Source organism: Notothenia rossii (assembly GCF_949606895.1).
Source record: "Notothenia rossii genome assembly, chromosome: 7".
Taxonomy (NCBI): Eukaryota; Metazoa; Chordata; class Actinopteri; order Perciformes; family Nototheniidae; genus Notothenia; species Notothenia rossii.
The window spans coordinates 60,863,060-61,006,117 of NC_136905.1; the positions used below are offsets into that span (position 1 = coordinate 60,863,060).

General features: G+C 40.4%; 9 protein-coding genes across 13 annotated transcripts in view; 4 read left to right on the top strand and 5 right to left on the bottom strand.

Annotated features, from left to right (window-relative positions):
- The window catches only part of LOC307046249 (uncharacterized protein), a 38,861-nt gene extending 14,040 nt beyond the window's left edge, over positions 1-24,821 (top strand). Inside the window, exons 45-72 of the mRNA XM_079692560.1 lie at positions 2,690-2,901; positions 2,985-3,070; positions 3,155-3,282; positions 3,443-3,568; positions 3,755-3,945; positions 4,024-4,115; positions 4,738-4,868; positions 5,049-5,173; positions 5,397-5,523; positions 7,393-7,605; positions 7,926-8,096; positions 8,728-8,871; positions 10,390-10,439; positions 10,541-10,673; positions 10,805-10,887; positions 10,982-11,108; positions 14,911-15,101; positions 17,698-17,788; positions 17,919-18,039; positions 18,170-18,351; positions 20,543-20,698; positions 20,817-20,950; positions 21,896-22,029; positions 22,119-22,213; positions 22,977-23,178; positions 23,339-23,377; positions 24,106-24,159; positions 24,326-24,821. Coding sequence (XP_079548686.1) covers positions 2,690-2,901; positions 2,985-3,070; positions 3,155-3,282; positions 3,443-3,568; positions 3,755-3,945; positions 4,024-4,115; positions 4,738-4,868; positions 5,049-5,173; positions 5,397-5,523; positions 7,393-7,605; positions 7,926-8,096; positions 8,728-8,871; positions 10,390-10,439; positions 10,541-10,673; positions 10,805-10,887; positions 10,982-11,108; positions 14,911-15,101; positions 17,698-17,788; positions 17,919-18,039; positions 18,170-18,351; positions 20,543-20,698; positions 20,817-20,950; positions 21,896-22,029; positions 22,119-22,213; positions 22,977-23,178; positions 23,339-23,377; positions 24,106-24,159; positions 24,326-24,423 — 3,636 coding nt within the window. The 3' untranslated portion in view covers positions 24,424-24,821. The remainder of the gene's footprint in view (positions 1-2,689; positions 2,902-2,984; positions 3,071-3,154; positions 3,283-3,442; positions 3,569-3,754; positions 3,946-4,023; positions 4,116-4,737; positions 4,869-5,048; positions 5,174-5,396; positions 5,524-7,392; positions 7,606-7,925; positions 8,097-8,727; positions 8,872-10,389; positions 10,440-10,540; positions 10,674-10,804; positions 10,888-10,981; positions 11,109-14,910; positions 15,102-17,697; positions 17,789-17,918; positions 18,040-18,169; positions 18,352-20,542; positions 20,699-20,816; positions 20,951-21,895; positions 22,030-22,118; positions 22,214-22,976; positions 23,179-23,338; positions 23,378-24,105; positions 24,160-24,325) is intronic.
- Positions 24,822-31,721: 6,900 nt separating this feature from the next.
- On the top strand, positions 31,722-35,691 carry nfkbiab (nuclear factor of kappa light polypeptide gene enhancer in B-cells inhibitor, alpha b). Its single transcript, XM_079694087.1, has 6 exons — positions 31,722-32,078; positions 33,458-33,563; positions 33,729-33,939; positions 34,562-34,650; positions 34,882-35,142; positions 35,225-35,691. Exons 1-6 carry the CDS (start codon positions 31,831-31,833, stop codon positions 35,258-35,260), a joined length of 951 nt encoding a protein of 316 aa, XP_079550213.1. The 5' UTR covers positions 31,722-31,830; the 3' UTR covers positions 35,261-35,691.
- Positions 35,692-37,654: 1,963 nt separating this feature from the next.
- LOC307047239 (proteasome subunit alpha type-6-like) lies at positions 37,655-47,242 on the bottom strand. Its single transcript, XM_079694088.1, has 7 exons — positions 47,055-47,242; positions 43,047-43,141; positions 42,814-42,895; positions 41,859-42,014; positions 41,231-41,409; positions 39,992-40,086; positions 37,655-39,247 (listed from the first exon to the last, which is right to left on the bottom strand). Exons 1-7 carry the CDS (start codon positions 47,128-47,130, stop codon positions 39,190-39,192), a joined length of 741 nt encoding a protein of 246 aa, XP_079550214.1. The 5' UTR covers positions 47,131-47,242; the 3' UTR covers positions 37,655-39,189.
- Positions 47,243-47,790: 548 nt separating this feature from the next.
- prorp (protein only RNase P catalytic subunit) lies at positions 47,791-61,682 on the bottom strand. The gene is made up of 10 exons (XM_079694404.1): positions 60,892-61,682; positions 59,826-59,964; positions 58,155-58,389; positions 57,236-57,552; positions 56,280-56,327; positions 56,021-56,153; positions 50,441-50,551; positions 49,254-49,402; positions 48,218-48,416; positions 47,791-48,123 (listed from the first exon to the last, which is right to left on the bottom strand). Exons 1-10 carry the CDS (start codon positions 61,307-61,309, stop codon positions 47,995-47,997), a joined length of 1,878 nt encoding a protein of 625 aa, XP_079550530.1. The 5' UTR covers positions 61,310-61,682; the 3' UTR covers positions 47,791-47,994.
- A 274-nt stretch (positions 61,683-61,956) lies between these two features.
- On the top strand, positions 61,957-69,891 carry ppp2r3c (protein phosphatase 2, regulatory subunit B'', gamma). Its single transcript, XM_079694405.1, has 13 exons — positions 61,957-62,163; positions 62,272-62,396; positions 63,185-63,289; positions 63,397-63,509; positions 64,247-64,344; positions 64,575-64,645; positions 64,733-64,865; positions 64,973-65,028; positions 67,132-67,207; positions 67,616-67,752; positions 69,048-69,185; positions 69,372-69,431; positions 69,508-69,891. Exons 1-13 carry the CDS (start codon positions 62,097-62,099, stop codon positions 69,703-69,705), a joined length of 1,377 nt encoding a protein of 458 aa, XP_079550531.1. The 5' UTR covers positions 61,957-62,096; the 3' UTR covers positions 69,706-69,891.
- Positions 69,892-71,487: 1,596 nt separating this feature from the next.
- Positions 71,488-75,902, bottom strand: fam177a1 (family with sequence similarity 177 member A1). The gene is made up of 5 exons (XM_079640310.1): positions 75,749-75,902; positions 75,106-75,288; positions 74,073-74,139; positions 73,717-73,814; positions 71,488-73,046 (listed from the first exon to the last, which is right to left on the bottom strand). The coding sequence occupies exons 1-5, from the start codon at positions 75,815-75,817 to the stop codon at positions 72,831-72,833; spliced, it is 633 nt and encodes a 210-aa protein (XP_079496436.1). The 5' UTR covers positions 75,818-75,902; the 3' UTR covers positions 71,488-72,830.
- A 370-nt stretch (positions 75,903-76,272) lies between these two features.
- On the top strand, positions 76,273-116,953 carry ttc7b (tetratricopeptide repeat domain 7B). Of its 4 annotated transcripts, XM_079693561.1 has the most exons (23): positions 76,273-76,457; positions 79,749-79,903; positions 80,155-80,230; positions 81,262-81,354; positions 85,778-85,941; positions 87,204-87,325; positions 89,800-89,878; positions 90,581-90,756; positions 90,859-90,922; positions 91,543-91,680; positions 91,834-92,022; positions 92,820-92,937; positions 93,394-93,451; positions 94,560-94,632; positions 94,772-94,932; positions 95,013-95,129; positions 96,133-96,230; positions 96,615-96,965; positions 99,035-99,085; positions 103,048-103,188; positions 105,292-105,494; positions 110,060-110,133; positions 114,621-116,953. In XM_079693561.1, exons 1-23 carry the CDS (start codon positions 76,337-76,339, stop codon positions 114,766-114,768), a joined length of 2,970 nt encoding a protein of 989 aa, XP_079549687.1. In that variant the 5' UTR covers positions 76,273-76,336; the 3' UTR covers positions 114,769-116,953. The 4 variants fall into 4 exon arrangements, with proteins under 4 accessions (XP_079549687.1, XP_079549688.1, XP_079549689.1 ...); XM_079693562.1 differs by lacking the exon at positions 99,035-99,085; XM_079693563.1 differs by lacking the exon at positions 96,615-96,965.
- Positions 116,954-127,264: 10,311 nt separating this feature from the next.
- On the bottom strand, positions 127,265-136,457 carry LOC307013674 (calmodulin-1). Its single transcript, XM_079641155.1, has 6 exons — positions 136,329-136,457; positions 129,641-129,671; positions 129,369-129,512; positions 129,098-129,204; positions 128,476-128,611; positions 127,265-128,362 (listed from the first exon to the last, which is right to left on the bottom strand). Exons 1-6 carry the CDS (start codon positions 136,329-136,331, stop codon positions 128,334-128,336), a joined length of 450 nt encoding a protein of 149 aa, XP_079497281.1. The 5' UTR covers positions 136,332-136,457; the 3' UTR covers positions 127,265-128,333.
- Positions 136,458-138,231: 1,774 nt separating this feature from the next.
- Positions 138,232-143,058, bottom strand: part of nrde2 (NRDE-2, necessary for RNA interference, domain containing) — a 14,137-nt gene continuing 9,310 nt past the window's right edge. The window contains exons 9-19 of one of the 2 annotated variants that reach the window (XM_079641154.1): positions 142,770-142,903; positions 142,368-142,488; positions 142,099-142,271; positions 141,817-141,988; positions 141,395-141,615; positions 140,815-141,286; positions 140,057-140,460; positions 139,835-139,974; positions 139,587-139,728; positions 139,119-139,190; positions 138,232-138,545 (exon numbers count right to left, since the gene is read on the bottom strand). In XM_079641154.1, coding sequence (XP_079497280.1) covers positions 138,420-138,545; positions 139,119-139,190; positions 139,587-139,728; positions 139,835-139,974; positions 140,057-140,460; positions 140,815-141,286; positions 141,395-141,615; positions 141,817-141,988; positions 142,099-142,271; positions 142,368-142,488; positions 142,770-142,903 — 2,177 coding nt within the window. In that variant the 3' untranslated portion in view covers positions 138,232-138,419. Of the gene's footprint in view, positions 138,546-139,118; positions 139,191-139,586; positions 139,729-139,834; positions 139,975-140,056; positions 140,464-140,814; positions 141,287-141,394; positions 141,616-141,816; positions 141,989-142,098; positions 142,272-142,367; positions 142,489-142,769; positions 142,904-143,058 lie in introns of both variants that reach the window. The other variant, XM_079641153.1, reaches the window with a different exon arrangement.

Genomic DNA, 143,058 nt, shown 5'->3' on the forward strand with positions numbered 1-143,058 from the left:
GCACTGCACGTGGAGATGTGGACGCGCAAGTCGCGCAGATTACGTACATATAAACCTGCGGCGGAAACCCCTCTTGTCTGTCAGTGTGATTATGACTGATTTTTAGTAAGTAACGAAGTAACGCGTGTTGGGGCAATGTTAGTAACTGTAGTGTGATTACTGAATTACAAAAGTAGCGCGTTACACTACTCCGCTACCGACAAAAGTAATATTATTACAGTAACACCAAACTCTGGTAACTATAACACGAAATGCCGTGAGACTGCGTTGTTAATTAAGAACATGTTTAAAATGACTCTTTCATATGGATGTAATGTATAAAGGTCCACAGGGATGAAATCTATAAAAACAAGTTAACTTAAAGACCAAATTCAATAAGCATTGTCTGTAAGTCTGTCAGTGTGCAATTTAGCTAGGGGGTTTTAGCCATATATCTATGGGATTAGTTTTGTGTCATAAAGATAAAGGGATTAGTTTTGTGTCGTAAAGATAAAGCAACACTAGAATCAAGCAAAACTAAGACTTTAAGAGAAAAAAAAACTGAATCAAGCAAAATACATTTTTAATTTCAAAAATAAAACTCTTAAGTTTCAAACAAATCATTTGTGTAATCATGTAAATTATAAGTATTTTTTCTTTGTTTTAACATATCTTTTTGTTTGCAGTTCTCTTTACTTCTTTCTGAATGATCAGACTTTTGCTTTCGCTGCAGCTATTCTCGTTTGCGCTCCTTCATTTTTTGTTTTTACAGCCCACTACACCACAGATCATACACTGCAATTCATGCAGTCCACTTGGCCATGTTTGTGTTGGTGCCTCCTGGGGAGTTTTCATGAAAATATCTGATTGCTGTGCATTATGCTTGTTTTGTAGTTTATACTTTATTCCAACTTTAAATATTTGAATACCTGAACACCTGAACACACTGCTGCTGTAAAATAATTTCCCAAATGTCTATCTATTTATTTTATAGATAAAAATAACACATCTATGTATTTTCAATCTAAAGGTGATACACAATATAAACTATACTGTTATTTTTTCAAAGACATGTTACATTTCAAACGCATATATTGCTATGTTTAGGACAAACAATTAAAGACTGCTTTAATTTAACAAATTCTGCAATATAAAAGTGGCAGATTTGCTTTATTAAACAGACCAGACCCAGGTTGCATACCACATCTTACTACTGTATGTTGGTCTGAAGAGTTGAAGCATTCATGCACAATGGATAACAACTGTGTTGTCTCATTCTATATCCTGTGAAAAAATGATATACATTTAGCATTACAAATTTGACATACTATTCCTAGCCTGAGGAATATATGAATAATCACATTTTCATGTAGAATAAAGACAAAAGAGTGATTATACAAATTACATTAATTCAAATTTGAACCAGAAGATGAAGTTTCAAATAATTTTTTTAATAAAAGGAAATAAAACAAAAAGGTGGATAATAATAAAATCTATTAAATGTATATGTAAAGACATTTGGTCAAATGAAATGACACTGAGCCAGTGATAACAGCAACGCCCAGTGTGGATGAAGATGGTGCAGGTCTTTCTTCTTTCTTCTTTTCTTTACTTCTCACTTAACACAAATAAAGAAACAGACCGTATAGTACAGCACAAACAACACAAATGAAAAATACTTTCATATATTTTCACTTGTAGTATTATAATAATTGAAATGCTGGTTCTTCAGGGGGTGTTCTATCCACGCTCAGCTACCGCACCGCAGCTGCCTGCACTGTACATACAATCGAGAAGAGCTGCAGCGAGAGCAAAAGTCTGATCATTGAGAAAGAAGCAGAGAACTGCAAACAAAAATATATGTTAATACAAAGAAAAAAGACTTATAGTTTACATGATTATACACATGATTTGTTTGCAACTTATAGTTTTATTTTTGAAATTAAATGTATTTAGCTTGACTCAGCTTTTTTTCTCTTAAACCTTTAGTGTTGCTTGATTCTGAGAAAGTGTTGCTTTATCTTTATGGTACAAAACTATAATCCCATAGGCCTATATACAGTATCTATCAAGCTAACTAATGAAAGTCAGCAACGTATCTTTTGAGCTGGATTGAGAACATTATCTATCTTTCTGTCTGTCTGTCTGTCTGTCTGTCTGTCTGTCTGTCTGTCAATCCAAAAGATGGCTAGCAAACATTGGCTATCTATCAAACTAACTAGCGAGCATTAGCTTTCTACTTCTACAAGCTAGGTATAAAAAGTGATATATCTACTTAACAAGCTAGCTAACTTTTCCTATGCATCAGTTAGGAAGCTTACATTTGCCACCTATCTAATAATCCAGCTAAAAAGTGTTAGCTATCACCAAATGTGTGGCTCTCAGAATTATTTGTATTTATTCTCCATAGTTTGATTTGCAGAACAGTACTGTGTTTACTTTTTGGCAGTGATAGTATTTATAAAAATATATTTCTTAGGCCGCTTTCCTACAGACAGTTGCACTCACAGCTCCAAAGACAACAAAGTGGTAGAACTTGCCTTCTAGCCGTAAATACCAACACAAAAAAAGGCAGTGTGGAAGCACCTTGCAAAGCACAAGGTGGAATCAATTAGATATTGACTCTTGAATGATCAGGTGAATATCATAAAATAACTCATGCCAACGTTTGTGTACAAACTTATATTAATACTAATTAATATTTCCGCAGACTCACCCAGCCAACTTCACGGTGGAGGTGAAATCTGCCTTCCTCCAGGAAATATATGACAGAGTGAATCTGTCTTCTCCAGCTATCAGTGACACAGAGTTCTTGCTGTGGCTCAGGCGACTGAGACCTCTTCTGGTTAACCTCTCTCCCAGCCTGGTGACTTCCTTATTTAACATCGGGAAGAAAAGGGGGTGTAACAGCAGCGAAAAGATGTAAGAATGTCTTTAGAGGGTCATGGTCAATGTGATGATATGTATTTTTAAATTGATTCAGACACATTTTTATCTGAATTTAGAATTACATTGCTGGACACACAACGCTTGACACTCAACAGCAACACCCAACGAGAGATCAATACAAATATTCTGCAATCCCTTCAAGGTTTGTAAAGTTTATATATTTCAGTCTTTTATTTCTCTGGCAATATGTCTCAGAAACTAATAAAGGTTATTTTGTTTAAAACAGGTCCAACGCCCCTCGAGTGTTACAGGGGTGGAAGCTTCTACATCTATCTGAGAAACACTTTCCAGAGATTTGATTTTCCAGATTTGTCCACGTTCACGTCTCTTCTGCCCCCAACACGAGAACCAGAGGTAATCAAAACATTACCTTTTTTGTATTCCCATACAGAGGATGAAATTAAGCTTGTGCTGGCTTTAATACAAATGCTCGTAGATGGGGCGCTGTTCTAGTAGTTATATTAAAATATGTACAAGTTTATACCAACTATAAATATTTTTTTCTTTCTTACAGCTCCTAAGTACCATCAGCACCTCAGAGCTGAATCATTTCCTCAGTCGACCCAATGTGATTGGCAACGAATCTGACATCTGTGTCATATTCAGAAACTACAACAACACTGCTGCCTTCCTAGAAACTGTATGTCACTCGACTGATTAGTGCCCCTTAACTTACATTATAACTGATAAGACATACAGTCTTTACATATTTGTATTTTTAACATCAGATTGGTGATAACATTTGCATAAAATACATAATAGTTTAAAATACCAAATGTTATACCAGCCTCTCGTTAAATGTGCAAATTCATGTGTATACAATTAGGAGGATGTTCCAGATGATGTGAAGATGATGACCCTCCCCTGTGTTTGGCCTTTGGCGCTGAGCAGCAACAACCGTGACGAGGTTGATTCCTGGTTTGATGTGCGGTTGACTAAATATTTTAGATTCCTCACCAAGACCCTCATCAGCTCCAACGAAGTGCAGCATGCTTCATGTCTTGCCTTCCAAAAACTGTAAGTCTCTTTTTTTCTCAGAGCGTTAAAAAACTCAGTGACAACAGGGCTGTCATTGTATTTTTTTGCTTTCAATAGGGTCTCTGTAATGGGAAATAACTTCACATACAACAACTCTGAGTTTGGACAGGCTGAGGTATACACCACAATCAGCACCTATCTGGGAAATGGTAAGATTCATTTTTGAGTTGTAGATCTATAGGATTTAATACTGACTTTCCAAGTCTAGTCTAACATTCTTAAGGTGGAGAGCACAACAGAAATGATATGTTTTTCTAGAACAAGCATTTTTGATTTAGTTCTAGATAATGTAGTTCTTCAGAATATACTTTAGTAAGGTTTGATACTTTTTACTTTAAACGATAAAATAAGACTACTAGCTTTTTTATAATAAACGACATCCCTGTGCCCCTTTACATCTATTTGAACTACATTTCCATCACAAGTAGCCATTATAGCCCTTAGGCTCTGGGGATGGCAATGATGGCTGTCGAAAATCAATTTTTTGTATAGAGAAAATGATTCCTAAAAAACGCCAAGACAATTAATCTTCCTGCAAAACGTATACAATTACTCCGATCAGCTTCAGCCAAAGCTGACTACTAGCCTACTTTGGGTTATGTGCCAGTTATGAAATGCATATTAACATGCTTACCAACAATGGTTAACATTATACTGTATCTGTCAAATGTAAGCATGTTAGTATTGTCATTGTGATGGCTCAAATATTTAAAAAGATAAAAATGTCTCTAACCCTAATCCTAAATGTTTTGTGTTTTCCCTGTTTCATAGGCTCTGAAGCCAGATGCTACAACGACAATGATGCAGAACTGAATTCTACCGCGTGGTTTGCCAATAACATTGGCAACTTTGTGACGTTTGCCACTGTTGATGATATCAGCAACTTCATCTCCCCCAGTCAAGTATGTCCTGATAATTGTTTTAGTACATTTACTAGTAATGCTTAAACTCAGATAAAGACATTGTTGATATAATTAAACTAGACAAAGCTTTCACTTTACTTTTAAATCTACTTTTGTTTCAAAAAGCAAATGCATTTTGAAGAATAATTTATTAATCTATGTTTTGATATATTTTTCAAGGCTAAAGTTTTCATGGTCGACCAAGCCAACCTGGAGCTCTTTAAAAACGCAGCAATTCCACAAACTGTGATCGACTACTACATCTTGACTCTTTTTGAATTCAACCCCACCTTCAACCCTCTCAAGTGAGTATCCACTTGTTTCCCAAGATATGTTTTTTGAATAGTCCATTATACAGCTAAAATGCATTGCATATAATGTGTGTACTGAAAAGACGTTGTGGTAAACATCTAAGCAGGCCCTAAGAATCAGCGTGTTATCTTCTGCCTAGTAACAAGTGGTTAATAACTTTAGAAAACCACCAGCTACTATGGCTTCTGTAAATATTCTTTTTTATTCTTCTTATAGTGTTCCAGGTTCTTTCCTGTGCTCTCCTGAGGTCCCAAGTTCCGCATATTCTTCTGCTAGTGAAGCTGACACCATCAAAATATTGAAGGAGCTCGAGAAATCCTGCAATGGAACAGAGGATTCTGAGGTACCAGCTCCAATGATTTCTACAAAAAAACAGAGATGGACTTATGCGTTAAACAAAAAAATCACTTATCACATTGATTGTCATTTCACAAACCTTTAAAATGCATGAATGGGGCTTTAGTAAAAACAAAACAGGAAAACAGCAAAAAAAAGCAAACAGTGACGCAACCTAGTAAGGCTAAACATAACATTGCAATTACCAGGATTGAAAATAAGTTTTAAATTGGGGATTTAGGAAAATGAACTTTACAGTTCCCAAAAAATGCTCCTACTGAGCCAGAAACCTGAATATAAACCACTGTGTTTCTCAGCAAGCACCTAAGAAGCCTGCTAGGAATTTGAGGAACAGTTGAACATTACAATATATACAAAAAAAAACAAAGATATTACATTTCTTAGCGACATGGCGGGGGTGGAACCTTATCAGCTTCCTTTCCAAAGTTTTAATTGCACAATTACAGTATAAAATATAAGTTCTTGATTGTTGTAGAATTTGCTTTTACCCTGAATTTACACCTCTTTATTTTTCTCACACTCCATGTGCTGCAGCACCTCTTTCCACCCTCTGTCTGAAACCAGAGCCCAGTCTGCTCTGATTGGTTAGCTGGCTGCCTCTGTTGTGATTGGTCAACCGCTTAGAGATGTCCCGCCCCTTAGCCTCTCACATACTATGTTATGGCGTATTTCCACTACAGCGTGGAGCACGGTTTAAGCGTGCCGTGCCCGGCCCGTTTTTTGTTGCGTCTCCACTAGGTGGAGTTCCGGCTAGCGGGTACTTTTTCACAGTTTTCCTGGATCTCCAAAATCGAGGTTCTTTGCGGGCCAACAACCGGGCTGAGTATGCTAAACTCGTGAGAGAATCGCTGGCAACTAGAATAAAATGAACATATCTTACCGTGATTTAATTGTAATACACATTTCAAAATGATGCCGAAGTAACAACATACTGATACCGGTTAGTAAAAAACATGAATTAATGCTTTGACAAGTCTGCAAACAGACGGCAGGCAAATAACCTTTTAAAATTCGTGTTTTTGTGAATGGAGATCGGCTAAGCTAGCGTTGTATACGCTCAGACCGGCCACACTCACAACAACGGCCTATTCAGACATAAATAAACCAGCGACTCTATTCACCATGACACAGACAGTCTGTGGTTTGTACTCGTTTAACTTTTGTCTAGTTTCTGAACAGATATGAGGAGCTGTGAGCTTGAGTGCTAACAGATAACAGCTGATGTTGGTTTTGTGTTTCGCATCGAAGATGACGTCACGGCTCCGCCTACACTGCGTTAATTTAGATACTACCCCAGTTCCTAAACTGTAATGGAAACGCAGCATAAAGTGAGCCTGGCCTAACGAGGCCTAGCCATACCGTACTAAGCCGAGCGAGGTCCTGCAGTGGAAAAGCGCCATTACAGCGCTAGTCAAAAGATGTGCGAGTGTTACATAGTGATGTCACTATTTTATGGAAGTAAACAAAGGACTATAATCGAGGCACTTCAGGCAGTGGGGGGAATCTGTGGGAGAGAAACTCCCTCTGGGGGGAACTTTGGGATTTTAGCCTTTGCAGACCATTCACTTAAACCTATATAACACACGAAAAGCATAATATTGCCCCTTTAATGCTTTTTATACTGTATATCATTTAGCTTTTTATATCTGTAATATTCATAGACTTATATGATACAGATACATTACACTTTACTGCTTCTTTGCACTTTTGGTTTGATGCTAACTGCATTACGTCATCCCATTACTTGTGCCCTTTGCAAAATTGGATCTAATATAGATGTATGTACAGTTAACTTACCTTTGCAAGCTTGCTCACATCTTTAACTCGTTCCCCATCCCACTCTGACATCAAACAGGTATCAGCTGTTCTGGCATCCAATATTGAGACCTTCACACCGGAGACGTTTTCGACCTTGGGCAGTGCAAGTTCGGGCCTGAGCAACACCAAGATCTCTTCACTTTCCCCCACAGTGATGGTTTCCTCTCTGTCCACCCTCGGCACAATCAGCACCTGGAACCAGGGGCAGGCCAACATATTTATCCAAAAAATTATTTCTTCAGGGTACTTGGTAAGGGCTTTACAATCCACGTCGTTGTAACTTCTCGCTGCATATTATCCCAATGATTACACAGTTACATACTACATAACTAATTTATGATGCTGATCGATATGACTGCACATATTCCCTTAATTCTCCTTAGCAACAATCTTTTCTCCACAAGCGGCTTGCTGGGGAAAATTAACAACCCTGGAATGTCAAAAATCAGAATCCAGTGTACAACTAAGCCACGTAATAAGAAAAAGTAGATGCTTCAAAACCCATCAGTGTTCTGATTTTCAATGTTGCTAATGAAATTTACTGACTCTGGCAATGATAAATGTATACAGATCAACGACGGATCGCGTCTGGAATCCCTCGGCACGCTCGTTGCTGGAGTTCCTTCAAAAACAATTGAGAATATCCCAGCCACTGAGCTATCCAGCATCTCTCAGAACACTGTCTTTGTTAACAACATGATTGCAGCCCCGACAGTCATCCAACAGATCTTCGTCCAAAAGGTACTTTTGATTCTCTCACAACATTGCTGACCAAAGATAAAAACATAATTGTCATTCCCTGGCTTATCTACTGTATATTAAAGAGTAGCCTACAAACTACAAAGTTTAGGGCAGTGTCCATTGGCTACTAGTGGTGTGAAGGAAACTAAATATATTTTGTCTTACAAACTGAAGGTTTTCTCTAAAAGTTTGGCGTAAGAAAACAGAAGATGAACAATACAGGTGCATGCTGTGCAGTAACATTGTATGCTATAACCATCCATTCTGCCAAACTCTCCCCAGTTCTGCTTTAACTCGGACTACAACACACACAGAGGGATAGTGACTTCATTGTATGATCAAGTAGACATAACTCCCCCAAATATTTACGTAGCAAATAGTTAGGTGTTGCTATATAAACCCATTGAATGCCATTTAGATTTCATTCCTTGTCGATTTGGAGACTACCTATTTACTGGAGGTAACAGGAAATACTGTTTGTAAGACATGTTCCAGAATACTGGGGGATATAAATGTGTTTATATGCAGAAAATAGCATTCAAGAACTTAAACTTGTTTTGTATGTACTCACTCACTTACAGGAGTATTGTGTGATGATTTCTGATTTTGACTCTTATCTGTGATCTGGTAGATCATCTCTCTTGACCAAAGTGCAGCTAGCGTAGTGCAGAATGTCCCCGATGCCATGGCAACTGAGATTCCATCTTCCTCGCTGGTATTCTCTGGGCCTGTGGACATCAGTAAGATCAACAAGAAGACATGGACAGGAGAGCAGGTCAGTACGTAGCTCTATAGACAACATATTTAAACTGAAGCTGCAGATATGCCATACTCTATAATGTCTAAATTAACCAATCAGAATTGAGGACTCAATTAAGCCATGTAATAACATCCGAAAAGCGGGGCGTGGGAAGTAGAGGTGCTGAGGGTGCTGCAGCACCCCCTGGTGGAGGACAGGGGATCTGCACTTCCACAAGATTAAATACAAATATAAATAATACACAAAAAACGAATTTTCGTTAACTTTAGTCTAAGTTATCTCAGTTGGTCTTAAACGGTTTGATCACAACTTATGTAAACAAATATTACCAAGGCACACCTTTATTATTATTAGGATGAATAAAAACAGGTTTGAAATCATTCCAATGTATAATATAGGACAGTAAACCACAACTATTGTTTAAAACTGAAGAGATTACAAAATATGCATACATAAATGTTAACTGGTGAAATAAGATATAAATTAACCACAAAAATAAAATAAGTTAGCCTACATTTATTTGTTATTGGCTATGGTAGGTTATTGGAAATGTTCACATACTTATTTGATTAATATAGATTGAAGCATTTTACTTTGAAATGTTAAAAAAAATCAAAACATGTTTGTTATTAAACATAAACATCAAAGTCTAATCCAGGGTTGGAGTGCCTTGGTAGCTGAAAGTTTAAAGTGTAGTTAAGATTCTGAACCCCACATTTCTGTGTGAATGTTAGTCTCTGAGCAGGTGGCACCTTGTATGGCAGCCTCTGCCTCTGGATGTATGTGAATAGGTGAATGTTGACTTATTATACTTAGTATATTTGAAAGCACTTTAGGTGGTCACAAAGACTGGAAATACATGCAGTAGATTATACACTAATGTCACATGAATACAATCTCCCAAGCTCGATTCCAACTGTGGGAACGTCATTATTATTAATTATTTCATACTCGTATTTAGCTTGTCGTTTTCATTCTGACACTACTCATTAATCACTCAACTAAAGTCGAAAAATGGCCATATAATACACAGTAACTCTCCTTAATGTTTTTACCCAAGGTTATAATATATAGGACTCAAAACACTTCAAGATTTTCTAACACAAAGGATATTTTTTATTTTTTATTTAACCTTTATTTAACCAGATAAAAAGCATTGAGATAAAATCTCATTTACAATGCTGACCTGGCCAAGAAGGCAGCAACGTTACACATAACACATAACACAAACATATAAAATACAGAGAACATAACTAAGAAAACAAAAGACGAAAAAAAGCAGTTACTACATTGTGCACATTAGGACAGTAAGAAAGGCACTACTTATTACTGCAAGAGCAGCTGGTGGTAAGGACTTCTGACAACTTCAATTTAAAACAGGCTATAGAAACAAGTGCCGTCAGTTTGAGGCGTGATTGAAGGTCATTCCAAGACCAAGGACCATAATAAAAGTCACGATATTGTAGCCTGTTGCTTTAAAGAGATAATTAATCAATTAAGTAATTTTTGACATTGTTCTGTCTGTTCTTCTAGGCGGCCATGTTTTTTGAGTCACTGGGCGAAACAGACTTTGACACCGAGAAGTAAGTGAACAATTTTCACAATAAAAAATGTTTCTCCCCGCAGAAGAATTTTCACGGTCTATTTACCTGTGTTATTGTGCTTTTTCAAATTCCCCCTGCAGGCTAAATCCAACTGTTCTGCAAGGCTTCACATGTAACACAGTGCGGAAAATGAAAAAGAAAAGGGTCCGAGGGCTGATCCGTTCCTGTAGGCCAAGGAAAGGCAGGGCAAAGGTGAAGCTGGAGGAAACACAGGTAAATTACTATATCCCTTTATCTGAGTTGATAACTGAAATAGATATGATGTATAACACCAGAGTCTTGCATTTAGGAAAACATTAGTTGTTTGATTGAGTAATAATAAATGTATGCATTATTTTCTACAGCTGACGTGCATGTACAACCAGCTCAAAGGAAACCTCTCTCAGGACTTTGTAGATTATCCATCAGACATGCTCATCTACCTAAAGTTAGTTTTCCTTGAAACATTTTATTTTAATGAACCCCTTATCGGCTTAATATAGAACACATTTTCTTATTTTTTACATATCTGTTTATTACAGCATCAAAGATGTCCAGGGTGCCAACTGCAGGTCATACTTTACCGCATTGGGTGCTGCAGACTTCACTGTGGCCTCCAGTGTTTTAAACAAAGACTCCGGGCTATTCAGCGAAGCCCAGAACTGCTTGGTGAGTGCCGTTAAAAGGAATGTTTGCTAAGGGTTATAAGGAAGGATGTAATGTGTTATAACGTGTTGTATTCATTGTAAAATATAACTTTTATTGCAAAAAAAACATCAAATTAAGCTTAAATAACCAAATGGAAACCGTAAGTTATAACTTGTAGTCCTACCTATGGCTATACAGAGTGGTGCGATGGTGATGTGTTTTTGTAGGCCGTCCCGGAAGTTAGCATTGCAAGGGCTTCCCCGACTAAAAGCAATGGGATTTGGTTGCACAATATTGCAGAAAATACACTTTTTTGGCCAACACACGTTAATCATACTTAACATGTTTTGTTTTTGAAGGGTAAATACAATCGACAGAAATAAAAAGCTAACGTTAGGCTAAAATCAAACTATACCACGGCCGCATGGCTATACCAATTCGGTTCAGAATTGATTTTAAACTCCTTTTATTTGTTTTCAAAGCCCTAAATGGGCTGGCTCCGGCCTATATATAGACCCTCCAGAAAAACGCGATTCTGCGATCGCAGAATTTACCGCATAATCAGCAAAATGGCGCAGATTTTTAAAAGGCCGCATATTTATCAAAAGGCCACATAATCCCCGCATTTTTCCACACAAAGTTGAGAAGAAAAAAAAGTTAACTCGTCTTGACGTTACGTCATCAGCTCGCGCATCACAGAATGTAAACAACACTGTATAGAGTGAACGTGGGGAGCTCACACGATAGAGAAAACTCCAAGATGAAAAAATCTAATCCATCTCATTTACCGACGAACATTTCTACTAAAGACCAGGCAAAAAGTGGGGGGAAACTATTCTGCACCCCGTGCAACTGTGTGTTGGAGCATAAGAGAAAATCGACGGTGACGACCCACTTTGATTAATTCAAACATTCGAAAATGCTTTCTGCTGCTGCGGACAAGAAAGCCATTCAACTCACGTTCACCGAGGCATCAACCTCCAAAACCCTTTCGAGGGCTACAAGAAACGAAGTGAGTAGCCTACAAGATTGAAGCTGGTCAGATAACGAACGAGTAAATGAAAACAGAATGAGGCGGAGAAGTGTGTGTGTGTGTGGGGGGGGGGGGGGTGAGATTAAAATAGCCCAATTGCTTTTACAATGAATAAACATTGAATGTGTTTAATTGAATAGTAAAGGGGTTTAACGTTAGTGGCAGGTTGTGTGTGAGAGAGAATAAATAAGACAGCCCAATATTTAAAAAAATTGTTATTCTTTTCCCCCGCATATTGAGCATATTTCGCAACTTTCCGCATATTTCGCAACTTCCCGTAATTTCACCGCATAAAATCACATAAAAAACCTGCATGTTTAATCGCATAATCAAGGATTTTAGCCCGCATAATCAAGGAATTTAGCCCGCATAATCAAGGATTTTTGCCCGCGTTTTTCTGGAGGGTCTATATATAGCCAAACTCCTCAATCGCTACACCCCAGCCAGAGCTTTAAGGTCGGCTGACCAGCTTTAAATCTACACTAAAGACTCACTTCTTCTCTCTGGCCTTCTAGTCTGAGCGGAGCACGACTCATTACATTTCCCTGTGTGTGATTTTTTATTTGTACTGTTGAATTTGTTGTAAAGTGTTTTTGTTGTAAAGTATTTTTATTTTATGTACAGCACTTTGGCTCGACCAAAACTCGTTTTAAAAATGTGCTATATAAATAAAACTTGATTTGATTTGATACGTCACTACCGTTAAGCGGTGGACTGGTATAGAGTGGCGAAGTCACGCCCATCTACTTCCGGTCCATGGGACCTTATTTCGGAAAAATTATGTATTGAAGTCAATGGAGAGAGAAAACGTATCTTTCGATCCCATTTGAATGGTGCCACAAATTACACATATGATGTTTGTCAATCTTAAAAAATAATTTCCATGTCAAAAAAGTCAGTTTTTCGTAAAACTGTTGAAATATAAAACTATGAAAAAAACGCAACTAGAAAGAATACAAGTCCCAGAGTCGCGTAACTGTTGTCATAACTGATGTCACAATTGTTTTCCTCCGCTAAATATAAGAGATATATAAGATAACTTTAACAAGATGCCTGTGTGCTTAGTACCAGGTTGTTATCATACCAGCAATGGGTCTTGCTTGTTATTTCGCTTCCCGTCTGATGAAAGGACCAGGAGTGGCTGGATCAAGTTAGCTACCTAGCTAGTAGCAAGCACGTTAGTTAGCATTACAGCCTTAGCCTTGTCATTTTTATTAGCCTTAACATGAAGTGACATTAAGTAACCCAAAATGTTTAACGGTAAGAGTAGTAGTCATATTTCGTGAACCCTTTGAAGAGTACTGTCACATCGGTGTGATCATTCTATAATACACGATTTAAGCCCGGGGGAGAAATGCTAACGCTACATTAGCATCGGCGATCTTTTGTACTTCAAGCTATCTGCAAAAATGGTGGACATTAAACATTAAAAAGATCAGGCAGTTCAGAGAGAATCAAAGGAAGGCAGGCAGGCAGGCGCTTTGCATGACATTCTTCTGGCCGTGTTTCATTGTGGTGATAGTGAGGGTAGTCAATCCCTTGTTTAGCAAGACAGTAGTGATGGCCATCTTGGTGACGTGTGTTGTTCTGCGAGACCAGAGATGAAGTTCATTGACCGTTTCACACAAAAAAATGTGTTACTTCACAGTTTTACGACACATTTTTTTTTTTTGACTGGCAAAATTATCTTTTAAATTGACAAACATCATATGTGTAATTCGTGGCACAATTCAAACGGGATGGAAAGATAATCTTTCTCTCTCCATTGACTTCAATACGGTCCCATGGAGGTCAACCGGAAGGGGAGGGACTTCGCCACTATATAACGCGTCGGCCTTTACACAACTCTGATGAGGGGGGGTAGAGCACGCTCTGTTACGGCCCCTACACACTGCGGGGTGCGTTGCCGCTTCAACGCTTCTGCCCATTCAGTAGAGCACTTTTCTACTTTTGACGTCTCGACGGAGGCGTCAGCCACTCGAATCCTATGCCAGTACAAGCTCGAGCCAATCAAACCTTGTGCTTGTGTGTCTGGGGCGGGAGATTCATGTGATTGGTTGTTGGTCGAGTTTCAGCCCCCCCCGCCGGCAAGCGACAACGCACGCCGCCGTGTGTAGGGGCCGTTAGCGCCATGTTATGCATTCCCACTGCACCTCGAGGGAACGCGCACAGCGTAAAGCAAAAACTCGCAGACATTTCAATGATTTGTACGGCAAAGTTTGGTTTGGAAACGATATCATTTCCTTTTTGGCGGGCATGCATAACACGGCATAACACCGGAGCCTCGCTGCGGGGAAACTTTGGCTCTGTTCCGAGTTTGTTCTAATCTGTCAAAATGACGGACTCCTTTCAGATTTTTCCGTCTTTGTTAAAAAAAATCCGTCATAAACAGAAAATATTCAGTTAACGCGCTCTGGTCCGCACGCAAAGTACTTCATGTATTCACTTTTTATGGCACATAGAAGCTTTGGACATTCACCGGTGGGGTATTAACTGACGCAGGACAAAATGGGAACAGGATTTTGTAAAAAGCTAACTCATATCGTTTTAAGACTCATTACTGAACCACTCTATAGATGTTTACACTGTCAATGAAAGCATACTTAAAGTAACATTACGATTAAATGTGTATTGTTATGTTGAAGACAAAGGCAGACAGTTTTAATGTATTGTTATTTGGTTTCTGTAAAGTAATCAATTTCCCATATTAGCGTATATGTTCAACACATGTTTGCCTGTCAATGCATTGTGGCACAATTTTAATTAAATGCTTTGTTTTTAACTGTCTAGGGTATAAGTGGTGTGAAACTAAACGGAGGCGACGTGGAGGTGCTAGGGAACATGGTGTGCACTCTGAACAGTTCTTACATCGAAAACAGTGATTCTCTCATTTTGGAAAAGCTCAAAGTCTGCAAGGACCTCTCTGCCAGCCAGGTGGCTGCCATGGAGAAACTGTTGCAGTCTGGGAAGACAAAATACGGGTACGATAATATTTTTGCAAACAAACACTTTTTATAACAAAACAATGTCCAGCCATTTTGATTGCAATTTAAATGATAAGGCTGTTAACAAATATGTATAGGCTACTTATCAATGTCAGCAAATCCCATGAAAAGCCCAAAACCAGAAATGAATCGATCCTACAACCAAAAATTGTCTGTGTTTCCAAAACCACCTATAAAATCATATTTTATTCCATCAAGCTCCTAAAACTAATAAAAGCACATGAGTGCCCCACACTATTCACTGGATGACATGATCCATCACTACCTTAAACACAGAGCATAGTGGTATACCAAATGCAGAAATGTGTTCATAAACAAAAATAAATCAAACATTTGAATAACTTTTTTGACAAACTATTGTTCCCAGGTGTTTTCAGTTATCACTGTGTTTTAGTTTTAAAACTGATACTATATATTTGTGATTCATTTCTTTAGGCAAAACTCCACATCTTTAATGTGCACGTCTTCTCAGTGTTGATCGTAAATGTAAATTGTTCATAGAATCATAGCATAGTGCAATGAAGCTATGAGTTCCTTAATGCCTGATATATGGACACAGGAAGCAGAGTTCGTTTAGGTCACGGAGCAGTGCTAGCTTTGCCTTCATGTACCAGGATGCATTGTGCACAAGCATAGGCGGCGCCAGGGTGGCGCTAGGGGGTGCTGCAGCTCCCCCTAGGATAGTCATATAGCACCCCCAAGAAATGTATGTATTTTTACATTTTTATGTGGGAAATTCATAATTAAAAAAACGATTGATTCTAAAATAATATGCTACAGTACACGTACTTCTGGGTCTCCGTGTTTCATTCAAGCTCGGCTCTGTGTGTGTGTGGCACGAGCCATTTTGTGTGCGTGCGCGAGAGAGAATCTGGTGCTAGCTAGCTACGCTAACGGATATAAGGAGCTTTTTCAACAACAAGGTGGAGGGAGAACTCTCCTGTCAGAGGTTGAGATAACGTCAGCTCAGGTGAAGTAAATAACTCTCTTAGTGTTTAGATAGTTAACTTAAGTTAAGTTATAGTGGGTCTCAAACGGTTTGAACACGATTAATGTAAACAATTATTTCCGAGGCACACGTTTATATGATCACTTGATCACTATAAAAAAATAAGAGAATAAACGAAAAACAGGTATGAAATACTATATGACACAGTAAAACAAGAATACAGTTTAAAAGGGGAGCGATTTGTAAAATATCCATAAAGAAATAGAAAATCGGTTTAGGTTTACTGTTCCGTTTCATATGGGTGTTCAGAGATGTATCCATAGATCTCTTCATTTTGCTCTCAAGGTGCACCAGATCAACACGTTCTCACTCCCAACCCGTCACATATTGACGGACGGACAGGCCCCCTCCCCGTCACTCTATTACGGACAGGGTACCCCTTGGAAGTCAGTTTTCAACGGGCAGGGCGTCCCATTGACTTGCACTCACCTCGCGGAGGGGGCCTCACCTCGCGGAAGGGGCCTCACCTCGCGGAAGGGGCCTCACCTCGCGGAGGGGGCCTCATCTTGCGGAGGGAGCCGCAAATGCGGCGCACCTATGCGCTTATGCGGCACAATTAGTGTGACGCGGCATGGTTTCGCCGCTGCGAGGCTCCACTCACCCCCTCCCTCCCCCCCCCCCCGGCGGAGGCGCTCGCGAAACAGAGGGCCTCATCATATAACTTTGCGTGGGGCGGCTGGGGCCTCAAGTTGGCCAGGGACGGCCCTGCCTATATGCCGTGAGCTGATTATCGAGCCTTCATTGTAACAGTCGCGGGTACACTGTGTATGTGCGTGTGGTGAGTGTTGCAGTAGAAAATTCAACTGTAGTGACCGGTACATTAATGGGAAGCCCTAAATGTTTGAGCACCCTCTATGAAACATCAAGCTACTCCACAGCACCCCCAAAAGGAAATCTCTGGCGCTGCCACTGTGCACAAGCTACGAACAAACACACATATTGTAGCCAAGTTTTGCCTATTCTTATGCAGGTTGTAAAATAAAACAAAGACACTTCGTAGCCCTTACCAGCATGAACCAAGACTACAAGAACTGTTTATTATTTCCCCCATTATCAACCGCAGTGCACATTAAAGCTTTACTTCTTCAATTTTTACCTTTCACAATAAAAGCCCAACTTAAATTAATTCAGTACTTCCTCTTTGCACCGCTGGCCCTGCTTTTCACTCCAGTAACCTGAAGATCTTCAGCCCACCTCTGTGCAGTTGCAATAATTGACTACACTTACTAACAAAGATTTGACGTCCTCATTACATTTCTTGTTATTTTAAAGATTGTTTTGTATTTCAGTGGGAACAAGTCGGGGTGAGTGCCACACAGGGTACTTGAATCAGACCATTTAGCGAGACGGACCAAAACTGTTTGTGTTTTGTTCCTTTTATCAAATTTGTTGGCTTATAACATGCGTAGTATAACATTGTTTTATCCACAACTCATAGCAACTTTTTTTTGGAGGCACTTTTATGTTTATAGATCTTTAATGCTAATTCAGCAAATCGACATCCTACACCACCAAGCAGGTATCAAGGCAGAAAGACAGAATTTAAAACATTTCTGTTTTCAGGGATGTCACCACCTGGAATGCAAAAACCCTGGTAGACCTCGGAGAGCTACCTCTTTATTTAACAGAAAACTTCTGGGGCAAATTCAAATCTGTAAGTGTTTCGCTTTTTCCTTTTTCTTGTTAAGTCCAATAATATTCATCTCATTTCATAATTTAAAGTACCTTGTCAGAGACACGTGATTAAATAGAACAATTCTTGATTTTTTATTTTTATTTTGAAGAAAACAAAGAAAAGGTTCCTTAAGACCTTTATGCCAAAACAGAGGAAGAAGAAAGTGAGGAAGAGTAAGCTCAAGAAGCTGTTCAAACACATCAGTGCCCGCAAGACAAAACGAGGAGCAGGTAAAGAAGGAGGAGGCTGATAGCCACAGTGTTAGCCTCAGTATTTGTTGTGTGTATTTATTACATAAAGAGACACTGGTGTATCTCACTGTACTATATTTTCCCCTCTCACTGGTCAATTATTTTCAAGGCTGCACTGTGGGCGACATCACCCAGATGACAGTCAGTGACAACGCCTTCCCATTTGGCTACGACCTGATGCAATTCGACCTCTGCCTGGACATCCCCGTTCTAAAGGACAGCCTGGACTCTTTCTGCCAGAAAGTGGACGACAATGACTTTCAGACAGTCATTCTGAGGAAGCTCAACGAGGTACATTTTGCAAATACAATGTGAAATTGTGAGATTACTTAATGTACACTATTTCTTGAGATATGCATATAGTATATGCCATTAAACACTAGTAATGGAGTTAAGAAATAAGAAATAATTGGACAAAAAAAGTGTTTTTCATGTCTTCGAAGGTATATTTGTAAAATCACATGGTTATTTTAAGTTTGTTAGAAAGAAAATAGATGGATGGACGGATGGATTGATTGATGGATTGATGGATGGATGGATTGATGGATTAATGGATGGATGGACAGACAGAAAGATAGATAACGTTCTCTATCCAACTCATAAGATACATTGCTGACTTTCACTAGTGAGCATGATAGATAGACAGCTAACATTCCCAAACTCAATTATACTATGATAGACTGACTGACAATGATTATTGAATTTGGTCTCTAATGGGGCTTTCACACCAATGCGGTTCCATGGCCGGTTCGGAGCTAGAGCCTGAAAAGCACAATTTTTTCCTGTTCGCACCGCAGCGGAGCCGCCTCTAAGCTCCGGAATCCGGTTAGTTTCAAGCACCAAAACATTGTCGGTCTAGAAGCAAGAACCGCATACGTCACGCTCACGTCGGAGGGGGGCGAGATTAACCTCAGCTAACAGTTAAAGGCGAGTACGACAAATAAAAGTGGTAACAAGCAGTAGCGCTGAGCAAAGTGACTAGAACGCAACCACACACTTGTAAAAAAAAACACACTTTATAAAGTCAAAAGCAACACTGCCTTACTTTGACCATGCGTTCGCTGTTATTGATCATTGTGGAGAGCATGCAGACTTTTTGTTTTGTTTTATAGCAGCTATCGGATGGAATCAATACATGGGCTGCAAAGGTTGTCATGTCCGACTATCACAAGTAGAATCATAATGAAAAATACGCCGGTAAAATGTGCCTGTAGAAAACGGCTTATGCCACAATAGGATAGCAACAACAAGTAGTCAAGATAGTCAGTAGCTTCTGTTGCTATGCTAACATCACCCATTTTATACCAGAGAACCTTTCATAACAGCGTTGTGATGCCAAACAGCGTCAATTCATACTGAAACACATTCACTTATGGGGAATTGGGGATATGTATCAGCTGCTTGTGTGACAGTCAGACAGTGAATATTTACAGAGGCCGCTGCAGTGTGAGCTAGCCCAGAGCTAACGGGAGAATAAACTCCGGTTAAAGAGCAGCATTGCACCGGTCGTTAAATGCCACTGAAACACATTAATAAACAATGCACCACGGCACTCTGGAGAAAAGTATACGGTTGGAGAAGTCATTATTTAATTTAATCTGGCTTTGTATATGATTAAAAACAACACGATCATCGACCCGACGCAGTCCCCCTTTGTTGTTGTAGCAAAATATGATGGATGTATAATAAGAACTGGATACAGCTTGGGAGGTGGGGTCTCGTTCTTTACTATGAGAGCTGCTCATTGGCGCATGAGGACAAAATGGCCCAACTTTTGAGAGAGTGAAACGTCACAGATTACCCGTCATGCCTGGCTGTCAGAGCAGAAATACCCGTATGTGCGCTCATAGAGCATGCGCAGTTGAGTTGCCCCTTAAGCCCCGCCCCCGAGCTCCCACTCTCAGATGCGCGTTCATAATGCAGAGGAAAACAACTCTCAGAATAACATTATTAGCACATTTTACAACTTAAGGACCGAATGTTTTTAATAAGGGCTATACAAATGTTCATACTGGGTAGTTTATTTAGTTTAAAAAAAATTATCCAACAATTTACAGACGTCTCTTTCCCAATGTAAGTCAATGGGAAAAAGTGTTTCCGGGCCCCACAATCCATACGGAAGTGTAGTACTGCCGTTTTGCCTCAACGAATATTTTCCTCAGAGTCCGGCGCACTTCCTGGGCTAGGCTTGGAGTAGCCGTTGGGGAGAAAATCAGCGACGTAAACGGTGACGTCATGACGCAGCAGCGTCAGCACCAGTCGGGCTCTGGGCGGTGTGAACAAAACAGGGCTGAAAAGAAAAACCGGTTGCGAATCAGAAAAGCTCTAGCACGGAACTAGAACGGGAACCGCGTTGGTGTGAAAGGGGCATAAGTTAACTTTTTTTTATACGAACAGCAGTCTCCATGTCAAGTGTAATAGGAAAATATCGTTTTTAACATAAATTCATTTATATAACATTTACCATATTCCACATTGTCAGGCTTACCCATTGGGTGTTCCTGAAGAGCAAGTTCAGGTGCTTGGTTCAGTGTCTCGTGTAGCAACACTGAATGACATCTCCAAGTGGACCATCACCAAAGTTGACACCCTGGCGGCACTCATGAAAACTGAAGATGGGTCCTGGGAGGCAGCAAAGGTAGAAAATAGAGGGATTATCAAATCCACACAATCAATAAAAAACATCATGAATCGTGAAATATACTCTTGCCTGTATCCTTTTTTTCATGTGTGGTGATTTCTTCAATGTTGTTTAGAGCAAAGCAATCATCACCAAGTATCTGGAAACTCCTGGAAACTCCCTTGGCGCCACTGAGCTGAACAGCATTGACTCCAACCTGTGCTCATTAGACATCAGCGCGCTGGAGAAAATCAAGCCAGACAGCATCAGGTGGGTTGTTGTATGTAGGGCAGGGGTCGGCAACCCCTGGCACGCGTGCCAGGATTGGCACGCGGCACCGTAACCAGTGGCACACTAGGAATAAGTGTAATAAGTGTGCAAAAATATTTAAATTGTATTTTCGGATCCTGAACGAGACCGCTTAAACCAATTGTTTAAATGTGTTTGTTAAATTCGGCATCATGTAAGTTGCGCTGACATGTCCAAACGCTGCTTCCCCGCAGCGAGGCTGATAGTTGACGAGCGTCAAGCTCCTCAACCCCCCCCCCCCTGTTGATAATTCTCGATCGTTGGCACGCTGATAAACATTTTTTTTTTGAAATGGCACTTCATATGAAAAAGGTTGCTGACCCCTGATGTAGGGTAAGGATACATAGACATTCCACCTTGAGTTTGGAATTTTGGGCGGAGCTTCTTTTTTTTGTTGCCAGAAATTGAAATATTTGGGCGAGAGGCTGGAGCTGAGGCAGAATAGGTTCCCTAAAGTTAACAGCTACATACTGTATAGCTAGTTAACTTCATTAGCAATGTACATCTTACATTATTAATACCTGTTGATTAAGATGCTTGCTTAAGCTTAGGGGGAGAACATTCTTAAAACCAAATGATTTTACCTGGGAAAATTAACAGCCATCTCCTTTGAGTTTCTTATAGTGAAGCCAAACAACATCTGTCTTTGCGAGATAGCATTGTACGCACTAAAGCTTATGCTGCTTTATTGTCCTATTAACTCTAAATCTGATAATTATTTGCAAAATTATCATGAAGCTATATAGTAGAAGGCTTGAAAGTATCAACAACTGAGACTATAAACTCATCAGGATAATGTTTACTAGGTCTTCTTCTTAGAGTACTTTGCATTGGCTTCACTTTTCAGACCCAGAGGTTGTCACTTGGTGATGATGCAGACTTAACATTTTGTTATTTTTTCCCCAGAAATGCCAAACCTTTGAATTTGGCGTCATGTTCAACGGAGCAAAAGAAAGTCCTGTATGAGATCAGTAAAATCTCCTTCGTCTCACAGAGTTCCAATCCCACTACTTACTACAACTTAATTAGGCCCTATCTAGGTAAGAGTACATGTTATATGTATTTCTGGCTGTTTCTTTGTCCAGTAAAACTCCTTCTAATTTCTTGTATTTCTTTTCTACCTTGATAGGCGGGGCACCTCTGACAGATGTAGTAGAATTGTCAAAACAGAACATCCACATGGACTTGAAAACTTTCCAGAGTCTGGACCCCAACGTGATCTCTGTAAGGGTATTAGAGTTGACAAGAGAGCGGGTTTAGGACATCAATTAAATATTAGGAAATATTGAATATAACACTACTTAATTGAAGCTAACAATGTAATACATTTAGGAGGGTTAATGTTTAGAATAACCCAAAATGATTCCAGCCCGCAGGGTTAGCTTAGCTTGAATATACAATCTTTAAGATATCTGTTTCGTTTTCTTTGCGGCAACAATGGGGATAAGCTTTAATTGGAGTTTTGTCAATCAAAACAGTGTGCGTACCATGGGCTTTGGGAACGTCGTGACAGACACCCAGTTCTTAGTTAAGAAGGATGGACCCAAATGCAGGACATACACGGTTTTACTGAGAAGTACCTTTAATGGGAGATAGAAAATGGTGCTTGTAATTTATAGCTTTATCAATTTTTTAGACTTTTTTGTAAAAATTATCTCAGGTAAGAGGTAACGTGCAATTTACAAATCTTTGGTTTGGTTTAAAGTCATTAAAATTAAACCAGGCTGCAAGGTGTGATCTGCAATCTCCCCTCCTTTCTGTTTTTAACAAGGCATACATACTGTATGTCCCCACAGAGCACAAAAAAGTTGTGAAATGTTCGATTTTTTGCAGCTGCAATTTAAAAAACTAAAATGTCCAAATCCATCATAGATTTAAAAAATGTAATTTACCAAAACTTTGTATTTAAGCAACTTATTTCTATGATATTTCAATCGTTGCCTATGTGTTAATACTTCTGTCCAATTTTTGTGTGTGAAATGAGCAGAAATTGACTGCGGCGGACGTGAAAGCCCTATTGGGAGCCAATCTACCAGATCTGAAGGTGTTTGAGAATGCTACCGCGGTTGAGACCTGGAGAAACTTGTTGACCCAGACAGAGCTGGACACCCTGGGTGTGGGCCTAACCACCAGCAGAGCCACCCCGACCACGGCACCACCAAACCCAGCTACCGTAAAAACAACAAAAGGTAAACACACTTTGTGTTTGTTATGACAACACTTAAACAAGTATTCCCAGTAATACTTGCATTATCATAAAATGGATTTATAGATGACAAAGTTATACCAGTGGGTGACTTTGAATGATTTTACAACGCACTGTCTAACTAGATCAAATCTCATCTATAGGAAAAGCAACAACGGCCAAGACGGTGAAAACCACACCAGGTGAGCATAGCTTCTGTGTGTTTTGAGCAGTGGTGAAAAGTAACTGAGTAGATTTACTCAAGAACTAAGCTTAGATATAATTATGGAGTACTGGTTGTTGAGTATTTCCATGTCTTGCTACTTTATACTTCTACTCACACAACATCTCAGAGGAAACATTGTTCTTTTTACTGCGCTACATTCATTTGAGCTTGCCATTGACAATCTTGAAGATTTAATATATCCTATGTATTTGTGAGTGATAAAAACGGGATAATATTCTAAAACACTTTTAAGAGAGCCATTGTGCATAATGAGTACTATTATTTGTGATGCTTTAATACATTTTTCAGATAATATTTACTACTTTAATGTTACTTAGGCAACAGTTTGAACTCACAATTTATACTTATTCTGGAGAAACTCACAAAACTGCTGGCCAGCTAACCAATCAGAGCAGACTGAGCTCTGGTTTCAGACAGAGGGTGAAAATAGGTGCTGCAGCACAGGCAGTATGAGAAAAAGAAAGAGCTTTTTGAACATTAAAGCATGGAGACACGTCACAGTAGAGACACAACATACTGATATGAACCTGAAAATGAGCATAATAAGTCCTCTTTAATGGCCCCATTTTTAATTCACATCTATTTCGTATTATGCAACTAAATGGATTTCTAGCAAAGGAAGTAACACCACTGGGTGACTGATTTGACAATGCATTGTCTAACTAGCTCAAATCTCCTCAACAGCTAAACCAATTACAACCACGGCCCCGAGAGTGACAACAACAACAACCGCACAAGGTTAGCATCTATGACTGGTTTCTTATTTACATCATGCCGTTTTTTAAGAGCTTAATCATTGCTTTTTAACAATCTGATCAATGACCAATAGTGTTGAGAATACAATTACGACTCTGTGATTTATGTCATTACTCCTATAATGTATGTTTGTGGCTTTGATTTCCAGTTAACGCCACAAGTGGGGGAGCACAGCTTGCAAAACACCCAACATCCATGTTCCTGGCTGCTCTGCTGACAGCTGTGCTGCTGCAACTACTACAATAACCATCATAAATAGATGTGAAACTTACTTATCATACTCTTCAATAATCAGTAACTATTTAATACATTTTTCAGTAATGCTCACTTCTTTAGAGTGAGATTTGTTATAATATGTTAGTTATTTATCACCCTGGGGAAAAAATTGGTAATTCTACTGCTCACTCTTAATGTTTAAAATTGCAGAAATATAACATTTATATAATGTGTTCTAAGGTGATGGGTCACTATATACTCAACTTACTGGAATTTGTAAAGGTTAGCACTGCTAATAATAGCCTTTATTTTGTATCATTATTAAAAGCTTAAGTGAATGAAAAATACATATCATAAAGTGCACTTTATTGTCTATTATTGTAACTGCAATGGTACTCCTCAAATTAATAAATGCTAACTAACAAATACCTGATGATTGTGTTTGTGTCTCTTGGATATTTATCAGTTTTACATAACACCATCACTATCCAAACGCATGGCCCTAGCCAGGCTTGGGGAGTAACGGATAACATGTAACCAGATAATGTAATCAGGATACAAAATAAAGTACATTTATTCTCTTACAGTTACATACATTGTTTTTTTGTATTAGTAATAAAATAGTAATGACAATAAACAGTGCATATTTCCTCTGAATTATGTTGGGTTGTAGTTCCCCACTGTCACCACTGAGGGGCAGTGACTCATTACAATCGTCTACAACTGGCTGCAACAACATATCATTCAACACTGTTGGTTATGAATTTTTGAAGTATATAAATGATTTTTTCTTGTATTCTGTCCTTCACCTGTGTAAATAGCATTACATGGTAGAGGGGCTCAGCAATCCTGAAATGCAAAGAGTGATAGTATAGTATTTGGAAAGTATAATGAATGAGTGCAAGATTTTATGATGTAATGGCCGTGGCATAAGTAAATGAGTTTTAATAGGTTTCCTTGCGTACTTCTAGTCCTCGGCCCGTCCACACGGCAATAATGATCTGTAAAAATACTCACTAATGAGTTACTTTCCTGTAATGTGTTATAAAGTTGTATGTGTATGTAAATGGTCTGCTAAGGCTAAAATCCCAAAGTTCCCTGCAGAGGGAGTTTCTCTCTCACACTTGAGAAGAGATTGTTTTGTATTTCTGAATAATCCAGGTTTAAATGTTTATGTATGACTGATATTGATTGATTGACAGCAGCGCTCTACCTCCCCCTGCTGCATATGGAACAAACTGCCTCCATTGCCTCATAGTTCCTGATGAATCCCCTCTGCGGCAATTCTCCTTGACAGTGTGACATGGAATCTGGGCAACAAGGTTTGGCGTCCCTTCCCCCAGTGACAAGCCCAAGTGTTCTCCAGTATATAAGCATCTGATTGTGGTTAGCTTTTGCAAGATCATCACAACATACAGACAACAAAGGGAATTGAAAGAATGAAAAACAGCATTAGCAAATGGGGAGTAAGTAATCAGAAGTAAGTAGGTCAACGTTACGAGGGCACTCTTCCCTGTTGGCCCCCCCTTAGAACCACCCCTGATATCTACATTCGTGTTTTGAAGAATATTTTAAACCTAACATCTGACTTAACCTTTATCCCAGTGTTTTCATCCTTTGTGACACGATAGAAAATCACATGTGTTTTCTGACTGTAACAATAGATTATAATATTCAGTTATTTTTCAGCAATACTACTTGATAGAAGTAATCTAGAAAAGGGTTCAAGTTCTTAATTCTTACTCAATTAAAAAACTTTAATGCACATGAGTATTTAAAAAAAGAAATAACTTCCTTTTTGTACTATTATACATTTTAGCATTGAGTCTTGTTATTATTAATTAGCTACAGTTGAAGTGGTATTATCACATTGACATTGTTGGACTTGGTTTAAACAGTATGTGTGTAATGGAGTTTAATTTATAGGTTGTAAATGAATGCGAACGTTAATGTTTTGTATGTAAAACCTGGATCACTGTCACTGAATATAGGGGAGGGAAAATGTAATATTCCTATCTGAAATGTAATATTATGTAATAGTTCCTTAATAGAGAAATAATTTCTTTAAAAATACTGTGGAGAAGTAAATCAACTTAGTTAAATTCAACCTCTTATTATAAAAACAAATCTAATTTTAAAAGATATTTAAATAGCAGAGGCATGTACATTCCTTTGACTAAAATGTATTTTAATTACACGTTATTATTTTTGGTTTTCAGCATCATTATAGAATGTTTGACTGTTTGAAATATAGATGAATATTGAGGGAGTGACTGGCTGCAGCAGCACCACATAACGTACAGCATGTGACAGTGTGAAGTCCTGCAGGAAATTCAGCATAAAGCTTCAGCTACAGGAAGCAGGAAGTGGGGAAATGGGGAAGCACGTAAAGAAACAGGTAAAACTGTAAAGCACGAAAGTGTTCCAAAGTGAACAGGGATTTTTTTTTTTTTTCACCGACATACTTTCAAACTCCACACAGTCATATGTTAGGAACGTGATTTGATGAGTCAGTGTTCACTTTGACTATCACCATAATGTATTTCACTATGTGTGGCTGATTAAGTGATTCATGATGAGTCATGCTGAGTTAAACATGCTACTCATGTCCAGTATTCCCAGGGATTCCCACGGCACAATCATACACACGTGCACAGATTCTGTACAAGCAGGTGTGCATACAGACACAAATTAGTGTATGGATATTCTCTTATGTCATATTTAAGAGGAATGCTGGAGCTCACAAAGGGAATCTATACATTTTTAGAGTAAGAAAACTTTTATTTTGAAAGGATAACAATAATTCTAATTATTATAATTTTTCTTTCTCTATTATAGTTTTATCAGATGTGAAACAGTAAGTGTACCCGTATACACCAACAATATTCCCCTTGTTGCTATCATCTTTAACATTCTTTCCAATTAATTGTCAATGGAGCGCAGTTCCATTCTTTATATTTTATCGCAAATTTGACTTTTAGGGCTCACGTTTTGGGATTTGGCAGGGAGTTGTTTATGCTTGATAATACTTTTGGACTTTTTTAGACCATAGGGATATCATGAATGGATGTTAATATATTCGTTTAAACTTTTAATGGTATAAAGGAGAGCTATGCCCTTTTTCCAAATTCATACACGATATATCTCTATGGTCTGAGAGTGAGACAGTCCGCACGTTTTAGCAAACATAATAAACTCTCTCCCAAATCTACAAGCTTGATTTTAAAAAGTACAATATTAAAAGCATTACACATGAGTTGGAAGATGCATTAATCCCTCTAAAGTTTAGAATAAGCAGATGGTCCTACAGGACGTATAATTACCTTCTTTAGAATCTTAAGGCATGATCCCAAAGCAAAATAAACGACTCATTTATTTAATACCCTATTTGATACATGGCTTAAACTTGGGTCCTCTTTTATAAGTAAACACATAGAAGAGTTCATGTAATGTAAGTCTATAACATCGGCAAAGTCCATTGTTAAATTAGGAAAGATACAGTAGTTTGTATACAATATTTTCTACACAGGCATGCTGGGAAATACTGTTAACAAGTTAAAAACAATCCTAACGAGGGAGCTTATCACAGACTGAATAACACTATCTCCTTTTCCTTGCCAATGGTTTTTCCAGTTAGAGCACACTCCAAGTCTCCAACCATAAATATGTAGTAAACAAAGTGTTCGTGACTCAGGTTACTTTCTGAAAATCCCAGAAAGAACAACTGGCAGCATCCCAGAAGAACTCTGATCACACACACACACACACACACACACACACACACACACACACACACACACACACACACACACACACACACACACACACACACACACACACACACACACACACACACACACACACACACACACACACACACACACACACACACACACACACACACAGCTGCAGTAAAATACTATTTAGGAAATTATTTCAGTTTCTATATGTTTCAAAGTGACATCACAATATATCACTCACACTTCTATTGGCTAGTGTTTCAACAGATTGTAGAAGAGATAGGCTAAGGGGCGGGACATGTGCAAGCATTTGACCAATCACAACAGAGCCAGTCAGCTAAACTAAACAATTAGAGCAGACTGGGCTCTGGTTTTAGACAGAGGGTGAAAAGAGGTGCTGCAGCACAGGCAGTATAGGAGAAGAATTAAGAGCTTTTTAAACATTAAAGCATGGACACTTGTCACAGTAGAGACACACAATAAAATATGAACCTGAAATGTAGCATAATAAGTCTTCTTTAAAATCGATTTGATAGAACTTAATCAAATTACTTTTGTCCGTTTTGTCCACTATTCAGAAAATAAACTCCAAAGCAACTACAATATACACTGATTCAATCAAGGTTGAATTATGTAAAAGGAGGTAAAGATTTTGCAAATATGTAGTATTATTCTTGAAATACTAAATGTCTAAAATGAATGCAGTTCTGTACACATGTGTGCCTTGTTTAGCATTTCTTCCTGCTAGCATTCCTTTCCTTCATTCATCTTCCTTATCATGGTTCAGACAGAGGTCCTGTTTTATAAGAGTTCTTTCACAGCTGACTGTGATAAGAAGGCTAGATACACAACATGAATTCAGAATGAAATGTGGGTGTACTGTGGCCTGGAAGGTTTGTTTTTGCACATTCCTGCTTCCGAAACTAATACATCTGGATGCAGAATGGTGAACTAAGATGTGCAATAATTGCAGAGTGAATTATTCAACATTATGCAACTTGGCAAATACCTAAATCTAGTTAACATTCTCTTTTTCTTGTGCATGAATCCTAATGTGTTGCTCCACAGTGGCTCACGTGACGGTGATAATGTGCTGAGAGCAGAGCCAGAGCTAACCGGTCACGGAGACAGAACAATGGGAGGCAAAACAAGCCCGGAGTTTCCCTCAGGCCTCTGGAACATCACGTTCAACTCCATGTTTGTTGTTAAAGGGAGAGGTCACAGGCTCGCAAAGTCTCGCGGCCTCATCCAGAACCTGGAATCTTTCCATTCTATCTGCAGAGGAACTGAGTGAGGGATTTGATACCGGGGTTATTAAAAGGCACTGCGACTTTAATCCTCTTCTCGGTATAAAACCAGCAGTGCTGTCATTCACTATGTGAGATATATGGCTGCACAGTTAGTGTACCACTGCAATAATATAAATCAAAACAGATACAAACATAATGCAAATATTATTTAGAACAGTTAGCCACAAAGAATAAAAGCTGTCAATGATCAATCAAAGGGAAATAAATCTTTAACAACAATCAAATGAACGTGACCATGTGGTCAACATCTGCGGGTGTTCGGGGGAAACTCCACTGCAGGCCTGCTCTTGTTCATCGTATTATTTTCATAAACAAACTGAAATCACATTATGCTAACATTTGAGGTTTGGAGAAACTCCTGTTCACCCCAAGCCCCCCTGCAGGTCAGCGGGATGCTGAGCAACATTTCCTTTTTGTTCAATGATTCAGCACAAATGTGCTGAATAAATGTGCAGTATTTATAGGACTTTCCATGCAAAAATTCCTCACTGACAGCAACTCTTTAATGTGACAACACTTGTGCAACCAAATAACACATAGAAGCCTGTGCTTGAAGTTATTATGATTTCCTCCTTGGCTTTCCCTTCTTGAAGAATTTGCATAAGATTAATTGAGGCGGGATGTGTGGTGTGATGTGGCTTAAATTGTCTGAGTTCCTCCTTATGCTTTTGGCCAGTGTTGGGGAGCTAATTGGAAAGCTTTGCAAGCTAATCACATTAGCCCTTAGGGGCCCTTATATGCTAATTTCCAGGTTCATATTTGTATTTTGTACTTCTAATTTGACATGTCTCCCTGCTGTAATGTTCAAACAGGTCTTTATTTCTCTCATACTGCCTGTGCTGCAGCACCTCTTTTCACCCTCTGTCTGAAACCAAATATTAAGAAGTTAAACTACGAGCAAAATACTGCAAAAATATAGTTCATCTTCTAGTTTATTACATGAAGAGGACTACTTTCCTGTCGGGAACTATCTACATCCAAGTGATCTTGGATACCAATTTGACTTTTGAAAGCCATATTAGAAAAGCATGACTAGAAAGCTGAAATATAACATTTTCAAATTTAAACATTTTAGGAACTCATTAACCATAGAAGCATCGAAAACATTTTTGCATGCCATGATACTATCACATCCCAAGCAACTAAGACTGCTATGAGACGACTTGAGGTTCTTTATAAACAAGCCTTAAAAGTTATGGATAGAAAGTCATTAAAACACCATCATTGCAATACTGTCCAAATACAAACTTTTCAGTTTTGATAGTCTTGTTCTACTTTACCGAGTTCGATTGGTATTCAGAATCATTCACAATTCTACAACACCACCCTTGAGGAGCTTTTTTCAGCTTCACCGTGAGCAGAGTTGCAGAAACTCCAGATCTGCATTAAATGCAGATCTAACCATCCCTCTGAGGCGCACTGCCTTTGGACAATCAGCATTTTCGTTTACGGCCATCAAGCACTGGAATACTCTTCCAGTTGAATTTAAAGCCTGTACTGATTTTAACTAGTTATCCTATGTTGAAAAAAATATGATATTAAGCGACCAGTCATGCCAACATTAATTACACTGTAATCTGAGTTTTTTTTTATTTGAACTGTGTTGTCATACTATATCTTAGATATTTTATTTAAGTGTATTTGAAGTGTACTAAGTATTATGTTCGTAGCCTGTATTTAAATCAGGCTTTATAATTATTTGAGTGACCGAGATCATGTAAGTGTATTTCAAGTGTACTATGTATTAATTTATTGAGCTGTACTTAAATCAGGTTTTAAAATTGTTTGACTGATAGAGATCATGCAATGTTATTATTTGTTTATTGATTGATATGAACCTGTCTGAGGACCACAGATGGAAATTAGCTATTAGCTATAATCTGGCATATTGCATCTCTTCTCTTTGCTGAGATTAATGTTTGTGTATGCATGGTCCTTCTATAAATAAAGACAAATACAAAATACATACTGCCCAACATGCTTTTGTGATTAAATACTATTTAGTTTGCATAATAAATGAGAATGTTTTCAAAGCAGCTACTGATTTCTAGTTTGAGCTGCAGATTACATGCCTATTTATTGAGAAAGTGTGCCATTAATAAATCTACTGCATAGATATTTTAACTGCAACAAATTAAGTCTGCAAAAAGACTTTGCTCGGTTGGTGACAAACTGAGGAGTGTATTTATATGTGTCTGAATAGAATTCCCCTCTTGGAGCCAGCAATCTGTGTGCTGTGTTATTCTGAGTGACAGTTTTCTGGAAATCCCCCACCTAGTTGTTAGCTCCGCCCGCTGCAGGCAGCCACACAGAGGGCATTACAGACTGCTGCACAACTCTCTGCTAGTACACAACCAAGCGCACCTCGGCCCGAGAAACAACCAACCATGGACCTCCACAGGACCAGTATATTAAACCAAATGGATTACAGTCGAGATTCTAAAGAAGGGAAGCCGCCTACGTCGACAGAAGAGCGGCTGGACAGCGGCCTGGACTCCCTGAAGGAGGAGGAGTACCAGGCGGTGGCGGCGGAGATCCGTCGGCTGCAGCTGGAGTGTGAGCCTCCACAGCACAAACAAGATGTAACCGGAGAGCTTCAGGAATGGAAAACACAACTCACAGAAGACGGAGACACGTAAGTCACTACAGGAATAACCCTACAGAGTTAAACAAGACGGTGTTTGTGAGTTTTCGGAAGTCTTGCAGTATCGCCTTGCTAGGCCCAGTTTGGGTCTTCGGAGGTAATTTGATCCCTTTCCTGTCGGGAACTATCTTCCTCCAGCTTGTCATTACAACACACGGGACTAACTTATTCAATGTTTTAGGCTTACTTAAGCATTATAGCTTATAAAAGTACACTGCTGCAGTTTTAAAAATACACACAAAGGGTGTCCGGTTTGATAATGGGGCTAGCTGCGGTCAGACACAGTGGAATCGGACGTAAACAAAAGGCTATTATCAGGAGGGATCCTACTTTGGCCGCGGGTTCAGACTGGGAAAGTCCCGGGCGCGCCGCCAAGGAATCCTACCGAAGCGCGCTCCCGTGAAGCAAGAATAAGGAAAACCTAGAAAAAGTAACGCAAATATGTGGAAGTTGGCGAGTAACTGTCTTTTGGAATACATGTTTGCAATTTGTTCCCATCGTAAATCCATGGGAAGTTTTCGTTAGAACACTTAATCCGCATGAAAATATAGTAAAACCTCAAGACTTACTGTTCCTGGGGCACATGCATACGTGCTATGGCGTCAAAGTTGTACACTGTGACTTAATTCACCAGAACTGAGGACAGGAACTGTGTCATGTTACAGAGATTCAACCTGGGGTCAGAGGATCAGCGGTTCTCAATTTGGGCCCTGGGGAACACCTCAAAAGGGGGACCATTTGTATTTATTTACACTCATTTACTGTAACGTCATTCTTAGGAAAGTATCCCATCAAAAAGTTACCCCCAACATGGAGTAATTACAGCATCCATGTTTACATTTTCTAGTGTAAAAAGGGTCGCCGTGTTGCACTTGCCACACTATCAAATTGCTCCGAGTGTTGATACAAAAGAAAACATTATTTTATGTGAATATTTTGGGACATGAGATGGGAAACTTGGCCATCTACTGTATTGAATATCCAGAGATATCTTTGAGGAATATACTTCCTGTCTAATCATTACGTTTTTTTGTTTTTTTTAACACATACAAGGTATCATAATTCTATTGTCTTCTCCAGAAGACATCAGCAGAAATAGGATGCAGAAGTATTACAACACTTTACCTGTAGGCCTACTTGATGTTGCACTGTACAATTGTCCGGTTTTATAATTTTAAGCAAATATTCTGCCTTTATAAACCGCTAAAAATGACATAAATAAGGACAGCTTCAAAAGTAACAGATATGGATGATGGAAAAAATCTAATGTTTGTGTATTTGCAGTTGGAAGAAAAACAATAATACAGATTAAGCTGTGAGGTGTGTATGTATTGTAACAGGTTTTCTACCTTCATTCTCTATCTTTATAGGCTGCTCCACCTGGCCATCATCCACGAGGCCAAGGACTACATCAAACAAATTATAGACCTTTCCAAGAGCACAGACTTCCTCAATACACAAAATGACCAGAGACAGGTACTGAAGAAGATTTAAAATATTGCTTCTTGTTTTAGTCTGTGAATGTGATAATTCTATAGGACCTATGGCTGTAGGGGCTGTAGTAGCCATAGTAAATATTGTCTTTTATCTCATAAAACAACGAAACCCCTTCTGACGCGCCTGAACTTCTTCCCCTCACAGACTCCTCTCCACTTAGCGGTAATAACAGGACAGGCAGAAGTGTGCCAGCAACTCCTGCTTTCCGGGTGCGACCCCACGCTGGTGGACGACAGCGGGGACACGCCTCTTCACATCGCCTGTCGCCATGGCAACCTGCTGTGCTTCAGCGTCCTCACAAATAACTGTCGGCCAGAGCATTTGCACACGGTGATGGCTGCCTGCAACTATCATGGTGAGACATAGAAAGCATTTGCTTTTCCAAACGATACGTGTTTACATGGTAGGAAACCAAAATGTCTGGATTTAGCTGCGGTTGGCTAAATTATTATGTTTCTAACATTATTAGAATATTATGTTCTGTGGCTGTGGTGGTCATTTCCATTCTGTGGTGGCCCACCCTCAGTGCATGGAAACAGGCGAGACACTGAACTGCTATTTAAATAGAGGAATGATGGGCAGGAAAAGAAAAATGTCTATGGTTAGGAGGAAGAAGACAATTAAGCAAGAAAGGGGAATGCCATAGTCATTCCTATCCAAGAACTATCTGTGACATGGAACATGATTGTTAGATGCTAAGGTTCCAAATATAGTTAGGCCTGTTGTGCCTTAAATATCGCATTGTTGGCACCTTTTTTTTATGGCAACCACATTCATATAAAAAAGTGGAAATAAAAAACATGAACATATTTTGCCACTATAGGACTATATAAACGTTTAATAGTCAGCATTAACATTGCAAAACAATGTAAATCCCAATTAAAGTTAATACTCTGTCCACAGTCAATCTTCAGAAATTAAATGGCTTGTACTGGTCTGGTTTCAGTTGTTAATTATTCTTTGATTTTGTCTTGCAGGTCAGAGCTGCCTCCACCTGGCCTCAGTTCAGGGTTTCCTGTTGCTGGTGGAGAACATGGTGGATCTCGGAGCTGACATTAATGCGAAGGTAAACAACACACACAATTATACAATCACATATGTTTCATAAAGGCCTATAAGGCCACAGCATAATGGAGTAGCTTCTTAAATGAGTTTCTCTATATACGAAACCAGAATTGTTTGGAATATAATCCAAATTAATCGAATTGTGAGAGAATGAAAGATTTCCACCCTTAGTATTTTTTGGAACAGCCCCCTCCTGTTGCTAATAAAGCCTCGTGTCCTCTGTGTGCTTCAGGAACAGCGGAACGGTCGCAGTGCACTGCACCTCGCCGTGGATCTGCAGAATCTCCCCCTGGTCCAACTGCTGCTGAAGAAAGGAGGGGACCCCAACCTCCTGACCTCTGGAGGCCACACCCCCTTCCACCTCACCTACGGCCGTCACAACGACGAAATCCGGAAAGAACTGTACTCTCTCACCAATCCTGAACTGAGGGAGCTGCCTGACAGCGAATCAGACGACAGCGAGGAAGAAGTGGACGAGGAGTCTGATGAGGAGGTGTGTGTCCAAACAGCAGAGATGTAGCATTAAAAGTAGCATTTTTCTAGCAAGTGTGTAACCACTTTCTTTGTGTTTGTAGGTGGGATATGACGACATCCAGTGGAACGGACATTAGCAGGAAGGGAGAGAGAGGAAGTTACAGAGGCAGGAGGCTGTGACACAAAGAAACGGCTCGGCACGTCGACTTCTTCCAGAAAGTGACGTCACATGAGCCCAGGAGTGCAGTGACACGGCGCGGGCGTGGACGCGTAAGATTGGACAGGCCGTTCCAGGCTGCGGGGGGAGAAAAGGCGCTGAGATGTGTGAATACATGATGTTGAGAGGGTTGCTTGTATTCTGTGAAAATCATTTGTCACAAAGAAACATCCTTCCACACAGCTGGACCTGCAGCAGCTCTGTTGTACGATATTGTAAATGCTGTGTATACAAAGATGTATTTTTTATGGAAGCTGTGAACGTGTACAGTTGAGCAGGTTGTATATGTGAGACAGCAAACAGTCCAGCACACTCCAGTTAAATTAAAAACACTCATATTTAACAGAATAACTTTGTGTTGGTATATTTGTGGGGACCGGGGTGGTTAAAATGGAGGCAATTCTCTGAATTGAAAGTTTTTTTAGATTCTCAGGAAGAAAAATACATCTGTTTTCGTTAGAAAATAGGCTTTTACATGCATAAAATGTTTTATGCTGCCAATATGAACACATGATCTATATAAATAAAGGATACCAGCACCTCCAAATGTAAAATAAATCCCATGAAGTTTAGAATTAGAGCTTCTAATTTCAGTAAAACAAGCACATTTCTCAGTACTTTGAGATAACATAGATACTCTTGTGTATTCAGGAAAATAGCTTCAATATTACAGTTTTCAGAGAGGTTTAATAATCTGGTTAATGAAATAGTTTTTTTTTACCTCTCAAAATTCAGATACAATAATGTAGTTAACTCAGAACAACACAGTTTTCTACGGAAGAAGAACAGGGCCACAGGTGAAAGATATTTGAGATCTGACGAAAAGTGAAATTTCCTTTTTGAGATTAAAATCCTGAGAAAAAATAAATAAATAATCAGAATTGGGACTTATTCCTCAGAACCCAAATCACTTTTGGTAGGATCTTAAAAGAAAGAAGTCAAAACCTTCTTCCTTAGATCTCTTTTTTCTTCATAAAAAGAAAAGTGCTCATTATCTGAAATTCTGAAAAACTGCATATGCATTTAGCTCCTTGGTCCTAGAAGGAGGCTCTCTCTTATTACATAAGAAAGATCATAGAAGATCCAGTAAGTAATAGTTGGCGCGTGACGATATTTTAAGGCTGCACTTATACGAGAAATGACCATGTGCCTTCCTTCTGCCGTCACTGTGTCTGCTGCTATAAATGCCTCCATTGCAGCATGACAGCTGACTTTCAGTCCTTTTATTTTCATATAATGCATTCCGGGCAGGAAGTGACTGATAACTCAACAACTCCTTTCCACTGAATGAGGAAGTAGCGGGCATAAGACCCTGCAGCAGTTCCTCCAGCTGTGTGTGTGTAAAGAGATAAGAGCATCGGGGAATTCTGAGTTTGATTTGCTCAGTCATCTACATCAGGACGTTTTTTTGGGAGGGTGGGGTTCAGAAAGAAGGGACAGGAAATTCCCAGGAACAGAACACTCAGCTGTTCACGACATTCCTGCTTCTCATTCCTCCAAAAGAAGGGAATCTCCACGGAACGACTATGCTTCAGTCAAGTTCGGGGCAGAGGGGAGGAAGGGGGTTTTACTCTAGTTCCTGTAACATACATATCAGAAGTTACTGTTAAATACACTTATGCAAATCTGTGATTGTTTCGCAGGTCATGCCAAGTATGTTGGCTTAACACACTGCAAGTCTTACCATGGAGACATCGCATGACTTTATAACAGCTGTAAATACATTAGACTGTACAGTTGAACTCATATCAAACAAGTGTAGGGCAGTGGGGGCTCAGTCTGTAGGTACTTGCAAACGAAAGGTTGATGGTTAAAGGGCTACTACAATGCTCCCTGGGCACTGTACATATTAGCTGCCCCTCCTTGGGCAGCTAATATGGTCGTTCTATTTGGATGGGTCAAATGCAGAATCTTGGCTTGGGAACCAAAGGGTGGCTGGTTCAAGTCCCAGAAGAGAAGGGAGTGTGGACTGCTACTTGGAAAGGTCCCATTTCACTGCCATGGTGTCCTTGAGCAAGCAACCGTGTGATAGAGGGCTTATTCAACTCCGTTGTTTCTGTAATTGTTTGAATTTGATCCTTTATTCTTACAACATGTGTTTTTTCTCAATCAAACAGGCATCTATGATTTTAGAAACCATTTTCATTTGAATCAACTTTTGTGATATTTATCCTCTCGATTCATACTCCAGTAAGTCATTGTTATAGCCCATTTCACAATGGTCTTTCACCAATGTGAATGTAATGTTAGCTGAGCTGGACGGTCTCTTCATAACCCAAATTCATATGAGGAGAAAAGAAAAACAGGGAAGATGTTCAATAAAAACATTGTGTTTATTAGAAGTGCAATTTACAACAATGGCAGCAGAGAGAAGGGGGGTTGAGACACAAGGGGAGAGAATGAAATAATCAGCGACTTCCTGTTGACCTGAGCAGACTTCTATGCTCTGATTTAGGGTGAGACAGGGGTGACCATCCTAAATCAGAGCATAGAAATCACCCTGGAACTACAAAACAGTGGAGAGGAGGGGGTGGCACTTTAATTTAGATCAAAATAATGTATGTGGCAGCCCTGAGTAAAGTTTGGAAGCACTGTTGAAATACAGTGACTCAAGAAGCTATGTAAAAAATGGTGCAGTGGTGACGTATTTTTGTAGGCTGACCCCGAAGTTAGCATCGCAACGGCTCCCTCGACAAAAGCCGATTTTTTCCATCGGCTTTTGGAACCTAAATAAAATAAGATCTGTGGCTAATGTGTTTATGATACTTGCTTTCTTCAGCAGGATAATCTCCAAATATCAACACAACTTTAATGATTTTTGAGTCATAAATGCAATCGCAATAAGTAAAAAAGCTAACGTTAGGCTTTAAACAAACTACATGACAGTTGGTTGAATACCGCTAAACTAAAGGCGGCTAATTTTCTGCTTGATGACGTTTAATAGCCTCGTTCAGCAACTTGTTAGCAAACACAGTTTTTTTACACGTAGAAGCTCCGGGCATTCACAAGTCGGGTATTTATTGACGTATTTTATGTCCTAGATCAAAACGTGAAAATCCTGAAAGATTGTATAGTATACCCATAGAATTTATTTCAGACAAACGTTTGATACTTACACGTTTTGTACAGCAGGATAATCTCCAAAGATTAACAACAACTTTATGATTTTCTAAACATTCAAGCAATCACTGCGCATCACTCACTCTAAACTTAAGGCGGTTAATGTTCAGCAAAATGACGTTTGGTAGTTTTAGCTGCTTTTAATCAACAGCCATTTTTAGGATTCATAAAAGTGAACTACTAACGTGAATATTCTGGAAACCTTCATTAACCACAGACCTTATTTCAGGCATCTAAATAGAAACACGTTTTGTTTTCCAAAAATGCTTGCTCGTTCTCGGGTTTTAGGACTCAATCCTTCACTGCTCTATACTAAGAGGTATTGAGAGGTTATTGTGCTGTTGTTGTTGTCGTGTTACTATCCCCCATCTTTTCAATCTGCTCATGTCGCACTCATCAACTAAAGTCGTTTGGGCTCCATCCAGACAGAGGAGGAGATATCAGACTGGTGTGGTGGTACTGATGTGAATGTTCCGCATCTTTCCAGAAAATACAGGAGGGGTGGATATGTGGAGAATATCGTGTCCAGTCAGAGACGATGCTAAAGGAGGTGTTGGTACAGATGGGTAACGTTTCCACCCACCTGCTAATAACTGTTTATCTTTGTATTTCAACCGCCACCTCTTTGGAACAAGATGATACCAACTCATTCCCTGTAGGCGAGACCTTTTTGCAGAGGAGGAGGTGGGGCTTTTTCTGATGTTGCCATTCATCCTTTTCAGAGTCTCATCATTCTCTCTCAGACAAAGCCACCAGGTGGACATCGATCTCATTCTCTGACAGAATCCTGGAGCACAAACACACAAAAGTTAACGGGCATCCTTTTTTGTTATGCCAGATGTTTTTAGGCCTTCAAACACGGACACGTTGAGAACACATTGAACCCTCTAAGCCCTTCCTTTGATCTTATCCCTGCTTTTGTTTTAAGGGGAATTTCCATTAATCTGTTCTTATCCATTTTTAGAAATAACCCTGAGGAGATATTGACAAAGCCAACACATGCTTAAGGGATTTCACTTTTGTCAGTGTCAGCACAAAGATGCAAGACTTCTGCAGGAGTAGAGGCGACTGTTTAAGGCTGCATGTTTAGATAAACAGCAAAGATTGGTTCTTAAAATGCATCCAGGAAGTTGAAATAAACTAGAAAGTGCAAAAAAGTAATTTAGTCATGGTCAGCATTATATTCCCTACACAGGTTTTTATATTTATTTGGTCATTTTTATTTATTTATTGACTTATTTACCAGATGCATTTTTCTGCAATGGAACAAAAAAAACTAAACAAAATAAACAAATGAAATAAATGATAGTAGTAAAAAAAAATGATGAGGAAAATGATATGAATTTAAGTCTACATTTAAACTGATTACAAGGTAGTATTATTTAGAGGAGACTGAGATACTGTATGTCTTAATTATGTCTCCCAGTTGCTAACCTTTGCTTCAATTCATATGATTCATAATTCATCAAGGGTTGAAATTAAAGAGGGATTTCTATTGATTTACTTTCTTTATAGGAGGGCAAATACTCACTTGAATCCAGATCCTTTTGTAGTGATAATTCCCACCTCTAGCTCAGAGGGCTTGAAGTCGATGGACAGAACGGTAGCCAGGCATGAGATAGCCGTCTGTATTGAGAAGAGAATTGTCACAATAAGCATTAGAGAAAAGAAGGGAGAGAGGGGGAACAAAATAAACATTGCGCCCGAGAATTAGATAATAGATGAATATATTTGAGTTCAGGCCAAAACAAGACATTTGATGACATTATCTTGGGCTTTGGGAAGCACTGATTGACATTGTATTTACCATTTAACCGACCAAACAACAAATAGAAGAATAATCAACAATGAGCTTGTTAGTTGCAGGCAGCCCTATTTTTTGAAATAAAATATCAGTTTTATCATATCAGTGCCTGATTTGTATCAATTATTTACATGTTGGTCCTTTTGATGGCTTCAACCGTTTGGTTTTTGACTTGCAAAGTAATGCATTAACATTCTAGTTTGGTTACACAATTGTAAAACTCCGTGCTGTTCTGACATCCAGAGAACTCCCTGAATTTCCCAACTGAAATTCCAAGACAAGATATTCAGCAGGTCTGTTTTATGACAGAAATCCAATGTTGCATTGCGTATCGGAATATTACGAAACGTAAAAATACAATTGTAAAATATGATTTTTGTTTAACATAGTTTAAGCTACTGTGACGCAAGAAACATATCGCAAGTATAGATTTTTTTTAATAATGTTTTATGTATAATTGTCTTATAACATATCTATATAATAATCTTTTTAACTATGTTTCATTTCCTTTTGAATTCTTTCTCACTTGATGAAAGTGCCGTTTCCTGAAGTTTGAAAAGTGAAAATCAGAAGAAGCAAGTCTCTTAAAAAGCACATGGGTTAAAATGTTTATTTGAAATAGCTTAAAATAAAACACACACTTATAACAACTAAATAACAACATCCTTACAGACAACAGTAACAACATATCTCTACACATTTGACCCCCTCACTCACTTAGGTCAATTCTGACTATTTAAAAAGACAGAATTTGTGCTTTGATGGGCGATAGAAAGCCAAGGATGTGCTTTTCACAGGATTCATACAAACTGCTTACATGCTGTTTGAAATAAAGGGCCTTATTCTCACGTCTCCCACATTGGACAAAAAGTAATTGCCAGTGTCCCAGGAGGATACACCAGGGGCATGTACACATCTTGAACCACTTTGTTAATTTTGTGTGTTTACACTATATGTGTGCAATACCTCTATGGTCTGCTCATAAGTCCAATCCAGTTTCTTCTTGACTTTCTTCTCCAGGTAGCTGGTGGCCTCAGTCTGCTTGACTCCGGCTGCGGTGGCCTTAAAGCCGCAGTAGTATCCGGCTGGATCACACTTATACAGCTGAGGACCCAACTCTTCATCCAGACCCACAAAGATCATACCTGGAAGGGGATGGAGAGAAGAAAGGGATATACATATTTACCAAAGGGATTCTGATAAATATTCTAAACAGCACTTTGAAAGAAACTCATAAACAGTGTAAGGGAAACTTCTGCAGCAATGGAGAGTCAGGACTCAGAGAGACACGAGGAGAGTTGGAGCTTTGATGTCAAACAGTATTAAACAGCCTTGTTCAATGTTTACACAAATATCTGTTTTTATAGATATAATATCTTGATTGTAGCTCTAGATATTTTGTGCTGAGTTTTAAAACCCTTTGACACTTTTTAAAACTTGACTTATTACACTCCTTACAAAACAGATTCAGATCACTAAGTAACGCTAAATATGAACCAGTACAGCTCTCCTCACAAAAGTAACACATTATTGAGAATAGGGATTTGGAAACTCATTAAAGTTATGTTTGTCAAACAATCCACACGAGACTCACAGCAGCCTAGGGGCCTCATCTCTGCGTTCTGTGTGTAGACTTGAGAGATGTCTGCCATGCGTTTGCACAACATGTCCACAGGGATCTCATAGCCGTACTTATACATCCAGTTAGCCGCTTCATACCGAGCCCTCTGAACCTGAGACCTGCTGTCAGCTGGAGGGAGGAAGAGGCAGAAAAAAGGCATTTTTTAATGAATAATGTATCGATTTAATTGGAGAAATACGTCACCAAGTTTCTTCCCCGGCACACCTATATGTATACATCATAGAGCCCTCAACTTTCTCCATTCAATTCATATCAATACGTTTTCTTTACATTACTATAACATTGTTTGTTATGCAAATGAAATGTAACTGGATGCACTTTACTACTGGTTGGATGCAAACTGCATTTCGTTGTACTCTGTGCAATGACAATAAAGTTTAAATCACTTTCAATTACTGTTCAAAAGAAAACAGTTAGAAGAAATCGCATTATCCCGTGCAGGAGAAGTTATTTTAGTCCATTTTATTTTTCTGTTGAGGCTGATGTCCAATGAATTTGAGCTACAGAAAGAGAACAATCCACATTTGTGTATCTTTTTGCCACGTATGTTTTTTTTTTTAATTGTGAGCCTCTATTTTTCATGTTTTTAATGATTTGTTATTTGGGATAACATCTGTCCAGGAATTACAGAGGAAAAAAAGCCTCTTAGCTAACTTAGCATTTACATAAATGTCTATTATTGTGCACTGTAAAATAAAATTAATAAAATAAACTAATAAATAAAAGCAAATCATGTGTTTCTCTGGTCAGCTTTGGAATACTTTAGTTTTTTATTTTGCTAGCTACGACACTTTTGCAACTTTTATGTTATGTTCTGCTGCAGCTAGAGTTGTCAAATGACTGAAATAGCACACTCTATTTTTACTTATTTTTTTGTTACGCATGCATTCAAGTGGACATTGCTTACCAGTCATGCCAGTCATAACACAGCCAATGTTCTCTGTAATTTTGTACAGATGTGTGACCGTCATCGCATCCAATAGCTTGTCCTGAGAAAAACAAGACAAAGACATTGTAAACACAGAAAGGTACACAACATAGTAATGCAATGACCATCATTATTACAGATGTGGAATCTGACCAGATGCTTTGTAAAAAACACAGAAAAATAAACTTATGTGTGTGTCTGTGTATACTGACTGGAACTTTCTTTTGTGTGACAGCCACAACACAGTCCTTTCCTCTGATCGCTACGGAGGTCAGTCCTCCCTGGTTGATGGCTTTGAAGGCATACTCTGAAGATAGATGGAAGGGGAAAAACAGATTTAGTTACAGTAGTGCCCTTTTCACGACCTTTCTTTATTTCAGGGTTCAACCCAGGCCCGGACTGGCCATCGGGAGGACCGGGAGGTTTCCCAATGGCCAGAGTTGGGTGTAACGCGTTACAAAGTAACACGTTACTGTAATAATATTACTTTCGTCGGTAACGGAGTTGTGTAACGCGTTACTTTTATAATTCAGTAATCACCCTACAGTTACTAACATAGCCCCGACACGCGTTACTTCGTTACTTTTATAAAATAATCACACTAACTGACAGGGGCATTTTTTTTAAATGTTGAAGTTAAAAGCATCAATCTGGTGCACTTTGAGAGCAACATGAAGAGATCTATGGATACATCTCTCAACACCCATATGAAACACAACTGTAAGCAGATTTTTTTCTTTATGGATATTTTAAAAATCACTCCCCTTTTAAACTGTATTCTTGTTTATTAATAACAACTTTTTTTTACTGTCATATTAGTGTTGTATACCTGTTTACTTTATTCTCTTGTTTTTCTATAACTATAATGATCATATAAAGATGTGCCTTTACCTCACTGGTTGGAGAAAAAGCTTCTTATTGTAGTGCCGGTAAGAAGGAGTCGGAGGCGGAGTATTTAAGATGGAATTCCACTCTTTATTTTCCATCAAGCCATAGAGATATCACACATGTGCTCAGTCATGAGAGTCAAGTTAGAGTGCCTTGCTAGCTCTAGCTTGGCAACCGAAATACTCGGTGTTACACTAAACAAGGTCCGTGTAGGAACTGTAACCCAAAAGTGAATTATGGTTAACTAGAGTCACCACATTATATTCGTTAGCATAGCTAGCTAACCCGATGCTAATAACAACAAAGTTATTGACTGTATGATCAGTATGACAGATGAACAGATCGCCACTGGGCTTACAACTAAAAACACAGCTACGCAAAAACTGCGGCATGTGTACGGCTCCTTATGGGTACTGCAATTTGTGAAGTCCCGGCCCGGAGCCGCGTTCTGGTGCTCTCCGTTAGAACTACACTCCTGTCAGACGAGACATATACCACGTGATGACACGTTAGGCTCGTGTTGTGTTCAAGGACCCTGAACTTGGCCAGGAAAAACAAGCTTCTTTAATTATTTTGCGGTCTAGATTTCTTGAATCTTTTTCTTTTTTGCGTGTGTTTATAAATTACCTCGAGGGCCGTACCAAATGGTCTTGCGGGCCGTATACGGCCCGGAGGCCGGAGGTTCCCCACCCCTGGTTTAGATAGTTAACTTAGTCTAAGTTATCTCAGTGGGTCTCAAACGGTTTGGTCACCATTTATTAAAAAAAATATTTCCATTTGAGGGGGGAGTGATCAGTAAAATATGCATGAATGAAAAGAAAAAAATGTTAAATAGGTGAAAAAAGGTAAGATAAACTTTTAAAAACTTGTTGAGAGCTAAAACTAGTCCTTGCTGCTGCCTCAAAGAGGAGGGAGACAGGAGAGGCTGGTTCAGGAGCCCAGACACACTCACAACTATAAATTAACCAAAAATAATTAAATAAACAAGTTTCAATGTTTTTTCATATTGGATATGGTATGTTTAAGCAATAGCTCACGACAGGCCGTGGTATATGCTCATTATATCACAGCTAAGGGGCGTGTAAAGTAACTTACAATTCTACCCGTGGTATACGCTCAGTATACCACGTCTAAGAACCAATCAGATTTCTTGATTTGACTTGTCCGTTTTATAATATTGGTTATGGCCATGTTCTTATGATTTTATGATTATTTAAAGCAGCTCACGACAGGCCGTGGTATATGCTCATTATATCACAGCTAAGGGGCGTGGTTCGGCCCGACGCGAAGCAAACTGCCTGCAGTTTGCTTTTCATACTGGAACAAGAAAGCAGCGGAGAAGTAACGGGGCAGAAGCCCTCCTTTTTTACGCAGCGGTCCAGACATAGACATCAAACGGCAAAACATATTCAGTGTGCAGTTCCTTTGGCATTAGGGCAGGGATATCTAGATACTTTTGAAGGTTTAACATAATGAATTGTGCTACTTTTAAAGCAAGCAACGATGTTTTCAAATCTGTAATCAAAGAGGGCGGCAAAAACCCTATCGACCAATCAGATTGCTTGATTTGACTTGTCAGTTTTATAAATGTATTTACATTTCTTCCGTTCTGAAACAAACTTACAAAGCATAAAATGGAAACATTTAAGATTAACTTCGACCTCCGGGGGGGTCTTACTATAGTATTGAGGAGTGGATTGAGCAGTGCCTATCTCCAGAAAAAAAAGCACCTAAACGATGACATGCAGAGCTACGTGAAGAGCAGGTAGACCAACTGGAAAAGTACCACCATTCAAAAGCTTTCTGATGCGGGTCTTGAAACAAAGCAGAGAAATGATGACCGTTAGTGGCCACAGGTGCGAAAGCTCTCTCCAGAGCTACTGGAAGCCCAATCTCGAGGACCGGAGAAAGTGGAGCAATATTCTCGCCACGCCAAGCAACAGCCTCAAACAACCTCAACCTGTACAAGTGACCACGTAAGCCATGCTACTGATGCTGGACAGTTTTTCAGTGGATGCACAATAAACAGCAACATACACATTAATGTAAATAAACAGCCAAATAATGGATCAACCCTCTCTGTCTAATATGTTCGCTTGCTGTTAGTGTTGTTGCATAGCAACCACCTTGCACTATGTTTTGTGCAGAAGGCAACGGAGGGACTATTTTATTTTGAACATCATTATTTACTAATAAAAATTATTTAAATTAGAGTGTGTATTTTTGTTTCATATTGCCACACTTGGTAACCGTTTTATAATTAAGCAATAGCTCACGACAGGCCGTGGTATATGCTCATTATATCACAGCTAAGGGGCGTGGTTCGCTTCGCGTCGGGCCGAACCACGCCTCTTAGCTGTGATATAATGACTGAGCATATACCACGGCCTGTCATGAGCTATTGCTTAAGTATACAGTTCCGTTTCATATAGGTGTTTACATAGATTTCGTCTCTTTATTTTCCCCTCAAAGTGCACCAGATTGATGCATTTAAAAAATCTTACCAGGGGAGCATGCCCCCAGATCCCCCTAGAAGATTTGAGGTCGACCCCCACTTAAAACATGTTCACATGGATACTAGGTTCCCAAATACATTTGCAAAAATGTTTTGAATAGTAACCCCTGTCCATATGTTTATTCTGGGGTAGTAGATTTAAAGTATAGGGCTATCACTATGGGCAACAACGCTGTAAATATTGACAAATAAATCCAGCAAAATGGCACAAACAAAACTGGTATTGGCCTGGCTGGGTGTATAATTCCCGGCCTGGCTTATTGTCCCAGTCCGGCCCTGGTTCAACCTAGTTAGTTGTTTAACATTTAATTATACATAAACATGACTCAGTATTACACAATACCTTTGTGACATATGGATAGGGGCATTTTAGTGAAAGAGGTTTAAAACTGTTACATTTAATACAGCAGTTAAAAAACGTATTGTAGGAAATTAACAATAAGGATTGTCCGAACACAAGTGAATATATTGCTAAAGTTAGTTGACTAGTAGGTAAATAATAATACAATTCCAATTGAATAACAAATAGTTATCAAAACATTAGCTTATGTTTAGCTAAATGTGTAAGCTAGCAAAGCTGCAACATAACGAAACATTCAGTTACTTAGTTACTACTCAATAACTATATTCCATTATAGTTGAATAAAGACATACATTAATAACAGTCATTATGACCTTTTAAAAATGTAGTGAATTTTTAAATGTTCTAAATAACAGTGAAGTACGAATGTGCAACATAGGAGTTGCTAACGTTAGCATGTTAGCCTGTAGTGATGACAGAGCAGGTTGAGTTTTGTTCATCATTCTCACTACTTACCGACTTGGTAGAGTCTTCCTTCCGGAGAGAAGATGGTGATATGGCGGTCAAAACCCGCACTGGACCCCCGGGACATGGCGGCTTGATTTATCTAATGTAAACCTGTATAGACTTACGTTGAAACTAAACTGAGAGGCAACAGAGTCAAAACATGGGAAACATCTACACCGGATGTGTTCTTTCAGAGTAAAACCTTATATTTCCGGGTCAACTTCTCAGTTTTGTATTTTACGGGCTTCATGGTTCTTATTATACATTTATGGCTTCACCATGGATATTTAAGAACGGCTTCACCACTTACAACTGCACCTACTTAATATGATTCACAAAAGTCTACGGTTAAAAAAAATATTTCGAAAAAATTGACATGGCTTGAGAATTGCTTAAAATGTGGAATATGTCAAGAACAGGTCGTTCATACTGTGCCAAAAAAGTGCATGGTAGATACATATTTTTGGTTAAAATGGCATTAAGACTATTGACATTTCATTCTTTCTTTTTTTTAATCATTAACTAATCTCCTGACATGATTAATATGATCAGTCCTATGTGTAAATATCATATTCATGTAGCTAGTCGATCGAGAAATAGACTTTAATTGTTTGGCTTATTAATAATTTCGAATGATTTTTCGCATCACTTAAGGAATACCCTTTAAAATAACTTTTTATAATAAATTAATACAAATATGTTTTAATCACATGCAACATTTTGTGGCTAAATGAAAGAATAATACTTCTTGTGTTAAATTCTTTATTTACAAGTCAACAGTTATAATCAAAGCAGAGTAGTATGTGTGTATATGTGTATGTGTATGTGTATGTGTATGTGTATGGGTGTGTGTGTGTGTGTGTGTGTGTGTGTGTGTGTGTGTGTGTGTGTGTGTGTGTGTGTGTGTGTGTGTGTGTGTGTGTGTGTGTGTGTGTTTGTGTGTGTTTGTTCAGTGCTTTGTGGTGAGGCAGAGCCATTTATGTGGCACCTCGTAGGTGCTCCTGTCCTCTGTGTCGTCGTAGGGAACGTGCCATGAGTCCGCTGAAGTCTGGACAATTGTGTCATAGGTGGGAATACTCTAAAACACACACACATATATATACACACAGTTAATGGGTATGCTTATTATTTTGGTGCCCAATCTCTCCAAAATACCCTTCTCTCTTTCTCACCTGGAATCGGACCCTCTTGCCTGCCGTGACAAACCCGTCCACCACCAGCTGGTGGCCTCGCTGCCATTTGAAGAAGAGACGCCGGGTGGCCCCGTCTGGCAGGCAGGCCTTGTGGTCCCTCATCATGTCCCTGCTCACAAACCGACAGTGGTTCCCAGAATGCAAAGTGGCATACAGCAGGAAGGGGTCATCCTCCGAACTGAGAGAGGCACATAGCAAAGGGTATGAGGTTAACTGTTTACACATTCATTCAAGGTTGTAAATACTGTTGGGGAAATATTTCCCAAGGCCCATAACTTTGACCCAGTGTATCAGTTCATACTGTCCTGACTGAGCACAGGCACCTGCAACCTTTGCTGCTGTGCTCTCAGTGTTTTGTCTCCCTGTTCCTGCCTGTTGGCGTCAGCTGATAGAGGTGTTATGATTCTATCTTGTTATGCACAATATTGATTATTCTCTCAGAACTAGCTAAATACATGGTTGTGGTATCTCAACCGTGTGGTCAAACCGTGGACCGTGACATGTCTTGTGAATTCTCCGGCCGAAGCTCCAAATAAACCGTCAGTGTTTGCAATCAAAGCTCCAGCTCTCCTTGTGTCTCTCTCTGAGTCCTGACTCGCTTCAGAAGTTTCCCCCACAAATACATTCATAAAACGTGGGATAACATTGGGCCTCATTCACCACCTGTTATTAATAGGAAATGTCTTTATAAAAAATGACATTCACAAGTGTTTTATAACATCAGTCAAGAGTTGACACGTATATGTGGGTGCTGAGAGTTTGTTAGAAACTATTAAAATAATACAATCATCATATAATATTAAAAATATTGTATTATTTATAATTATGTTATTATGATATATATTATATCGTTTTTAAATGAGGATGACTGTACTGAAGGTTTTCCCTGTTTTGGATAATTTAATAATCAGCCTTCCACATGTTCTCCTTAAAAATTCTCATTAGGTAATCTGAATTTTCTATGCATTCTATGAAGAATATTTGATGCTTTTCTTCTCTGTGAACAGGTGCTCACATGTTTTCAGTGAAGAAGCAGTGAGCTTTCTGCTGGATCAGCTTCATGTTGTTTCTGTCCCAGGATCTGGAGGGCCACAGCATGTGTTTCCTCCCAAGCACCAGCACCGTCAGGCCCTGACGCTCCAGCTCCGACACCACCGCCAACAACTGAAACACACATGTACACAGCTCATTACAGTTATTTATCTAAACATTGAAACTTATGCTCAAGGGAGAGGAAAAACAGTCAGTGTTTTATGAATCAACAGTCTCGATATGTATGTCCCATTCAGAGTTCAGAACACGTTAAAAGTTTTAAAGAGGTCCTTTTATGCTTTTGGGGTTTTCCCTTTCCTGTAGTGTGTTATATAGGTTTTTGTGCATGTAAAAGGTCTGTAAAGGCTCAAATCCCAAAGTTCACTCACATTCCCACCTCCAAAGTTTTTGAAATGTCCAATAAATAAAATTTAAAAATCATAAAAAACGTAACTAAAACAAGATACTAAAATATATAAAACAACATTAACTGAAAAATGCTAACATATAGAAAGTGAACTTGGTAAATCTTGGCAATTTTACTGTGTGCTGATAACTAGCGTCTAGTGTTTCCGTGATTTTAGTAATCTTAGCAGCTTTTTCATATTCTATTATGTAGCCATGTTGCTGACCTATTTCATTCAACGATTTCATTCATACAGGCATTTGACTATAGGTTTGTGTGGTTTTCCTGATCTGAATTTATATGACTTTTTGCATTATTTAAATAACTTACTTAGCTTTCCTAAGTAATAGATGACAATATAGGGAAGTAAGTTTCTGTCTGCACTTCTCTTTGTCTGACAGCATCACAAATGTTGAGACATATTTGAATGCAGACCCAGAAGTACTAGTTGACACATGCTGATCCAGACAGACACACGTGGGTAGACGAGTAGGCTAGGTGTTGTTAAAAAAAAAAGCAGGTACTGACCAGTTATGAAGACACCTCCTACACACGTGTACTCACACATACTGCAAGGTTAGTCATTGTGAAAGCAGAAAAAAAAGCCCCGGGGTTGGACAGACATGTGTAGGAAGAAACCAGTAAAATCCAGACTGTAAAACTGTGTGCGTGCAGAGGGGATTCTGAAAGAGCACCTGGTTGACCCTGTGAAATATTAAATCACACTAAGCATGCATGCATTTGCATCTATGCATTATTCTCACCGTCTCTGACAGCAGTTTTTTGTCGTTGTTGAGATTTGCAATGTTCAGTCCATCCACGACCACATCAAAAAATGGCTTTTTCTTCACGAACGCCTTGAAACTCTCTAACTCCTGAACACACACAAACAGACAAAAAGTGATACATAGAGAAAATAATGGTTAGTGGAAGCATAGAGAAGAAATTTATTTGAAAATATAGGAAAGTAATTACAGAATATTGTAATGATCATTTGCATGTTTTAAAAAACACATATGTACTTCTCTACATTACAGCGAGCTAGACAGCTTTTTTAAGTTGTAAGTGTTTTTTATGCTGAAGTAGTCATCCTCTCTGGACTGTGAATGTCTGTACAACATTTTCGGAAATCCGTCTATGTATTTCAGTCTGGACCAACATATTTGGGGTTAACTTTCAGAGAGTGAAGCTGCCTAAAAAGCTGACAATTTAACTTGCTAATGACCTGGATGTCTGACCAAATTGACACAGTCCTGAAAATGTACAGAAAAGGTCTGCAGAACTCTCCAAAAACAGCATCAGGATCTTGTTCCTTATTGTGGCCGAGGAGCGTAGCTGTGAGTTGAAAGGCCTGATGGTTGGCTGACTGATCCCAAGTCTGCCAGGAATGAATCTACCTGGCCTTTCCTTCTCTGCACTAACATGGCTGAGTGCCAGCTGGCTAATGACAATATGCTGTTTGATGTTGTATACAATAGGATTTGCGACTTTCTTTCTTATTGGACAAAACATATTTTAGATCTACTTTAAAGGGGCTAATCTACATTATTTAAGTAAAAAGTCTGATTTGGAAACACCTAATAGGTATTAAATCAAAATGTTAGTATACTTCAGCACCTGGAAATGCAGCTAATGGTAAATATGTTTAAATGTTTTGAGTCATCTGTCGAATTTAAATACCACAAATTCACTGTTAGGGTAAAATGAAGGCTCCATCTCTGTTAGAGCTTTGTACCATAGCAGGCAAGCAGTTCTGATGCTTAGAATAGGCCTGCAGCACAGGAACATGGTTGGTACTTTCACATTTAGATAGCAGCAGTACTGAAATAGGTTGCACTGAATTCCCCTGGACGTGAAACGTGTGCGTTCTCACAAACGCACAGCGGGAAATCTAAAATGTTAAAAAGGCTATAATATTCCTCCTCTGATAAAATAGTTGTATAAAACATGTCAATGCCTATTGCTCCATTGTCTATTGTTATTGTTTAACCAATAGAACGGGGAAGTAATTCATGTCTACAAGAATGACGTGTGTTTCAGATGAAAGGCAAAATAATAATACAAATAAATGTATTAAAAGACAAGATAATCCGTGGATGAAGAAGGTGATTGGGTTTGATGGAGAAAGGGTGCAGAAAACCTAAAAAGAAGGAAATGGATCAGTTTGTTAAAGAAAAGTATTAAAGAATAAGAGCAAGGAGAAGGAGGAAGAGAGAAAGTCCAGTATAATTATCAAGGGACTTTCCACAGCTGATATGTGAAACCAGCTCATTGTGCTGCTGTGGATGATATGACTGCTTAAAACACACACACACACACACACACACACACACACACACACACACACACACACACACACACACACACACACACACACACACACACACACACACACACACACACACACACACACACACACACACACACACACACACACACACACACACACACACACACACACACACACACACACACACACACACACACACACACACATTTGCACTTGTCTACAATACCTTACTTATGAAGCATTATTTATGACACAAAGCTCTTTGCTATTCTGTATATAAATCATTAAGCGTTACTAGAGGTGTACAAAATGCAAAGAAATATGAGAAATATCCTTTAATATATTGCAATGCTACAGTATAGATCACCACTAGAGACTACAGCGTCAGAATGCAATTTGTTAAAACTGCGTGTAAAGAAGAGTCAAACACTATAGTTTTCCCAACGGTGGTAATTAATGGCAGTTCAGTTAGTTTGCAATAAATTCAGGACCCGGATAAGGAGGTTTTTTTTGTTGTTGTCCTCGGGTACAACAAATCTTTGCACGCCCCTCTTTATGCATTTATAATTAGAAACAAATCAATAAAAGCAGTGATGAAAACATTAATACAAACAGTAATAGCAGCAAGGAGAATACAAAAACAAAATGCACTAGTTAAATGAAGTTTACATATTTACAAACTTACAAAACGTACAGGTTTTGTTTGGGTGTTAATAAATACATGTGGAAAAAAGCAAAAGTTAATTAATATTAATGTGTGTGGTTGTTTGTGTGTGTCACGGACAAGTTACACAGCGGTTTCTTTAGATCTGGGCATTCCTTTAGAAACAGTGGTTCGATCCCACCACCTGCAGTCAGCATGGTGAAGTGTTCTTGGGCAAGATAATTAATAACTCCCAACAAATTGTTCCGGTAGGCATGTCTTCAGTATTTAATTGCATATTAGCTAAATACCATGTAATGTAATGTTGTAGTATACTTGTCCTGCAAACCACCTGAATAGGGTGGGCTCCAGCGTACCTCCTCCAAAGTCAACCTCCTTATTATGGCCAAGATCTGCCTGGTCTTGGCATTCTAGCTCAACATGTTGCCAAGAATTTCAGAAAAATATGGCTAAAATTAGATTTGTATTAATGCTTTAATCACGTCTTGTCAGGATGTATTGAAATGCTGTGTTTGCGTGCCTTGGTCAACATCTTATAAACAGCTTCAGGGTGTCCAAAAAGCAGCCGTCAGATTTTCTCCTAAACCTCAAGAGCATGATCATATCTCCCGGCGTTGTTTTCTCTTTTTTGTGCCCATTTTCTTTTACGTCTGCTGGTTTAATTAGTTTTCTATGACTTTGTCTTTGATTGCCCTCCTGCTTTCTTCTATTTGTCTTTGTATGTGAAGGAAGGGACAATACAAGTCTTTATTATTATAGTGTCAAAATGCAACATCTATATGTCTAGCTGTGCTTTAAATTACATCATGCTTCCCTGCGGGCTGTAACCTTGTAACTAGCACATACATTCTAACACAGCCCCTCTTCCTCTTTGCACTGTTGCCCAACTGTAGTCTGAAGCACCCTGTTTGACCTTAAAATGAATTGCCGTAAATTGGGAATAATAAAGTCCTAATGAGCATATGTCTGTCTGCCTTTCTAGCTCTGTCTCATCGGCAGGAGGTAGTTGTGGTCCAGATTCACATGGTGCTCTACATGCTGGAAATCCCCGCAATTTAACTAACTGTTGCACCAACAAACTCCCCTTGACTACTGAAAAAAACACAAAGGAAACTATGCCAACTGTCTCCCTGTTCATAAATATATATGACATACTATTAACTACACATTTCTGATGTTACCACATTTATTTTTGGAACTATTTTGAGTGAATAACCTTGTTTTTAAGTTTATTATCATTGGCATCATAAAAGATACAGCCGGAACATTCCAATCCTATGAAAAGCTTGTGTCCTGGCTCTCTTTTAACACAGACAGTGCGCGTACATATGCATGCAACATGAAAAGGCTGCTCTCTTTTGTTATGAAAGTGCCATACAAAAAATATAGACCCGACTTTGTGTGTAACTGCGTGCATGTGTGTGGTGCTGCTATGTGGTGGGAGAATAACTTAAAACCATGAGGTAATCAACTGATACCCTGAAGCTTAACAACATGTTTGCCCAGGTGGAACAATGACTCCTCCTACTTCACAACATGCAAAATATGTCATTACAATTTCATATTTTATGTAAAAGATTACTAAACTATGCACAAAGTGGCAGAATAGTTTACATTTTTCCTTGGAAATATGCTTCGGAATTTTCTTAGTAGCCTTAATGATAGCCTACCCCTCAAATACTAGACAGGAAGAAACAGCTAGCTGCTAAAAGGTGCTAATTATCATGCTATATGTTATTTTTGAATCCATTAGTCCATTAAAAAAAAACGTTTAAAATGTGTTACATGCAAGACAGACTATAAGCATCTAATAGAGCAAGTTGTTTTTGCTTGGTTACATTATTAAGCTGTATTAATGCTAATACATATTGGTAATGTAGCTAAAGTACCTCATTAAGCTTTGTTAGAAGCTAATACAGCTTAATAATGTAATTCAAAATACAATATTAAACTCTATTAAAGACTAAGACATCGCTAGATAATGTAGCAAAGTTACACTTTTACACTTTTTTAGATGTTATTACATATTAATAATGTAGCTAAGTTATATATTTTATCTCTCTAAGATACTAAAACAGCTTACTAACATAGCTAAGGTCCATGGAACATTATTTAGATTAATTGAATGATATAACTAAGGTACATTATTTTGTTCTGTTGAATGCTAATTCATAATAATAGTGAAGCTAAAGCATATTGTTATGCTGAATTAGATGCTAATATCTTAATAATGTAGCTAAATTACAATACAATCTGTGAGATGCTAAGATAGACTATTAATGTAGCTAAGGTACATTACTTAGCACAATTAACTTTATGAATTCATATTAATAATGTGGCTTAAGTACTTTACTTAGCTCTATTATGTTAATACAGCTTAAAATGTACCAACGGTAAATTATTAAGCAGTATTGGACGCTAATACTGTAAAGTTGTCTATTTAAACAATTGAAAAAAAATGCTTATGCTACCAAACATGAAGATTGGAAACAAGTAGGCTTCATCTCTTCCAGATATTAGCTCAATCTCTATCAAAAAAGTGATTTTAAAGGCCAGTATACCTCAAAATTACATGGAATAACAGAAGACTTTCTGTGCATTTAACTTCCTAAAAAACCTGGAAAAAAACGACTTAAACACCAGCAAAAGGAGATCTAATCAGAATCTGTTTCCCTCCCTGGAAGCTATTTGTAACCTAGGCAGCGCTGCGCTGCGTGTGTACCGATGACGCCATCTAGCAGAAGTTAGGGAGAAGGAGATAGAAAGCTAATGTGCCATGCTATTCGTAGATGAGCCTCAAAATAGAGATTTGGAACATCATTGAGTTGTAATATAGGATGAGTTATTTCCGACTAGAAACTTACCATCTGAATATAGCTTAAAACTTCCCAAATGTTCATTGCCCACCACGATTAGAATGATTTATTATTAATCATGTCCTGTATTTAAATAAATGTAGAGCATATGTAATGGATAAACTGCGAGTACAAATGAATGAATACAACTCAATATCATGAAATATATAATAAGTATTCGGTTGGACCGTCTTTTAATTGTTTTTTTTGTTTAAATTATTTATTTGACTTTTTATTTATTTCTGTTGATTTATATAGTGCCATATGTTCTAATTCGGGAGAGTTCTTAAATGTTTGCATACAGTTGTAAAATAATTAAATAATAATAAAAAAGTTATTACCAATTTAGATTTTATTTATATCACTGAATACAAGGAAATATTAAAAACCTACTTGCATACTATATCTTAAAGGCAAAGTATAGGTGTATTTAAGCTATATAAATGCTCTTAATGGCCTTTTTTAAATTATAACACACTTATTCAGAGACCTTATGGACCAATGGAAACAATTCTTAGTATGTGTGTGTGTTTACCTCCGGTGTGGTCTTTTTAAAAACATCTCGTCCCTGAATGATGTCAGCCATCACTCTGTCTTTCAGCTGCTTGTACTCCTCATCAGTCAGCTTGATTGACTCCAACTGAGACCCACAACAGCTGCACACACCCCTAAAAACACACATAAATATTCATAAACAATACATGCAGAACACACTATTCAGGCCTTGCACTAATATCTATGAAAACAAATAATCTAGGAAGATTCATGTTGAGGTAGGAAGGTGGTATAATTACTTTGGGCTGGCGCTGGTCAAACTTCCTGTCCATTTCTGTCCTGAGAGTCTGGAGACAGGGAGGAAGAGACGAAAAGTGAATGGAGGAATGAGAGTGAGGAATTATTACTTGAGGTATGCATTTTTGTTTGCAGATGTATTTTGCTAATATAAAATTGAGGAAAGTAAGAGGACCAAAGTCCAGTGAAAATGTACAGTTATAGTCTACTGATCATGATGATGTTAAAACCAGCCTTTTTTTCCTCCATGTGAAAAAAACCTTTCTCAAATAACATAATTTCATCAGTCAACCTGTTGTGTTCTTATTTTTAATATAATTTACTCAAGTTTTTTAAATAAATGATGTCATAATGAAAGTATAGAGCAGCCAAGGACCCCTTGCAAGATCAAAATATATTGGGGACACACTCATGCCTTGGAATAATGTGACATGACCTATTTCAACACTTCACTGATCGTAATGTGAAAGAGCAACACAAGAAAAACATATTGGAAATAAGTTCATAATATTAAGATAATAACATAATCGCAGATTTAAACAAACATAGATTTGTTAATTTAATTTATGAACTGTTAAAGATTTATAGATTGCACTATAAAACCTTTTCTGTTTTTTAATGCCATTTAATTTAAATAAATACATACATCATTTTTGGTTAATTTAACTTTTTTTAGTTTAGCTTATTTGTTTAAAAAATGTAATAACTTAATAATAACTTGTGTTTGCCTTTTTATGTAAGCCTACTCAGTTTCCTTTCTTCTTTTATCTGCACTATACCTTTGCTGCAGTAGCGTCATACATTTCCCCACTTCGGGATGAATATAGGATTTCTGATCCTGCATTGAAATCTTTGCACACACACAAACCCCATTTTTAATATCAAAAGTCTAAAGAACAGAAGCTGATGAAATGAGGAATTAGAATAATGTATATCCATCCTTAGTTTCCCATCTAACCTTGAAAGTCTCCCCCCACTCTCCAATATTTCAAACCAGGCCTTGATGGTGCTGGTGAGGCTGTGCTGGGGGTAGATCTGGTTTTCCCTCATGTAGAGCAGAATTCCCAGCAGCCTCTCCTGGTGCTCAGAGGCAGACATGGCCTCCTCCTGCTTAGGGTTCCCCGCTGCCTTAAACAGAGCCTCCCAGGTTTCCTGGTGCGGGGTCAGCCCCTTTTCAATGATTTCATCATACAGGGCCCAGGCGGTGGTGGTGTCTCCATTCAACATCGCTGCGGTGATAATTTCCCCGTAGTTGCGTGGTGAAGGGGTAAACACCTGTTAGGATAACGGGAAAACTAGGTGATGATAAAGTAAGCATGCCATGTCCTCCAGCTCCAATATGGATTTAAAGGGATAGTTTGGACTGTTTGAAGTGGGGTTGTGTGAAGTACTTATCCATAGTCAGTGTATTACTTACAGTAGATGGCAGTCTACAAGCAGGAAGAAAAACAATGTACTGATGCGGATGGCAATAAAACTAATTTAAGCCACCGTAAAAAACCTAGTATCAGTTCAAGTTTAGGCAATATTTCGATAATTTTTCAACACTTTACCTTGTTCTGAGACAGATATACAGTCTATGTTTTTGATCTGTTATCTAGCTCTCTTTTAAGCCACCAGACTCCATAAAAAAAACCAGTACTTTTACCCTATTAAACAGAATCAGGTCATTTGCCCAGGTGTACTGTACACATTTAAAAAATACTTTGGAGTATAACAGTGCATACATAAACATATTTTATACACTATTTTAAATGACTAGAAAATGAAATATGTGCAGCATATCAGAATTTGGAAAAAAGTTGACCTTATATAACCGCACTGTATAAACTATCCCTTTTATGTGATTTTTAGGTAAAAATGGAAACGCTGTTCACCTTCTTAACCTCGTCGAGGATGCTGATGGCCTCCTTCCACCTCTCCGTGCGGCTGAAGGATTGGATAAAGAGGCTGGAGGCTCCTGTGTCCAGAGCAGGGAAATTTCCTCGCATTATTTCATAGATATCGAACACCTCGGCATCGTGTCCGCCGCGCACACACAACGTCAGGTACCGTAGTAACAGCTCATAGGAGAGCGTCCCTGTTTCCGTGGCTACAAAAGTCAGTAGTGACCTGTGGTAGAAAGGTACAGTTCAATTTAGTAACATACGAAAAGCTGTCATTGACATTTATTTTTATATTTGCGATGAATTCAAAGGGATAGTGCTTGAGATTTACATATGCTAACATATAGAGTAGGCTAGCACTGGCTTTCTTTTCAACTTTTTATTATTTGTTTTTGTGTTTCATCTGCAAAGGTCCTTTTCTACAGTGGCTGACAGGTGGACAATGGCCCAAGTTCAACATACATCAGATGCAAATATAAAAGCACAAAAGTGCCAAAACACATGCAAATGAAGAAACACCTTCATGAACTTGACGAAACGTGCTTACTTAAAAGGTCCCATGTCATGCTTTTCCGGTTATTACCCATCCCCTCGTGTGTTATGAAGGTTTTTATGCATGTAAACGGTCTGCAGAGTCACAAACCCTCAAAGTATACCCTGTAGCGAGTAAAAGTCTAACACAGAAAATACCTGTCTATGCTGCCCCAGAACGCCTCGTTGGAGATTTCTCTTTTTCCATTGTGTTCTTCCTGGGTACAGTGACGTGCTCATACCCAAATGGACCCATCGCAGCGGCAAAACTGTGGCACGCTTACACTGTAGGTGCGCCGCGTTTGTGGAGCCTCGCAGATGAGGGTGCTGCAGCCCCCTCAGCACCCCCCCCCTTCCCGCGTCCATTTGCGATGTCTCGCTGTCTCGCAGACCCCACGCAGCAAGCAGGAAATTAACCCAGCTCACACTGTCCACTCCTCGCAGCAGAGAGCCGCGCAACGTCCCGCCAACACGGCACCCAGAGCCCACGCAGCATTCTCATCTGTTTGTCTTTAGTGGTGTCATTTTCTGGTTGCTAACAAACGCCATTGTAACACATAATCACTGATGTTCCGCTGTAACTGTGGGGGACTCATCAGAACAGAGTGGGCGAGCTGACCAATCAGAGCACAGTGGGTTCACAGGGAGGAGGGGGGGCAGGAGCTCCAACAAGCCGTTTAGGACAGAGTGAATACACATAATATACAGAGGTGCTGTATGAGAAACCAATGTGAGTTTGGAACATTGAACAATGTAAATCTATTCTAGTAGACCTCAACAATGGAATTATGATCAGTAGAAATGGCCATGACATGGGACCCACTACGAATGTTGCTTCAAGTTGGTGAAATTGTTTCTTCTTTTGCATGTATTTTGGCACATTTGTGTTTTTAGATATGCATCGTTTCTGAAGCTGCAGCGTGTTGCTCCTCAGGGAAATGTTTTGGGCAGTTGTAGCACGTTTGCACCTGTCAGCCACTTGCTGCTAGAGGACAGTACATTTCCCTATCAGAAAAGAAAATGTTTCTGATTCAGCAAAAAAAAAGATATATAATTAAAGTGAGGACAATTGAGACCTAAATAAGAGTTGTCAAGATCACTGACACAAACACAAACTGGTCCTCCTCTTACTTAGCGATATTCAGCTCTGCCGCGGTTGTGAACAGTGTGCACATCATGCGGATGTCAAAGCGGGGTGCATTTCCCCGAGACTCCTTCAGATCCTTCCACTCAGCAGCAGAGAGCGGCCGATCGGGAGGTTGCAGGGACGCTGTAAAACATCAAGCTCAATTAGTTTTCCAAAACACTTTGGTAGACTTATTTAGGATTTAGCCACTGAAACAAAAAATAAAAAACACTGTTAAACATAACTTAGAGTTTAAAGGTGTTTTGCGATATAGAATAAATTGTCAAAAACAATGAATCAATTTTAATGAATAGTTAAATAATAAATAGTCTGTATGTCATTTTCACTGTTTGTTTACATTTTTAATGAACTTATTTTACTGCAAGATTATTTGTCCCTATCTTTGTCTTAACAGGAAAATGTTAAGGAGCCCTATTAGGCTTGTGGGGATTTCCCCTTTCCTGTAGTGTGTTGTATAGGCTTTTGTGCATGACATGGTCGGCAAAGGCTCAAACCTGAAGGTTCCCAGAAAAGTAAAGACATCTTTGAACCCCTAACCCTAACCCTAACCCTAACCCATGTAACTGTAGAGGCACAAATAAAGAACCTTGAACAAAACACAAATCTGAAATTTCCTTTTTTAATAGCTTTGCTCAGATTGCAAAAAAACATTGTGCAATGATTAAAAGTTACAGGGACTTTAACAAATGCACATTCAGCGCCCACTGTCCTGATTGGATAAAAAACGATTTAATGCATATATTGGTGATGAGTTCATTGTAATGACATTTTTCCTAAAATAAGATATCACATTTGAAATACATCACCTTGTTAATGATGAGTCGCAATATATTGAATCGTAACACCTTTTACAGGATATGAATCATATCATCAGATTATTTCCAATACACAGCCCTAGCAAAATGCCTATTAAGAAAGTATAACAACAATTATTTGTGCACAGATTAAAAGTGCTCTGTTCCTGCAAACAATTTGTATTCTAAAATGTTTTTTGCACCACAAACATCAGCTTTAGTGAGCAAATCAGAACTCCACGTCAGTGTGTCCTACCTGTTCCTCTACTCGTCCTCCGTTCAGGTTCCCCTCCATGCTGCTTCTCCTCCTGAAAGAACAACGCTGCTTTCCTCTTCTGGATCTCTGCTGTTCTCTTTGCAGTCCCGGCAGCAAACACAGATTTGGGGAAGGAAGGCTTCTGCCTAAGAGTGGAGCTCTTACCTCTTCTAGCACCATCCCAAAAATCCCCTTCCTTGTTTTGAAAGGTGCTCTTGTTTACTCCCCCTTGCGCATCAGACCTTCTTTCTGTGAGCCTGGCTTCAGGTTTGGGGTAAGGGTCTCTGGTGCACAGGGAGCGTGCTGAGAGAGGCAGGTGTGATGACTTGAAAATGGAAGAGTTTAATGTGAAGAAACTCCCCTGGTGATAGAAAGGCTTCAAGCATATTCTGCCTTTAAATATCAATGTGGAGCCCATGTTAGCCTCTGAATTTAACTTAGATTATCTATTACTACACTTTACATCCACTTCAGTTATAAATCAGCTATATTCCTTAACTGACATGACATAAACAGGTATTTCCCAGATAAACTGACTGTAAAACTACCACATGTTGTTAGCTACATGTATCAATAACCTTGCAGTTTCCAAATGCTACTTAATATCTGAAAATTACTATCGCTGTCTCGTTAGCTCGAAGCATACCTATATGTCTTTAAATGCGACTCACACGTTCCCTTGATATCAGAAGTTAACAGCATATATCTTTTTTAATTACTTCATGGACAAATGTAACTGTAAGCTGTAGGCATGGACTAATGTCGCACACATTGACGTCATCAACGCTTGACAGCTCCGTGTGTCAAGTTTGTGAAAAATAACCAGAGAAAGACCGGAATGCGCGATTTTGGCGGTAGAATAAAGGCGAACATGTTGTCAATTAAAACAGAAAGATAACAAATATAAATACACAATATTACAGCATTTTTTTTGAATAAATATCAATTCACATGTATACGTTGCGTTTTTGCTAATCCTCAAACATTAGACGATGAGATGTTCCAAATATTTACAAAAGTAGACTTTTATTTTGAAATATTAAACTCAAAACGGAAGTCTTACTCTTGTTCAGTCAGTAACTTGACGTTGTCTCACTTTTGGGTAGCTTGGCTACTTTAGTACACAAGTCTACTTTTGTCATATTTTTGTCTTTTGGAATGGCTAAAATATACTGACGAAATATTTAATTGGCTTCTTAGCAAGTATGGCTAAAGAAAAACAACCTCATTGGTCGGATATTTTGAAAAGAAGATTAGCAAACACCAAAAAAGGTGAGACAAAAATGTAAACTAATGTAACATACCGGCGGCTAAAGCTAGCTACTGTGGATTGATAGCCGGTTAGCTAAGTCAACATTAACTGTTGGTGTGACGTTACAGATGAGAGGAGCGAAGAGGAAAAGAAAGCAGAAGAAACAGAGCTGTTCACCAAATACTATACAGAGTGGAAGGAAGGAGGCGACAAAGACAAGTCCTACAAGACCATCCCACGATTTTACTACAGGGTATTATATTGATGCATAACATACAAACCCAATGAAAACTGTTTGCATTAATGTCGTTTTGATTGTGTTGTGGTACAAGACCAATGATTCAACCCTTGGCATCACTAAATCCCAAACAAAGAATCTGCCAAACAAGTGCACTTAAATATTACATTTCAAAGAGTAATATGTAAAAAGAACATCTGGATGTTCAAGAATGTAATCTACTTACTTGTTACTAGTACCGGCATAACAATACATTGATCTTGGTTGCTGTACGGATTAAATGATCAACGATACATGTCATCATCTTCAAGATACACTTTTATTTTAAAGTTTCCAATGGTATGTCTGAATCACCATTTCTGTCCAATCCCCTACTGGAGACTCCAGTGATGAAATTGTCTTATAATATTTTAGTTGCTTTTGTGAGTTGATACAAATGTAGCTGATTGTGTTAAATCGGCATGTGACTATGACGAGTATCCATCTCAGTCCCCAAAATTAAATCTAATCAAAATTGATTATGTATATATGGTGATGACACTTGATTTACTGGGATATTCAAAATGCAACATCGCATTCTTTCAAGACGTGTTTATTACGCAAGCTCACGTTGAGATGACGATACAAAAAAAGATATTACATCAGAAAGAAGAAAATTAGTGAATGCAGTTTTCCTTCAAGGTGTCTAATGACTGTAACTCAGATGTTTTGATAGTAACTGTGATGAAATGCTCATACAATACAATGCTGAAGGGTACAGTAGACATATTGAAAAACTTGTGATGGATTACATTGCTGTGCAGCTACCAGCAGAGGATGAAGTGTTACTTCAGAAACTGAGAGAGGAATCCAGAGCCGTGTTCCTGCAGAGGAAGAGCAGAGAGCTGCTGGATAATGAGGAACTGCAGGTAAACACTTCAGTCAGTCACAACATAATGACCTACTTCTACACAAGAAACAACATTGTAGGGTTTTATCTGATATCTGTATTCTCTTCCTCCTTGTGTTCCTGTAGAACCTGTGGTTCCTGCTCGATAAGCACCAGGTGGCTCCAGTGAGCGGGGAGGAGGCCATGATCAGCTATGAAGCCTACCTGCAAGTAGGGGAGCAGGCCGGGCCCAAGTGCAGGTGAGGAACAGGAAGTAGAGGTTTACTGGCACTGCACAGTTTGGGTAACACCCCTCCCTGTGCCAGTCTTTTGATGTGTTCCTGTTTGCACCAAGGATTCATGCTGGATCAAAGGCTCATTATGGGAAATCCCTCTGCTGTCACTTCTTAGATCCCTTAGGCGTCAGTGTGTCTTGCCTTTGGGTAAGACTGTATTCAGGCAAAACAAAACAATTGTGTCACTACTGGAAAGTTATTTTGTTGTGCTACTGAAGTACAGATTGAGGAGTTTGAGAAAAAACTCATTTTAAGAATAAACAACGTTTATAAAATGATCCATTGATGAATAATGTATGAGTTGTTTACATGTTGCAAGACACTGCAGGTGAATAGAGTAAACAAATAACTCATATATATCACCATAGATTTTCCCAGTTGAAATATTCCATGAAGACAAATATTTTTTTATTAGGAATTATGTAGTGTTTACAATTGCAAATTATGCATTAACTTAAACCAAAAATGTTGATTTGAAACATTTAAAAAAAATGTTTTTTAATGTTAATAGAAACTGGTCTTTGATGTGAATAGAGAAGACTGATTGAATCTCGAAAAGTCAAGAAAAAGGTCCCGTTAAAATAGTTCTGTATCCAGGGCAAAAAACCTAATATTGAAAATTCAAAGGGCTTTCAGATCAAATAGAGTAAGATCAAATCAAATAAAAGTTTCTCTCCCCTTCTCTCCTCTCTTTACTTCAGTAAATTCTTCACAGCCAGAGTGTACGCCAAGCTGCTCCACAGCGACCCCTACGGCAGGATCTCCATCATGCAGTTCTTCAACTACGTCATGAGGAAAGGTCCGGACCTTCATATGTTTCCTCTTTTTACATGTTTAATATATAAAATACCTTTTTAGAAGGTACAAAACAAATGTCAAAAAGCTCCTTTACCGTAACTCAAAATATTTTCTAAGCATATATTAGGATATTTCCCTTTTATATTAGTTTGTTTAAGTATCTCCCAGCCTAGTTTACTGACATGGATTCATCTGAACTGGTGACTATCTTGTACTCTCTTCTGTCTGTAGTGTGGCTGCATCAGACCCGTATCGGCCTGAGTCTGTATGATGTAGCAGGACAGGGCCACCTCAGAGAGTCGGTAGGCACTTCCATCACTTAAAGACACATTTAAACTGTTTCAATGCGCTGAAATGATTCTTAAAAAAACATAATTTTTGTGAAATAGGATCTGGAGAACTACATCCTGGAGCTGATCCCCACTCTGCCTCAGCTGGACGGACTGGAGAAGTCCTTCTACTCCTTCTACGTCTGCACCGCTGTCAGGAAGTTCTTTTTCTTCCTCGACCCCCTCCGAACAGGTGAGTCTGAATCACACACATTATACAAATGTATCATTTAAAGTAAAATATTAAATAATACATTACTTATTACCTTTACTGAGAGTGTGTCTGTTTTGTTTTTTCAGGAAAGATCAAAATCCAGGATATATTAGCCTGCAGTTTTCTGGACGATTTATTGGAGGTAGAACCTTTTTTATTACTCTAATTCTTTTTAAGAAGTCAACGTTTTTGTTGTTGTAGGTATATGTGATAAAACGTGACAAGTTGATTTGGTTTCTACACTACCAGCCGGCAGTAAAAGGACCAAACCTCATATTTTAAAGGTCCCATGTCATGCTTTTCTGGTTATTACCCGTCCCCTTGTGTTTTATGTAGCTTTTTATCAAATCAAATCAAGTGTAATTTTTATATAGCAAATTTTTTAAACGATTTTTGGTCGAGCCAAAGTGCAGTACATACAACAAAAATACTTTACACTAAAGACACTTTACAACAAATACAACAGCACAGTTTGTACAGAATATCAGTATGACAATACGACACCTTCTGTCCTTAGACCCTCACATCGTACAAGGAAAAACTTCCAGAGAAAACCCACAGTTTAAAGGGAAAAATGGGCGAAACCTCAGGGAGAGCAACAGAGGAGGGATCCCTCTCCCAGGACGGACAGACGTGCAATAGATGCCGTGTGTAAATCGAAGAGATAATACATTTTACAGCATAGGTAGACCGAATGTTTGGAAATGCATGTGTCTATAATAAGAAGATGAATCCGAGAGGATGTCAACAATCTTGTGGGAGCCATCAGGGAAGTAGTTTGGTGAGAGTCAGGCAGGACCACAGTGACAGGTTCAGCCGCGACTCGAAGTCCAGGACTCAGATCCAGAACTCAGGATGCAGGACACAGGACCACAACACAGGACCACAGCAACAGGATCAGCCTCAACTCAGGATCCCGGCGTAGATATAGACACTAAAAAGACAATTTGGGGGAAGCTGGGTTATTCGGATCATGAGAGTACACAGGTACAGACAGACAGAAGGAAGAAGTAAGGTTTCCCCCGACAGTCTAAGCCTATAGCAGCAAAACTAACGCGTCTACGTACATGCACTCCCTTAGGATAGGTTGAGGGAAAGGGGTAAGAAGTGAGGAACAGAGGTGGAGAGGCACACGCAGGGAGCAAGGTACTGGAACCTTGATTGGAATAGTTGAGGGGTAAGGAGGTACGCTGTGACTATGCATGTAAACGGTCACAAACCCTCAAAGTACACCCTGTAGCGAGTAAAACTCTAACACAGAAAAGACCTGTCTATGCTGCCCCAGAACGCCTCGTTGGAGATGCTGGGTACAGTGACGTGACCATACCCAAATGAAGAAGATTGAAGATTCAACTTATTGTCATTACGTAGTACAGGTACTATGTAACAAAACAGTTTCTCTGCATTTGACCCATCCTAGTGTGAGGAGCAGTGGGCTGCCATTATGTACGGCGCCCGGGGAGCCATTGGTCCAAAATGGACCAATCCGTGGAGCTCCTCACACACCAGGATCCCTTGGCGTCACTATCAAACGCAGTGAACGTTGGTAATGGACGAGTTGGGATCGCGGAGAAATGCTCTCCGCAGACCCATTCTCACAGCATTATAAACCTTTTTCTTACTCAATATCAAGCCACACTTATTGTTTTTACTTCGGCTGTAAGTGTTTGTGTGTGCTCAGGATGAGTTCAGGCTGAGTTTCGCGCTGTCTCGCTGACCCCAAGCAGCAACCAGGAAATGACACCAGTAAGCCAGCTCACACTGTCCGCTCCTCGCAGCAGCGAGCCGCGCAACGTCCCGCCAACATGGCACCCAGACCCCACACAGCATTATCATCTGTTTGTCCTTACTGGTGTCATTTTCTGGTTGCTAACGCCATTGTAACACATAATCACTGATGTTCCGCTGTAACGGTGATGGACTCATCAGAACAGCCGTTCTGATGAGTCCACCACCGTTTAGGACAGAGAGTGAATACACATAATATATAGAGAGGCTGTATGAGAAACCAATGTGAGTTTGGAACATTGAATAATGCAAATCTATTCTAGTAGACCTCAACAATGGAATTATGATCAGTAGAAATGACATGGGACCTTTAAAAGAGGATCGTAGCTCTTTATCTGGATTAATACTGTCTTATATCAAATTGTAAGGGCAATATTCCCACCAGTGTACAGACCAGCTGATGTCATGTTTTTCTTCTTCTCTCTTTCTCTGTTCTCCTCTTCCTCTCTGCTCCTAGTTGAGAGACGAGGAGCTGTCTAAAGAGAGTCAGGAGTCCAACTGGTTCTCTGCCCCCTCGGCTCTCAGAGTCTACGGTGAGAAAATGTCTAAGCGTGAATGTCAGGCTTCCAGTCTCTCATTAAGTCTTCACGATGATCCTAAGGAATGTTGTCGGCTTATCAATCAAATATTACATGAACTAACCAAACCAAAATACTTTTGTGGGTGCAGAAACTGGGATATTGAGTCATCAGAAATAGAGTAGCTTGGCTTTGTCAGTGTAGGGAATCCGGAAAAACGATAGACTAGAGCAAGTCACTGGTCATGATTTTGTTTCCATTACTTGTGGACTTGTATGCCTCACAGCCGGCTGTACTGAAATTGTGGTCAAAGGTGATGACATTTATTTGACATAAATAACAGTAAACTGCAAGTTGGCTGGTTTTGCAGAATCAAACATCCACCAAAGTTGATTCCAGTTATGATGTGTTGTATCATTACAGGCCAGTACCTGAACCTGGATAAAGACCACAACGGCATGCTGAGCAAAGAGGAGCTCTCACGCTACGGCACTGCCACGCTCACCTCCGTCTTCCTGGACAGAGTGTTCCAGGAGTGCCTCACCTACGACGGAGAAATGGTACGATCAGAAACAGAGTTATCATACAAAGGTCCTGGAACTCAATTGTTACTCTAGTGCAGGGGTCGGCAACCCCTGGCACGCGTGCCAGCATTGGCACGCGGCACCGTAACCAGTGGCACACTAGGAATAAGTGGAATAAGTGTGCAAAATATTTAAATTGTATTTTCGGATCCTTAACGAGACCGCCGCCAGAGCGCGTCTCCTCGTTACCTGCAGAAGGAAGCCATGCACGCAACGCAGCCCCGCTCTCTTTAACTCCATGTGACTTTCTGCCGCTTTCCTCCGTGGTGCAGTGCTGATCGTTTCACCACGGAGGAAAGCACTTCACTAATTGCAGTACCCATAAGGAGCTGTACAAATGCCACAGTTTTTGCGTGGCTGTGTATTTAGTTGAAAGCCCAGTGGGGATCTGCTCATCTCTCATCGAAATAATATGCTACAAAGGGGCGGACTGGCCATCTCTGTGTTGAACTTTCCTGTCGGCTCCCAGACCGTAGTCGAGGAGGGCAGAAGCAACACGCTTCAGGTTCAATAACCCACTTTAGCTTAAATGACTGGAGAGAGGCGAGCTCTTCTTGGGAGGCCGTTGCATTTATTTAGCTGTTCTTCTGTTTCACAAAATACATCAGACCTCTGTTTTTCTGCTTCCTCGTTTCACTTCCAGAAACACACACACGACACGTTCCCTCACTGTCGCTCTACCATCCACAAACACACATGCACAAGCCACACCCCTCTCTCTCTCTCTCTTAAAGGGACAGCGATCTCATCTCACTCTGCATTACCCTAATATCATAACATGTGTGCTCTGGAAAATCACAGAACGGACGATCGTCCTTATTATTATGCGGTTTAAACCAATTATTTAAATGTGTTAAATTCGGCATCATGTAAGTTGCGCTGACAGGTCCACACACTGCTTCCCCTCAGCGAGGCTCCCCCCCCCTTCTGCTGATAGAACACGAGCGTCAAGCTCCTCAACCGCCCCCCCCCCCCCCCCCCGTTGATAATTCTCGATCGTTGGCACGCTGATCAATTTTTTTTTTTTAAATGGCACTTCATATCAAAAAGGTTGCCGACCCCTGCTCTAGTGGTTTCTAATCAATAGTGTTGCAGAGCGATGTCTAACAAAAAGACAGAAATGGCATGGTGAACAGGGTTTAGACTTTTTATTCATTTGAGAATACCTCTCCTCTTATGCATCCTTTTATGTTACGGACTCTTGTGTCCTGGGTCTAAGTTGTACATGTAGATTAAGAATGAGTAATTGTGTGTCTCTTCCTTTACCTCAGGACTATAAGACCTATCTAGACTTTGTGTTGGCGTTGGAGAACAGGAAGGAGCCGGCAGCGTTGCAGTACATTTTCAAACTTTTGGACATGGAGAATCGAGGATACCTCAACGTGTTCTCCCTCAACTTTTTCTTCAGGGTAAATTCTCATCCTAGATCCTCTCATTCCTTTTAAAAAAAATTATTATTATTTATTTTATTTGTTTTCTTATTTATTTATTTATTTATTTTTTAAGGCTAGACTACATTCCTTGTATATTTGTATGCGCGTCAGAAATACAAGAATACACACATCTGTGATGCTGTTGCATGTTCTGTTCTCCAGGCCATTCAGGAGCAGATGAAACTCCACGGACAGGAGCAGGTCACGTTCCAGGATGTAAAGGTAAAGTTCACACAAATCCAGACTTTTTGGGGTTTTTGGGTGAAGAATTCCGTTTCTGATCGCTGCCTCTCCTCAGGATGAGATCTACGACATGGTGAAGCCTAAAGACCCCTACAAGATCACCCTCCAGGACTTGGTGAACAGTTGCCAGGGCGACACAGTCACCAGCATCCTGATCGACCTCAATGGCTTCTGGACCTACGAGAACAGAGAGGTGCTGGTTGCCAGCGACAACGACGGCAGCAGCAGCATGGCAGATCTGGACGACAACTGAAGATTATGTGGCAGAAGAGACGCTCCTGGTACCAACATTTCACTCCCAAGATGAAAGCACTGAACACTTCCTGTTTCCCAGAGCCTGGAGAAATGAATGGATTGATGGAAGGAGGAGACAGTGCTTTTTGTAATACATGTGTTTTTGTCTTTGACCTTTTTTTAAATAAATGTTTCCTTAAAATTCCTTTCCTCACAATGCCTACATGCTTCACTTTTCTTTGTATAATAGAAATGTCCTTTAAATGACTGTCAAATTCAATTGAAAGTGGCTATAATGGATGGCTCACTGTTTTGCTTAAGTTCATTTGAAAACACAGAAAAAAGATTAAAAAGGTAGACGAATATTGGACATACATACAGTTGCAAGAAAAAGTGTGTGAACCCTTTGGAACTCCCTGGATTTCTGCATAAATTGGTCATAAAATGTGTTCTGATCTTCATCTAAGTCACAACAATAGACAAACACAGTCTGCTTAAGCTAAAACCACACACATTCTTTTATTTTTTTATGTTTTTATTGAACACACTATGTAAACATTCACAGTGCAGGGTGGAAAAAGTATGTGAACCCTTGGATTTAATAACTGGTTGACCCTCCTTTGGCAGCAATAACCTCAACCAAATGTTTCCTATAGTTGCGTATCAGACCTGCACAACGGTCAGGAGGAATTTTGGACCATTCCTCTTTACAAAACTGTTTCAGTTCAGCAATATTCTTGGGATGTCTGGTGTGAATCGCTCTCTTGAGGTCATGCCACATCATCTCAATTGGGTTGAGGTCAGGACTCTGACTGGGCCACTCCAGAAGGCGTATTTTCTTCTGTTGAAGCCATTCTGTTGTTGATTTACTTCTGTGCTTTGGCTCGTTGTCCTGTTGCATCACCCATCTTCTGTTGAGCTTCAATTGGTGGACAGATGGCCTTAAGTTCTCCAGCAAAATGTCTTGATAAGCTTGAGAATTCATTTTTCCGTCGATGATGGCAATCTGTCCAGGCCCTGAGGCAGCAAAGCAGCCCCAAACCATGATGCTCCCTCCACCATACTTCACAGTTGGGATGAGGTTTTGATGTTGGTGTGATGTGCCTTTTTTTCTCCACACATAGCGTTGTGTGTTCCTTCCAAACAACTCAACTTTGGTTTCATCTGTCCACAGAATATTTTTGCGAACATCCAGGTGCTCTTTTGCAAACTTCAAACGTGCAGCAATGTTTTTTCTGGACAGCAGTGACTTCCTCCATTTTATGATCAACTTATGCAGAAATCCAGGTAATTCCAAAGGGTTCACATACTTTTTCTTGCAACTGTATGTAGGTTGCCATGTCAACCTAAAACAACCACTTAAAAATTACATATGTGTATATATATATATATATATATATATATATATATATATTTGTAACTCCTTGAGATTTTCCTTTTCTATATCAGTAATTGAAAACAGTAAATGATAAGGCTGCCGTTAACAAAACCTTCTGGAGTAGTACAAAGAGGGTTTTGATTCCTTTAGAATACAATGGGACAGCTATTTGTTTTTCACTTCTTCCTTATCCCACCATTTTAATTGTTTCTCTCTTTATAGTTTTCCCCAGTGTTACAGGGATTGTTTTGTTAGTGAAGAGGCGAGAAACATTAATATATATATATAAATCTAATGTTAAGTTCTGTTAGTCACCTTGTTTTCTCTGTGTATATATATATATATAGTTTTTGTCAATCAATGTTGTACCTGTAGTTGCTTTAAACCTTTAATAGTTTTTTTCAAATTAAAAACAGAAGAACCTTTTGAATGTTTAACGGTTTTATTAACACAGAAAATATAAATATGTATACACACATATTCAATAAAGGATTGTTAAAATAACTTTAGCACATTGGAACTTTTTATACATTTAAAAAGCACAACTAATATCCTTCATTGCCTACAGACAGACCTTCACCCAGTGTTATTAACATACTGATATGTTGCAATCTAGCTCTCACTACTTCTTTAAAGCCCATATATAAATCTCTTCTTGAACTAGATCATTGTCATTTCTGAGAATCTGAACCATTCCAGGCTGAGATGTGATGTCACTCAGCCATGTGGGAGGATACAAGTATCAATAAGCAGCTTACGATAGCTCAGTCTCAGCATTACGCTGCTACACTCAGACGCTACAACAAGGACACTTTGAGATGAACCCTCAACAACAACATGAAGGCAATAGTGTAGATCATTCGTCAACAATACATTTGAGTACCATCAGATTGTATAACTAAATCAATATCTGCCAATATTAGCCCTTTCTTGAAGAAAACAATTACCATAGGTTGTTTCTTTTGTCAATTGATACCATCACAGAATCACAATGTTTACATAGAAAGAAGTACAAATAAATTGTAATGTTTCTTTGAGTATTAAAGTACATTTGAACAAAAACTGCTACTTCTTACATGGCTCCAAATCTCAATGACATAGATCCATCTGCACAATAGTGGTGCAACACTCATCTTCATCTTAAAAGACACTATAGTGACCAGGAGGTTTTTTAAGCCTATCAATACACTAGGCACAGAGATGAATTGGATCTTAGTGATAATTCTTTGCAGGAGAGCCACGAAATCAGTTAGTATATGCTGCTAAGTACAGATATTATAGAACAACTGCAGGAAGATGCATATGCTAGATAGATATTATTAGCTAATATGTGAAAGCAAATCTTACTGCTGTGAATGTAGATGTTGGATTAACCCTACGCCATAACTTGGGTGGTGTCTCTACAAACGTGGCTAATGTTATGAAATGTCTGACTTTGCATATATCCAGTAGTAGAATCGTGTGTGTGTTCATGCTCAGGGAGGAATGATCTATTTCTCAAACAGTTTAACATCCAGCCTTTATTTCCCCTTTCTCAATTGAACCTTTTTCTGGTCCACAAAATAGTTCAAAGATACCTCTCGGTCTTGCATAGGATTGAAATGCCCTTTAAATTCACAGGTACAGCGAGTGCAGTCACTGCTACAGCCCTTTGTATTTTTCCCTGCACTGACTACTATCAAATGAAACAATAACAGTATTAATAATCTATAAAGCAAAGTAAATGTATGTTTTCAGACTTGTAACGGAGGGAAATGTGGGAGTTTTCATGAGGGCAGGGGGGAGGGGACTCTGTTGGTCTCTGCGGTGCTGAGAGGAGCTTCAGGTTCCAGCTCGAAACTAATGTTTACAAAGGAGGCTCTGGAAGCTTCCGGCTGCTCCACGGTGGCAGGGTGGGGGTCGTCCTGTTCGCCACTGCGCTGGTCCGCAAAGCGACGCTCCGCAGTGTCAGCCAGACGGTTCTCCTCCTCTTCCTCCTCCTCCTGCGGGACAGTGGAGTGTGTTGCTTTTAGTACTACTTATCTATTGTTTGACATTTGGTTTTTGTGTTCCCGCTCCAGCCATTGCGCAAACAGGTTTAAAAAGGTGTGACTTTATATATATTTACTTATTATACGGCTTAGTTGAACACTTGATTCTGATTTGTCAATTTGGACATTCAGCCATCTGCTCTTTTTCGATAGCAGACCGTTGCTAAGGATGCTCCGATCAAAAGACTATGTGTGGTCACATCAATCCGCAGAAAAAGAAGTCCGGTCAATTTTACATCAGTTATATCCCAAAACATAATTCGTTTTCCTCTACCAGAAAACACCATGAAATACTTTTTCAATATTCATTTTTATATTTGTGGACAGCATGAAACTTTGCATTATTGATGGCTAAACTGTCCCCAGTAAAGAAAAGAAAAAGTCATGCACAGTACAACAGACTATTTTGGTCAAAGGGAAAAAATACTATAATTTTAAAATCAATCAAATCTTTTTTAATTGACTATTGTGGAGTCAAATTATTATTTTATTAAGTACGAAGACGTGTAATAATTTTAGTAATTTGCAGCAAGCAGGTCATTATTGAGAAAATAATCATCCCTTATATAAATACATATACATTGCAATGAAACTCAAGGATGTGTGTGCACATGTGTCCTACCTCTTTCTTTATGCGGTAGTATTCATCTATAGCGTACTGGTATTTAGGAGAAGTGATGCCAAACAGTGAAGCCAGTCTCTCTCCCATGAAGTCACACACTACAGAACAGAAAAATACACTCATTATATATATATCTTCTTCAACCTTTTAATATGAAGGAATACAAATTCAAGCTATAAACGTTTGAATTTAAAGCATCTTATTTGTACGTTTGCTAATTTCCCAGTATTTCTGCAGAGTATTTATAACATTGTAATGATTGACTTGGTCTGGAACAACTCTAAAAATCTCTTGACATTTCCGAACCAGGTGTGATTGGTATTTGTCATGAGTGCCAACTGACAGATCTTCTTTACCTGAGATAGTAGAAGTGCCCATTCTCCACATGTGGAACCAGAAGTATGGACCCCAGGTCAGTTTGGACTAAAATTAGGAGAACATGAACATTTAAAACACAAACGAACACCATTGACCTAAGAACACATCATCACATTATTGAAGCAGAGGTTCTCAAATGTTGAGGGGGCCGGGACTCATGATTAGAAGAAAGGGACATTTTCCAAGGACCCCCTCATAATTGTAATAATAAGTATGCTTAGGCTTGAAACACTTTGGAACTATTGTAAATTAAAACTCTTCCACTTAAATACATTGCACTTTTTATGATACTGCACACTTTAACTAATTATTTTTCGGACCACCTGGCAGATTGCTGAGGATACCACTTTGAAAATGAATAATTGATTAGTTGTTTGGCAGGGAAAAACCACAACAATTATATTCACTTTTAATCATAAACATCATTTTTAATGCAAAAGGGCTTTTTTCAGCTTCTCATATGTGAAGATTGTCTGTTTCTCTCTGTTTGATATCATAATAAAGGACATGCCTTTTGTTTCCGACTGACATTTATCACTATTTTCTTAAATGTTATACCATTAATTAAGGAAATAATTGCCAGAAAAATCAATAATGCAACATATCTTTAGTTTCTGTTCTACACAGAGTCATGTTTTCTAAAGCTGCAGTGTAGTGATAAGGAACTGCACGATTCAACTTAACAGCCTTTTTATTTGACTGTTGTATTGCTGTAAAATGATTGCTGCCGGGTGAATAAAGGATTTATAATGCTGACTCCACCACTGTATTTCCAAATAACATCCCGAGCAGAAGCCAAAGTCAAATTGTTTTTAATATATCCAACACATTTGAGGCTATTTGCTGATGTTTTAGGCTTCTTATGTATTGAGGTTAATAGCCACATTGTAATGGATTGCATATGACAGGTCAGTAAGATTGCTCTAACACTTCACAAGGGATATGCCGTAGATCTGAGGCTTGTTTAGAGTCTTTGCAATCCTGTTGGTTTCAGTAAAGTGAGTTTCAAACCGTATCAGGTAAGACATCTCTCTTCACAGGCTCCTCCACTTCCTCCTCTTCATCGGTGCTGTACTCCTCCATGGTCTCTCCACTGGCAAAGAAGATGGTCCTGCGAGGAACCTTCACTTTGCCCTGCCTCCCCACAGAGTCTCCCATTTCCACCCTCTCAAGGTCTGTCTCTCCTTTTAGACCCTGTCAGGACAGACCATACGTGTATATAATTTCATCACCAGTGAAATTAGTCATATAGAATATTTTATGAATAGTTATTTGTTATTGCTTTTAGACAAGGCGCGAGCATGCTAACAGATATGTGCATGGTGTTTGATGTGCCCTCCCACACTAGCTGCATATTTGGCACAATGAACTCGTAAAAAGTAAAACATGACAAACTCAACTACATACAAAGTAGTTCACTAACTTGATAAGAAGTACATTTACTAATATGGTGCAACTAAAAAGTACGGTAAATCAAGTAAATAGTCTCAAATGTTTTAAAAAAAGTTTAAGTTAGCTTATTAGCTAGCTACTTTGTTTGTTTGTTGACGGTTAGCTTCGCGGCTAAGGAAGTAATCCACTGTTAATACAAAAAGTCAGTGTTTTATCATTCACAAACAAGAAACCTGAAAAAGGTAGTATAACACGGACTCACCTTATCAGTTTCCATAGTTTGCCCCAGTGAAACATTCACATTCGTTAAATACAACGACAAATCTGCCATCGCAGTCACTCCTTCCACCTCACAACGATGTGGTTGTCTGGGTACTGCGTACTCACTTCCTATCTGACTTTTTCAGAATAAAAGCCTTCCTTGCTAAAGAATAACTGTTGATAACTGTTTTGCTGCATATTTTGTATACAAGTAACAAGAAATAAAAATGTATTAGACTAACTGTTGATCAATATTTGGGGACATTTAGTGAGTGTGACTGTGTGCATCTAGACTCTAGAGAAAGAAAACAACGCATAAATAATGCAATTAGTTAGATATTAAGAGGAAGCATAAACAGTTATAGAAAAAATCTAAATAAATAATGTTTTTAAACTATAACCATACACAGTACGGGAAAGTAACTTGATTTTTTGTATTTTCATAAACTTGTAACCATTGGTTTTTGAAGCTTGATTTTGAAAGTATTGAGCGGAAGCTGTCTTTGTACTTCACGGTAGCTTGTCTCCTGTACAGCGAGAGGGATTCTCCTCCTGTGGTGTTTTGGTCCAGGCGAGCCCACTCTCAAAAATGACAGCAAGGAAGTCAGGCTCACGACTGGAGACCGAGATAGAGCGGTGCCGTTCAGAGAGTCAATGGGACAAGATACCGGAGCTAGTACGACAGCTCTCGGCCAAACTCATATCAAACGGTAAGCAGTGTGCGGGTGTTTGGTTCATTCAGTCTGTAAGGCCTGCTCCCTGCTCTCAGTCCTCGGCACTTCCTGACAGAAGAAGCCGAGCCTGGGAGTTTTACTGCACTGTGCTGTGGTGACAGCTAGTTAGCTAGCAAAGGTCAAGTACCAGAATTATTCCTTTTCACAGAGGATTTAACCACATTTGGGCAGTATGGTGTGTGTACACAATGAGATACTTTGATTTTTAGATAAGGAGAACTTAGCTTAGTTCCTGTTATAGTTCTGCCCTCTCCTGTCAAGCGGAACTACAAACACCTGTCATTAGGTGAATGTATTAAATTAACTTCAATGATAAACTATTCAGTCGCCTATTATCGACATACAAAAAACCTTCATATCAAGATCACAATAGTTTTACCTTTCTTAAAGTGGGTAATATGTCCTTCAGTTGAGAACTTCATCATGTCGAATTGACTGTATCTAGAATATTATATGTATTAGTGGTATGCTTTAACATTAGCCCTGCCCCTATGTATCGTACACACGTTTTAAATTGCGCTAATTTCAGTAATGGTTTCGCTTCGCAGAGTCTAGCTTCACTTAACTTCGCTGTGTGGCTAGCAGGCGTGATGCTACATGATAGCTGTCAAACTCCTCGATGATGCTGATGCTGAATTGTAAACGGCATTTTTTCATTCATTCAAACCTTTATTTGACCAGGTGGTCCCATTAAGATAATCGATCTCTTTTTCAAGGGAGACCTGTCAGCAAGTAGGTTACAACATGAACACAAAACAACAGATAACACCATAGCCGTGGGAACATGTTTCAAATGGGGGGTGCTGTGGGGATGACACCAGGGCTGGTTCTGACCAATGTGCTGCCATATAGGCAAGATTTTAGCTGGCAATGAAAAACCTCTACAAAAGACCAATACACTACAAACAGAGAAACATATTGACATGGTGGACAGCTTATATAACAAGATTTCAAATGTATTTAGTATTGTAACATGTTTTAATTGGAGGGGTGGACTTCACATCCTCTAGGGGGGTCCGGTGGTGCCCCCCTGGGAAGATTTTTTTAACATTTTAAAGTCAAATGCTTCAATCTGGTGCACTTTGAGCGCCCAATTACTAGAGACTGATCTAGGGGGTACAACAGATCGGTTTGCATTTTATTAATCCAATAAGTATGTGAACATTTCCAATAACCTACCATAGCCAATAACAAATAAATGTAACTTATTTTATTTGTATTGTTCATTCATATCTTATTTTACCAGTTAACATTTATTTATTTAGGCATATTTTAAATCTCTCCAGTTTTAAACGATATTTTTGGTTTACTGTCCTATAGTATACATTGGAATGATTTCAAACCTGTTTTGATTTATCCTAATAATTATAAAGGTGTACCTTGGAAATATTTGTTTACATAAATTGTGATCAAAACGTTTGAGACTCACTGAGATAGACTCACTGAGATAACGTATCCCCGCGGTATCCCCTCTCTCTTTCTCTCTCACTTTGGCTGTGAGCTGCGGGCACCTGATAAGCCAACATCCCTCACTTTCATCACTACAGCGCCCATCGTACAGGGCAAATGGAAAATGTAACCGGGTTGAAAAAAGGGTGTTATCTTTACTTTATTATGAATGTTGTTACATCAAGGTTGAAAATTCGTTTTTTTTGGTATTATATCTTGTGGAAGTGCAGATCCCCTGTCCTCCACCAGGGGGTGCTGCAGCACCCTCAGCACCCCTACTTCCCACGGCCCTGGATAACACTAAAGGACATCGTATTTACAGGGCTACATTTACATACCTAGAGACATTGACAAGTACCAACAGTTTCAAGTATCATTGCACCTATCCGAGCTTTAAAAACAGGCACTGGAGACAATTTGCTCAGTTTCAAATCTTTTTGAAGACTGTTCCAAGCAAGAGGAGCTGCACACATAAAAGCTTTCGTGCCTGAGTCAGTCCTTGCACTTGGCACATGTAACAAAGCCACATCATGTGATCTCAGGCAATAGCTACCTGCAACTCTCTGTTTGATCAGAGAGCAGATGTAAGATGGGAGTTTACCCAACATGGCTTTATATATGAACATGTACCAATGACTGAGTCTCCGAATAGTAAGTGAAGGCCAACCTGCCCTGGCATACAGGGTACAGTGATGAGTAAGTGCTTTACAATTAGTAACAAATCTCAGTGCACTGTGATAGGCGACATCTAACTTGATGGGCAGGTGCATTCATATATATCAGATCATGATATTCCAGCACAGGTAAAAAGGTCACAGAGACTAGCCTTTTCCTGGCCTCAAGTGAGAAACAGGGCTAATTGGAAAGAGTGCTAACAAATGCATTTAAAAAACATGTAAACAGTATGATATCCTACCCAACATGTGTCACCATTACAGAAATGTTGTTAGATCTTTAAACTGTAAGACAGAAAATCCCCTGATGACAAAAAGATTTCATTCAAATAATTGTATAAAGCTTTGCAACCTTGAAAAAACATATTTTCCTTTATATTTAAGAGAAAACGTTTCAAAATGTTACATATAGAATACATGTGATTATATTATAGACTACTCATTATTTGTTAGATATGTTACCAAAACCAACCTTACCGACACATTTACAACTGTGGACATGTGAATGTTGCAGAGTGTTTCTATGAACAAATGCTGCCATGGTGGAATGTAATGTGGCTCCTGAGAGGTATGAGCCCGGTCACTGGCTGGCATCAGCAACAGGATTACTGCTGGTTTCACACTCTGAACCTCTCAACACAGTCACAAGCTTCAGAAGCTTAGGCCGTACTTTAATCTGCCCGGTATGTGTGTAAGCACTGAATTGTTTCTCTATGTCAAATCGACATGTATTTACAATACCTACGTTGTAGATATACATGAATAAACTGAACCCTAAAGTGGTCACATTGTCATTAGAGAGCGATCTTATTTAGATTTCAAATGTTAAATTCATTGTTTTTTTATACCCTTAGATTGACCTTCGAACTTTGATACAGATACGACAGTTAGTCTTCTAAACAATAAGGTGATTGACAGAAGTATAATCACCAACTTTTTGGATAATCAAGTTGTGTGTGTGTGTGTGTGTGTGTGTGTGTGTGTGTGTGTGTGTGTGTGTGTGTGTGTGTGTGTGTGTGTGTGTGTGTGTGTGTGTGTGTGTGTGTGTGTGTGTGTGTGTGTGTGTGTGTGTGTGTGTGTGTGTGTGTGTGTGTGTGTGTGTGTGTGTGTGTGTGTGTGTGTGTGTGTGTGTGTGTGTGTGTAGATGACCTAGGGGAGTTGTTGCTGGGAGAATGCAAGCTTCAGACGTACCTGAAGGAGAACCCCATCAAACAGGGGGCCAGTCCCAGGGGCCCGCGACCTAAACTGGTGGAGGTCAGGAAACACCTGACTGCTGCTCTGGACAGAGGGAACCTCAAGGTAACTGTGGAGGAAGACATAGGCGACAATTGACTAACAACAGATTAATATAACTTGTTTATTTTCTTTCATATTGTTCCCTATTCATTTTACTTATGGAGTTTTGGTTTCTGTAACATATTTACGGCCACAGAAAAGGATTCGTTTAAGGTTTTAACATCAGTAGAAAAAACATCTGCAGACGGAAACCAAGCACAATGAAGTCAACGACATTAAAAAGAGATAAATAGTGTTATTTGTCTCTCTTTCAGGCCGATTACCTCCAGGAAGCCAGCCTGTTGATGGCCAAGCTGTGCTATGTGGAGGGAGAACACCGAGACGCTTTAGGTAACCTACATGCTCCTATGGTTCGCTTTATTTACATATATCCACAGTTTGCTCGCAGTGTAATGTCAGTAAAGGGACGGACCACATCAATAACTGAAATGTGTTTTACTTCCCTGTAGTTCTATGTATCATAATAGACTATTTTAGTGTGTGTCACTTGGTATCTGAATTGCATTATCTCCAATATAATAGAACTACTTGGCGCTCGGCTTGTGTTCAAAGCCAAGAATGAACATTTGACACAGTTCTGAGTAATGTCTCGTCCCACAAATCCACGCCCAGTTGCTCGTGATAATTCACAGACATTGTTGTGAGCTTTTTCATTTAGGAACCAACCGTATCACTGCTTAGAAGAAGCGTGCTCCTACTCATGGACAAGGGGCTCATGCTAAGTCATTGGTGGATGTAGTTTGGTATAAAGAAAATAGTTTCTAAATGAAACTGTCACAAAGTCTTTATATCTGAAAAGAGACATTGCTGTTTAGTTTTTCAAATGTATTTATTTGTTGGCGCTTTGAGCACCACTAGAGTGCCATTCAGTTCCATTACATTGGAGAAAAGGCATACTCCTCTATGGCCAATATCGCCAATACTGGGCAGCTCGCACCAAAACAATATACATTGATAAATAGCGCTAAAGGTAAGAGCAAAAATATGTGTTTATTCATTTGGGATTCATTTTCCCATCAAAAAAGATAGATCTTTGTAAGGTAGGGCTGCATAATTATATCATTTCTTCTTATCGCCTAAAGGGCTTGTAGAATTGTCACATCGCAAGAAGCATAATATTTGTAAAAGGCTGTATATAATTCTTTGATACCATTTGAAGGACACATTGTGGATCTGCAGAGATGTTTGTTTTAATATAAATGAGAATAATGAGGCAAAATGATTAATCTTTCAAATATCGTTAATCATATCGCGATTGCAAATCAGTCAAAATAATTGCGTTTCATAATTTTTTGCAGCCCTAGTTGTATGTGTATAATACTGGTGTATTTACATATTTCTCCATAATGATGTATTGACAGGTCACTACAGAAGGGTGATCCTGGAGGACATGCAGCTGGGGGGGGCTCCTGTGTACAGGCTGTCCATGATAGCAGAGGCGTACGCTACTAAAGGTCCACACACACACACACACACACACACACACACACACACACACACACACACACACACACACACACACACACACAATCTTTGTTGTCCTGTGCTTCCTAATCTTTCTAATAATTGATCTTTATTTCTGCACTATTGCTTTCCTCCACATGATGGCAGTAGAGTGTCATATGAAGAAATGCACGCAGCAGCATCTGTGGCTCCTCTTGAATCATTGTATTGGTTTCATTCATCCATGTGACTGGACACGAGATGCTCGGACAGTTGCTGCCTGTCATTTATGATTGATAAGATATTAACGTAACAACATAAATGATGTATTATATTTTGAGACAAAAACAGATAATCTATAAGAGAAGATGATCTTCCAAGTGCCAAAAATATATATATTCGAATAGATTAAGAGACTCAAATTGATTTGGGGCCTTCACACTATGACCCTAGTCAGTTTAAAAAGATTGGATTTTGATTCTTTACACATACCTTTCATAAGATGAAACTGAATTTGAATATTGACTAAATAAAATGTGTGATGTTTAGCAAGCCAAACTAGAACATTCCATTGATTATTATACTTAAGGACAATGTGATTAAGACTGAATCTTTATATACTTTTATAGAAAAAAGATACATCAAAAGATTGTTCTCTTTTTGAAGCCTGCATTTATCTGTAGTGGCGATTTGTCCTTGAACCAAAGAACAAACAAAACCAAATCAACCGGCCACAGAGGCACCAGCTAGCCAAGCGTATGCAGGATGAAGCCCATTGTCCAGGGCCATCCGGTTGGTTTCCCTTTGGTTTCAATATATTTTACATACAAATATCGAAGGCTTCACGTCATCTCTTTTCCTGATAACAAAACATACACTATTTCTCGGTGCCCAATCATTCATGACATTACATGTAATTTGTTAGACGCTTTTATCCAAAGCGACTTACAGGCGGGCAATACTATTTTTTTTTTTGTAAATCGATCGAGAGGGGTGTTCATATAACGTATTTTGGCGTGTAGAACATAAATCTGAAGATATTTTTCAATTCTGACAATCCTAACCTACATCAATTTGCAGTTGAATATGATCTATTTTTCGATTATTTGCTATTCTTCTGGAAAAAAGAGACTAAGTTGGGGGTCTTTTATTTTGAAGTCAGGGCTTTTATTTTGAAGTCAGGGCTTCCTGTCTGATGTGAAACTTACAGGAAATGAAACTTACTTCAGTATATCAGTGTTTTCAGTGTGAACTAGTTGAAATGGCTCAAGTCAAAACAAGGGCAAAATCGACTTCTCATTTGAGTAATCTTGTTGGCATTGAGCGAGAGCTGTTGGTGTCTGAACTGCCAACTGTGAGGGATATCCTGAGGTATGGCATCTACTTGAGGGATCAAAGTAAAAATGATAGGAGGAACTACCCAGTGGACCAGCTGGTGGGTGATATCTTCCCTGGTCTGATTGGTCAGTGGAGCAAAGCGAATGCTCTTTTCAAACCACCTGTTATAAATGAAAAGGTGACCATCATGTCCAAGCTCAAGGAGGTCTGGAATCAGGCAGTGAAGTGTTCCCTTGGGAAGGGCAAACTTGATGCCAAAGAGAGGTTCAGTGTCAAGTTAGACCAATTATTTGATATTTTGACTTGCAAGTGTCAGATTACCAGTTGTGAGGGGGGAGGCTGTGATGGCTGTGTGATCCAAGCCCACATTAACTGTTCCTGCAGCAGAGAGAAAATGATTCCTTTAAAAGATCTTGCATACATCAAGGGACAGAAAGAGAAGGTTGGAAGTAAAGGACCCCACCAAATGGGAGCCCCTGATCTGCAGGAGCACAAGAGACAGGTGAGGACATTGGAAAGGCAGGGGATGGAAAACATGGCTGAGGAAAGGAGAAGGAGCAAGGAGGGAAATGCTGCAGCAGCAGACAAGGCAGCCAGGAAGGATGTCAAGAGGTTTTTGGCAGATGGTGATGAGGATCTGGAATTGGAGAGTGGTGCTGAAGATAAGTTTGTCCCTGAAGTTGAGCTCTTCCCTGAAACTGAACCTGCAGCTTCAACAAAAGGACAGAAAAACTATAATGATATTCCAAATGTTGCGCTTGCCAGTGTAAGGTATGGCATAGGGCTGAGACCAACTGCAGCGATAGCAACTGCAGCTCTGATTGATGCAGGAATCATCACAGAAGACAACACAAGTAAAGTGATTGATAAGAACAAGGTCAAGAGAGCACAGGAAAAGTTGATGATAGAGCTGGGAGAAGAGTTTGAGGAGAAGTGCAGGGAGATGGGGGGGATCTCCTGCATCCTCTTTGATGGGCGGATTGACCTGACAAATGTGATAATGGAAGCTGAAGGCAGTGACCAATCTTTTCCCGCAAAGATCAAAGAAGAACACTATAGTGTTGCTGGTGAGCCTGGCAGCAACTATCTGTTCCACTTTACCCCAGAGAAAGCAACTAAAGAGGACTCACATGCTGAGCAGATTGCTAAGGTCCTGTTTGCCTGGCTGAAAGAAAGGGGTTTTGATAAGACCTTATCGGCCATTGGAGGAGACTCAACTAATGTCAACACTGGTTTGAAAGCTGGGGTAATGCGAAAGCTGGAGCTGCACCTGGGGAGAAAGCTGGTGTGGTTGGTGTGCAACCTGCACACTGGTGAACTTCCCCTGCGCCATCTCATTGTTGGCCTTGATAACAGACAACAAATTATCTGGGCCAATTGGAAAGCTCCTTGATTCCGTTACAGACTTGGATATCAATCCTAACTTCACCCGGATCTTTGTTGGCCCTCCACTGATCAAGCTGCCTGACAAGGTAATTCAAGATCTTTCAACTGATCAACACTATGGCTATAAAATTGTCTGTGCAGTCAGGGATGGAGTGCTTCCTACAAGGCTGGCTCTGTTGGAGATTGGACCAGTAAACCACAGCCGCTGGCTCACCACAGCAAACAGACTTCTCAGGCTCTGGGTGTCAAAGCACAGATTTAAAGGAAAGAAACTGAAGAATCTACAATTGATTGTGGAATTAATCATTCGAGTGTATTATCCATGTTGGTTTAACGTGAAGGTCAAGCACTCCTGGGTCGAAGGGCCTAGGCACATCCTGTTTCAGCTGGACTGCCTCAAGTCCCAGAGGAAGGAGGTGCTGGAACCTTGTGATGCCAACTGTGAGAAGATCTGCTTGGTATGCCCACAGCGAAGCCATCCTCCAAACACTGCTGTGCTCTGAGGATCAGAAGGAAATAATTGAGGGGGTGGAGAGAATCCTGGCCAGGGGAGAGGGGGACCCAGACACTCAGCTTGGGGACTCCTCTGTCAGGACCAGAAGGACACCTGACATCAATTGTGAGGCTTCCAGCATTGGGGACTTAATCAGCTGGTCAGAAGGTGTGTCAGAACCACCTCTCACCTGCTTGCTAAGCACCTCAGAGGTGAGAAACGCCATCAAAACCCCCATGGAGGTACTCAACTGGCCTTGCCATACTCAAAGCATTGAGAGGGTTGTTAAAATGGTGACCGAGGCTTCTGCTAAGTACTTCTCACAGGAAAAGAGGGATGGAGGGATCAGAGCTGAGGAGACCAGCAGGAGACTGATGTCCAAGAATGAGTCAAAGCAGGACTTGTGCAACCTGGCAAAGTTCAAGAAGTCAGAAGATTGATCTTTGTAATCTTATCCAGTTATATATATGCAGTTCACCTGTTATTAAATATGTAAAAATGATTTGGCTTTGTCAATATAAATGACTTCCCTTATATATTTTACTATCTTATATAGAGGTTCGAAAGGGTAAAATTGCCAATTTAGAAATACAAAACGATGTAGGTTAGAGTTATCTTATCCCAAAGATAAGCTCATATTTGAATTCCCCATAAAAAAACACATAATATAGACACCCCTCATGTTAGGATTTCCTTCAGATTCATGTTGGCACCTGAGTATGACCCCCCCCTCAATACTGTGGACAATCCCCACAGGAGCAATTTGGAGTGAAGTGTCCCAGGGACACAACAACATGCTGACTGCAGTGGGGTTTGAACCTGTGCTCCCCTGATCATAACACCAACGCTCAATGCACTGCACCACACGCCTCCCCTCATTCCTCCAGTTAAATATCCAAATCACCCGGTGCCTGAAGCTGCCTTCAAAAATACTTCTAAAATGAATTTGAATACTGATCAAATTACTTTAGCAATACAATAAGGATTTAACTATAACAAAATACAAATCAATAAACAGCCCGAACATGAGCAATTTCGGAAGACACTGAAGCTAAGGTGGGGTTTTCTTTCATTTCAAAGTCACACTTGTTGCGATACTGTCTTTTTGATCTTAATGAGGCTTTGTGCGGTTACATTTGAGATAAACATTAAAAGAAGAATTAACTCATAGCGTTTGTCACTCTTAAATCATTTTAATTTCCGTATGTCTCCTTTAGGACTGTGCCTGGAGAAGGTCCCGGCCGCCTCTCCAGCTCTGTCCAATCAGAACACTGGGTCTCCAGCGTCCAATAGGAGCGCAACAGACCGGGAGCAGGATATCATCACCTGCTATGAAAAGTCTGGAGACATCGCACTGCTTTACCTGCAGGAGGCTGAGAAGGTGTGTCATGTGATCTTATGTCTTAAATAAGGCCTCTTCTTTTAAGACTGTGGCGTACTTGTTTTCTATTGCAGTGTCGTTATACAAACACTCATAAGATATCCTGTCAGCACCTGGACCCTGCCGTCCCTGTGGGTGTGTGAAGCGGAATATTCTGCTGACAGCGTGCACGTTTGACAAATGCATCAGCCAACTGGCAAACTCACCCCTTCCTGTTGATTTTGGAGAAAGGCAAACAGTTCACTGCAATGAAGGGCAGGAGGCAGACATCAAACCGTCTCAACCTTTTAATGACACTTCATTTCCTGTGAGAAGAATGGTATAAACTCATGGCTTTATACAACGGAAGGTGTCATACTGTAGGTTTATTACATGGTATGATGATATTACCTCAATATACAGTGAATGTGGTTTGGAGGGACAGCATGATTTATAGAGATATTTTAAAGTATTTTAGTTATATTAAGTTAGGATAGTGTTATAACTAATCATTTTATTTATAATATACCAAATAATAGAAAATCACAAATTCTTACAAGTAAAAGTTCAAATGTCCAAAAACGCAAAAATACTCTGTTAATTATCATAAAGAAAGTCATAGACAATAATTTCAAAATGGCTTGGCCGATTTGGAGCATTTTGGGGTGGTTTTGGGGGAAGTTGAGGATGAGGAGTCCATTCCTGACATTATCAGGATCAAAAATGGCAGTTTTAACCAGAAAATGACAAATCTCTTTGCACTGATTTGATTAATTTAGGGTCTCTGGATCATTTGGATTGGACAGATTACACCATTTGCCATTGTTGATCCTGAAAATGTCAGAAATGGACTCAATAACCTCCAAAACCACTCTAAAATGTTCCAATTCCCCCAGGTCATTTTTTAAATATTTCTAACAAATGCTATAATGCCTTTGGTTTTAATGAACAAATTGTCCAACTTATGCAAGTTTGCATCCAGCAGTTTCTATGTGCTTGGGGCCCGTTACATACATGTTGGGTTCACTCTGCTGCAACTAGACTGTAGGGTTTTCCTCTGAGAATAAACTGTCCAAGATTAATATACAAAAAGACAATCTGTTATTTAAATAAACATATATCTGGTACACTGAAAAATATATTTTTTATGAAATTAGGTTTTCCTTATTGATATACAATGACATTTAGAAGCAGTATTTTACATATCATTAATATACTTTCAGCTGCCTTGCATTTTGTGTTAACTTCTTCTTTTTATTTTTCCCCCCTGTGTGTTTCTGCAGGCATTGTCAGCAGGAATTCAGAACCGCAGCCCGAAGCCCGGCCCGACCGCCCAGGACCTGGAACTGGGCTACTTCCTGGAGACGGGCCTGCAGAGGGCACACGTCATCCACTTCAAGAACGGGTAAGACAGGGAAACGGGTGGAGGACAAATCAATACAGGAGACATCTGAGAGAATCACTAAACAGTTTTGAAAAGGTATGAGTTGCCCAAAACAAATACCAACTCTCTGTGAACACATCCCACCCACTTTGTAGGTGTCGTGTTAAAAGCATTATCTGCATACAGGTTGATAATGGCAGAAAAGTCTGAACACGGTTAAATAACAAACGCAGTGCAGCAGAAAGTCGTCCCCACAGTGTTGTTGTTTACAGCACAGCAGCAGGTTGGAGGGAATCTGAAAAGTGTCTTCTCAGTGCTGGCTCATTGGCTTTGCTATTACTTCAGTATTAAGTGAAGGCACTTCAATTAAAGACAGTGGCTGCTTCTCAATGTCAAGGAAGGATCCTTCAGAGCCTCTATTTCAAGGATGCTACATCATCGAATCCCGCCGAAGGACTGTTCCAATGTACTGGATCCTTGGAATTCTACCGAGGACTTCGTTGCAGAACATTTCAAGGCTGCTCATGTGTATCCTCGGCGGTCTTAAATTACCCACAATTCTTTGCGCACGGACCAATTTCCACGTTGTGGCATTAATAATGCAGTAATTGGAATTCTACAGTAATGATGGCCCTGCACAACATCAAGAATAGAGGGCAGTTTCTGTTTACTTGACATTTGTTCATTGTTAATGGTTTTTTTTTTTTAAATCTGCAATTTGCTTGTGTGTGTGTTTACATTATTAAAAATACAATTTAAATGTGATTACACATTTTCTGTTCATCGATAAGTGTTAGAACTAGGGATGTCCCGATCACCTTTTTTTGCTCCCGATCCGATTCCGATCATTTGATTTTGACAATTTGCCGATACCGATTTTTCCCGATCCGATCTTTATGCAATGCATTAAGAGGAAAAAAAGCATTCAAGTTGTCCCTTAAGGTTATTTTTTTATTTAAATTGGATATTCTACCCAACATGGATATAGCTTCTTTTTTCACAGCAGTATTAGATCAGTTCAGTTGTGCAGCATTGGATCAAAACAAAATAAAGCTTATCAGTACTCGTTAGCTTACTGCTACAATTAGACACTGCGCCCTGCCCACTCTGTTGCCAGATTTGAGAGAAATAAGCAACCAGGTCTATGAAAACAAGCCCCAAAGAAGCAACACATACATGATGTTGTGTAATTCGAAACCAAAACTAAGGCCTCAGGATGACTTTAAGACTTGAACATGGTCATTTTTGTTTTGTAACATTGAATAAAAAAAATAAAAGAAAGTATTTATATAAAAAAAAATTAAAAAATCCCGATCCCCGATTTTTTTCTCCCGATTCCAATCTTTTGAAAATCACGTGATCGGCTCCGATCCCCGATCACATGATCGGATCGGGACATCTCTATTTAGAACGACTACAAACTATATATGCTAAATTGAAACAGAAGTAAAGTGTTGCTTGATTATTGTGCGGGAAGCAGGAAATAGAGGGAATAGAAAGGGGTGTCTACCAAGGGGGATTCAAACCACCAGGACAACTCGCAAACTAACTATGGAGTCATTATGGATGCTTCATTTACTTGATTTACATTAGAGAATAAAAGTCGTACGGAACGCAAGCGGGAAGACTTAATTAACTAGAACATCCTCCTCCTCCGAGCAGACAGACGCCGACGATACTCCCGCTCTATCTCTTCCTCCATCTCAACAAATTAATGGATAAAAGACAACGACAGGTCTCCCTTGTAAATGAGATCGATGATCTCAAGGGACCAATCTGTCTAAATAAAGGTTTGAAATGAAATGAAATGACAAAAACGTGTCCATTTTCAATCTTCGCAAATCAGTTATGAGTCTTCAAACAAATCACGCTCAATAAGGCGGGGCCTCACATATGACGCACACCTGCTAGCCTGTTCTTCGTTCTCCGAATGCTAGGAAGGATTCTTGCCTAGCCTCTGAAGGACCTGACTCAGAAGGACATGTCCTACCAAGGAAGTGTCCTCAACTTTGAGAAACGGCTAGTGAAGCTGTTTCTTATTCATTCACCTGAAATTAAATTTCAGTTAAAACAAACCCTAACCCTAACAAAGAAAACAAATCACATCATTTCTGACCATGACACATTAAAGATTTTGTTTTCATTGGAAGCTGCCGGCATGCAAAATGTGCACAGCATCAACATTTAAAAAATATAAACAATCTTAAATTTAAAAAAAGATATATACATCTGTATTTAGATCTCTTTGAATTGTTGGTGTGATAAACACTTTACTGTTTGTTGATTGTTATTTGTGTACCTGCCCAAGGACTGCAGATGGTATACAGCATCATTTCTGTCTTTGAGACTAATGTATCGTTATGCATAGTGCTTGTTCAGACAGATGGTACGTTATACCCTGATTCACACATTGATAGATGTACCTTCACACATACAAGCACGACAGACTCTAATAAGTGTCCTTCTTCCTGTTTCTCCTCACTATGTTGCCATAGCAACCTGACACGAGGCGTGGGCCGTTTTCGGGAGATTCTCCGAGCTGTGGAGAACAGAACCACCCAGAGCCTGCGCATGGTGAGGGGGGGCTTTTCATTTCGTTTTTATTCAAGGAGAATCTTCTTTGACAAGTCTGTTAGAAAGTAAACTGTGAGCATTTCAGCATTAAAATGTACAAAGACCTACGGTTGGCTCGCTTGGCTTTATATTTATATCCAAAAGTTCCTTACATATTTGAAACCTAGATCTAAGTCTTTCATTTCAATCAATTTATGTTGAGTTTTTTTCGGTTAATGTTTGTTGTTTATCATGTTTGAGCATACGTCAGCTTACAATTGGCTGACATAAATGTATTTTTTAAACAGATCAAGCCACAGATTTGCAATACGATATTTTGATCTTGATCGTTTTTAATTCCATATTTACACCATATCAAAGGTAATACTAATGGGACTTGATTTTAGGTCATTTGAGAAGCTAAGCTAACGTTAGCGGCATCCAAACAGTGTTGTCTTTGTCGGTCCATTTGTTTTGGAGAGGAGGAAACCTAACCAGGAGAAGCTGACTGCATGAGAAACTCCCGGGATCCATCGCTGCTTCACTTACAGGCCACCAGACCCCATCTTTTGTTCTTGTTTTTATTTAGAGATCCATAGTGGCAAAATAATGACCTCTTCTTCTGTCTTTGAAGTAGACAGTATACAGTGATCCCCGAGTAAACAGTCTGCTGCTGTGTTCCTACCAGAGTGCCTTTTCCTAATGTGCATGTATGTGTTTCAGACTATAGCCAGACAGCTAGCAGAGATCCTGCTCAGAGGGATGTGTGAACAGAGTTACTGGTCTCCTCTGGAAGACCCGCCCACCGTGTCGCCATTGGACGACCCCACACGGCAGGGACACACCATCAGCAAGAACTACAGTCTGAGCCGACGCGCCCGGGTCTACTCAGGAGAGAAGTAAGGGATAATGTGTGGAAAACTGTGGGAAACAACCCTAATGAATCCAAATGAGTTGTCCATCTTTTTCTTTCCTTAATTGTCTTTTGTCTTTCCTCTCAGTCTGTTCTGCCCTCAGGAGAACACAGAGGAGGCTCTGCTGCTGCTGCTGATCAGCGAGTCCATGGTAAGTCACACCAGAGTACATTTAATCAAGTATTGTACTTAAGTGCCAATTTGAGGTACTTCTACTTTGATGGGTAGTTTTCTTTAATGCCACTTTAGACTTCTACTCAACTACAATTCAAAGGGAAATACTTTACTCAACTAAATTTATCTTAAAGCCTCAGTTATTCGTTACTCTATGTATTCTGATTTCTTAAAATACAAATACGAAATGTATAAATAAATCAAATTAGCCAGCCCTATTCAAGAGCACCTGGACAAAAAGACGATTTAATAAATTAGCAGATTAAAACAATAATATTTTGCACCTGTACACATTTAAGTCTTTTTTTTTTTATTAGAATAATTTTGAGGTTTTTTTTGTCCTTTTTTCAATTTTATTTAAATGTTTTCTGCATTGGGTAATTTTAAATGAAATACTTAAAAAATACATATATTACTACTTTTTTATTTGTAATACAGTATTTTTACAGTTTGGTATCAGTACTTGTACTTAAGTTAAAGATCTTAATACTTTCTCCAACACTATTCAGACTGGAAATAGTTGGAAATAATATTCCTTTCACCTCGTTAAACCATGTTCCATTTCTAAATCTCTGTATTTGTGTGTGTGTGTTTCAGGCTAACCGGGACGCCGTCCTCAGCAGGATCCCTGAACACAACAATGATCGCATCATCAGCCTGCAGTCGGCCTCGGTGGTGTACGACCTGCTGACCATCGCTCTGGGCAGGAGGGGGCAGTACGAGATGCTGTCAGAGGTGAGCCGTCCCTCTGTGGTGATAGAGAACGTGTTAAAGCCCAATCCCATAATAATATACCCACATTAAAACACCCTAAATCTCCTTTTGGTCCATTCCTCAAACAAATAATGTTTTATTACAATCCAATTGAGAGGTGTCCTGTTTCTGCAGTGTCTGGAGAGAGCCATGAAGTTTGCCTTCGAGGAGTTCCACCTGTGGTACCAGCTCGCTCTGTCGCTAATGGCTGCTGGGAAATCAGCGCGGGCCGTTAAAGTCCTGAAGGAGTGCATCCGTCTGAAGCCCGACGACCCCACCATCCCACTGCTGGCTGTCAAGCTGTGTATCGGACCCCTACACTGGGTAAGGACCCTCCTGCACACTTGAATCCACATGTTCTACACATCTTTGGTGAAGTTTTCTCAAGCTACCATGCTGATATTATAGTTTTGAATATTTATTTTCAGCAGTTCTAATTTTTCTTACATTTTGAATTTTCTTTTACATTTTTAGATTAGTTTTTAGTTAGTTTACAGAGTGTTTCTGCTAGTCTTATTTTCTTCAGAAAGGTTTAGTATTAATAAATATTCAGTTTTCTTTGGGCCAGGTAGAATATCTCGATATCTATACATTCAAATGAAGGGTGTCAAAATGGCCATACATTTGATACTTTAATCAATTCTCTTTTATTACCAGCCACAACTGTTTATTTTATCAGATACATTTATCTTAAAGCTTGAGTTACTTGTTACTTTAATAATTCTGATTTAATCAGAAAAATCTCAAATAAGATTTTATTTTTTGTGAAGAAATGTGTCACCATGTTGAAAAATTGTGCCGCCTTAGTGTCCAATGTAAAGCAACTGCGGCATATTGAGCTCTCCTTCAATACAGAGCTCGATCTTCATCTTCACTTCACGCGCTTCGAGATTTGTCTTGGCAGATGAGAAGCGCTATATAAATTAAATTTATTATTAATTTATTATAAAATGTGTAGTCTTTCATTACAAGACAATATTGTTTATGTTTACTCACAATGTTTGTTGTCATTGTATAATATACCACGTTTAGTTAATAGGTTAGCTTACCCTAAACACCTTTATAATAATCAAATCTTTCTCCGTTCTCTCCTTATATATCTATCTTCTCCCATAATGCAGCTGGATGACGGGGAGTGCTTTGCCAACATTGTGATTGACATGGGGGAGAAAGCAGCAGAGTTCAGAGCCAAAGGCTACCTGGCCATCGGGCTGGTGTACAGCCTGAAAGCCACTGACGGTACGTCTCTGTGGGTTTATGACACCTTACTTAAAGATAGTGTCATTGTGAATGATAACAACAAGTAAAGCAAGCAAGGCTGTCTTGCATTGAAATCTTTTGTTGAGGTAAACCTAGCTAGGATTTTCTGTTGTCATATTTTATGATGTCCGCCCCCTAAAATAATCATTTTATTCAAAATAGGGATTATTAGATTAGGTGATTTAGTCTTTTTTTTGCTACAACCCTTGAGGAAGTCTCATATCTCATGTAAAAAAGAAAACACACGCGATAGAGCCTGCCTCCATTTTTGTTTCTTGTTCTCTATAAAATGCTTCCACATATACACATCAAGACATCCAATGCTACAATATAAATGGTCATAAGACTGTCGCACTTGTATTACTGGATACACCTTCCTGCCTGCATCCTGCCTCCTCTTCCTCTCCCTGACTCTGTGCCTCTGCCCCCCCTCAGCCTCGTTGCGGAGCACGCAGGAGGAGTACCAGAGGAAAGCTTTGGGAGCCTTCCAGAGGTTGGGCCTGAGCCACGCTGCGCTCTCTTTTCTCTTTCACTCCCACACCTCCCTCAGAAGGACGCTGTTGCAGCACTAACTGCTGCTCAGCCGAAAAGAACGCAACCTGTTATTTGTTATTTAAACCCTATGTCTGTCATCTGTGTACACACTATATATGTGTATACTGTCCTTCCATAAACATGTCCTCAAGTGGAAGGAAACACACCCATAGCTCAAACACAGAGGCTATTTTAACACATGTGACACATCCTACTGAAGAGTGATAATAATATCTAATAATAAGAAAAAAAATAATTAAATATATATACTCGAGTGGTGAAATGTATCAAAGTACATTTATGCAAGTTTTGCTCTGAAGTAGAATTTGATCCAGTTTTATGGTGGCCAACTGGTGAAAACGCTCTACAAAAACCCAAGACATCTCAGATAGGAGAAATGCTCTGCAGCTCAGAAGCGATGTAAATATAAAACCAAAAAGGTGCCGACACATCACCAGTTTGACAACACATGCACTGGCACATTTGCGTTTTTAAAATTGCAATTGGTTCAACACGACAAAGCACTATATCAAAATGACATGATATTATTATTATTATATGCATTTGTTGCTGATACAAAAACAAATATTAGTATTTTATAATATTGTGAAAAGAGCAATTCTTCTTACTGAGTACATTTACTTTTGATATTTGAAATACATTTTGCTGATAAAGCTTGTATTATTCTGCTCATTACTTTTACTTGTAATGTGGTATTTTAAGACCATATTGTTTCTACTTTTACTTAAGTATAGGATCTGAGTACTAAGCAGAATGTACTTTTTTTTATCACATTTGTATTATGCTGCAATACAACATCGATGGTTCTATAGTGGGTAATTCTGCTGATTTGATGGCGTGACAGTTTCTAACTGAGTCTTACATTTGAAGATATCCCTCGGTTTGGTTTTCTAAACCAATCTATTGTTATGCAATGTTTGCTACTTTTTATAATGTTCTGCTACTGCAGCAACCCAATTTCCCCCCTGCAGATATTTTTAACGTTTCATATCTTTAACTTATTAATTCAGCACGTATGAACACACAACACCTCTCTCTTTCTCTAGAGCTCAGAGTCTGTCTCCCACTGACCATCTCGCAGCCTTCTACCTGGCGCTGCAGCTCGCTGTCTCCAGACAGGTAACACCCTCTCATGTGGTGTCAACAGAAGTCAGAAAATGACATTCCTGTCAATTCACAAAGTGTTTTTCTACCCCAACTGTAGTTCCAACCTGTAGTCTGTATATATATGTGTGTGTGTGTGTGTGTGTGTGTGTAGATCCCAGAGGCTCTAGGCTACGTCCGACAGGCGCTGCAGCTCCAGGGCGATGACGTCCACTCCCTCCACCTGCTCGCCCTGCTGCTCTCCGCTCAGAAACACTACCACGACGCTCTCAATATCATAGAGATGGCTCTGTCCGAGTACCCCGAGAACTTCAAGTGAGACGCACACACTTACCGCAACACATTAAAGTGTCTTTTTTTTCTGTGGCTGCTCTCTGATTGTGTGTGTGTTGTAGTCTGCTGTACACCAAGGTGAAGCTGGAGTCCATGTGTAGAGGACCGGAGGAAGCTCTGCTCACCTGTAAACACATGCTGCAGATCTGGAAGAGCTTTTACAACCTCACTAACCCCAGGTAAACACACACACACACACACACACACACACACACACACCCTCAATGCAAATTCCAGTCCTGACATTTGTTTTGCTTTCATTCATCCAGTAGCTATTAACCATATTGGGTTTGCTCCAAAAAAATGTAAAGGATGTCTTTGAGGGTGAAGACTGAATTTGTAATTTATAAAGCTCTGCAGATTCTTTGTGAATGTAGACAAGGAGGCAAATGGTTGAAAAATGATATTTTCACAATGTTGTAAAAGATTATTTATTATTTCAAATATGTCGTTGAAATCACACAACAGCAGCATATTATTAGCAAACATAATTTGGCCTATGCTTAAAAAAAACATTTAATTTACCTTTAATTTCAGAATGTGTCTCTGTTCTGTATGCGGCACTTACATTGGTTTGGATTAAGGATAGCTAAATATTAATATAATAATAATAATAATAATAATAGCATCAGCTAAATCAAATGTAACGTAATATACCATAGCATTTATGATAGTATGACTGTTACCCTCAAATCCTTGTAAATAAATAAATATTGGTACTGCTTATTATTGTATGCACCGTTAAAAAATATTTATATTTCTAAGATGCCCTACCTACGGCTGGGGGATATCGAGGAAATCAAATATCCCAATATTTCTGATCTAATACCTCCTAAATCGATTTTACAATGATACTTTAGGGTTGACTATCTGTGATTTCACAAAATATTTAAACAAGGATTTTTGACAAAAAGATATTAGGTACAGTATGTGGGTAAGAGCAACTAATGGCAACAACCAGAACAGTAACGCGAGTTAAGAAACACAGCTCTGATGACATCACTTTATTGTAATGTAGATTTTACAAACAAGGAAAAGACACTTGAAGACACCATAATGTTGGACATTATCTAATCTATAGCCGAGCTATAGCCCTACCTATAGTTGAACTTGCAAAGAACTCAATTGCTTATCAACCCAGGTGTGTGTACAAGTGTGTGTAACCTCATGTTCCTGATGCAGTGATTCGGGCCGTGGCAGCAGTCTTCTGGACAGAGCCATAGCAGACAGACGGCAGCTCAACGCCATGACCCTGCCTGACTTCAGCGACCTAGACACAGGTAGACGCACACACATACACACACTTAATAAACACACACACATACACACACTCACAGGTGACCTCAAGACTTCCCCAATGAAAAAATTCCAGTTGTGAACAGTTCATTCATCTTTTTTGTAGTTTTATTTGATGATATAATCATAAAAATTGAATTAAAGAGGTCCTTCATGTTATTATATGTATCACCTTTTTCTCATGTTTACTTAGTATATCAAAGGAAAACATTTCCTGCTCTAGGTTTAACTGATTGCCTCTTCAGTAACGTTATTTTTATTCTTATTTTTTAGCTTATCTTTGATAATTCCTGCTTTATCTACGACACCAGTTTTCTCAATAATTATTATTAATTGAACTCTGTTTTTATTTCCTTTCTTTTTTGTAGTCTCAGGTTCTTCTTCTTCCCACTGTAGTTGTGAACCCGTCTCCCCCACTTCCCCTTCCACCATTTCCACACTCTCCTCCCCTCTGTCCTCCCCCACTTCCCCTTCCACCATTTCCACACTCTCCTCCCCTCTGTCCTCCCCCACTTCCCCTGTCTTCATCCTCCAGCCTCCTCCTTTCCCTCCACACAGAAACGTATCCTTCCTCCCTCCTGCTGGCCCTTTACCTCCTCATCCTCCTCCTCCTCATCTTCCTCCTCCCCATCTTCCTCCTCCTCCTCTTCCTCCTGCGCCCACCAAGGACAGGACTCACTCCTTTTGCAACCACATCAACCTCCGTCAGCTCTCCAATTGTAATCCCCCTCTGCGTCCACTCTGCCTGTAGCATGGTGTGGAGAGTGACCTAAAAGAAAACCTTTGGGGTGATCGGCTTTTTAATGAACTTGTGTGTTCCACGCTGGTTCTCCACAGTATGTTGATATAAGTAGAGGATCTGCGGCTCAGGACATTGTCAAAGTTGAGCAACTGTTGAATGATCTTACTGATGTTGCTGATTTATGGAAGCCCTGAGAGGCAAAACAAATATTATGATGATCATTTTCTGAATAATCTTAAATCAGTTAATTGTATCCCTAATTTTCTCGCTCAGTGCTCCTCCGTATTTATGATGTTTTTATTAAAAAATATATTATTTTACATTATTAAATTCCTCACTACACTGAAGAGGAAAGTACCATCTTTGTATAAGTGTATCTTATCATATAATAGCTTACATTCTTTGTTGCTATTCAACAGTGAGAATATATATATGTTTTTTCATATATAAGTTTATTATGAAATGATAGCTACCTCGCAGAGTATTTCCGGATATTAGAAAACAAATTGCAATAACCCACATCGTAATCTGCCCGACAGCCATGAGGACAAGTCTATAACTAAACCGACTAACCGTTAATACTGGATGTGCTTCAGCTTCACAGGTAGTTCTCAGTCGTGCTGTGAATCTCTGCATGTTAACATGGAAAACAAAAGCTTGAGCTTTGATGCTGCTGTAGTTTTGTGTTTTTTCGGCTTACTCTACTTACTGCTTAGGTCTCAGGTGAACTTACGCACTTTAGTTTATCGCCACACCATTATGTTCCACATAGGAAACAAAGATTGTCGCTTTAAATGAACACAAGGATACTGAAATCCGTTGAGTTCTCTTTTCATTGTGGATATACAAAATAGTTTTACATACCGCTTTACTGTCTCTTCACATCTATCTACTTCTCCCCTGGATATGTGTCTCTTGTTTGTGTTCATTTTCTGCATCCTCCTCCTTTCTCTTTCTATTTCTGTGAGGATATTACATTTGAGCCAACATCAATTTGTCTTGTTTCCAACCTTATGTTGTCTCTATCTCTTATACTGATGATGTTTGGACTGAAAATATTGGTTGTAATAAAATAGGGAGGTGCGTGGCGCAGTGGATTAGTGCGTTGGTGTTCGGATCAGGGGAGCACAGGTTCAAACCCCACTGCAGTCAGCATGTCGTTGTGTCCCTGAGACACTTCAACCCAAATTGCTCCTGTGGGGATTGTCCACAGTATTGAGTATGTTAGTCGCTTTGGATAAAAGCGTCTAACAAGTGACATGTAATTTAATTGGCTCCAGAGCTTGATTTTTTTTCAGTCAGCAAGACGATAATTACATTATTTAAAATCACAATAATTGAAATGACTGAAAATCGGACCAAATTATTTTGTTATTGTATTAGTATACTACTTTGAAAGTGCATTGTTAGTCATATAAAAAGTATAGTTACTCTGCACTACCTCATTTTGAGATATCATAAACCTAAGAAAATTTGAGCCAAAGAATCCTCTTTCGACACTACATCACTATGTAACACTCGCGCTTCTATTGGCTAGCGCTCCAACACATTGTACGTGATACAATGTCGTTGCGGGTGATCTCTAAGCGGTTGACCAATCACAACAGAGCCGACCAGCTAACAATCAGAGCAGACTGGACTTTGGTTTCAGACAGAGGGTGAAAAGAGGTGCTGCAGCACAGGCAGTATGAGAGAAGTAAAGAGCTTGTTGAACATTAAAGCATGGAGACACGTCAAAGCAGAGGTACTAAATACAAATATTAACCTGAAAATGAGCATAATATATCCTATTCAACATTTATGGGTGTATATTATGTGCTCATAATCAAGCAGTTATTTGAAAAGATTAAAGCATATTACAGATCAAGTGGAGGCAGCATTTGATCTAAAAGTAAAAATAAAAACCTCTTCGACCTGCGCTACTATCGTCTTTATGGCAATCTCTTGATATCGTAATTACTTGGATATTTCCTCTCTGTCTCTTCCTTTTTTTCAATCATTAACAATCGTATTTCTGTTCTTTTCCCATCCCTCCATTGTTTCAAGGCGGCTTTCAGGACGCTAAAACTCTTGGTTTTTCCTCCATGTTTTCTGTTTGTAAGTAGCCATGTAACCTCCATCTGACCTTCTTTTTTCCATCCATTGTTCCGTCCATCCTCCGGTCCCAGTTGACCTTCTCTTTCCCGACGAGGTTCCAATATATGTACATTATCTTTAGGAAGGAAAAATGTACATATATCCTCTGCTTTAACGTGATGTCCGCAGCCAGTTTTCAGGAGAATTGTACTGAATTGATATCAAGTTGATGGTATTTGATTTTAAAGGAATACAACGACTTAAAGGAATATAACGTGAAAAAAAACTTTAAATGTCAGCTAGCAGAAAAATAGCAAATGCCGACAGAGGCATAGGCAATATGAACATTTGATGTCACAACATCCTGGTCATAGTGGTAGACATACACGATCTTATCCTGACATTCATCAAATTGTGAAAACCACAATAAATTAGTATTCTATGACATGTTAACATTCTCAACAAAGGGTATTTTAACCCATTCTCACTACTCAAAATAAAATGGCGCTAAACATACTGGAAAAACTTTACCTTACTTTTTGATTAGAAACAAACATTTGTTGGACACATATGTGAAAACAAGTGAACAGTGATTATAGTGAAAAACTATGATCTGATATGAATGATCTGAATTCTGTCGTTTTAACAAAGTCATATAATTAGTGCATATCTTACAAACTCTAATGGAAAGGTTTTTAAATCAAACGATAGCCAATTGATCATCTTCTTAAAGAGACATTTTTATTTTTATTTTTACATCTGTACATTTGTTCCTGTCAGTCAGTGTATTCCTTTGATTCAGTGAGCAGCTTTTGTGCATGTGTTGCTGTGTGAAATGCCCACATGTTAGGCACAAGGCACGGCAGGAGGCTTCCTACGTAGTCTGCTAGCAGATCTCTAATGGCACCAAGTGAAAACTTCTATATATTCAAAAGAAAGTCTCATGGTTTTGTCAGTATTACATAACATCCAGTTCATAGATTGACTTAAATATAAGGGGCACAAAATGGTCAGAGTGAAAGCAATTCATAAGAAAATATACAGCATCACTACTTCTGTTCCTCTTTATACAACTCCAGCTAACCGCTGATGCTATAGCACTTTGTTCTTTCACTGTAAAGGCCATATGTCCTACCGTCTGTCTATAAGCGTATCACTAAAAGCCTTATGGTGCATAACAACAGTGTAGAAAAGTAAAAGGGGTGGATGTGAGGGAAACAACATGTTGGATATCGATAAATGGAGAGATTGATAAAACACTTACAATTGGGTTTCTTCTGTATTATTCAACCTACCTTCTATATACCCCCACCCCACCTGCCTGAAACGCCTCCATTGGACTCCTTTGTTTACTTCAGTAAGATACTGACATCACTACGCAACACTCGGGCTTCTTTTGGCTAGCGCTCCAACACATTGTACGTGATAGGCGGGACATTTCTAAGCAGTTGACCAATCACAACAGACCCAGCTAACAAATCAAGCCAATTAAAGGCTTGCCATGGGAAAAAAAGTATTTTATAGTCCCTTGCCTATAGAGGTCACAAACAAAACAAAAAAACTGTATCCAATAGGCAAGGCAGGGTCTTCTCATAATAATGTAGTAGATGCTCTCAATATCAATTCTGCCCAACTTTAAAGCTCAACTATTATGCTATATTTGATCAATATATTATAGGGCCATATCTTTAGAAAAATGTCTCTGAAGTGTTTGCTCATAGTACCAAACAGATCACCCATTGTGGCCATGCCTCATACCCCTCTATTTCAGCCTTGTTCCTAAAGTGCTGATTCTGGGTCTGGCCCTTTAAATGTAACCAAGCTGCTGCTGGCCACGCCCCTTTGGAGCTCCACATGCAAGCAGTGAGCTCTGTGAAGAAGAGTAGACTCTCTACCAGCAAAAACTCAGCTAAACGCTGCCGTTATTAAACGCCGTATTATGTTCCAAACCACATCAAGCATTATTTCTGAAACAGTATGGAGCTCAAACGTTTTCTCTCTCACCGGTTGACCATAACGACAGTACTTTTTATATCCGGCTTCTTTACGCATATTCTCTCCAGTACAGAGTTTGCTCTGAGTGTTAGCGATGTTTGCTAAACACAAACTATATTACTTCTAAAACACATTGTGCATATTTTCTGATACAGCACAAAGCTTGACATGTTTATCGCTAGAACAGTGACATTATATGTATTATATATATATATATATATATAACAACTTTACTCTAAGTGCCTCCTGCATACATCCTGCTTAATACACAGACACACAGCTGCAGGAGGGGATTCAGCTAGCCGACTGTATATGGGAACGATAGGTTGGGCCGTGGGCGGGACGTTGCCAGGAGTTCAATGTAAAGCCAGCCCACATTTCAGTAATGATGTCAAGTTCTCACCCACATATTTAAAGATGTGGGTAAGGAGGAAAAGAAAGAGGGTTGTATTTTCTGACACTTTGTGAGTCTCCTTACACGCCAGGGACACATATGTACGTATAAAAGATATCAAAACGTGCATTTTGCATAATAGATGACATTTAAATGCTGTTGTGTGTATGTTTGAGAGAGATGGACATCCATTTTTTAAAGACACTTTTAAAGCACAAAAATAACACACTTCCGTTCTTTGCTCTCTCTCTAACAAACAAACACACACACAGCTTTAATTTTCAAATCTTCACATTTTATCCTCGTCTCACTTGTCTTTTACACATGGTTACTTCCTGTCCCTTAGCACCCCAACACACAGCTCATGTCATTGTAGTTGAAAGAGTATTTTGGACCATAGAGAACAGAATAATAGGAAGGGAGATGTTTTATTAAAGTAAAGGTTTTATTTTGGCGAGCTTCGACCATTCGCCATTTTTATTTTAGTCCATGTTCAAGGTATAAAAGGTGCATATTTATATAGTTATATAATCACTGCAGGCTGCAAATGATGTGACTTAAAAACCAAAAAGGTCATCTACCAAATTAGACTAGCACTAGCATTATTACAAATGTAAAGCATAATCAGTGTCTGTATTTTACAGCATTTATTGAAAGGAACAAAACGATTTAAAATGTTCAAATTATAAAGGTTGTATAGTTCTCAAAATGTAACAAAATCTAATTTGCACACAGAGAACGGATCGTAGTGGATTTAGTCATCAATGTTCAGTCAATATTTATCAATGCAATGTATTAAAAAAAGACGTTTTTATCCTATTCTACGGTGGCCAACAAGTGCAAAAAAGCAACAACTGCCCAAAACATTTTCATTAGGAGAAATGCCCTGAAGTTTCAACAACTCTGCAAATAAAAAAGCACACAATAGTGCCAAAACACATGCAAATGAAGAAATGTTTCATAAAAGTTCAGATCAAAGTGGATTTATTCATACATTTTTAGTCAAATAGATCAAAGTCATGGATAAAAATATACCTTTTTAAGACATTTTGACATTATTTTGGTTAACGTACGAATTAGAAAACCCATAAATGGTCATTTTAACTACATTTGTTTTGTGTAAAAGCAGGATATGATCAAATATTACACCAGAAGACGTATTATGTTTTGCTTTCGCAGATCTGCAGTGTGCTCCTGCAGTCCCGTGTGGTGGCCATTTTGCCTCCCTGTTATAATGTAATCCAATTGCAGAGACAAAATGTGAGATGCACTTACTAATCAGCTGAGTGCAGGTTAATGCGGTGTTTATGCATGGCTGTACAGAAATTAATCCATTTAAACCTGGTTAATCCAGGGGCAATAACACTGTGTGTTGCAGCGTGTGGAATGGTGTGGACTGATTGAAGGCTTTAGAGCTCGAACAGGAAGCTGCAAGCCTAGAGTTGTGAGCTTTACCCAAACACTCCAGATTTCACTTCCTGTTTCTGGGAAATCTGATATTGCTTGTTAGAATTAAAAGCTGCTGTGTGCTGCAGTAGTTAGTCAGTACCTGCAGGAGATGATGGTGTATAATGTTTAGATTTCCTCCCTCCAGGCTCAGTTCATGCTACGTCTATAGCAGCCAGTCGCGTAGAGCAGGCTCTGTCCGAGGTGGCCTCCTCCATGCAGAGCAGTGCCCCCAAACACGGACCCATGCACCCCTGGATGACCCTGGCTCAGATCTGGCTGCACGCAGGTATGTAGGCAAACCAACAGGCCGCTACACGCATGGAAGTGCAACAGATGTTCAAGTGCTTGGCAAGTGTGTACATGTTTGTGTCGGTCCAAAACATTTCCATCAGGAGAAACGCAGCCCCAGCTTAAAAAACGATGCAAATATAAAAATACATCTTCCCCAACTTGACAACACGTGTTTAAGCTTCTTGTAGCGTTTTGTATTTGCAGTGTTTCGTTCATGCAGTGCATTTGGTTAGTGTTTCCTAAATGCTGCGCATGTGTTGTCAAGTAGGTGAAGATGTTTCTTCATTTGCATGTGTTTTGGCAAATGTTTTGTTTTTATATTTGCATAGTTTTTTAAGCTGTGCTGCGTTTCACCTAATGAAAGTGTATTGGGCTGTTGTAGCGCATAAGTTGGCCACCATAGTTTTGATGTTATCTGCGATAACAACATTTTGTCATTTAGGCAGTAATAAAGACGAAACCTCCGGAAGAGCACATGCGAATGATCTATTATGACTTAAGCACCAAAGATAATACAGAAATTATTTTGCTCCAATAATGGTAGGGACAATTCTGTCCTCTAAAATACTGAAAGGGACCGTCCAAATGCCAAACTACGCCCTTGGTTTTACACAACAACACAAACAGTCTGTCTGCTAGTTCTCCGTATGATTGTCTTTTAGTACTGAAATCAGCTCCTAGGGCGTAGGCAGATTAAATCACTTTTAGAGTAAACCCCATTCTCCTGTCTGCCTCCCCAGCAGACGCATACATAGGCAGTCTGAAGAGTATAATAAACAAACACACACACACACACACACTGTTTATCTCTCCAGCCGCTTCCTGTCAGAGGTGGTCATTTCCAGCCTGGCGACACCGCTAATACAATCATCCAATCACAGGCCAGACGAACAGACGGTTAGAAGTCATCTCCTCCCTCCGTCCCCTCCTCTGGTTGGTCTGTGGTTCTGCGCACGGTGCATTAGACCACCTTGATGCTGAAACATTATAAAAAATGTAGCTTCGTTCTTTTGCGAATGTGTCATCACGATTATTACACTAAGCTGTCTGTTTGTGGCTTTTATTTTTAAATGCATAATTTCAGTTTGAGAGGTTTCAAAATGTAACTTGAGATGGAGCACTTTCACGTTGTGCCACACAATATCAGCATTTATGGGAATTGCAGTCTTGCTTTGACGAGATGGTGATTATATCGACTGCTATCTATTTGTTCAGTAAGTATACAGCGCCCTTGCACTCATGTTTGAAATAGTTCCTCCTCCTCTCTTCTTCTCTTCTTTATTCCTCTCCTTCCTGCTGACTACCCACCCCCCGTTTTTCAATCCCTCTCCTTTTCTCCCCACTTCCTCCTCTCATCTCTTGATGTTTTCCTGCTTCCTATTTGCCTTTATCCTCCACCTGCTTTCTTTTGTGTTGCTTTCATCACCTCCCTTTTCCTCTTCTCCCATCTTTTTTACTATCCGTTTCTTCTTACCGGTATCTACTTTCCTTCCATCCTATTACTGTCCTGCCTACTCTTTACATTCGTCTCCCCTATCCTCCCCCTGGTTCCTTTTTTAGTTCTCATTACCCTTTCCTCTTCTTTTGATCCGCATCTCCTCCCGTCTCTCATACCTCATTTCCTCTTCTCTTATTTCCTTCCCTTTTCGTCTTTTTTTAAGCTCCTTCCTCTCCTAATCTCTCCTTCCCCCTCCGATTATCGACCTGTCCTCTCACCTCTCCTAATGGCTCATCTCCTCTTTCCTTCTCCCCTTACACCCCCTCTCCTCTTTCATTCTTTTGTTTTACTTTTCCTCTATCCTCCCCTGCTTCCTTTTCCAGCTCATCTCCTGTTTCCTCTTCTTTTATTCCCTCCCTTCTCCTCTTTCATTTTCTCTCCTTTCCTCTCTTGATCAATCCTCCAATAATACCCCTTTCCTTCTCTCCTCCTCCTGTCTCTCCTCCCCCTGTTTCTCCTCCTCATGATGTGTGGAACAGTATCGTGCTATTTGTGGATTTTACTCAAATACACTGATGTTAAGAAGGCTGCAAATCTCACACTTTAGAAACGGGAAATATTCTCTGATGTTTGGACCCCCCCCTCCCCCCTCTTTTACAGCGGAGGTGTACACCGGCATGTCGAAGCCGGCTGAAGCCTCGGCCTGCACACAGGAAGCCTCCAACCTCTTCCCCACGTCCCATAATGTACTGTACATGAGGGGGCAGATCGCAGAGCTCCGGGGGAACATCGAGGAGGCCAAGCGCTGGTACGAAGAGTCGCTGTCCATCAACCCAACACACGTCAAGACCATGCAGAGACTGGTAACTCACACACACACACACACACACACACACACACACACACACACACACACACACACACACACACACACACACACACACACACACACACACACACCAGTGTATCCCCTATATACAAATAGCGGCGGTGCAGCGCCGCTGCTGAAATATGCACGCCGCTGCTAAGGGGGCGCCAGCCAGGTACCCAAAAAAATAATAATAATTTGTTTGTTTTTTTCCTTTGTTTTTTTTTTATTAAAATAATAATAAGTGTCGACCCTTTTTCATTTTTGATTGTTTGTTATGTGGAGTTGTAGTATTTGTGTTACTGTATGTTCAATAAAGGTGTATTGTTGCTAAATCTTGAGACATTGCCACTGTATGTACTAGGCAGGGCCAATCTTTGGCATCGGGCGGTCGCCTAGTGCGCCAGATCTGGGGGGCGCTGCGCTGGTAGCTCTGGGAGGGGCAAAAACATTTTTGACCGGTGGCGCTCATCCTAATTTTTGGCCTTGATGTAACAAAATTCATAATTAAGTAAAGGTAACACCCTTTTCACCCCGGTTACACTTTTCATTTCCCCTGTACGATGGGCGCTGTAAGTGATGAAAGTGGGGGATGTTGGCTTATCAGGCGCTCACAGCGAAAGTGCGAGCGAGAGAGAGAGGGAGAGAGAGAGAGGGCGCACCGGTACCGGCGCTGTTGTTATTAGAATCTGGTGCTAGCAGCGCTAACGGATATAAGAAGTAGATGTTTCAACAACCAGGGTGGAGGATAGCTCTCCTGTCAGACTGAGAGGCTCAGTGAGTTATCTCAGTGGGTCTCAAACGTTTTGACCACAAGTTATGTAAACACATATTTCCAAGGCACTCCTTTATAATTATTAGGATAAATAAAAACAGGTTTGAAATCATTCCAATGTATATACTATAGGAGAGTAAACCAAAAATATCGTTTAAAGTTGGAGAGATAAAAAAATATGCATGAATAAATAAATGTTAACTAGGTAAAATAAGATATGAATGAACAACAAAAATAAAATAAGTTACATTTATTTGTTATTGGCTATGGTAGGTTATTGGTTATGTTCACATACTTATTTGATTATTAAAATGTAAACCAATCTTTTTCATATGGGTGTTTTAGAGTTGTACCCCCTAGATCAGGGGCCGTATTCACAAAGCATTTTATCTTACCGCTAGGAGTGCTCCTAACTCGCGCTAAAACATTTTACGTTGGAGTTTTTTCTTAAAAGTTATTCACAAAGCCGCTGAGACCTACTCATACTAAGGATACATCACTAAGAGTGAACTAAGAGTGACACGACGTTGCTATGGATTACGTCGATTCTCGTGCATGAGTTTAGAAGCGGTCAGTACGGTGATTGGTTGTTCAGAGCAGGCGGTCTCGGTGAAACTCATCCGCAACATCCCACAAACGAGCCCACTAAATCACAGAAAAACAAGGAAATAGCCTAGGCTAGAAATGTATTCCTATCAAATAGTTATGGACAGTGCAGTTAGCAGAATACACGCATGATGACAAGTTTGTGCAGACCACGATAATTACGTTTTATATGCACGTTAAAGAGAGAGAGCAAACAATAAAAATACGTAAATTGCATTAAATCAAGGAGGCAATTAAAAGCACCCTGCAAACTATTATCCAATGAGCATATTTCCAGCACTTAAACACTTTCAATAACAGCCCATACCGCCGTTCAAGTCCCCCTATCATGATGAATGAAAGGGAAGACAAAGTTAAACGCAAGTGACACCCAACTGGTACATGGTGCCTCTCAAAAAGCTGCCTCAGACCGCTCTCCATTAAAATACGCGAATCATGGGTAGATCCAGGCCACTTTGCAACAACATCAAGAATGTTAAAAGTTGCATCAAAAACAATCTGCGTGTTGATGGAATGTACTTTCTTTATATTGACGAACACGTCCTCATCTTTTGATGGCGCACCGGGCTTACCTGCAATTGCCATGAAGTTGGCTTTGATCCTGTGTAGTTGTTGATTGTCCAAAGGAAACCGGATAAACTGTTGGCTGATATGTGGTCTAGAGAGCGCGTTGATGGTTTGGTTTATGGCACGCCTGACTGATGGTTGCGATATTCCTAAATCGTCGGCATTGCAAAGTTGCATTTTCCCTGTTGCTAAATATCGTAGTGTTGCCAAACATTTTATTTCCGGACTAATCGGGTTATTCCTGTTAGTCGGGGATGTTATTGCATCCCGCACTAATTCCACAACAAGTTTGATACCCTCACAATTTAGCCTATATCTCTTGATCAATTCACAGTCTTCCATTGTCTCCAAAACATTTCGTCTCGCAGCCATTTTCAGATTCTTTGTGAATAGGTCTTACTGAGGTAGGAGTCCTCTCGAGGACTTTTAAGCTCTCCTAAACTTAGGTGCTACTTTTAGGCCTAAAATACTTTGTGAATTGCTCTTAGTGAATAAAATTAGGAGTCCTAAATTTAAGACTGACACGCCCATTATGTTTAGGAGTTTCTCCTAAATTCGCCAGTTAGGAGCTACTTTTAGACCTAAGATCCTTTGTGAATACGGCCCCTGGTCTCTAGTAATTGTGTGCTCAAAGTGCACCAGATTGAAGCATTTTACTTTAAAATGTTAAAAAAAATCTTCCCGGGGGGCCATACCCCCGGACCCCCCTAGAGCAGTGGTTCCTAACCTAGGGAGCGCGCCCCCCTTGGGGGGGCACCAAAGATCACAGGGAGGGGGCCAGGCCTCAGATGATTTGAGGCCAAATATCATATTTAGACTTTTTTTTTTTTTTACATATAATTGTAATGCAATACATGATTGTCACTAAAAGCCTTGTCTCTACATTACAATCAAATATAAAAAATAATTGATTAATTCATTTTAATAAAAATTCAACTTATTAAAGGCATAAAAAGACAGAAATGTATAATTCTTTCTTTAATAGAAATGTTTTCTTCTGCCCATAAAGTGTCCAAACCAGGCTTTTCTGGATAAGTGCATTTTTAAAACATAGTCATTGTCCATGCCGGTTTCAGTTGGATTATTTGTCAACAGTTTCTCCGATCAGATCGGTCTCCTCCATTTTGTAGATTATTTACGATTTTTGAATCCACATAAACACATCGGCAAAATCCGGTTTACTTTGAACATGTGTTTTAAACAGTATAACCCCTTTGTGAATTGGTTCCACTTGCGCCGTCGTTTAATTTCTTCATGCAGCGGGAACCCAAATGAATTAATCCTGACTCCAATAACCATCAAAGTCACTCCAATAGTGCTCCTTAATTACGCTTTCATCCTCGCAACTTCCAACCAGTGTTAATTTCGTCAACGAAAACTATGACGAAAAATGTTCGTCAACGACACTTTTTTACATGACTAAGACGAGACGATGAACAGCTAAAAATAGATTCTTGATAACGAAAACTTTGATGAAATTTATTTTTAGTTGACGAGACGAGACGGGACTAAGGTGTTAATGGTGGACTAACGGACATTCAAAATGCAGGGTATTTTCCCCCAATTGTCCGTCTTATCTGTCAAAATGCATCTTACGTTTCTAACTTGCAATATCATTATTTCCGCTCTCTTCACTCCAGAAGATACTTCAATACTGAATACATTTGAAGCCATTTTGACGTATATTAGCTATGTCAATAAGTTTCTGTTTTTGTAGTGTATTTGTCTTTTGTAGAGATTTTTCATTTATTCTTTATATATAAAATCTCGCTTTGAGCAACAAATTGTCTAGAACCGGCCCTGGTACTAGGCCTCAAGAGCCTGTGCTGGCAGACACATAGAAACAAATTGGCGGGGCGCACTTCCCACGTGCACACACTAAAAAATTCCACGCACTCCGCGCTCACATTATGCTGGGCCCGCGTGCCTTAGCACCGCTGCTATGACTCCATCCTAGGGGAAACACTGCACACTCACTCAACCACACACACACAACCACAACCACACACATACACTCACTCACTCAACCACACACACACACACACACACACACACACACACACACACACACACACACACACACACACACACACACACACACACACACACACACTCAACCACACACTCAACCACACACTCACTCAACCGCACACACATACATCCCACAACAAACACACCAGGGTTTCCCTCACATTCATATCATAATATTTAATTGAAGTGTCCTGGTTTTAAAAGCTGCTTTACAGTAATGTAATTTAACATTTATTTTTCTTGACCCACAAATGCATTATTCCACATTACTGATGAATATTTATCAAATGTAAAAAAGTGTAAATATTTTATCAAGGAACTTAAAGGTCGACCCCAGTACAGTATATCGTTCCAAAATCGATATTGCTGTATTTGGTTAAGAATCTTGTAAAATGTGATACTTCATATCGCCTAGACCTTATATAAATGTGGATGTTTTTTTAAAATACACAAAAAAAAGTAAAAGAAATATCAAAGTGAGTGGTTTTCAGGATGCGAGTCCTTCGTGTGTACACCAAATTGATAAACTGATATAAGTTGTAATTTCACTCCCCTCTTCCTCTTCCTCATCCTCTGCTCAGGGTCTGATCCTCCACCAGCTGCAGCGCTACAGTCTGTCAGAGAAAGTACTGCGGGACGCTGTGCAGGTCAACAGGTAGGGGTGTGTGTGTGTGTGTGTGTGTGTGTGTGTGTGTGTGTGTGTGTGTGTGTGTGTGTGTGTGTGTGTGTGTGTGTGTGTGTGTGTGTGTGTGTGTGTGTGTGTGTGTGTGTGTGTGTGTGTGTGTGTGTGTGTGTGTGTGTGTGTGTGTGTGTGTGTGTGTGTGTGTGTGTGTGTGTGTGTGTGTGTGTGTGTGTGTGTGTGTGTGTGTGTGTGTGTGTGTGTGTGTGTGTGTGTGTGTGTGTGTGTGTGTGTGTGTGTGTGTGTTTCTTTGTAGCCTTTATTTAACCAGGTGAAAGCCCCTTGAGATCAAAAGATCTCTTTTTCAAGGGTGACCTGCAGGACATTAGTTACACATGTAACATAAAAACAACAGAACAACAATAAGGATGACATACAACATAATGTACAGGGTACAGTTTACAAACTCTATTTACAGTGACAGGTACCATGAGTATCAAGCATGTCACCCAACCGAGTTTTAAAATGATGCAGGGGAACCAAAGTGCTCAGTTTTAAACATGTTTGCAGACTGTTCCAAGTCAGTGGAGCTGCACAACTAAAATCTTTCTTCCCTAAGACAGTCCTAGCACTTGGCACATTTAATAAAACAACATCATGAGATCTCAGGCAATAAGTACTTTCAATTCGTCGAGAGATCAGAGAGCAGATATAAAAAGGTAGTTTACCCAACATGGCTTTGTAAATGAACATGTACCAATGACTGAGCCTCCGTACAGTTAGTGAAGGCAGACCTGCCTTGGCATACAGGGTACAGTGATGAGTAAGTGCTTTACAGTTGGTAACAAATCTCAGAGCACTGTGATAGGCGGCATCTAACTTTTCCAGGCAATGGGCAGGTGCATTCATATAGATCAAATCACCATAGTCCAGCACAGGTAAAAAGGTCACAGTGACTAGCCTTTTCCTGGCTTCAAATGAGAAACAGGACTTGTTTCTAAAAAAGAAGCATAGTCTAACCCTCAGCTTTTTAAGCAGATTAATGACCTGAAGTTTAAAAGTAAGACAATCATCAAGCCAGATACCTAGGTATTTATAACAGGTAACCACTTTGAGTACTTGTCCTTGCATAGTAACAATATCCAAAGCAGTGTCTGTAGTCTTTTTAGCTTTTGAAAAGAGCATTACCTTGGTTTTATCAACATTTAAAAGAAGCTTTAGTTCAGAGAGCTGAGTCTGAATAATGTTAAAAACAACAATTTAACACCAGCCCTCTTAATGGAGGGACCTGCACAGTACATCACGGTATCATCCGCATTAAAAATGTAAAGTAGCTTCATCCACATTTTCACCTAAACTGTTGATGTATATGGAAAATAAAAGTGGACCTAAAACAGAACCTTGAGGAACACCATTATCAATGTTTAACCACTCAGAAGACAGCCCATCAAAGTGAACACATTGGGACCTTTCAGAGAGATAGTTCACAAACCACCCCACTGCATGGCTGGATATGCCAATACTGAGTAGCCTCTGCTTCAAAATGCGATGATCAACGGTGTCAAACGCTTTGGAAAGATCAATAAACAGAGCTGCACAACTCTGCTTATTGTCTAAAATACTCGTAATGTCATTCACCACTTTGATTGTTGCAGTGATGGTGCTATGTTGCTTTATGAAGCCTGACTGATGTTTAGACAGGATATCATTTGTACATAAAAACTCCTTTACTTGGCCTATAGTTATTTAAAATAGTTGCCTCCCCTCCTTTTAGCAAAGGCAAGACATAAGCTGACTTCCATACTTTTGGAATTGCATTTGTGCTGAGGGAGAGGTTAAAAAGAGTAGTAAGAGATGGAGCAATAAAATCTGCAGCTATCTTTAAAAAGAAAGGTTCTACGTTGTCCGGGCCAGCCGGTTTCTTAGGATCTAACTTAGATAATGCTTCATGAACAACATTAACAGTAAAAGGAGTAAAACTGAAAGGGCTTTCCAGACCACATTGTTCAGAGTCACGGATTGGGGTGTTCACAGCAGCAGAGTTAGAAACAGAATCAAACAGAGAGCCACAGGAAACAAAATGCTCATTAAAGCAATTTAGCATAGTAGCCCTGTCCGATATAGAGCCAGATGCTGTGGTAAGGCAAGGAGGTAGCTCATTTCGGATCTCACCGTTGGAGATCAATTTTATGGCTTTCCAAAATGTCCTAGGATTATTTAGGTTTTCTGTGGTTACTGACAGATAGCACTTCGACTTAGCACTTTTGACATTTGAAGTGAAGCTATTCCTTAGCTGCCTAAAACGCAGCCATTCTACCTCTGAGCCTGATTGCCTAGCCTTTGCCCAGGCCTTGTTTCTCTCATGAAGGAGACTGGACAGTTCAGTAGAAAACCAAGGATTGTCTCGTCCCTTTACTCTAAATGTACGCAGGGGTGCATGTCTATCAATGATCTCCATAAAACCAAGATAAAAATAAGACCATGCAGTTTCTACATCAGCACACAGATAGATTTTTCCCCAATCAAACCCCAACAGGTCATGAACAAAACCCTGCTCCACAAAATGTTTTATGTCTCTCTTGATGATAATACGAGGTTTAACCTTTTGAACCTTAGTGTCCCTAATTGTGGCTACAACACAGTGATCACTCAGATCATTCGCAAATACTCCCACAGATCAGTATTTATAGGGAACATTAGTTAGAATGAGATCAATTAGGGAGGATTTATTAGGGGACTTAATGTTAGGGCGAGTAGGACTGTCAACAATCTGAGTAACATTTAAAGAAATACAAAGCTTTTTTAAATCCTCTGATACTGCAGTTAACCAGTCGCAGTTAAAATCACCAAGTAGCACTATTTCCTTGTAGTCTAGTTGCGATAAAAGATTTGCTAACAAAGACAAGGAGTCCTTGCCAGCTGAGGGGGGTCTGTAACAGCCCACCACCATGACCTGTTGCCCCTTTGCCACTTCTATATTTAAGGCTAAAAATTCGAATTGCTTACTGATAGATTTGGAAACTAATGTGGTTACACTGAACTTATTCTTAACATAAATAGCAACGCCACCACCTTTATTAGGCCGGTCGGAAAGATACACATTATAACCATTTAAGGCAATGTCAGAGGCCAAAATATAATTATTTAGCCATGTTTCTGATAAAACATTGGCGTCAGCGTCAGTCGAGCTCGCCCAGATGCAGACAAAATCTAGTTTACCTAACAGACTGCGCACATTCAAGTGGATGAAACCCAACCCAGACCTAGCTTTAAAATCAGCAGGAGTAGCGATCTGACTACTACTACTGGGCGGACCAGGGTTAGGTTGTACATTTCCTGACAGTAATAACAACAAAAAACCAGGCATCTTATCCTCTTAAGCGACACACATACATTGTCATCTACTTTAGAAACACCGGAAAAGTATGCGAGAGTGTGATTTGAGCTTAAGAAGCAGTCCTGAAGAACCATCATCGCAGGAAAACAAAAAAGACAAACATATTTTGTCGAAGTGACTGCCTGTGTGTGTGTGTGTGTGTGTGTGTGTGTGTGTGTGTGTGTGTGTGTGTGTGTGTGTGTGTGTGTGTGTGTGTGTGTGTGTGTGTGTGTGTGTGTGTGTGTGTGTGTGTGTGTGTGTGTGTGTGTGTGTGTGTGTGTGTGTGTGTGTGTGTGTGTGTGTGTGTGTGTGTGTGTGTGTGTGTGTGTGTGTGTGTGTGTGTGTGTGTGTGTGTGTGTGTGTGTGTGTGTAATTGACGTGATCATTCACATTTATATTTCCCTTTCTTCTCTTCTATTTCCTTCTATTGTTTCCTCTTTTTCTCCTCTGCTTCCCTTTTCTCATATCACCTCCTTTTTCCTCTCCGCTTTATTCCCCTCACCTCAAATGTTGTAATATTGTTTTCTCTTCACTTATTTCCTCCCATCTTTTTTCTTTTCCTTTTCCCTGCTTCCTTTTATCTCTCCTTCTCCTCTCCTACCCTCCTTCTGATCTTCTTGTACTCCCCTCTCATCTTCCTTCCTCATCTCCGTCTTTTGTTTCTCTCCCCTGTCCTCACCCTGTTTACATTGATGTCTCTCCGTATCTCGTTCCTCTTCTCTTATTTCCTCCCTTCTCACTTCCTTCCATTTCCTCCTATCCTCTTTCCTTCCCTCCTTTGTTTACACCGGTTTCCCTTTTCATTCTTTCTCTATTTTCCTCCTATCCTCTCCCTGCCTCCTTTTCTCTCATGTCACCTCGCTCTTACTCTCCTCCTTATCCCTCTCTTCTCCCATATCTCCTTTTACACCTGTTTTCTCTTCTCATACGTCCTCCCAACCTCCATTTCTCCTCTTTCATTCTTTCTCTCTCTCCTCCTTTCCTCCTCTCCTCATTCTCTTGATCTCTCCCCTTCCCTCCGATTATACAACTCTCCTCTCATCTCCTATAACATCACGACTCCTGTTTCCTCCTCTTATTTCCTCTCCTCCTGCTTTCTCTTCTCCTCTTTTGTTTCACTCTCTCAAACTCTCTCCTCCCCCCTCAGTACGGCTCATGATGTGTGGAACAGTCTGGGGGAGGTGCTGCAGGCTCAGGGAAACGCCGCTGCGGCAACCGAGTGTTTCCTGACCGCGCTGGAGCTGGAGGCCAGCAGCCCCATCCTGCCCTTCACCATCATCCCCCGAGCACTTTGAGACACACACACACACACACACACACACACACACACACACTAAGGCACACACACACACTAAGGCACACACACACACACACACACTAAGGCACACATGATGGACCTGCATGCACTTGCACCAGGTTTTTCTCCTGTACCCTCACTGTAAATACACACACACACTGTATACAAACTGTAAACATAAATAAACATGTGCGCTTCCCCCTGTCCACCCACTCTTCCCTCAATGCCTTGCTGTAGCTGTGACCCCTGACCATGTGTGTGAGGCCATACATTGCTTGTGTGTGTGAGAGACTGTCTGTGTCTGTGCATGTCTGTAATGTGTGCCAACATGTTCCATATTAGCGTCTGGATGTATGTGATTTGTAGTAAACTGTGTGTGTCTGTGTGTGTTTGTTGTTCAAAGACGTAAATAAAATCCAACTTGAGTTCCCGCTCTGGCGCCGCTAGCATTCAGATGTTTACATTTTGTTTACACGTTATTTAGTCTGTTAATGTTTCCTTTTATTAGCCAAATATTACTGATCACACACACACACACACACACACACACACACACACACACACACACACACACACACACACACACACACACACACACACACACACACACACACACACACAGACACAGATTCCCTCGCTGATCATACAAAGAGGTTCATGGTTACTGTATTGCTGACTCAGCACAGCCAGGTCTAAATGCCAAAACACCGGCTGCATCTACACACAGGACATGAGATATACATCTGCTGATGTCCAAACTGATGGCTGTTCTTTTTTTTATTTTCGTTCAAGCACATGTTGTCTTATCTGTTTCAACTAACAAATGTTTAAATTGTCGATTAGTCTGACAATTTCTTATGAGCTAAATCGTTTAGTCCAAAAAGTTGATACCTCAATAATTTGATAATCACATAATTACATTGATTAATGATAATCAACGTAATATGATTTGAAACAGAGACAAGAAGAACATCTGGATTTGAGAGCTTTTTGTGACATTTGTGCATGAGAAATTGCAGATTAAAAAGATGAATCAATTTTAAAGAGGCCCTGTTGTGCTTTTTGGGGGTTTCCTTTTTCCTCTACTGTGTTACGGAAAGGGTCTACAAAGGCTCAAACAAGTGTGACATCACTATTGGCTAGCTCTCCAACACATTGTACGTGATGTACGGCATCTCTAAGCGGTGGACTAATCAACAGGGCCAACCAGCTAACCAATCAGAGCGGACTGGGCTCTGGTTTCAGACAGAGGGTGAAAAGAGGTGCTGCAGCACAGGCAGTATGAGACAAAGAAAGAGCTTTTGAACATTACAGCATGGAGACATATCACAGTAGAGACACAACATACAAATAGGGCCCTTTTCCTAAAGTTGACGATTATTTTACTGTCAATCGACCAATCGTTGCAGGTCGAGTGTACTCCCTTGTTTACTCATATTTCCATGACATTCTATACATTTGCTTATGTTCCTAATAAGTTCAATATTATTAACATTTTCCAAAAAAGGCTTCAAAGCTAAAGTCATTTTGTGAATAACGCTTTGGTTTAAATGTTATCATCTATCTCTCGGCAAAGAAGCATATTTCCCAAAATGTGAAAATGTTGCTGTAAAATAAAAACCTTTCCATTTGAATTATTGTACATGTTTTACTTATTTTTTGAAAGTATATTTTTTATTTGATAGCATGAGCAGCTATAGTCCCATTAACTGAACACATAAGAGTGCCAAATGCAAATAGTCAAACAGAAATAATATAATGTTGCAATTTCATGTAAGTGCTGTAAAAACCTATACAAACATGAATTTTGAACAAATTGTAAGTATGTAGTTACGAATGTGAAGAGAGTTGCATTCTCTCAATAATCTGATTTCCTTGTGTGTGTAAATGCAACTGGTTATATTGTGTTCTGTGTCCTGCCAGTGTCACGTTAAACACCAGATAAATATACTTTTCATTTGATTATACATGCAAAGGATTATTGTTGTATATTTGATTGTTCCAAGTGTATTGATATTGTTTTAGAAAGTAAATTATAATTCTATTTTCTGGAGAGCTGTGTTACTGAGATGCAGTCGGAGGAATAAAAGGAGCTCGCTCACTGAGTCCTTTGCTGTAAATGAATGACTGAAATGATAGCGATGACAATTATAAAGATAATAAAAGTGGTAAAAAACATGCGAGACTTCTTGTCTGTCTGTTTTATTGTGTTTGAACATATAATAATAATATTGTATTTTTTTTTACTGTGCACTAGATCAACAGAGCCAGCGTGCGAGAGTGGAAAAGTGTTCATTAAATCTGAAACAATTGTTTTCATTCAAGCATAGTATTAAAATTAGGGCTGGGCAAGATAACGCTTTATTATCGCGTTGAGGCGTTAAATCATTAATGCCAACAATTATTTTATCTCGCATAACAGTTTTTTATTATGTGTGTGTATCAGTATTGGCTTAGGGAGGGCGTCATCACGCGTCTCAATCAATGAGAAAATTTGGCAGCACATTTTTTTCAATATTCTAATTTTGGGTTCTCTCTAAACCGTAATCATCAAGATTAAAACACATAGCCTATATAATATATGAGTTTCCCTTTTTAAATAGAAATACTGAAATTAATCAACTTTTCCACGATATTCAAATGTTTTGAGATTTAGCTGTAATCCTATTGTAACTAACTGGTAAGAATTATTGACATAAAATCTGAAAAACTCAGAGATGAAATTGACGTTTTGCTTAGAGGGTCGATACGTAGATTGTAACAGTTAAGTATTCAAAGCTAGAAAAGTCTCCAAAACAGCACTTGGAACATGTGAAGTCATTAGAGAAAATGGTAGCAAGTCCTCCACCTCTCTTATTCTGTCTGTATGAGAACTGGATCATTTTATACATAGGCCTACATGATTTCAGGCAATGTATTAGGTGGAGCAGAAATGTGTCCTGAAAACCCACAACATACTTTTTACCACTTCCTGTTCCCTCGCCTCGAAGTCAATTTATTGAATGTGTTTGTCGTTAAATGCCTGACATATGGTCTGGTGTTAACCAAGCTGAAGAGATTACACGTTTTGGCCTACGATATAAAATACGTCAGTAAATACGTGAATATCCAAAGCTGCTATTTACTTTGACTGATTGAAAAATAAACAAAATGGTGTTTGCTAATTCACTGAAAAAAATGTGTTGAGTATTGTTTAACGTGTGTTGACCACAAAGATTATTTTCTGCAATATGCTGAATTCCAATAGAAAATGGGAACCGCAGTGCATTCTGGGGCATCGTGGCCATTTTAGGAGGATAGTGTGGTGCCACTTGATAGGACATAATTCACCTCAGGATATTGTGTTGCAACAAGGACACATTAGAGCGAGCAACGGAAGCTAGGTGCATTCATGCTAGCTTCACGTGCAGTAACAAGCTAATGTCTTACCTGTCTGAATGTTTTGTGTTAATAAAGTGTGGAGTTCCTGAACACACCGACTCCGACTCCCATTCCTCGGCTCTGCACTGGTGACCCTGACGTTTTCGAGAAAGTTTCGGAAGACTCAATGAACATGGCTAATCGCCATGTTTTTGTAAAGCTGCCGGAGTGTTGGGAGCATGCCGCTGCGGCGTGGTTTGCACACCTGGAGGCGCACTTCGCCTGCCGACAAGTCCGTGATGGGGATTTGAAATACTACCATGTAGTAGCAGCGCTGGGAAGCTCCACGTCATCCAGGTTGGTGGGATTTATCGCTGACCCCCCACACCATGGCAAATATGAGGCGATTAAGGCCCTTCTCCTTAAGACATTTAGCTTATCTGCTAAGGAGAGGGCCCGCCAGATTCTTCAAGGTCTAGGGCAGGGATGGGCAAATGGCGGCCCCCACCTCCTCTTTTTGCGGCCCTCAGAATAATTTATAAACAACGTAATTAATTAAAAAATATATTTACTTGTAGTACTGATACCGTCCACTAGACTCCTAGTTACGTCGCGAGCTGCGTACATGATTTCAAATACCGCGAAATAATCTGTGACGCATTTGTGTGCATTGTGTTTGTTTCCCGGGGAAACCCTCACAAGAAACACCGGCTGTTGTTATGCCTGCTGTGACGTTAAGTTGCCGCTTGCAATTATGCCTTTACAAGCTTAAAAGTTGTATTTATCATCTGAATTTGGCGAAACAAGTTTAATATTCTTAAAACCAAGACTTTGTTTACTTGAAATCAGATGAAAACAAACTGTCACGGACCCTGCCATGTTATCTATGATTACTACGCTTTTCATTCATAATTTCAGCTGGAGGGAGGGGGAGTGGTGCTGAGGAACAGCAGAGTGTGGGCTGACAGGTGTCTGTGTTGACATTCCCCTTATTGTGGAATAAGTGACTTCATCCAGCACAATGAGAGACAGGCACTTCTTTGGGAATGTTTAAGACGGGGTGAGTGAGTGTTGACATTTTTTAATCCTATGCAACTGGTTGATGGTTTTGTAGTCGAGGTCGGACGGTTTTAAAAACGAAAGCATTTACGTGCTAAACATTCACGCGAGTAATCCAATGAATCAAATGGAAATAAGGTTTTTAACACATGCACGGAATAATATTGCCAAACTAGTTAGTGAATATAGCAAACTTTATTCAATAAGTCAAGTATTTACTCCCGGAAAATGTTTATGTATGATGATATAATGTTAACTTAGCTCACTATGGAAACAACGTCGGACATCTACAAACGCGTCCTGTATCCGATCTCAAAATGTGCCATTTGCACAATGTGTCATGTATGCAGCCCTTGTTTTGCACTTGCGCGCACGTCGCGGCACTTTGCGAGCGTCTACCGGCTCGGGCTGCATTTTACACCGAACATATAATATACCGTTCGAAACATCTATTTGCCGCCGAACGCCACCTCACTCAAGTCGACCCAAGTCATACCGTCAGTGGCGGCTGGTGGAAAATATTTTTGGTGGGGCTGTTGATATAGTGAGTAAAAACATTTTTTTTGGGAGAAATTACCCCTTAAATTGGGACTGATACCGTCATATACCGTATACCACGGTATGATCTCAGCAAGGTATGACGGTATGAAAAAAATGATACCGCCCATGCCTATGTGACACTCAGCGCCCCCGCTACAGTCAAGAAGGCTTGGGGGAGACTGGACACGACAACAGCAAGCCGGCATGGAGACACAGGAGAGTGTTTTTACCACGCACGGTTCGGAACCAGCGCGAAGACGTGTGTCGCTCCCTGCAGCTACAAGCCTCCGGGAAACGGAGGAGCCAGCGCTCGGTAGTGGCCCTGAGCGTTGGCGGCACGAGCAGGCTACTCTTCGTCGGCGACAGAGTCTCGGGAAGCTTGTTTTTGTGTGACACGGGAACTCAACGGAGTGTAGTTCCTGCTTCGAGGGAAGACGTCGCTCTTGGGGGCAGTGTTCATTTTGGCAGCTCTTTTTGATTTAGTCTTAGTCTTAGTCTTTAGACGAAAATGGTTATTAGTTTTAGTCACATTTTAGTCATTCCTATCCTTCGTAGTTTTAGTCTAGTTTTAGTCAACGAAAACTCAAAACGTGTTAGTCTAGTTTTAGTCGACGAAAACTCAAAACGTTTTAGTCAACTTTTAGTCGATGAAAAATTAAATTTTAGTCAACTTTTAGTCAAAATGTGTCTCGATACTCTCTGAACGCTCCGTCCCCGGCAGATCTCTGTGTCCGCTGCAGCATGTCTGTTAGGCCCCGCCCCCCAGAAAACAGAGAGACACAGGGAGATCGCTCTTCTGGAGTGAAGAGAGCGGAAATAATGATATTGCAAGTTAGAAACGTAAGATGCATTTTGACAGACAAGATGGAGACTTGGGGGAAAATATGCTGCATTTTCAATGTCCGATAGTCCACCATTAACACCTTAGTCCCGTCTCGTCTCGTCAACGAAAACTAAAAATACATTTCATCAAAGTTTTCGTTATCAATAATCTATTTTTAGCTGTTCATCATCTCGTCTTAGTCATGTAAAAAAGGTTGTTCACAAACATTTTTCGTCATAGTTTTCTTTGACGAAATTAACATTGCTTGGGGGACATGGACCGCGGTTGACGACGGCTAATGGCGGCCCCATTCGCACATACGGTGTGAGGCCTATGTGTTTGTGCATTGGAGGACAACATTTCAACTGGGATTTTGTGACAGCAGACATTTATTTTCCCCTTCTCGGGGCGGATTTTTTATGTGCTCACGGACTCCTTGTGGACGTTAAAAATAAACGTTTGGTTGATGCCTTGACGTTTTCCTCCCTCGTTTGTACACTTGGTAAGGCGGCTTACGCTGTCGGACTCGCTGTTGGGAGCGGACATTTTTCTCAGGCTGTTGGCTGACTTTCCAGACCTGACACTGCCCACCTTCTCCGCGCTCACCACCAAGCATGGGGTGGAGCACCACGTCACCACCGAAGGTCCCCCAGTCTTCGCCAGGGCCCGGCGGTTGAACCCTTCTAAGCTTGCAGTAGCGAGGGCGGAGTTTTCAACTATGGAACGCCTGGGTATCGTCCGTCGTTCTGACAGTCCTTGGGCCTCCCCTCTACATGTCGTTCCCAAGCCTAACGGTGGTTGGTGCCCGTGTGGGGATTACCGCCAGCTCAGCGACGCCACGACACCTGACCGCTACCCGGTGCCGTACATTCAAGACTTCTCGGCACATCTGGCCGGTACGTCGGTGTTTTTGAAAGTTGACCTGGTGCGTGGTTACCACCAGGTGCCCATGCATCCCCTGGACATCCCTAAGACAGCAGTGATAATGCCGTTTGGACTTTTTGAGTTCCTGCGAATGCCTTTTGGGCTCAAGAACGCCGCCCAAACGTTCCAGCACCTGATGGATTCGGTGCTGCGGGACCTGTCGTTCGTGTTCATCTACCTGGACGACATACTCGTCGCCAGCGCTTCGGTGGAAGAGTACCTGTCACACCTCCGAGCCCTTTTCACGAGGCTCAGCCAACACGGGTTGATCATCAATCCTGCAAAGTGCCAGTTTGGGGTTTTTGATATTTACTTCCTCGGGCACCGCGTCACCAAAGGCGGTGCAGCACCCCTGCCGGCGAAGGTGGAGGCTGTTGCGGCTTTTCCTTGCCCGCTCACAGCCCGGTCACTCCGTGAGTTTCTGGGGATGGTGACTTTCTACCACCGTTTCATCGCCCGGTCACATTATGCGGCCGCTGTATGAGGCTTTGAAGGGTACGACCCCCATCCAGGTAATCGACTGGACGGCAGAAGCTGAGTCTGCTTTCACGGAGGTCAAGACCACGTTGGCTCAGGCGGCCCTGTTGGCGCACCCATCATCCACGGCTCCCATCTCCATTACCACAGACGCATCGGATTACGCTGTTGGTAAGTGCACGAGCAATGGGTGAAGGGCGCTTGGCAGCCACTCGCCTTTTTCAGCCGCCAGCTGACGTCCAGGGAATGCAGGTACAGCGCTTTTGACCAAGAGCTCCTTGGACTTTATTTGGCCGTGCGGCACTTCCGTTTTTTGCTGGAAGGCCGTGAATTTATGGCGTTTGTCGACCACAAGCCGCTCACGTTCGCCATGTCTAAAGTGGCGGAGCCTTGGTCGGCACGTCAGCAGCGGCAGCTTTCCTACACCTCGGAGTTCACCACAGACATTAAGCACGTGGTTGCCAAGTCGAACCTGGTTGCAGATTGCCTTTCCAGGGTCGTCATCGGAGCCGTCCAGTTGGGCCTGGACTATACTCACATGGCGGCGGACCAGGTCACAGACCCCGGCGTCCAGGCTCTGAAGGTGGAGGGCGCGGGGCTGCGCTTGGAGGACGTGGTATTCGGCGACGAGGGCGTTACCCTCCTGTGTGACGTCTCCACGGGCCTGTCGCGGCCAGTCGTTCCGGCCAGCTGGAGGCGCTCTATGTTCGAGGCAGTGCACGGACTGTCACACCCCGGCGTTAAGCCTTCGGTGCGCTTGGTGGCCGTGAAGTTCGTCTGGCATGGGCTGAAAAAGGACGTGAGGACTTGGGCTGGTGAGCTAAGGTGCACCGCCACACGAAGGCCCCTTTGGAGCGTTTCCTGGTGCCTGAGAGGAGGTTTGACCACGTCAATATCGACCTGGTTGGTTCATTGCCCTCCTCTCCTCCTACCTCTTCACCATGGTGGACAGGACGACCCGTTGGCCGGAGGCGGTTCCTCTCGTGTCAACATCAGCCGCAGACATTGCCAGGGCTTTCATTGCGACGTGGGTGTGTCGTTTTGGCACCCCGTCAGACATTTCCTCGGACAGGGGCTCACAGTTCATGTCCGAGCTCTGGAACGCCGTGGCGAGTGGTCTGGGGGTTAAGCTGCACAGGACTACCGCTTATCACCTTCAGGCTAACGGCCTCTGTGAGCGGTTCCATCGCTCCATGAAGGCGGCCCTCAAGGCCGGCCTCACGAACGGGAATTGGGTCGACAAGCTGCCCTGGGTGACGCTGGGCCTGAGGACGGTGCCTAAAGAGGACCTGCAGTGCTCTACGGCTATGATGGTATACGGTCAGCCGCTGATGGTTCCTGGGGATTTCCTCCCTAATGCATCGGCTCCCTGGTCGGCGACAGCCCAGCGGGCTTTCCTGCAGGATGTCGCTGGGTCTTTTGCTCCGTTCCCTACTAATCAGCACGGTACTCAAGTGTGCCGGGTTCCGTGCACGTATTCATCCGGCACGATGCACACAGAGGCCCCCTACAACCCCCTTACGATGGACCTTTCCGGGTTTTGGAGCACGGGGACAAGCACCTGGTGGTCGACCTGGGTGGCAAAGCCGAGCACGTCTCTGTGGACCGGGTGCTCACCTGGACTTAGACCAGCCGGTGGTGCCCCCCGGCTGTGACCCCTCTCACGGGTTTAGGACCTGTAGTTCCGGTCCCTCCTCTTCCGGGGGCCGCACAGGCGGATGTCGCTTTTCCGACTCCCGTTCTCAGGAGTCATGGGGGTCGGCGCGTCGTTCCTCCCCGCCGCACAGACTTTGTTTACATGTGAATTCTGGGGGGGCTTGTGTGGTGCCACGTGGCATGATTCACCTCAGGATATTGTGTTGCAACACGGACCCGTTACAGCGGGCACCGGAAGCTAGGTTCATTCATGCTAGCTTCACATGCAGTAACAAGCTAATGTCTTACCTAATGTTTCGTGTTAATAAAGTGTGGAGTTCCATACTGAACACACCGCCTCCGACTCCCATTCCTTGGCTCTACAATAGCGTAATTAGTAACCCTTGCAGGTGTCAATATCTATCAGCTTTCACCAATCATCTGTCAGCTGTATTCCGACCAACATTAATAAAGGATGTGCGAAATATAAATGCCCTTACAAAGCTATAAGTAGGCTACTAACAGTGGAGCATTATTAATATTAAAAAGAGTTAACTAATGTCATCGGTCCATATGAATTCAGAGAAAACTGACCGAACACTGTTACCAATGTCGACGATTTAAACATTTGGAGGCCCATGTAAAGTTTACAAAGTGTGTGGATAAAGCATAAAGGACCTTCAAATGTACAGGTTTATTGACAGCTATAGAATCATCCAGACAGACCTCAGCGTCGGCTTATCATGCTTAATAGATCTTGCAGTATTTGTACGTATGCTGCGATATTGTGTGTGGTGTTCCCTCTCGCTGTGACCTCGGGCCAGGGTGTGTGTTACTCTCTCAGGTGTGTGTCTGTCAGTGCATAGATGTGTCCTCCTTTGTGTGTTTTTATCAGAGGATTACAGCGCTGACAGGCTTTGTCTGTGAGTGTCAGGTTCACCCCCCCAACACACACACACATACACACACACACACACACACACAAACACACTGCTGCCAGACTGCAGGTATCACTAACAATTTGTCTCCCTTTAAAGGTCACGACCTCATCCAGGAAGTTCACATTGTTCAGTAAAATGTTAGTTGGTTGGCTAAATGTTCTTTTAATATATTTTGTTGAGTACAGACAAGAGAAACAAATATAGACACAACTGTGTGGGTAAGCAACACCCTCTCAGACCAAAAAGGAATTATAAAATACATAAAGGAGCCTCAGTCCACTGGCCCCTCTTCGTTCCTACCCTCACCGATGACTATGAAGGATGGGTCATGAACGAAAGAACAAGCGGCTGGGTACCCGACTCAGAAAAAAATCTTCTTTTTTTTCAGCTTTTTACAGTAAAATTATTGAAAACAAAATTGGGACATTGGTTGTTTTTCATTGGAAATCTTTTTTTTTTTTTTTTGTAAAGATTTTTAAAAATGATGTAGTTCTTCATATATTGTTCAAATAATTAATACTGCACAATAATTAGTGACTGCACACGGTTCATTAAGAGTATTGAATTTCAACTCACCCAATATCTAATCTGAATCTAAATCTGGAGATTAGACGCCCACTGTTGGTGATTACAGTCAGTGTTAGAGTTACAAAAAAAAGAAAAAATATTGTTATTTTGGAACTGCAAAACGACACACCAGTGTTTCTAAAATTTGATTGTTTTTCAGCGCTAAAAAAACACTTTCTATAAAGGTTATACCTGGGTTGTGTGTGCATTAGGTTACTTACATGAGCATCTTTTTTAGCAAATGTTTAGTGATTTACACAAAGGAACAAAGCATGTTGGGAGTAAAGACACAAAAAGGAAAATAATAACCGTAATATTTAGAATATCTTTCCATACAGTATCATGGGACGTCCAACCCTAACACACACTCTCTTGGCTGTCAGGTGAGGAACTTAAATATGTATGTGTGTGAAAGCTGGAGCAGGAGTTGCAGGAGTGTGTGTGTGCGTGTGCGTGTGTGTGTGTGTGTGTGTGTGTGTGTGTGTGTGTGTGTGTGTGTGTGTGTGTGTGTGTGTGTGTGTGTGTGTGTGTGTGTGTGTGTGTGTGTGTGTGACTGTGTAGAGAAGTGTGAGGTGATTTTGAGGCGCCTTTATTGTAGAGACGCTGTTAATACGGCAGCGAGCAATACATATTGTCCCACTTCAGACAGTTACATAACCGTAGCTACTAGGATGGATAAAGTGACATGCTTTCCTCTTTCTTTCTCCATCTGTGTGTCTGTGTGTGTGTGTGTCTGTGTGTGTGTGTGTCTGTGTGTGTGTGTGTGTGTGTCTGTGTGTCTGTGTGTCTGTGTGTCTGTCTGTCTGTGTGTCTGTCTGTCTCTGTGTGTGTGTGTGTGTGTGTGTGTGTGTGTGTGTGTGTGTGTGTGTGTGTGTGTGTGTGTGTGTGTGTGTGTGTGTGTGTGTGTGTGTGTGTGTGTGTGTGTGTGTGTGATGCTTATTGACACAGCTGGCAGTGAAGAAGCACAGAGAGGCCTTGATGTGTTTTTGTTGGATTAAAAACCCTTTTTAGGCCAAACACTTTAAATAAAACCAGCTTCAGCATCAGAGTGAAGCACAAGGCCTCTCAGGAGGGGGGGGGGGTTCATTTGTTTTCAAGACGCTCTGTGAATCTCTTTTCATCCCTCCTCCAGTCCTGCCTGGGTTTCTATTATTGTCTTAGCCCCCCCCCCCCCCCCTCTGCTCCCTCTTCTTCCACTTCCACCCACCACATGCCTGGCTCTGTTGCCTAGCAACGCCTCCTCATCTGCAGACAGACGATCTGGAGAAGTTCTTGTGACCCCCCCCCCTAATAAACAGTGCCATATACACTGATGGTGCCAGTAGATAAGTGAAGGTGTGACAGTTCATAACACTCAATAGTGTTTGGGACACTTGTTTTAAAAAGCTCCTTTAATCAGAATCAGAATATCCGGGAGATAATGGGTCGTAGCTTCATTTCAAAATCTAATTTAAATATATAAACAATAAAAGCTTAACGAAAAAATGTGCAATGAATATGCAATAAATAGAAAATATATCAATAACAAAAGTAGCAATAAAAAATATTAAATTTTTTAACAAAATAAAAAATTGCTATAAAGATCGAGTAAAATATAAACATTGGAGAATTATGTCAAGATATGAACCTTGTGCAATATACTGCATCATATACATGTCAAAATGTGTATATTGCAAACACACTGGTGTGTTAGTATTAATGAAGACGTTTAATGCATCGTTTTCCTCATAAGAAGTGTGATGGACATTTTTCATTTCATGGAGTGGTTATATTTAAAAAACAGGATCAACCAGGAAAAGATCAATCATGCCATGTTTAAATCTCTGGTTTGAATAGTATGTTTCTCTATTTGCCAGTGTTCCTTTGATTTTCAATGCTGTGTTATCACTTCATTTTGTATCCAACACTGACACTTGTCTCTTATTTTATCTAAAGTTGGTTTAAAACCAGACAAGCTTTTGAATGATTGCTTATTAAGGAGATTTCGGTGACAGATTCCGCTCCAAAAATATGTTGTAAGTGTGCTTCAGTTTCCCTGCTCACACGTCCACTCTCATAAAAGACATCCCATGCTATAAGCAGCAGATGAGTCATTTTTCAGCAGCACTTCCCCCACAGACCCCAACCCAGAGAAAACACCAGTCTCACACACAGGAGGAGCCACTGAGTTATAGTTCATGGTTTTTTATTGGAAAAACAAAATGTAAAGACTAGCATGTACAACTTGGAATGCAGATCAACTGAACTGAACAGTTGGACTGGGCCGGGCATCGCCGCACCCACACACACACACTTACACACGCAAGCTCACACACAAACACAAGATAGAAATGCCGCACAGCACCGACCCTGCCCCCACTAAACTGAAATGAACACCCCCGTAGAATCATGATACCAGCTTTGAGGCAATAAACTGTACCCGAGTTTGGTGATAACCACAGATTGCAAATCTCACAGAACTCGATACTCATGATATTTATATTGCCCCAAAGTTGCTCTTGCACATGATCATCTTTAAGCCCACCCCTCCAAACATACAACACCCAAGGGGCTCAATCTATGCCGCACCCCCTCAAAAAAGGTAAACACACAAAGGATAAAGCGGATATCCTGACATGCCAGAAACACAGAATCTAAAATGAGTTGGTTATTCTATTTTTAAAGTGTTCTTAAAAATATCTCTGTTTCACCGACTTCATCAAGGTGAGCAACCTGGTTTACTCCCCCACCCCCCATCCACCTGCCACCTAACCCCTCCCTCCTCTCTGTGGGTCCCAGGCCAACCTGAGGGCCCAACAACAACCGCCTGCCATTGGGCTCTCAACAGTAACCCATCTAAAGCTGCATGCACGAAGAACAGAAAGAAAGAAAGCAAGAAGTCCTAGAAGAAAGGCGATTGGCCAGCCCATAGAACCGTCATAACGTCAGGCAGATGGAACCAGGAAGCAGACGAGCAGCGGCCAATCAGCCGGCTGCGGAGAGACTGCTTGGCTAACAAAGTGAGATCTGATTGGGCAGCTCAGTGCTGGGGGGCGGGGAATACAAGCCAGTACATGCAGATTCATTTTGAGTTTTTCTTTTTGTTACCTTTTTTGAGCTTGTTTATATGGACAGATTTCAGTTTTCCAACATTCAGTTTAAGTTGTCTATACAGAACAGTATGAATAAATGTAGATTTTTGCAATAAGAGGTAAGTGAAACATTTGACTGATTCTTTGTCTTCAGTGCAAGTCCAGTTCATTTGGCGGTCATCATCTGAACAAATTCTGTGGGCGGAAACAAATAATAACTCATTAGCAACAGTTTTGAGATTGTGTAATACAAACTGTTCAAAATAAATGAGTGTGGCTACGTTTGAAGACATATTGCCCTCCTGTACCTTCATAGTTGACCTGTCCGTCTCCATCAATGTCTGCTTCTCTGATCATCTCGTCTACTTCCTCATCTGTCAGCTTCTCTCCCAGGTTGGTCATCACATGACGCAGCTCTGCCGCGCTGATGTAACCGTTGCCATCCTGCCCGAAGCACATACAGCATTACAGTCAGTCACACAGCTTAAAATGATTGTGGTGCTACACTGATCTGTGCCTGAAACGCCTGTTCTTGGTTAAGTAAGCTGTAAAATATCCAGGGAGAAGTGAGTAAGGATTTACGCACTACATTGATTTGTAGTGAAACTGAATCATATTTCATGGAGATCTTTTTCTCTGGTGATCCCTCTGGTGATTTATGGAGTTTCCTGATGGTCAAAAACGTTACTTTTCTAAACTAACACTTACTGCTGCTAACAGTAGCTGCCGTTAGCTCAGTTAGCCATTTTGCCAGTGTTTGCGTTGACACAGCTATCAAAATGCTCAAATATAACTTTTTGCATGTTTTTTTTGTTTAGGGAGGTTCAGATTTGGTATGAACAAGTATTGAGTTTTAAAGCTTAACTGCTGATGAGAAAAACAAAATACATTTTCAGTTTTCCTCATCTTCACAGCGCAACAGACACACACCTTATCAAAGACCCTGAAGGCCTCCCTGATCTCCTCCTCGCTGTCTGTGTCCTTCATCTTCCTCGCCATCATCGTCAGGAACTCTGGGAAGTCGATGGTTCCGTTGCCTTGAGACGCAGAGAAAGGAAGTTATAAATACAGTCAGTCAATAAACAAGGTTCCTGCAGGTTTCACAAACTCAAATGTATGACTTTTTAATACCCCGCGGGAACCCTGTATAAAGCTAAAAGAGGTTTATATTGACCAGCTCAACAAAATCCAGTCAGCATACCATCTGCGTCCACCTCGTTGATCATGTCCTGGAGCTCGGCTTCGGTTGGGTTTTGACCCAGTGACCGCATGACGGTGCCCAGCTCCTTGGTGGTGATGGTGCCATCTCCATCCTTATCGAACAGGGAGAATGCCTCCTTGAACTCTGGACAGACACAAGTGGGAAAGAAGAAAACTTAGCAACAGCAGATGTAACCAAATGCATGGGCAGAGAATGCGTTTACTGTAAAAGATGGAAATACATGGCAATGTGTTTTCTTGTTGTCACCTTACCTGCAATCTGCTCTTCTGTTAGTTGATCAGCCTACGAAACAAACAGAGGGAAGGCAGAAAAAAGGGAAGAGATTACATATTAATACAATTTGAAAAATACAAAATAACTTTGTCTTTGAGGTAAAGGATTGGGCGCAAATAGTGACAGAATTATAAAAAAAACATGTCCGGGACCCAGGGCTCTCGACTAACTTTTTTCACCATCCTCCCGGAACCGTCCCGAAATACAATCTAAGCCGTCCCGAAATTAATGTGGACCGTCCCGAATTTAAAATATTAGTTTTTCTACTACTTATCATTAGTTAAAATCATTCAAAGTGACCTTTAACATAAATAAAACATCATACAAATCATTAGATGATAATTCATCAACCTTTTTATTTGAGTCAATCACATGACAAAGGCCTAAATATATTTAAACAAACACACAAACGAGAAAATTACTCTAATATTGAATCCAATCAAATCCCATCCAATTAACAAAAAAAATCCAACACTCTGTCCTGAAGACAGAACCCAGAGTAACCACTAACCAGGAGGACAGTCTGTAACACAGTCATGAGACCTTTACAAACTGCCCCGCCCCCTCGCACACAGACGGGAGAGAGAGATCTCGTCTGGATTGGAAAGCTCGAAAATACATCATAGACGCATGTTGTAGTCTTATTGCATATTAGAAACGGAGTTGGATAAACTAAAACTGCGATATAATGTTTATGTAGCAATACTACATATGACATATTTTTTAAATGTCTCCAGTACCGATAAAAAGTCAGATAACGTCGGAGCTTAACGTTACCACTGTCTTTAATAATTCCGGCCCGGGCGGAGCCCGTTTAATACCGGGGCTCGGTACCCATCCATACATGGGGAGAGGCGCAGCATATTGCTAAGGACTAAATACGATGGAGGGTTCTCATCTCAGCCTTATTACCCATAGGGGATGAAGTGGAGTAAGTAAATAAAGAGGCCGGCGCTCCAGGGTCTGGTTCTGCTGTGCGTTTTTGTGATGTAACCGTAAAAAATTTCAGAATTCCTCCACGGGATACCATTGTCATTTTACATCACTCAACCCGCGAAATACACACACTCAGTACATAGCCTACTGTAGATAGACCCGCGAATTTGCGGGCCAGGAATTCGCGGGCACAGCCAGCTGTGCGGCTGGCTGACAGCACATGGGCACAGCTTACGTATGTGTGTGTGTGTGTGTGTGTGTGTGTGTGTGTGTGTGTGTGTGTGTGTGTGTGTGTCTGTCTGTGTGTGTGTGAGTGTGTGTGTGTTTCGCGGGTTGCTAAATGTTTTGTGTGTTTATGTTGACAAGGAGGTTTAATAATTGTGTGCTACACACAACGTGCAGTCGATTTCATTGTCATCGCCGTTTGTAGTAGAGTTAGCAGGGTATTTTTATTTTAACTCTCGTCCCAAAATTATTTTTTATCCTCCCTGACACTATTTTTTTCGGCCCCGGGACGACGGGACGTCCTTAAGCTCGAGCCCTGCCGGGACCAACGCACTATTTATCCTGTGCTTTCAACATTTTTAAAAACGCATCTTCCTATCAAACAGCCAATCAGCAACATCCATCATACTGCAACAATCATAGGTCAAACCTTACGCTAAATGGAAGTAGGTGACCACGCCCCCTAGCACAATTATACTGAAGTCCAGTCACAGCCAGTGACCAGCATCTACCATAATCACCATTACTACTATTTAAGAACATTGAGGGTCCTAGTTTTGGCTCTCCAAATGTTTGTGTCTGTGTACAACCTTTATGTCATCAAAGTGGATATCTGTGAGGTCTGCCACCAGCATCACTGCTTTTGGGGCGGCTTTTTTTGCCTCGCCAACTCTTCCTCCCCCGTCCAGCCTTAACCCGCCACCAACTTTGCGCTGCTTCAGATCTACACCTCTTCCTCCCACGCTTCCCCCGAAGGCTCCTTGTTTGACACTGAGGCCGTCAAGCGCCCCTCGCACCGTCACCAGACCTTCAGCTAGGCACTCGGCGCGCTTGCTGTTCTGCACATCCTGCTTTTTAACCTCGGCCAGCTCCGAATTTGTCCTCTGCAGGCAGCTCCTCAGGTCCTGCATCTCTCGGACCAGGCTGTCCATGCGGCTAGACGACGAGTCCATCATCATTTGCAGGAAGGCTCTGTAGTTCCTCTCCTGCTGCTGGATCAGCTCCCTGCAGTAGTGCTGTTGTTCGTCCAACAGGTCGTAGACGGTGGACAGGCTCACCAGATCCTCCTCTGGTGGGTACAGGGGGACTTGCTTAGGCAGCATGACGAGGGAATGGTGGCAGGAAGGGCAGGAATGATGTCTGAGCATGGGAGGAGCAGGTGGAGGCAAAAAATGATGGCCAGACATTTATCAGTCGATTTGTAAGATGGATGGATTGAGGGAATGGTGGACAAAAGATTTAGCCATCTCTGAATAGTTACATAACCTTTGGTGAGGAAACTTGAGTAGATTGCAAAACAAATGTGTTTCCAATCTTCAAGGATTTGTAGATAGTAGGATGGACTTGTAAATGGTGATCAGATAACTGGATAGTTGTCTTTCAATCCATTAGTTGTCAGTGGATGGATGACAGAAGTTTTCAGTCCCTCTGGAGCGGGTGGCAAAGGTCTCTCTCTTCCATTGGCTGGGATGATGGAAAGCCAGTCCTTCTGTTGATGTTCTCCTGGTTACGTGTCCATCCGACTGTCTGTCTCTCAATACGGTTGATCTTTCTCCCTGTCCTTGTGTCCTGCAGGACTGTGAATGTACGTGAACAGACGCTGTCCTTCCCCGGCTGCATCTGACTCCAAGTGGCTGGGGCAAAAGAGAACCCCACTGCCTGTGTCTGCATGTCAGTGAAGGCTTAGCTGTCTCTCCAACAGATATAGAATAAATATGGATGCACAGATGAAGTGTCCACCTCCTGCAGTAACTCAAGAGATGAATAGCCTTCAACACTTTGACAGACAGACAGACGGGAGAGTGTGTGTGTAGAGGCCAGGGCAGAGGGGGTCACCCAAACGTGTCAGGAAAATTGATTTAAGGTGTGTGAGGGTAACAGTGCCCAGACTAGGGGAGGTCTGTGTGTCTGTATGCAAGCGTTAAACTGTGGCCTGTCATCTCGCTGCTACAGTTGCAGCTCCTGGGGAGGATCAGTTGGCTGGTCAGCAGACCTCCAAGAGAGCATCATGGGTCATGCCAAATAACCTTTGAAAACCCTTATGAAATGTCTTAAATGTCCCATGTCATGGCCATTTCCACTGATCATAATTCCATTGTTGAGGTCTACTAAAATAGATTTATATTGTGCAATTTTCCAAAATCACATTGGTTTCTCATACAGCATCTCTGTAAACTACGTGTATTCACTGAATTTCACTCTGTGCCTTTAACGGCTCGTTGTAGCTCCAATAGCTCCAGCCCCCACCCTCCCTGTGAGCACAGTGTGCTCTGATTGGTCGGGACGTTGTGAATCGCGCTGAGCTCCGTGGAGGTGTGGTTTCCTTGTTTAGCGATACACAGCGAAACACAGCCAAACTCATCCTGAACACACACACAAAGTCACAGCCGAAGTAAAAACAATAAGTGTGGCTTGATATTGAGTAAGAAAAAGGTTGATAAACGCTGTGAGAATGGGTCTGCAGAGAGAATTTCGCCACGATCCCAACTGTCTGTTATCAGCCTGCAGCCAGGGAGGAGAGATCAGCAGAGCTGCATGCACTGAGTGTGTGTGTGTGAGGAAGTCCGTTGATTGGTCAATTTGCACCAATCAGCGGGGGCTTAACGTAACGGCTCCACGGATTGGTCCATTTGGTTACGGGTAACGCATGTCATCATGTGGTACCCGGAAGAATCAATGGACAGTGACGTATCTCCAACGAGGCGTTTTGGGGAGGTATTTTCTGTGTTAGAGTTTTACTCGCTACAGGGTGTACTTTGAGGGTTTTGACTCTGCAGACCGTTTACATGCATAAAAACCTTCATAACACACAAGGGGACGGGTAATAACCGGAAAAGCATGACATGGGACCTTTAAGTATTTTTTTTATTAAATTCATGAAAGTAATGATAATAATCCAATCTCTAAATATTGATATATGATTTTTAACGATATTTTGTAATTGTCTGACAGAGACTAAGAGGGAGAACATTGAGAATAATGGGTAATAATAAATAACATTTATTTTAAATGTTTCATCTAAGGTATCACTGCTCTCAAGCACTGAAAGTTTTGCTTTCATAACTTGGATGAAGATAACAGCGAGGATGTTTGTGTGTGAAATTGAATGTATGCATGAGTGTCTGTGCTGTAGTTAACAAGCTGCTAACGCCTCTAATACCCGGGCCAAATTCCTCTCAAGGCGCTGCAATGCCTGGCAACACAGAACATGTTCCTGTTGGACAGGACACCGAGTACATCATCATTAAATGTGGTCATTTTTGTAAGAACATGTTTTATTGGAGCATGACATATAATCACTACTACACTAAAGCAAATGCTGAAGGGTAGAAAACATAGTTTTGATGTATATTCTCACTTCAAGTAGGCGAAACACGAGCACATTTGATGACTGACAAGACATGTATTTTTCTCTTAAATAAATCCCTGAATGGAAAGTCACCATGACAAATTTGATTTGCTACAGATATTTCTTAATCCCACTGGCTACTTCCTGTATGAAACTTTGTCTATGATAGATAGTGTAATACTACAGATGCCTGTGAGGGACAAGAAATACATTTTGAAATCATCAAATAGGAATAATCAAATGAAGTTAGAGTTATTACTCCAAACCAGCTCATCCTGCTATAATATTCAGTTGGGCTAACCCAAAATTAAATCTGCAATCAATTATGTTACCTTTAAAAAGCTGCAAATGCCTACAAAATCTCTATAAATTAAGCTTAGATTTTCCCACTGCTGAGACAACCAACCATACAACTTCAAGTAACTAAGTAAGTCATTCTACTGGTGTAAAGAAAAAAACAGTCTACTGGTTAAGACACGAAAATGAGGGAGGTGCACTATGCCCCGCAAATATTTCTCCCCATGCATTTAAGTGACATGCAGTGTTGCAGGAATGTCTCATGGCATTTACTGAAGTAGGAGGTGTTCCCTGCATAATGACGGAACAAACAATGTGTTCAACAGATTGCATCTTTACACAGCGATTGTGTCCATTTATGACCTACATATGGCCTGGAGAAGGGGTCATATGATCACATTTCCTCTAATGATTACATGACTGCAAGCTATAAACTACAGATCATGACTGGCATATGATGCTAGCCCTGTCTGGGGACTATTTCCAGGGACACTGACTAAGAACCTTCCATTGTGCATTGATGGAAAAACAAAGCAGATCTCATATTTTTGCATAGCTGTGTACCCAGAATAAACCGGTTTTCTTTTTGCTTGGAATCGTCATAATAGATGGAATAGCCCAGACAGTTCTTCTTATAATAATCAGAAACCACTCTAAAAGTGATCTGAATAAGGCTTAGTGTTCAAATAACATCTTTAAAGCAACAAACGTAGATCTGGTTTATCATAGGGCAAAGACAACATGCACAGGTGTTACACCATATTATGTGACCTAATTAGGACTCTTGGTTATTATCACTGCGGTTTTTACAATGCTTACATAATGTACTTGGATGAGCTGTTATCAATACGTATTATGGCAAATCACACTGTATAAATATGATTGGAAGGGTGATAAAATGCAATGTCCCATTTTAGAATCTTGTATATTAATTTACTAGATTATAGTTTATCATGCATTAATGATTATAGTTTATCATGCATTAATGTGTTAATCATTGCTGATAAAGGTGGAGCTAATTACTGCTGCTCGATATCTTTTTATAATCTGAATATGTAAATAACGGGTAGCTAATTCTGTTTTAAAAATGTAGTAGAGTTAAAAAGTACAATATTGAGTTCTAAGATTAAGTAAAATATAGTGTAGAGTAGCTTAAAATTGAAATGATTTAAGTACCCCAAATCGTACTTAAGTACAGCACTTGAGCAAATGTACTTCAATACATTACACCATTGCCCATAGCTGTAGCAGCATAAACCGGTGCCCATTAGTGAAGATGTGTCTGTAACGACAGCCCATCTCCTCCTCATCATCATCAGCCTCTTTCGTAGCTGAGAATCTAACTGGTCAAATATTTCGTTTCATCACCGGCAAAAAAATCTGATTTGTACAAACAATTTCGTCTCCACTACCAACGCCGAAACAAAATAACGTTAACACTCTCAGCGATACAATGGAATGATGTTCCAGCTGTCAGGTAGCGGAACATAAGTGAATTTACCATTAGCTGTGATGCTAACATGGGCTGTAAACCGAACCGCAGCTACTCCTGCCAGTACGTGGTCACCTGCAACACGTGGAGTTACACTTCAGTGCTGAATTAATACCAATATTATTCCACTGGTGTGCACGAGCTTAATCGTAAATGATATGATAAGCTCCTCGCGCTGTCTAGCACCCAGTGTTAACAGCTAGTCCGCTAGCGTTAGCTCACTCAACGGTGCAATGGAGATTGCAGCATATTAAAACAAAACGACTATCCGGAGAGAATTTATAACCCCTTTGTTGGCATATAGTCAACCCAACGAAATATAAAGTCGCGCATATGAAGAAACATAATTGATAGAGTAGTAACTCACCATGTTTGTTTGGGTTGGGTACGTTGGTCTGCTAACGCTACAGGGAGAGAGGAAATGGAAGGTTGCCACTGAGCGAGGCTGGCTGGAGGCGGGCGGGCAGGACGAACCACTGCTGTACGGCTCAGTGTATTCCTCCGCACTGTGGGGAAATACCCTCTATCAGTGAGGCGGCCTACCGCACACATAAACAAGAGCCTGATGATGTGCACATACCTGTCTTTGGGGTTGTCATGTTTCCTATAGAGAATTAACTGTTATCTTTGTTTTTCTTAAGTTTAAAACGATGATTAATTTAGGAAAGCAAGCTAAAGACAGGTACACATTTTATATTGCATGCTGTTTACATCTGGATTAACCCATTATGGAAAGGGCTGACCATCACCTACTGAAACCAAGATTAAGTACCAGGTCATCTTCAAGTTCTCAATAAATGAAGAGCCAGCAATACTACTTGGCATAGCCCAACACCTTTTATTAATGCAGGACTGGCCAATATTCTGTTATTAAACATGTGCAGTCATAAACCACACAACCTGGCACCCATCACAGTGTGCTGAAGTCTCAGTATATGGCTGCCATTAAATCTGGCATCACAATCATAAACACGCTTATATACTCAGAACCCAAAACACATTCTTCACATGTGAGCTGAATGTTTCACATAGTTGTGGCCTTAATCCTTGTTTGTAGTTATGAATCAGATTAACTGCAACAAGTGTCTATATTCAAATGTTTTCCATCGACATTATGTATTTCTAAATCAAAGAGATAGTTTGGAATAATTTGTAAAAAAACGACATTTTAATTATTGTCATAAAATAAAGCCTATTCATTATTAGGTCAACTCTGTCAAGGGATAGAAAAGATAATGATATTTTGTATTATAATAATTTAGATGATCACAACAGTGGTCTTTGTCCTTTAAACATACATGGTGAGGTTTTCTCATATTTATTTCGTTTTTTAATGTCGAAATTACGCACTAGTTTGTGTTACAGAGTTTTATGCAGGCGGAAGGACACATTCGCGGCTGACGGCACTGGGGAAGTTGCGGTTTTGCTTTTGAGAGGCTGATTCTGATTGGAGAGAGCAGACCCGCAATATCTGAACGCTGTACAGAGGCCGCTGATTGGCCAGGTCGGATCTGCAATGCGCCAAACCACGGCGCGGAAACGATGGCAGGAGGGAGCGACTCCACCGTGCACTGTGTGCAATATGTGCTGGGTTTTTAGTAATATACAAATAGGGCAAGTAAAAGTTTTCAGGTAAGTTACAGGTGAGTTGAGGAAGTCAACGAATTAGAATAACCTTAAATACGCTTAACAATTAGACTAAAAGCCCAGGTTTACAATGTAGTTCTTAAAACTAGACTATTTAAATGAATACAAATAGGAACTGCACATAGTTAAACTGTGGCATATTTTAGAGTAGCTCTGTTCGCATATTATTTTATTAATATACAAAATAAGTGAAAGCTAGAACGGACCACGTGGAAAGTGATAACTTTCTGAACTTGACACTGCCAGTATGATCTTTTGCTATTCTTGGTATCTGGGTAAGATTGTCTTTCACCAAGGTGGGTGCAGGGATACTTAACATTTAACCTTATCATCATCGGGAGTCGTGTTACCCAGAAGTCATTAATAAAAGGTAATACATTAATATTTCAATATGAATTCAATGGAATTCTCGATTAAATTATGATAACTCTTAATTGAATATGCAGGCTAAAAAAAAGAAGAATATGTTTTCTTCTTTCCCACTTTCTAATTTCTCTCAGTATAAGGTTACAATTCATTTAATTAACACTGTCATAGACTTTTACAATATTTGATTTCAAACACAGGCCCCTAACCTCAGTGTGCATGCACTGATAAGCATAAACAGACCCACAGCATACAAATGAGAATCATATATTTATTAATAGTGTCCGGTACTAAAAACACAGTTCTGGTGGCCTTATGTGAAAATAAACCATTATGTACAAAGCATGGCACCTGTAAGTGTAAGTATCTGGTCCTTGTGTGTGTCTCCTGTTCTTGCTATCAACAGAGCTGTGTATTTGACTTCTTGAATGAGATGTGTGTGTGTTCAGTCCTCCAGCAGTATATCCAGTTCTTCCAAAGGTAGTCTGACTCGGAGCTCTTTCTCTGTCATCAGATCTACAAACTCCTGCAGATGCTCGGGGAACAGCTGCACCGCGTCCATGTACAAGCCCTGATATCTCACACACACACACACACACACACACACACACACACACACACACACACACACACACACACACACACACACACACACACACACACACACACACACACACACACACACACACACACACACACACACACACACACACACACACACACACACACACACACACACACATTCAAATGTTTGTGTACAAACTCACACAAACAAAGAGAGAGAGGGAGAATTAAGTTCTTGTGCATGCAATTAAAAAATGAGATGAAACAGGTTAGCAGCTGTAATCATGGTTTTCTTGGGTCCTTTAAAAGTATTATATTCTGTTGTCTGAATTAAGGAGCAATACAATTAACTACTATTTTATTTATTTATTGGTATTAACTGCAAACAATCAAGAGGATCACCTGAATTAGTTTTTTTGTCGCCGGGATAACAAAACCACAATCTAAATAAAGATGTTCCACTCTAACCATTATATATTCATTGGTGTTATATATTACCATTGTTTAAAACATGTCAATAAATCCATGTACTTTATGTGAGTCAATTACTTATTTGTTCACTTTTAAGTCTGTAGCTCACCTTAGCCCAGGGAATATTCTGTAAGGCCTTGTAGAAGATCCCAGTGGCTTTGTCCACCTTCCCTTCTGAAACCTACAAAAACACACATGTAAAACACATAGACTAAGGACTAAACTGACTGTCAACATTCGCACAGGCATACTGTGTGTGTAAGTTATTATACTTCTATCTCCAAATCAATATTTAGAAAAACAACTGCACTGAACAAACTAATATCATAGAGGCATAGCAAGCTTTGTTAATCAATACTGGAAAATATATATATATATCTGCGAGGATAGCGAAAGCAGGTATTTGCCCTCTAAGTGAAGTTTGTAACAATGTTGTTATGAGTTATGGGTAGTTGTAAAAAATATTCTCTATTTCCAATAGTTTGTATTATCTTTCTGAATGAAAGGTCAAGGACAAGTTTTTGGGTTTCCAAAAGGGCTGTAAACGTGAATATGTGCGTGTTATTTGCCGTCTCACCAGGAAGTGCATGTACATCCTCCAAAGTAAAGGACAGTGAGACCCCATCTCTGTTGCTATGGCACTTTCAAACAGTCCACGGATACGGTTGCTGAGCCCATTCTCTGGCAGGATTGGTAAGGCAGCATCATGGCAACAAGACCTATACACATATATATGCAATTATTAACATGTAATGTTAATTTAGCAAGAACACAATAGGGGTGCAGGATGACCCCACACCTACCTATCATCCTCTCAACTCTTACCTCTGAGCAGCGTCAACCAGCTGCTTCCTCTGTTGTTCCGCAACAATGGCAAAGAGGCGTGGCACTACACTGCTGTTGCTCCTGGTTACAGAGTGGAAGAAGCGTCGCGCCCGGCCAGCACTATGGTAACGGTTCTCCACCTGGAACATAATTGACGTTAGGGTCATCGTACAAAAATAATAACCGATTTTATTTGGATTATTTAAAACTTAAATGAGCTACCTGTACATATAAACCCCAGAGAAGGGCGCTGCCGGCCCACGTGGAGAGGGCGGAGGTCAGTGTCTGCCTCAGTGTTGTCAGGGGAAACACACTGATGCTGTTGTGGTACCTAAGCAACGCTGCCTGTTGCACTGCCAGAGCCTCACACTCAGAAACTAGCCGGCTAACATACTGCCTGCAGGAGAGGCTGGAATCAGACTGGTTAGCGTCGGTGCTAGCGACATCCTCAGAGCTGTTAAGCTGCTTGTCCTGGGTCAGCTTCTGGTGCAGCTCCTCTATCCTGTCTCTAGCCTGATTGTAGACAGCAGTAGCAGCTTGGATGCCCGTTGTGAGGTACTGGAACAGAGCGTGGCATCCCATCAGGCCTTTCAGCCTAGGCTTCTCTCCAAGCAGGTCCTCCTTACCTGCTGGTGGAATGATGAGATGAAGGAAGGTCAGATTAATTAGAGATAAGACCATTTTCCCAGGAGACAGTCAGACCTGTTATAGTCGGGAAAATCATAAGTGTTACAGCTAATGGAACTCACCCCTGTGATTTTCTTACTGTGACATGTCTTAACAGCTGTAACCCATGTATTAAAACACTGGCTAATCAAAAGTTGCTAAATATGCCCTAAAAGTGTAAAGGAAAAATTGTCAGCAGTAATGTTGAGTGACCAGGAGCAAATGGGAGTGCAAAACCACAGATGTTGGCCTTTTTAAAGTCACAGGTAGCATCTCTGTGGCGATAATGCACGGTAAATGTTGATGGAGTAAACCTTTTTTGTTGGTCTGGTAGTTTTGTTCGAGTGCTGACAAGCCGGCTGTCAGCACCTGTTCATACGATTTCCTGGCTTTCAGGATGGAGACCGGAGAGATGGCCTGGTCGGAGGGGCTTCCCTCTGCTAGCCTGGTTAGCACACACACAGCTGGGGACGCAGTGAGGTCTACAAGTCCTCCCCCTCGCACTGTTGGCCCGTCCTCCATTTCCAGCTGCGCCCACAGCAGACACAGCTCACAGAGGGCGGGGCTCTGCAGCCCTTTGCCTCCCCCCATGGCCGTGGCCGTGGAGAAGACTTTGCGGGCCTCATCGATGTTGCCCAGCATCCACTCCAGATGAGCGTAGCCACGCCACAGCACCAGTGACGAGCGGTTGTCAGGTTCTTTGAGCAGTTGCTTGGCGACTCGCTTGCTGGTCTTGCCCTGAAATCGGAGACGCTTCTTGTTGCCGCCATGCAGGCACCGCAACACCTGACACATAAACACACAAATATGTAAATTAGACTTGATACTAAGTGGATCAAAATGTTTTTCTTCTCATTTTAATATAACTTTAAGTGCAATTAATCTGACTTCCACCTTGAGTTTCTCATACTGCATCCAGCTGAGTGACAGGGCGGCTCGCTGCTGGACAGGGAGGACAGGTTGGACCATCTTCAACACATTAGTGAGAAACATCTCGCCCAGCTTCCCAAGCCCCACCCACTTCCTTGTTCCCTGAAGAATGGTCATGTGACCAATAGAGTTGACCCCGGGGTCAGGAAGGTCGTAGGAGGTCAGAGGACGCCTGAGCTCGTTACCTAGAGAGTGACATAGAGACAGCTTTGTGTCAATGTGTTTCTTTCCAGTTGATTGTTATAGAAAAAACTATAAAATAAAAAAAACACTAAAATAACTGAAAAAAATAAATCTGAATGTCATTGCAATGAATACACTTCAGAATATTCTGTAAAGCCCTGATAGCTAGTTTGTATTTTGGTGACTGACAGTGTCATCTTTACCCTGAGTGAGCAGAGAGAGGTTCTCCAGCAGCAGGCCCGGCTGACAGGGGGCAGCAGAGAGCACAGGGTCTACAGGTAGCCCGAGAAACGACAGGAAACGGAGGAGAAGGCGGAGCTGGAGCTCTGGTGAAGACAGGCGAATGAGTGATGGACCGATGTCATCAAACAACACCTACAGACGGAGAAAAGGGAGGGATGGACAAGTCAAACAAAATGGTCACACCTATAATGGCTTTGCTTTAACATTTAGTAGAAGAGTTCCAATCATGAGGAAATGTGTACCTGTCTGTCAGGGTCCTCACAGTCCTCCTCTGATTGACCCTTGGCTTTGTCCGGCCTCCAAGGCAGCCAATGAGCTGCTTCCCGACACGTCTCCACCTCCAACCAGACTGTCCATCTGGGCTGGCTGCGATCCTTCACCTCCTCCTCATCCTCATCCTCCTCCTCTTCTTCCTCTGTGGACAGCACACATACATAGGAGAAGATGACTCATGATTTATCAAGGATTTAGATCCGAAGTAAACAAAGTAAAGAATGTCTGTGTGTTTTACCCGCATTGGGCTGCAGCCACCCCCCCTTCTCCTGTTGGAGCATCCAGGCCTTCCAACCTCGGGCCCCCAACTCTCCAACTCTCTCCTCCCCGCTGTCCCAGAATGGCTCAAAGAACTCCACCTGCACATACACAGGAAAACATCAATTAAGTGGAAGGCACTATTTCGCTTTTATTAACATTACTGGAGACCTTGTGTGTGTTCTTTTCATTTTTATAACATAAATTAAAAAAGTGCGGAGTCTCTATAAAGGCGGATCAGGCAGAGCCAATCAGATGACGCATTAACAAATTGGCAGAAATATGTCAAATGGTCTACTTTTATACGTTTGTGTGTGTGTGTGTGTGAGTGTGAGTGTGTGTGTGTGTGTGTGTGTGTGTGTGTGTGTGTGTGTGTGTGTACCTGCTGCTTGGTGGACAGTCCTCGTACACTGTCAGGTTTGTAGAAGGTGAAATCAATCATGGCCTGTAACAGAGAAATGGCCTTCTCTGAGTGACCAGACTGACGCAGGAAATGACACTGCTGGGTGAAGATATCTGGACAAACAGGAAACACAACCAGGAGCAACCAATGAGCATATAAAAAACAAATAAGAATATAGAAAATGTGTTACTGACGGATGCAGGTGATCAGGGGCGGCGGGTACTGTAGGCCAGGGAAGGCTAAGCCTTCTCAAATATGTTTTTCACTG

Excerpts from the sequence above, each read along its gene's own strand:
- nfkbiab (XM_079694087.1), top strand. The coding sequence starts at position 31,831 with ATGGACCTCCACAGGACCAGTATATTAAACCAAATGGATTACAGTCGA. Across the intron at positions 33,564-33,728 it reads CACAAAATGACCAGAGACAG|ACTCCTCTCCACTTAGCGGT; the intron begins GTACTGAAGAAG and ends TTCCCCTCACAG. Across the intron at positions 35,143-35,224 it reads ACGAGGAGTCTGATGAGGAG|GTGGGATATGACGACATCCA; the intron begins GTGTGTGTCCAA and ends TTGTGTTTGTAG.
- LOC307047239 (XM_079694088.1), bottom strand. The coding sequence starts at position 47,130 with ATGTCCCGGGGGTCCAGTGCGGGTTTTGACCGCCATATCACCATCTTC. Across the intron at positions 40,087-41,230 it reads CTTATGAGCAGACCATAGAG|ACGGCTATCTCATGCCTGGC; the intron begins GTATTGCACACA and ends TTCTCAATACAG. Across the intron at positions 39,248-39,991 it reads ACAAAAGGATCTGGATTCAA|GATTCTGTCAGAGAATGAGA; the intron begins GTGAGTATTTGC and ends TTTGTGCTCCAG.
- prorp (XM_079694404.1), bottom strand. The coding sequence starts at position 61,309 with ATGGGCTCCACATTGATATTTAAAGGCAGAATATGCTTGAAGCCTTTC. Across the intron at positions 56,154-56,279 it reads TTGACCAGCGCCAGCCCAAA|GGGTGTGTGCAGCTGTTGTG; the intron begins GTAATTATACCA and ends GTGTGTTTTTAG. Across the intron at positions 48,417-49,253 it reads TGCTTCTTCACTGAAAACAT|TTCGGAGGATGACCCCTTCC; the intron begins GTGAGCACCTGT and ends TGCCTCTCTCAG.
- ppp2r3c (XM_079694405.1), top strand. The coding sequence starts at position 62,097 with ATGGCTAAAGAAAAACAACCTCATTGGTCGGATATTTTGAAAAGAAGA. Across the intron at positions 63,290-63,396 it reads TGGATAATGAGGAACTGCAG|AACCTGTGGTTCCTGCTCGA; the intron begins GTAAACACTTCA and ends GTGTTCCTGTAG. Across the intron at positions 64,345-64,574 it reads CAACTACGTCATGAGGAAAG|TGTGGCTGCATCAGACCCGT; the intron begins GTCCGGACCTTC and ends TTCTGTCTGTAG.
- fam177a1 (XM_079640310.1), bottom strand. The coding sequence starts at position 75,817 with ATGGCAGATTTGTCGTTGTATTTAACGAATGTGAATGTTTCACTGGGG. Across the intron at positions 75,289-75,748 it reads AAACTATGGAAACTGATAAG|GGTCTAAAAGGAGAGACAGA; the intron begins GTGAGTCCGTGT and ends CTGTCCTGACAG. Across the intron at positions 74,140-75,105 it reads GAGATGTCTTACCTGATACG|TCCAAACTGACCTGGGGTCC; the intron begins GTTTGAAACTCA and ends TCCTAATTTTAG.
- ttc7b (XM_079693561.1), top strand. The coding sequence starts at position 76,337 with ATGACAGCAAGGAAGTCAGGCTCACGACTGGAGACCGAGATAGAGCGG. Across the intron at positions 89,879-90,580 it reads CCACCCAGAGCCTGCGCATG|ACTATAGCCAGACAGCTAGC; the intron begins GTGAGGGGGGGC and ends TATGTGTTTCAG. Across the intron at positions 95,130-96,132 it reads TACAACCTCACTAACCCCAG|TGATTCGGGCCGTGGCAGCA; the intron begins GTAAACACACAC and ends TTCCTGATGCAG.
- LOC307013674 (XM_079641155.1), bottom strand. Across the intron at positions 128,612-129,097 it reads CCTTCAGGGTCTTTGATAAG|GATGGCAACGGTTACATCAG; the intron begins GTGTGTGTCTGT and ends TGCTTCGGGCAG. Across the intron at positions 128,363-128,475 it reads CGGACAGGTCAACTATGAAG|AATTTGTTCAGATGATGACC; the intron begins GTACAGGAGGGC and ends TTCCGCCCACAG.